General features: G+C 49.5%; 2 protein-coding genes across 13 annotated transcripts in view; one reads left to right on the forward strand and one right to left on the reverse strand.

The window, feature by feature from the left end:
- Nucleotides 1-14,275, reverse strand: part of KCTD7 (potassium channel tetramerization domain containing 7) — a 17,333-nt gene extending 3,058 nt beyond the window's left edge. Inside the window, exons 1-3 of one of the 2 annotated variants that reach the window (XM_032967682.2) lie at nt 14,168-14,275; nt 3,209-3,435; nt 763-941 (exon numbers count right to left, since the gene is read on the reverse strand). In XM_032967682.2, coding sequence (XP_032823573.1) covers nt 763-941; nt 3,209-3,435; nt 14,168-14,218 — 457 coding nt within the window. In that variant the 5' untranslated portion in view covers nt 14,219-14,275. Of the gene's footprint in view, nt 1-762; nt 942-3,208; nt 3,548-14,167 lie in introns of both variants that reach the window. The other variant, XM_032967683.2, reaches the window with a different exon arrangement.
- Nucleotides 14,276-38,745: 24,470 nt separating this feature from the next.
- Nucleotides 38,746-118,263, forward strand: TPST1 (tyrosylprotein sulfotransferase 1). Of its 11 annotated transcripts, XM_076072629.1 has the most exons (13): nt 38,746-38,977; nt 46,696-46,802; nt 50,442-50,642; nt 50,938-51,031; nt 79,688-79,769; nt 95,490-95,842; nt 99,074-99,333; nt 104,456-104,683; nt 108,002-108,186; nt 108,289-108,487; nt 111,738-111,788; nt 112,800-112,840; nt 113,079-118,263. In XM_076072629.1, exons 6-13 carry the CDS (start codon nt 95,674-95,676, stop codon nt 113,350-113,352), a joined length of 1,407 nt encoding a protein of 468 aa, XP_075928744.1. In that variant the 5' UTR covers nt 38,746-38,977; nt 46,696-46,802; nt 50,442-50,642; nt 50,938-51,031; nt 79,688-79,769; nt 95,490-95,673; the 3' UTR covers nt 113,353-118,263. The 11 variants fall into 11 exon arrangements, with proteins under 11 accessions (XP_075928744.1, XP_075928746.1, XP_075928745.1 ...); XM_076072631.1 differs by lacking the exon at nt 50,938-51,031; XM_076072630.1 differs by lacking the exons at nt 50,442-50,642; nt 50,938-51,031 and having other exon boundaries at nt 79,688-79,826.
- Nucleotides 118,264-121,896: the final 3,633 nt, after the last annotated feature.

Raw genomic sequence — 121,896 nt, forward strand, 5'->3', positions numbered from 1 at the left:
GCTCACCACTAGGGTAAGGCTCACCACTAGGGTAAGGCTCACCACTAGGGTAAGGCTCACCACTAGGGTAAGGCTCACCACTAGGGTAAGGCTCGCTGCTGCTAAATGGCTCACCACTAGGGTAAGGCTCACCACTAGGGTAAGGCTCACCACTAGGGTAAGGCTCACCACTAGGGTAAGGCTCACCACTAGGGTAAGGCTTGCTGCTGATAAATGGCTCACCACTAGGGTAAGGCTCACCACTAGGGTAAGGCTCACCACTAGGGTAAGGCTCACCACTAGGGTAAGGCTCACCACTAGGGTAAGGTTCACCACTAGGGTAAGGCTCACCACTAGGGTAAGGCTTGCTGCTGATAAATGGCTCACCACTAGGGTAAGGCTCACCACTAGGGTAAGGCTCACCACTAGGGTAAGGCTCACCACTAGGGTAAGGCTCGCTGCTGCGGCATTGCTCACCGCTGCGGTAAGGCTCACCGCTGCGATAAGGCTCACCGATGCGTCAAGGCTCACCGCTGCGTCAAGGCTCACCGCTGCGTCAAGGCTCACCGCTGCGTCAAGGCTCACCGCTGCGTCAAGGCTCACCGCTGCGGCAAGGCTCACCGCTGCGTCAAGGCTCACCGCTGCGTCAAGGCTCACCGCTGCGTCAAGGCTCACCGCTGCGTCAAGGCTCACCGCTGCGTCAAGGCTCACCGATGCGTCAAGGCTCACCGATGCGGCAAGGCTCACCGCTGCGGCAAGACTCACCGCTCTGGTAAGGCTCACCGTTGTAGTATGGTAGAAGATCAAGGAAGGCCTGGCGCACACGCTCGCCTGCCAGGGGCTGCAGCGTCTCGAGGCAGGCGAGTAGAGGCTGCAGGCCGAAGTAGTGGGCCTCGCGGTGCACGCCGCGCGCGCGCTCGTGGCATGGGACCTCGCCGCTGCGCAGGAAGTTCAGGATGTCACTGTGGGGGGCGACCGGAAAGCACAGGCACAGCTGGGCGGGATAGTCAGCGGCGACTGTCTATGTGGCCGCTCAACACGTGCAGTCACACCCGCACGCCTTCCTACGATCACACCTTATTTTTACGAGGTGTTGCCGTACCTCCGATTAGCACGGTTGGCTACGTACGGTGCGAAAGAAGTTCAACGTACGTACACACAATGTGAAGCATTCTAGTACGACGCTGTATAAATAAAGGCAAATCGTCTCACATTCAGAGGGTTTGATGAAGAGGGGCTTTTACAGGATGTTATTGTGTATATAAAGAAAAGAGGGGTAAGAATGCTGCAGGTCTGAGAGGCAGCTGAGATGACAACGTATCGGTCAATGTGCAAATTTAAGGCACTTCGCAGAGACGTTCAGGGACAGGAATAAGAGGAATGTCTGGAGCCTGGGCTTGAATAGGGTAAGACAAATTCGTACATCCGTGTCATAATGTGTATTTTGTTTAAAGTTCGCTATATTTGGTTGAATTTCTAGTATCGTTTCTAGATTTGAAGCTTTCGTGACCGCAAGGATCTATTCGGTTCTATTCGGTAAAGTCACGTAGGTAGTATCGTGTTCCGATATGTCACGAGCGAAGAGATGTCCCTTTCCAGGACCTCATTCAGTCACCAGAGCTTCACAATGCCAGGAAACAGTAGCTGCAGCCAGGAGCGTGGAACACCCGAAGTGCAATGTTTTCCTGTTTTACCATTTGAAGCATTTAAGGGGGGAATCAAATCACAATTGTCACGAGCTGTGTTTATTAATCTCGCTACTGGGACGTGACATCACAGTGAAATGGCGTGGTGTCACTTCAATAAGCCAAATTTGTATTTTTGTTCGTTCTTTTTATATTAGCTTTGGTAAAAACAAACAATAAAAACCTAATATCTTCATTTGAAGCTTTCGTGACTGCAGGAATCCATACTCTTTGGTTCTTTCGGTAAAGTCACGCAGGTATTTTCTTTTCTTTTATACCTACGTGACTTTACTGAAAGAACCAAAGAGTAATAAAACCGAATGCCTCAATTACACGGAATGATACCGAGTCTGCAAGAGATTCAATTGTCCCCACAGAATATCACGTTTTATGTTCTTTCCATCTTAAACGCAATATTTTTACTGGTAGGAACCTCCTGGTTACACCACCAGCCCACAGGGGATTATTGTGTCCGTCCGTCCGTCGTGCATCCAAAAATGGAAGGGGTGGGGCTGGGTGGAGAGGGGAGGGTGGGGAGGGGCTGGGTGGGGAGGGTGGGGAGGGGAGGGTGGGGTGGGGAGGGTGGGGAGGGGCTGGGTGGGGAGGGGTGGGGCTGGGTGGGGAGGGGCTGGTCACCCCGTGGTGCCCTTATAAAACTCAACGTTTCACCTACTCACGCCGGCTTGTGCCCGCCCTCACAGTCGGGCATATGTGCGCAATACATCACGTGGTGGTGCCGCCGTTGACCCTGGGCACTGACCGAGCGACCCAACGTTCCTACCAGCTCCCTCCGCAGGGATGTGTTTCTCAATGTATCTTGTCTAGTATGTTGCTTAAGCACACTCTCATTGCTACGCATTCAGTTATGTTGTACTCTTTTAAATATTTTACAACGTGCATGTTTTTTTTAATTAATAATATCTTCCAATGGAATGGTCCCTGTCTTGGGAATGTGGAATTTTCATTTCTGGCTCAGCGCTGTCCCATATCTCATGTGAGTAGACACACCGTGGACTTGAGAGTAATTTAATTCTCTAATTGTACGACGATCAGTCTAAAACTAATCTTAACGAAGTCGACTTACGCGACAGGGAATTTATTTAAGGATTTATGGTCGCGTAATATTTTACATGTTGCTGTGATTTCCGTTTGCGTCAGCACTGTACTCTATTTGTTTTGCTTTTTGTCATGTTGGTGACCCAGGTAACTCTTGCAAAATGAGACTCCTATCCTGATCTCTTGTGCCCTCACCTAAACAAAATAAACTCGACACTTTTTTAGCACGGTTGGCTATGTACGGCGCGAAAGAAGGTCAACGTACATACATACATACATAGAAAATCATCGCCCCCCATATTATCAGATTAATGCCCATTTTTAGGCCAGGTGCTGAGGTTGCCTTGTTACTTGGGGTGTCCTTTAAAATGTTTGACATGAGACGTGACGCTAAGCGCTTCGAGACATCTCGTCAAATAGGGCACATCATATTCATCACGAACGATGTGCTGCTCAGTCCGTCCGTCCATCCCTCCTGTTGCGCTCACCCGAAGTATGCGGGGTCGCGGTCAATGAAGAAGCGTCCCACGTGGTCTCGGGGCAAGCGGTGGCGCCCGCTGAACATGGCGGCCAGCATGGAGCCCTCGCAGCTGCGCAGCGTCGATAGCAGCGTGGCGAAGTGCGTGCCACCCACGTTCAGCTGCACCACCTCGGGGAAGACCGTCGTGGCGCCTGCCCACGCCGCCGCCGCCTCGGCCGCCTGGGCGGCACACATCTGCAGCGGCGGTAGCGCGGCTGACGTTAGCTCACGGCGCTCGCCTGTCGGGGTGTGTCGAGTGGCGCCGCCGCCGCCGCCGCCGCCGCCAGAAGTGCGCTCATCGCAAGAACTGTGAAGGGCACGCAGTCAAAGGACCTGAACGTGGGAAGGAAAGTTCACTTAAATCTGATTGTGGCAAAAACCATGCCAATGTTTCCATCACCAGCAACGGGGCACATTGACGAAGCGGTGTGCCGCGCCCCTTTTGTCAGCGAGTTAACGACGTAACAGGGTCATCAGAGTTCCACAATGTTATAAGAGAAGTTAATTATACTAATGTCCTCTGATTATCCAGCATAGCCTCACTGAACATGAAGACTTGTTAAGGGAGGGTCCTGTATTGGGAAATGCCGCCAATGGCATCGATGAGCTTTGTGGGAGGAAGCCGGAATAATTAAACTGGGGTACCGAGGAAAACCCACGCATACAAAGGGAAATAATACTAGGAAGCTCCGCGCAAAGTTGAATCACGGCCACGAGCAGTGACAAATCGCTAGGGGTGAATCGTTACAATCCCACGGGACAGCCTTGAGTGGTTCACGCCACCAAAATGCGTTGCCATTTTAGTAGCTGCACAGAGTGAGAGGGCGAACGACAAGAGCACAACGACGTCACCATTCTCCCCAAAAGCCACAGGGCCTCCCAGCCACGGCAGATCCTGCTGATGAGGAGCGAAGCAGCCTCTCTGTCCGTCGCTGCCAAATTGCAAAGTGCAGGCTTCAGCCCAGGTACTTTTTTTAATTAAAGTAAACGGCAATAGGAAAGAGACAAGCGGATTGGGCAAGGGCATCCCTTCTTCTCTGCTAAATCCAAAACGTACTTAAGCAAACACCGCTTGTTCCGTCACTCGGCCTGCGTCAGGAGATTCGCCAGCTTAGGCTATTTAAAGGAAGGCGGAATCCCCGTGCTCCCCCTTCCCATGCACCGCATTTCCAGCCCAGGGCAACCACCAGGTCAACGATTTGGTTCCAACAAGCGTCGTGAGGCAATGTAGACCGACACTACAGTGACACAATGTCCTGAGTTGGCACAATACAAGTATTCTAAGTTGTATGAGTAAAGCCGCCACATCTTATCGTTCACCTCAATACCGGACGATGAACCGGTGAGAACAGTTATCTTTCGCAAAACCTGTAATCCATCATTAAGACGCGAGTTATTTACAAAGGCATATCTCCAATGCAAGCGCTGTTGCCGTCACCCCAAGCGAGGACACTTAGCCAATCCCTCCACGCTCGCCGTGCGCGCCAGCAGGCGTTCAGGGACCCACCCTTCACCCCACCCCACTAGCAATGTAACAATTCATACAATATTGCGGCAGACCATTTTTATTGAAGGGGACACATACGCCACGTCTGATTAAGAAACCTGGCCGACACTTTAGCCACCCCAATCCAGAGTGGAACCCAGAATCTCTCTCTCTCTCTCTGCAATGCGCGTCTTGCGGACATAAACTCGTAGATGTGGCTGGGTGCGCTGCACGCTCGCAAAGGGAGCCACGGCAGTCACGTGTGCCGTGTGCGTGCGCGCGAACGAGGGAAGCGGTCTACAAACACCCAGAACGTGCACTATGTCCGCAATCATGTCGATAACAATAATGACAATTTCTATAGTGCCGGAACAAGGCAAGTCATCACAAGGGCACTGTGTGCCAGGGTTTCTCCCCTCGCCTTAACACGGCGGTCTGCTGCATGTCAGAGGAATGAACCAGCTGCCATTCCTGCATCCGGTCGATTGCCGAGTTAAAAAATGAAAGTAATTTCCTCCTAAATTCTTCCACGCAGCCAGGCTAATGGTCTCAGTCGTTAGAGAAAACACACACAGACTTATAATTCGGAATTTCACTTCGGCAGCGTATGCGGGAGTGGAGCGGTAGCGCACTGGGCTAACTGTGCCCTAGGTTCGATTTCTGGTCATGGCTAACATATTCCCCCATACCCCCCTTTCGCCAACCCACACTGATCCGATCAGCTATGAAGCTCTTTTTCGCAAATGTCCAGTAGAGGTATGCTCTCACAGCCCCTCGGGTGCCACTCAAAAGTGTAGTTTCAGTTTTATTGGATCACACTCTCCTCTCAATGTCTTACTTTTGGTTTAAAAGTCAACTGCTGAGAATGTCATTATAATCTGCTCATATTCACAGCTTGCTCATGATCCCCTCTCCTTCTCTGCGTGTATGCCTCTACTCTGGCTATATTTATAGACTGCAATGCATCTCTCAGCTCCGTTGAGCAACCAGTACGGCAAGTCCTCGCTTTGCGTGTTTGTACACAACGCGTTTTCGTGATAACACGGTTCTTCTATTCGGGAACACTTTTCGCACAACGCGGAAAGCGCACCGTTATCACGCGGTTTATGAGCGGTCAACGACAAACTTCATCATTTACATGATTTCTTATGGGGAAATTGTTTTCGCTTAACCTGGAACTTTCAGGAACCCATCTACTGCATTAAAAATGAGAAATTACTGCAAATGTATTGAGGGATTGTTCTTAAACTTGTTCTGCTTCCACTTAACAGGCAAATGATGAAACCAGGAAGCCTTGAAAACAACGTACTTGCATTTTTATTGGCACCCTAAACAACCTCTTTGACGAAAAGCATGTGGGGAGCCCTTGATCCAGCAGTTGATTGACACAGGGCTATAAATGATTAATCTACTATCAGGGTGCTTAAACCTGTGGCAGGGTATTGTGCTGCATCCTGGTTGTTAATACATTTCTGGACACACAATTAAATAACGCAATGTCCATCAGAACCGGAACACTGAAACCGACCCTGATCCCCTGGTTTCCGATTCTGGCCAACATTCTGCCACCAAATATCCACAGAGACATGCAAATTGCAAGGAAGTTTACACGTTTTCTTGCTAACGACAACCTACCCAGTAATCGGGCCCTAAAACAGTGTACATCGTGGTTCACACAAGTCCCGATCCCCCCTTCTGGGAACGCGCTGTCATCATCCTAAAAGCTCACCCAGATCAACAAGAAGGCGGCCAAACAGAGTGGAACAACGCAGGTGTCCAGAATAAACACCTCATTCAAGACTTACACACCACGCCTCTCTTGGCATTGGTATTTCCCACAGACACTGTTGTACCATCAATCGCATCAGCAAATCAACAGGCCGATGGCATATCTACCTCATAAATGGAAAAATAATGACAAGTCACAGTGCGATAGTGGCCATACAACCAAAACGATGGACCACGTAGTAAACCACTGTATTCTGCGTTCCTTCAATAGAAGAATAGCGGGACTGCACAGACTTTTTCCTGAAGCCCTCTCATGGCGAGCAGACCTCACTCAGCATTGGCATTTAGCTCCTGAAAATATCGCCATACGCAAGCACATAATAGAACCAGTTTAAAGTCCACAAAGGAAGGAGGCACACTGGCTCAGATAGGGGGGGGGGGTCACAGAGCCAGCATGTGTCATGCCCATTGTATAGAGAGAACACCGATGTGAGGACGAATACTGGAGATTGACAATGAATCCCCCAAGCAATGTGGTCACATGTCACGAGTTGGGGGGTTACAATTGAATTCAATAATGGATATATATTTTCAAAATAATGCCGTGCATGGTAGCACCCAAAATGCTTGCCCCGAATGAACCACAACACCTTGCTGATCTCGTCAAGGAACATAAGCGATCACACAAACTCCGATCATCCTCACAGCAGCAGCAGCAGCTTTCGGCTAACCATCGAACAGATATGGTCACTGCATCGCGTGCTTTCAGATGTGCTTTTGCGGCCATCTGCAATGCTCTTCCTACCGATATTAGCAAGCCACTGGAGCGGTGCACTTTTAAATCTAGAGTGAAAACTCATTTCTTTACAACTCATGTTTGTGTTTAGTTTGTTGTCCTTCCCCCGCACCTCCGATTAGCACGGTTGACTACGTGCGGTGCGAAAGATGTTCAACATACAAACGAATATACATTGTGGACTTATAGAAACTTTGAAATTACATGACTTGTAGAGCAATAGAATTTGCAACACACAAACACTGACATCCAGACAAAGCTGGTGCCATTCTGCTCTGGAAGTCCATTACAAAGCAGGCGAATGCTGCCCACAGTTGAGTGGGAAACACATGGAAACACACGGAATTACATGGAATCACATGGAAACAGTTGCTGTGCTCAGTTGGAATACGATTTTGGTGGCCGACATGCCAAGGTCCCAGAAGCAAATTGGCAATGACACGTGGTATATTCAGATAAATTAATTTCAAACGCAGTGTTTCCTCTGAAAGTTAATCCCACGGGAAACCTGGGAACTTGCAGTAAAATGTATTGATGGAAACATTTTCTAACAATTAAATATTTTCACACACTTTGCAATGACTGTTTTTCAGCATCATCTTTGGGGGGAGTTTTTTTCTTTATTTTATGATCAATTGGAAACCGAACTTGGCAGCAAATCCTGAACTCTATAGAAGCTGTGACAAAATTAAATTTCCTTTACAGAGTTTAGAGCCTGCCGAGTTATAGATTTCTTGGGCAAAGGAGATCTGGTTATCTCTACAATAAACAAGGGACCGTTATCAAATGTAAGATAGTTGAAATCAAGTAGAAGTAGTAAAGCATTTGGAATGTGGCCTTTAACTCTGGCAGACATTGGAAAGACGCTGCGAATTAAAGATACAGTACTGTACATTGCAAAAAGCTCTTAGACTGCAGACACGTGTCTAGGTTCGGGCTGTCTGAGACATGGGCGTGAGAAAAAACATGTTAAAAGCAAGGTCAGGCGTTCTGCTCCAGTGACACTGATAAACACATGTAAAAACACATGGAAAGTGGTTCAAGTTAAGTTACTATATTGCCATAATGAAGCACTTGATTTTTATTAGGGGGCTAGGGCGAGGCATGCCGTATACAAGTCGTGACCCACTGCGATCACATTTCTGTTTAGGGATAATATTCCAAGAATTCCTGTTGTAATAGTAACATCGGTAAAATAATATTGTGTGATGCACGCTGCTAAATGAATGGATGGCCGAGCCTGAGGTCGGGCCCAGTTAATGGTGCACATTGCCGAGCCTGACTTCGGACCGAATCGACCGTGCACCTGAGTGGAACACATTGTGGCCCTGGATTAATATCATGTGTGGATAGGCGTCGGACCTCTGTTTAATGTAAAGAAGTGCAGATTGGACATTGACACTTCGTTGGTCGGTGACATGGCCGAGCCGGATTTCTGGCCTAGCGATGCACGATGTTTATACTGTTGTAAAAACAGTATTGTTTTTTTCTTAGTCACGTGAATGTTTGGCTACTACAGTAATAATGCAAATGATAGTTAATATAGGTGATGGTAAGGCGATGGTAAAGATGTATTATTTTATGGTTTGAGTCTTGTGAATAAAGCGCGATTAGTTATTAATGGTGACTCGTAGGTGATACTTAACCTCATAATTTATAATCAACAATTCAGAATGACTGAATATATGGATAATTATGGATATGAATCATTCAGGATGACATTGATGGGTCGTGTGTTTTATATATATGGTAATTGTTTAATGTTGTGTTAGCATCGTTACACATAAGGAAGCCACGTGGAGCACACTGAGAGGGTGTGAGTGATAGGAGTGCAGTATCTACCGGGCCGAGTCGAGACCCAGTGTCATCACGTTACATCTCCTTTCTGGTGGGGCAAATAAAACAAGCACCATCGGGGCCTCACCATCATCGTCATCTCCTGGAGAATTCCCTGCGTGGGGTGGCGGATGTGTGAGTGCGGCGTGCTGCAACATCGGAGACATCAGAGTCGACGCGAGAATACGAGACGCACATTGTTATTGGAACACGTTCACATTTTGATTTTACAAGAAGACCCACCACCCCTGTCTTTCTCAGCGAAGATCACGGCCAGAAGGAGCGGTAGCGGTCAGTGCGCTCTGGTACGAATCCCGGCGACCCGAGCTCGATTACCACTCACGGCCAACGTCAGCGACGATTATTTGAACCGTTGCCGGGCCTCCCCTAGGTCGACTCAGCGTCAAATGAGTACCTCGTGTGGTATGTAAACATCACCACTGGGAAGACAAACGCGGCCGGGCGTGGTGCTGGCCAACCACCCCCTTCTTCGTGTGCTGTGCTGGCTTTAATAGTTGCTCGCGAACAGCACTTGCTCCTACAGTCTGGCAATCCTATATGGGGGGGGGGTGTGTTGAACTTCTTTCGCACCGTACGTAGCCAACCGTGCTAATCGGAGGTGCGTGGGTTACACATGCATACTTTGGTAATTCAAGCAGAAAATGACCAGGCGGCCGTGAACGCCATGCTAAATTGTTTAGTCGTGAGCACACTGACTGCCAGTCACGTGCATGAGCAGGGGAGTTATGAAGGCCACTTCGCTCGTGATGCAGCAAGGGCATGTGAAATGTGTTCAGTCTCAATGCAGTTATTGTGCCGATTCTGCATACACTTCACTTATGCGTACAGTAGTTTTACAATTTACTGCGAAAGTACACGTTCAAGTATATACACACGACAGAATAATGAATTATATGCGGTACGAGGGGGTGGGTGGCCAGCACCACGCCCGGCCGCCTTTGTCTCCCCAGTGGCGATGTTCACACACCACGCCAGTTACTCGTTTGAGGCTGAGTCGACCTAGGGGAGGCCCAGGACCGGTTGAAATAATCGTCACCGGTGGTGGCCGTGAGCGGGAATCGAACTCGGGTCGCCGGGTTCGTAGCGCGGCGCGCTAACCACTACACTACACTGCGTTACGCTTCCACATGCGTGGGTCACGTGACAGATTTGACGTCACAGCTCATTTGCCGTGCAAAAAATACATGCATTATCGAGCTCCGCCCCCCCCTAAAATATGTATTTTTTTTTATAATTTTTGCATGGTGTACAGTCTGGAAAGTACCCACATGGCAAATTTCCAGTTTGCTGCATGTCGGGAAGTATGCTAATCATTTTGAACAGACACACATTCACAACTTTGCTTTTCATATATATGGAGATAAAGATGCACATCCCTTTGTCAATACACTGGTTCATTGATGGCCTCCCCATTCCGTGCCTGTCGTGGGGTCGTTTCCACCCTAGATCGACCACAATAGTCTGTACGGCTTTGTGAAGGGGATGTGCTGGCGAGATGATTGGGGCCGTCCATAAATGACGTCACGCAATTTTGGATGATTTTTGACCCCCCCCTCGTCACAAAAAGTCAGACCCCCCCTCAAATATGACGTCACAAAGCTCTGCCCCCCTCCCCCAAATCTCTTTAAACTATTGTCATCGTAGTGCGTATTTAATGTGGCGCTGCACTCTGATGTTGTTGGAGAAAATATTCATTAAAAAGTCTATTTAAATGTGACGTCACATTTCTCAAACCCCCCCCCCCACTCGTCACAAATGTCTGACCCCCCTCCTCCTCCCCATAGGTGCGTGACGTCATTTATGGACGGCCCCCTAACTACCTCGCCTGGTATACAGGAGGTCGGAGTTTGCAAGTCTCTCTCTCTCCGTGGTGGCGTGGATTATTTTTCCTCCGAATCCTCCAGTTTTCCTCTCCACATTTAGAAACAAGCGATCTGGCTTCTTTTTTCGTGACAAACCTTACAAATTGGCTGTGTCGGGTGGTGGTGGGTTTAACGACACATTGTATATTCACGAGATATAACCCAAATCCCCCCCCCCCCCCCCATATTATGGATATTGGTTGCGAAATCCCATGTGGTGTTCAACTGATAATTGATAAGACATCAATTCGGAGGCATGAAGGCCGCAAAGATGAGGGTTTGATGATTGGCAGTCCACAAATGGTCACCCTTAAGTGTGAGAAAGAGATGGAACTTACGGGAATCCTGATGAGATAAATAATCGCTAACTTATTGGAAGAACTTCATGTCCGTAGAGAAAAGCAAGCAAATCATCTTGCAGATGAGGAAGAGGAACCCCTCCCCCTCCGTATGGAAAAAGAGAGAGAACGTGGACGGAAATGAAACACATTCCTGCGGAGGGAGCTGGTAGGAACGTTGGGTTGCTCGGTCAATGGTCAGGGTCAACGGCGGCACCACCACGTGGTGTATTCCGTAAATATGCCCCACTGTGAGGGCGGGCACAAGCCGGCGTGAGTAGGTGAAATGTTGAGTTTTATAAGGGCACCACGGGGTGACCAGCCCCTCCCCACCCAGCCCCACCCCCCACCCAGCCCCACCCTCCCCACCCAGTCCCTCCCTCCCCACCCTCCCCACCCAGCCCCTCCCCACCCCACCCACCCCCCACCCAGCCCCTCCCCACCCTCCCCACCCAGCCCCTCCCACCCCACTCTCCCCTCCCCACCCAGCCCCTCCCCACCCTCCCCTCCCCACCCAGCCCCTCCCCACCCCTGCCACCCCCCACCCAGCCCCTCCCACCCCCCACTCAGCCCCTCCCCACCTTCCCCACCCAGCCCCTCTCCACCTAGCCCCACCCCTCCCATTTTTGGATGCACGACGGACGGACGGACACAATAATCCCCTGTGGGCTGGTGGTGTAACCAGGAGGTTCCTACACAGTAATACTGTAACCTCAAATCATGTAATGACCCAAACACACAATAGCAAGTGTAAACATTGTGAGTTACGTTGTGTACAGACACTTAAATTCTGCATGAATTGAAGACATACACAATACATGTATGACCCCACACATCATTTTCATGTTTACTGCAATGCGCACAATGCACGTGACATGTTAGAGAGTAACAATACATGTATGTTAACATATATAAGAGTATACAGGTACTGAACACACATACAACTCAGACATCACAAAAATAAAAATACAAGCATCATGTACACACGCTTATCACACACTCATGTACACAAACACACTACATCACACAGTTATGAACACACTTATCACAATCGCTGCACCACACATTCATGTACACATCAAACACACACACATACTAATAAACACTAATTACAAACACTACGCACAAATGAGAACATACTTATCATCACTGCACCCACGCACACTAAACACACACACCGAAACTCATATACACATTAAACACACACACTAATACACAAATAAACACACACTTATCGCAGACAGTGCCCCAACGCACATTAATGCACACACATATTAAACACACGCCAATACACACTTATTGCAAACACTACACACAAATGAACACTCGTTTATCACAAATACTGCACACACTCACCCACACACATTAAACACACACTAATACACACTTATTACAAACACAACACACAAATGAACACTCGTTTATCACAAATACTGCACAAACTCACGCACACACATTAAACACACACTAATACACACTTAATACAAACACTACACACAAATGAACACACATCACAAACACTGCACACACTCACGCACACACATTAAACACACACTAATACACACACTTAATACAAACACTACACACAAATTAACACACGCTTATCACAAACACTGCACACACTCACGCACACACATTAAACACACACTAATACACACTTAATACAAACACTACACACAAATGAACACACGCTTATCACAAACACTTCACACACTCACGCATACACATTAAACACACACTAATACACACACTTAATACAAACACTACACACAAATTAACACACGCTTATCACAAACACTGCACACACTCACGCACACACATTAAACACACACTAATACACACTTAATACAAACACTACACACAAATGAACACACGCTTATCACAAACACTTCACACACTCACGCATACACATTAAACACACACTAATACACACACTTAATACAAACACTACACACAAATGAACACACGCTTATCACAAACACTGCACACACTCACGCACACACATTAAACACACACTAACACACACTTAATGTAAACACTGCACACGCATGCACACCCGTACATGAACCTACTGTATCGTTACACGCGTGGCGACAGCAGGCACGGCATAGACACATCGTCGCCGTGTTGTGCACCTGAACGGAACCTTAAACGATTGTTTAAGGAATACTTTATACATTTGAACGATTATCACTGCAACGTGAACGACGTGTGGATACACAGCCACGCACTGTACGCGCGCACTGTACCATGTTGCAAACCAGTACAGTGCGTCGCGTTCAATACACGCGTGCAAATGCGACAACACACAAGCTGTGCACGCACACACACACAAGCTGTGTGTGTGTGCGTACACACACAGAGGCAGTGTGCGTACACACACAGAGGCAGTGTGCGTACACACACAGAGGCAGTGTGCGTACACACAGAGGCAGTGTGCGTACACACAGAGGCAGTGTGCGTACACACAGAGGCAGTGTGTGTACACACACACACCGCACCCACGCAGATCGTACACAACACTCAACACAAGAACTGCTCGGTACACAGCGCATATGAAACATGCATCGCATTACATCAACGTCCCGTACTTACGTACTGATTCGGCGCAGCGTATGTGCACGTTTATGTTGTACACACACACGTGTGTACTGTACTTGCATGCACGTATACGTACGCAAGTACACACACATAGTACATACATACAAACACACGCGCGCGTACAGTTGACACGTGCATACACATAGTCAGCACTGTACAAGAGCAACGACGACATTTGCCCCACGAAAGCGGTGCCATTAATCCAACGAGGCTCGCGTGCCAGGCTAGGTGCACTCCCGAGTGCCCACGTGTTAGTCACCTGGCTGTGTCCGCCACGCGGCGCCTCCCGCTCTTCTCTCTCGAGCTCCATGGCTACAGCCTCGCCGCCTCCTCCGCCTCCTCCTCCCCGCCGCCGCCGCCTTACTTCCCCCTCCCAGCCCCTCTCTTCTCCTCCTCCTCTCTCCACTACAGATTGACACATGCACAGGCACTCCCCTGTCACCACCCGACACAGCACTCCCCTGTCACCACCCGACACAGCACTCCCCAGTCACCACCCGACACAGCACTCCCCTGTCACCACCCGACACAGCCCTCGTGGTGCACAGCGGCACGACCTCGTGGCACGCTCCTCAGCCGCGTCACGCACAGCACGGCACGGTACATCACAGCCACGCACAGCACGGCTAACGCCACGCACAGCCAACGCCACAGCCACGCACAGCACGGCTAACGTCACACACAGCACCGTGTGGAACCGCACAGCCACGCACAGCCGCCAATTCTCACGAAGTTTGTGCAACGCGGAATCGCCAAAGTCACGGAGGGCTCCCTGCCCCCCCTGCCCCTCCCCTGCCCCCCCTGCCCCCCCTGCACCCCCTGCCCCCCCTCTGCTCCCCCTGCACCCCCTGCCCCCCCTCTGCCCCCCCGCTGCCCTCCCCTGCCCCCCCTGCCCCCCCTGCCCCCCTGCCCCCCATACCCCGTGAACCCCCTTGTGAGTGCCTGCCTCTCTACTTTATATGACAGAACAATTCATACCTTACCGGGCACAACCCGTGCGTGAACCCCCCATAAATCTCAACGTTCGTCCTACAAAGTCCCCACCACAAGGAGATAAACACAAACAAATAAACAAAAACACGTGGGGGGTTGTTGTTGTTGCCCGACATTGAAACATCTGTACGCCGTATGGACCTGCAAAACTCAATTGACCCTGTACAAGAATAAGGGGTAAACTGTATGGGTTGACACAGTGCCGGATTATCCTAGGAGCAAAAGTAGCTACGTATGTAGTAGCTACTACATATATATCTGCTACATATGTAGTAGCTACACATGTAGTAGCTACATAGTAGCTACTACATGAGTAGCTACTACATGTAGTAGCTCAGTATTGCCTCACTCACACACAGCCAGCCCTGACAGTATTGCCTCACTCACACACAGACACAGCCAGCCCTGACTGTATTGCCTCACACACAGCCAGCCCTCACAGTATCACCACACACACACAGACACAGCCAGCCCTGACAGTATCACCACAAATTTTGATTTAAAGCTTTCGTGACTGTAGGAATTCATATTCTTGGTTCTTTCGGTAAAGTCATGTAGAAGGGAAACAATAAAATAATACAAATATAAAACAATAAAATTCTCACGACGTTTCGACTGCAACACAAGCAATCATCATCAGGTTTGAAAATCACAGCAAGAAATTTTGAAAAAAGTGGCGTTCTTTTTTAACGTTAGCACCACGGAGAGCGATTTGGCAGTTATTCAGATGGACGAGTCCATTTATGTTCAGAAAAGAGGAGGGGGGAGACGAAAATAATGGATGCGGTCTGAAATGCACCTTAAGCGTGATCAATCAATTAAGACCCGAAATGGTTTATCAAATCCTTCCAATGATTGCTAAGCCAGAATCCATCTTCTCGGTTGAAATTGTCTCTGTGTTTGGATATGTGGATAGCCTCATGAACGAATCTCTCATGGTAGCCAGATTGCTTGTAAAGAACCTCTGTCTCGGAGAAGTCAATGTCATGTGAGCCTACTGAATTAAAACAGTGATCTGCCATGGCCGAGGTGTTGGTCCTACCGTGTTTCAGGTCTGCTTTGTGTTCACAAATGCGGTCCGAGACATGTCGTTTGGTTTCTCCAATGTAACTACTACCACAGAAGCAACTTAGTTTGTAGACGCCAGGGTACTGTATGTCCGGAATCACATCGTTTACAGACGGAACCAGATCACGGATTTTATGTAATGTGTTGAATCGGACCTGGATCTTGTGTTTATTCAAGATTTTGGAGATCTTTTTTGTGATCTCCGCAATGTAGGGTAAAGTGATGGTTTTGAAAGGCTCCTCAAAAGGGTCCTTCATGGTTGGAGTGATAGCTTTGCGGATTGTGTAGTCGGAGTAACCATTAGCCTTAAGAGCTTGGTGTACGTGCTTGAGTTCACTGGCTATGTGTTCCTGGTCGGATATGCATTGGGCTCTATGGTGCAGAGTCTTGATGAGGGAATTCTTCTGGGATGGATGGTAGTGGGAATCCGGTTTCAGGTAAGCATCCGTATGGGTAGCTTTCCTGTAGACAGAGTGGCTCATTGAACCATCAGGTCTCTTTTTTATTAGGACATCCAAAAAAGGTAGCTTGGCATCTTTTTCGACTTCCATGGTAAATCTGATGGCTGGGTGTATGGAATTGATGTGGTCGAAGAATTGGTCTAGAGCAGGCCGGCCATGTGGCCAGATGACAAAAGTGTCATCCACGTACCTCTTCCATAAGGTCGGGCGTAGAGTGGCAGTCTGGATGGCGTCAGTCTCACCACACACACACAGACACAGCCAGCCCTGACAGTATCACCACACACACACAGACACAGCCAGCCCTGACAGTATCACCACACACACACAAACACAGCCAGCCCTGACAGAATCACCACACACACACAGACACAGCCAGCCCTGACAGTATCACCACACACACAGACACAGCCAGCCCTGAAAGTATCACCACACACACACAGACACAGCCAGCCCTGACAGTATCACCACACACACACAGCCAGCCCTGACAGTATCACCACACACACACACAGCCAGCCCTGACAGTCTCACCACACACACACAGACACAGCCAGCCCTGACAGTATCACCACACACACACAGACACAGCCAGCCCTGACAGTCTCACCACACACACACAGACACAGCCAGCCCTGACAGTATCACCACACACACACACACACAGCCAGCCCTCACAGTATCACCACACACACACAGCCAGCCCTGACAGTATCACCACACACACACAGCCAGCCCTGACAGTATCACCACACACACACAGACACAGCCAGCCCTGACAGTATCACCACACACACACACACAGCCAGCCCTCACAGTATCACCACACACACACAGCCAGCCCTGACAGTATCACCACACACACACAGACACAGCCAGCCCTCACAGTATCACCACACTCTTTGGTTCTATTCGGTAAAGTCACGTAGGTAAAAATTAAAACAACAAAAATCACGACGTTTCGGCCACAACACAAGCGGCCTTCATCAGGTGAAGGGACCAGACTGTCTGGAGGACAGCGCTGGAGTGAAACACAGCCACGCTCAGACCGCGACCTTTAAGCTGTGTGCGAGGAAACAAGGAATTAGCATAAAAATTAGCATTTGATTGGCCGACTTAGCATGATGAACGGTGTAGAGGTGGTGTACATGCGGGTGCACATACCGGTTGGCGAGGGGGGAAGGGGGATTGTACCTGTTGATGGTGTGAAAAGGGAATTTTTAAGAGCTGCGAAAGTTTGGGGTACCACTACTTGAAAAATATACTGTGCCATTGAAAATTAGTTTAATGTTTGGTTCGATTTAGAACATCTTTCCAATGGTTGCTTAATTTGAAACCATCTTCTCGGTTGAAATTGTGTCTGTGTTTGTAGATCTCAATTGCCTCGTGAACAAATCTCTGATAAAAACCCGTGGGTTTGCAAAGAACCTTGGTATCGGAGAAAATTATATCGTGATCACCCACAGCGTTGTAACAGTGATCAGCTAAGGCAGAAGAATTCGTTCTGCCGTGTTTCAAATCTGATTTGTGCTCGCGAATTCGGTCAGAGACATGTCGCTTTGTCTCCCCAATATAGCAGTCACCGCAGGTACAACTAAATTTGTAAACCCCGGGGTACTGTAAGTCAGGAATGACATCTTTCATGGATGGGATCAGATCACGAATTGTGTGTACTGTATTGAACCGGACCTGGATCTTGTATTTGTTTAGAATTTTGGAAATCTTTTTAGTAACGCCTGCTATATATGGTAGTGTGATGGTTTTGACCGGAGTATCAAGTGGTTGTTTCTGTATGGAGGGAGAAACAGCTTGGCGGATGGTACGGTCAGAGTATCCATTCCTTTTGAGGGCCAGGTGTACATGTTTTAATTCGCTGGTCAGGTGGTGTTGGTCCAAAATACAATGAGCCTTATGGTATAAAGTTTTGATGAGAGAATTATTTTGGGCTGGGTGGTGGTGGGAATCAGGTTTCAAGTAGGAATCTGTGTGGGTGGGTTTCCTGTAGACAGAATGCCCCAATGAGCCATCAGGTTTCCTCTCAAACAGAACATCTAAGAATTGTAGCCTGCCATCTTTCTCCACTTCCATGGTGAATTTGATGGCGGGATGTCTGGATTTGATGTGGTGTAGGAAAAGGTTCAGAGCTGGGAGGCTATGTGGGCAAATGACGAAAGTGTCATCCACATATCTCTTCCACAGGGAAGGTCTGAGGGTGGAAGTCTGGATGGCGTTTGATTCAAATTTCTCCATGAAAATATTGGCTATCATTGGTGACAAGGGGGATCCCATGGGGGTACCCTCATTTTGTTTGTAGAAGGAGCCATTCCAAGTAAAGTAGGTATTGTTGAGGCAGTGCCTAACCAGTGCAGGTGTATCGGGGTCTAGTCCATGTTGGACCAAATTTTCAATTATTTCAATGGTATCAGGTACTGGGACCTTGGTGAACAAAGAGACCACATCGAAGCTGACAAGGATATCGTCAGGGGACAGTACAACATCTTTGACCATAGAGACCAATTGGGCTGAGTTAAGTACTGCTGAGGCGGTCTTGCCAGTGAAAGCCAGCAAGGTATCTGACAGAAAACGGGCTAGTCTATAGGTAGGGGAGTTAATCGTGGATACGATGGGTCGTAGTGGGGTGCCTTCTTTATGAATCTTGGGAAGACCATAGAATCTAGGGGGTCTTGCAGCAGAAGGTTTTAGGGAGGGACGTTTAGTTGGGTAGATTAGGGAGGTCGAACTTGTGATGATCTTGTTGGTTTTTATCGCTAGGCTATTGGTAGGGTCATTTTTAATTTTTGAGTAACTTCCATCGTTGAGCAGATTCTGGATTTTGTTGTTGTATGAATCTTTATCCATAATTACAGTAGCGTTGCCTTTATCGGCTGAGAGGATGACGATATCACTTCTGTTTTTTAAATTCGCGAGTTCAGAGCGTTCATTTTTGCTGATGTTACTAATGGGTTTCTAAGCATTCTTAAGAATAGTGGCTATTTCAGCTCTCTAAACAAACACAAGATCCAGGTCCGGTTCAATACAGTACACAAAATTCGTGATCTGATCCCATCCGTGAAGGATGTCATTCCTGACTTACAGTACCCCGGGGTTTACAAATTTTGTTGTACCTGCGGTGACTGCTATATCGGGGAGACAAAGCGACATGTCTCTGACCGAATTCGCGAGCACAAATTAGATTTGATACACGGCAGAACGAATTCTTCTGCCGTAGCTGATTACTGTTACAACGCTGTGGGTGATCACGATATAATTTTCTCCGATACCAAGGTTCTTTGCAAACCCACGGGTTTTTATCAGAGATTTGTTCACGAGGCAATTCAGATCTACAAACACAGAAACAATTTCAACCGAGAAGATGGTTTCAAATTAAGCAACCATTGGAAAGATGTTCTAAATCGAACCAAACATTAAACTAATTTTCAATGGTACAGTATATTTTTCAAGTAGTGGTACCCCAAACTTTCGCAGCTCTTAAAAATTCCCTTTTCACACCATCAATAGGTAAACTCCCCCTCCCCCCCTCGCCAACCGGCATGTTCACCCGCATGTACACCACCTCTACACCGTTCATCATGCTAAGTCGGCCAATCAAATGCTAATTTTTATGCTAATCCCTTTGTCAAGGCACCTTGTTTCCTCGCACACAGCTTAAAGGTCGCGGTCTGAGCGTGGCTGTGTTCACTCCAGCGCTGTCCTCTAGACAGTCTGGTCCCTTCACCTGATGAAGGCCGCTTGTGTTGTGGCCGAAACGTCGTGATTTTTGTTGTTATATTTTTTTACCTACGTGACTTTACCGAATAGAACCAAAGAGTATGGATCCTTGCAGTCACGAAAGCTTTAAATCTAGCATCACCACACATACACAGACACAGCCAGCCCTGACAGTATCACCACACACACACACAGACACAGCCAGCCCTGACAGTATCACCACACACACACAGACACAGCCAGCCCTGACAGTATCACCACACACACACACAGACACAGCCAGCCCTGACAGTATCACCACACACACAGACACAGCCAGCCCTCACAGTATCACCACACACACACAGACACAGCCAGCCCTCACAGTCTCACCACACACACAGACACAGCCAGCCCTGACAGTATCACCACACACACACAGCCAGCCCTGACAGTATCACCACACATACACAGACACAGCCAGCCCTCACAGTATCACCACACACACAGACACAGCCAGCCCTCACAGTCTCACCACACACACAGACACAGCCAGCCCTGACAGTATCACCACACACACACAGACACAGCCAGCCCTGACAGTATCACCACACACACACATCCACGACACGGGCAGCTTTGACAACATCTCCTCAACGTCTCGCGTAGCCTCAATCACAGTTTTCAGTTTTCAGTTTCATTTATTTTGGTATAGCCCTGTGAGCCATTCGGCTCTTGAATCGGGTGCAACCGCAACAAACAAAAACACGAACAAGAAAACATCTTAAAGTGACTATGTGTGACTGTGCAAACAGAAAATCCAGGGGGAAAAAAAAAACCCCAGCAAAATATTCCAGAAACAGCACCGCACACCAACGCTGTGTAATGACTTTGAGCGCAGTGCGAGCAAAAAGAAAGGAAAGCTTCTCGGCCAAATGATGACATGGATGTGGCAGCCAGCTGGCAGACAGCCACCCCCAGCAAGCACAGCCTCCTGAAACAGCCTTCTGCAGGCATTCCAATGACAGCCAGTTATTAAACAAAATCCTACGCATACTTAAAAGCACACCTTCACCACCACAAAGACAAAGATCCCCCTCCGTATAGCCTTTACAGACTGCCGGGGCAAGTGCTGTTAGCAAGCAGCACCTACGAAGGCCGGCACGGCACACGAGGGGGTGGGTGAGCAGCACCACGCCCGGCCGCCTTTGTCTCCCCAGTGGCGATGTTTACTACACACACCGCACCAGGTACTCATTGGAGGCCGAGCCGACCTCGGGGAGGCCCAGGACCGGTTCAAATAATCGTCCCCTGGTGTCGGTCGTGAACGGGAATTGGAACTCGGTTCGCCGGGTTCGTAGGGCAATTGCTACACGACCGCTCCCCCAACACACACACATCTATCCATACCCATAGCCGCGTGAAGCATCACATCACCGCTTCACACGGACACATCTGCAAACACAGTCTGCAAACGCACACAGCCACACCCACATAGGCGACCCAGCCTTCAAAATCACACGACCAGCCGAGCCAACTTTTTGGCACAGCTTAGCCATTGCACGTACAAAATGTCCCGGCTTACCACATAGCTTCGCACCTATGTACAGCGAGCACACACACAGCCACAGCCAGCCAGCATCAGGCGCCCACTATCTCCTACTCAGGTAATTTCGGACTCTTGCCCGCGAGCAAAGTTCTGGTTCGTTGTACAAAAATGCGCAGCCGGGCACGTGCAAAAGTCGCGTGGTGCGACCTCACTCTGAGCTCTTCCACGCACACATTGCCAGCGCACTTCTCTCCCCTCCAGCAAATCCCCGTCCTCATGCCTCCCTCCCTCCCTCCGACAGCTCCGGGCCCGTTCCACGCCGCCTCTGATTATTTAGATGCGTTTATGTGCTATAAAATGCCTAAATAATGGGGTCACTTCGTTAAGCTATCGTCTCCATGTGGCCAGGTCGCTTCTGAAAACGAAGTTGACACCTCAGTGGGCTTTGCCTGGTATGACGGGGATGGTTTAGTTTAATTTCTATCCGTTTGGCTGATTTTTTTTAACCTTTCTTGTATTTTACGCTCATATTATGTTTTTGTCCTGTTTGTTGTTGTAACGTTTTTGCCCGCCCCTACTTGGACATCTGTGAAAAAGAGCTTTATAGCTCATCGGATTCCTTCAGTATGAATACAAATTGTCTCTGATCACTACATCCGTCTCGTCGCCAGTTTAAACAAAAAAAATTCAGCCGGCAGACTCGTCGGCATTGAGACTCGTCAGCAGTGCGAATAGCCCCGTTAATCAATGTCGTGACGCTAATGGTGTGGCAGTCGTCCACGAATCCTGAGGAACCAGGAGTTGCAGCATTGCACAATGAATGCTCTGGTAAATGTGTACGTTTTTTACGGCATCGTTTCACCATGTTTCCTCTTTGTGGACATCACCTGTCACATCATGAGGCCACCCGGCTAATTGGTTAACAGGCAAAAACGTGGCCTGCTGATGAGACCCGCTGAATTCTACACCAGTCAGAGGCTGCCCTTGTACACACGCACATTTTATTCTGGGTGGGTGGGGGGGGGGAATGCATGCGCTCGTGGTTTTAGTTCCTGCAATGCACCTTTTAAACATTTAACAAGCGTGTCTTATTTCCGTTAAACTAGGTTAAAATGCGGTCGAAGGAGAACACGTTATTTTGGCATTCCAGTACTGTACAGTATAGACCGAAGTTACGCGTTGCGTTTTTGAACATGTGTGGCACATTGGATCGCAGGTCACTTGAGCACCTAATGCAGTTGCAATGATTCAGCCTCGAATTCTGCCCATCCGGAGTGGTAAAAAAAGGGGGCAGTGCGATGCCAGGTTCGTGAATGAGTGGCACGTCAAAGGCAACCCGAGTACGTGGCGAAACCCAGTGCGCAGAGGGGATAACACTAAACAATCAGCACATTGAATAATCTAAACATTGGGTTAGATCGCATGAGTATAAATGTGACATGAACCTCCCACCACCACCTGACAAAGCCATCCAGCAAGGTTTGTCTCGTTAACAAAACGTGCCAATTAGTTACTACTTCAGCCCGTCGGTGTGTTGGAGAGTAAATCCACTACATTTACAATTTGAGTTCCCTGACGTTTCGCTGGTAATTACATCCAGCATCATCCGGCGATTTTGTCAGAATGTATACCCTACGCCATCTAACCCAAAACACCTTTCTTATTAACAATGTTGGTCGCGAAAGTGTACGTGTCATACAGGTTGAATACTCCATTAGGGTGCTGACGCCTCCTGGCCACCTCACAGCCCAAGGCTACGACATCCCTTGGTGAAAGGTCAACCAGCAGTTGTTACGTGGAGAGACTATCGCCCACAATGGGAATGTGGAATTTCCATCACTGAATAAAGACAAAGCACTGCTCAAAGCTCATTTGAACTCGGAGGCGCTTTGGCTTTTTGACTTTGTCGGCGGTGATTGACGTTGTGGCATGATTTTTGGAATTGTTGGCATTGCTGGCGATGCTGGAGGCCTCCTCACCCAGAACAACTGGGTTTCCAACACTGTGCGGCCAAATGATACTGGATGGGCCGATGTGACAGGTGAAAGGCATCCGCATGCAACGCAGTGGATTTCAGTGAAACGCCTCATCAGTTCGTCGCCCCACTATCTGTGGCACTCCATGTGATCCACCCAACTTCCTCTGACCGACGTACTTCGTTCTTCACGACACTGTGCCAAATATTCCTATTATCTGAGCTGTCTGCAACGTACGAGTCACCCAGAAGCGATCTCACCAGGCGCGGTTCGTCCACTAGGGGCGTTGGGGCGCCACCCACACAAAGCAGCTGGAGATGAGAAATTATTTTTCTAATAAAAAAATACTTTTCTAGAAATTGTTTTGTTGCATTTAAAAAATAGAATATAATGATTATTTCAACGTGAATTGCCTAAAGGAGATAACATTTGAAGTTGTTCACATTAGAAATCGCTGCAACACCACAGTCTCTGATTTGTGCCTTGGGGAGGTCTCGGGTGGCTGTGAAGATGTCCGAGTGAGAGATTTCCCCTTCGTTCATTGCGATTAGATTCGCATTTTAGCCACGCCGTTTGAGACCAATTCCGGGCGGTGAAAAAGGCGCCCGTGGCTGTAATGAGACTGTGTCACAGCGCTAGGGTGCACTGTGCAAATATAGCAGCGTGGATTTGAGGGTCGGTGCGTTATTGTTTTGTTTCGTATTGTTTATAAATGCCTACCGTTTGGTAGATAATACAGTTGTATCACTTTCACGGGAAGGACAAGAACACGACGAGGTATTTTTTTTCTTAATGAGAACAACCTTCTTATCAGAGGTCACTCAGAGCAGCCCCGCCGAGTGGCAATGTCACGGGCCGCCACTGGATCTCACAGAAGGGCTTCTTTTTATTGTTTTATATATTTATTATTTCATTGTTTCCCTTCTACGTGACTTTACCGAAAGAACCAAGAATATGAAGGGCTTCTTGTTACACGAGAAACCGTGCCGATATACGTTGTGAAATGTGTGACTAAACACGGGTAATAGAATCTTCTCAGAGTACCCCCCCCCCCCATATCAAATCGGGCAATAATTTTAGTGTATTAATTTCACATAACTACTTCAAATCTATATTTCACGGAACTGTTTTATTTGTCCAGCAAATATCTCAATGGGTTTTCAAGGCTATTTTTTTGCAGGAGGCTTGTAATATGTTTCGGTCAAATCCATAAATGACGTCACACACCTAGGGGGGGGTTCAGACATTTGTGACGATGTGTGACGAGGGGGGGGTGTTTGAGAAATGTGACGTCACATCAAAATGCGCAACTTTAAATAAATATAGACACGTTCTACTTAATTAAATATACTTTTTAATACATGTTTTTTCCTACAACATCAGAGTGCAGCGCCACATTAAATACGCACTACAGTGACAATAGTTTAAAGCGATTTGAAGCATGTTTTATTTTCAAAATGGAAACATGGTTTTGGGGGGGGGCATAACTTTGTGACGTCATATTTGAGGGGGGTTTGACTTTTTGTGACGCCGTGTGACGAGAGAGGGGGGGGGGTTAAAAATCGTCCAAAATCGCGTGACGTCATTTATGGACGGCCCCTTTGGCAGGAACCCAGTTCTCAGAGAAAACATATTTGAAGACTTAACACACCGCAAGGTCCACACGAAAGAGTTCACAAAGCCCATTTGTGGGATGCCATCTTGCCACTTCATAGCCCAATGGGTTTGGGAATTTCACTCATAAGTATGATGCAAACCCACTGGACCCAGTCTTGGATCCCGGACACCAACTCAAGGATATTTTCTCTATGTCTTGTCCTTCACCTTGGTCTGGGGGCTGACCTCGGTCTCAGAACTTCAGTGTTTCAAACTACCGTGGTCACTTTCATCAAAAAATATTGCCTGATTGCTCATTTTAATTTAAAACCAAACAAAATATTTCCTGAATTAAATTGCGAATTGGCCGTTTCAAAGTGCTTCTGTACTGCAACACGAGATTGGCCTCACTGTAGCTCATCAGCAAGTCAGAGGCTCCGTTAGCCTCTGACTTTGCTTTGCGGGTCCTGGCTTGAATCCTAGGTTGGTAAAATCACACAGCATATATATGTTTTTAAAAATCGCTCTTGTGCAGACGGTGTTCCGTGACGTTGGTGACTCTGCTCAGGTAATTGATTAGCTACAGTACTTTACATCACAGTACTATATACACGTTGTATCCACTACTAAACATAACTAGGGGTTACATTTTGATTTAAAGCTTTCGTGACTGCAGTAATTCATATTCTTGGTTCTTTCGGTAAAGTCACGTTGAAGGGAAACAATAAAATAATAAAATATATAAAACAATACAATTCTCACGACGTTTCGACTGTAACACAAACAGTCATCATCAGGTGTGAAACCCAACGGCAAGAACATTTGACAGAAGTGGCGGTTTGTGTTTATTTATTTATTTTAAATAAACGTTTAAAAATAAATACAAACCGCCACTTCTTTCAAATGTTCTTGCCGTTGGTTTTCACACCTGATGATGACTGCTTGTGTTGCAGTCGAAACGTCGTGAGAATTTTATTGTTTTATATATATTTTATTATTTTATTGTTTCCCTTCAACGTGACTTTACCGAAAGAACCAAGAATATAACTAGGGGTTGTTGGGGGGTGCCTGCGGTGCCCCTCACAACCATTTACGGCCTTCGGCCAGGAAAGTCACGAAAAAAATTGCACACGAACGACGCATTCACGCAAGCACCCGATGCTCCGTTTTGAAGTTTTAAAATAAAACATTGTATTATGTTTTTAATTAGAGAATTGTATTTCTTCATGAAAGGCTTATATATCATTTTACATCTAGAAGACTTAATTGAAAACGACATTTCGTGTGAATGTTCACTCGTCGTCAAGTAGATGGCCTTGCTGGGGGTTCGGTTCGATGCGGACTTTCACCTGGTTGGGATTGTGGGATCGAGTTAAGGCGACATAGAGCTGCTGGCCGTGCGAGAAGACCGCCGTCTGCAGATCGATTCCAACGTGATCGAACGTCTGTCCGTGCGCCTCCGTCGTTCATGCAGGGGGCGCGTAGCTTTGCAACGCCCCCTGCATGAAAACGACGGAAAGTTCAGCGTTCATCACATAAAGTTGTGCGCTTATATAAGAGTATTTTTCCAGTACACTTTTACCTGTACACACACACTTACACATTGATACACACACAAGTCAACTGCATGCGCCGCTACTCCAGCGTACATCCATATACATTACATGACACAACTGGGGAACCCTGCCCAGTTATTGCGGCATCTTTCGTGAGTCTCACCTGTGGAGGGGTCTACACTGGGAGGGGGGGGGGGTCTGTCCGGGGGGGGGGCTGCCTCAACTTGCCAATGGCGTCATTCAGAATCAGAATACTTACATATACTTGAGGAATCTGATGAGCTATAAAGCTCTTTTTCACACATGTTCAATAGGGGCATGTTCAGACCGTTACAACAACACACTATATATTAAAAAAACGATAGGGATGTAAAGTCTATAGGAAAGGTAAACAGATCACTTAGAAAATATATAAAAATAAACTATATATATACTTTTTATTTTACGAGATAAAGCCCACCGAACTATTCGTTTGTTTTTCAAAAGCGACCTGGCCACAAATGATAGTTCAACTAAGTGGCACATCATGTGGAAATTTAGAGCAGCGAAACAATCGAAATAGTATAGACGAATGTTTCTAAATGTAGAGGGAAAAAACGAAGGACCCGGAGAAAAATATCCACGTGACTACGGGGAGAACATGCAAATTCCAAATACACAATAGGCGTCAGAGTCGGGATTGAACTCCCAACCTCCTGCATACCGGGCGTGGAACATAACATCACACCACCATGGCGGCCCATTAAATAACTAAATATAATATTGAAGCTGAAATGGCATGAGTGCATCAATTCCCAAGCTTTGGAAAGGCATTAAAACAACAGCAAAAGCAGTCACAGAAACTACAGCAAAACCAGTCCCAGAACACACCAGGACAACACACAGTCTCTCAATAAAATTGCACATTGAAATGTAACTATCGATACGTTGTGAAGAATCATTTTCAAAATCACGAGGAAATGTGGCTGTATCCAGGACTAATCTTCTGCTTTAGAATATTTTTGAAGGAAGATTTATGATGTTAAGGAAGGAAACAAGGCTATTCCAAAGAATTGGTCCTGCAACGGCAAAGCCTTTGTCACCTAGTCCAATTGTTGTTCTTGGGATAGTTAAAAGGCAATTAGATGGACGTCTTAGGTTTCTTTGATCTGACAATAGGCTTTATAAATTATCTAAGTATAGTGCAGATTTGCTGATAAGTATTTTATGGACGAACAGGGCCCAATGTCGATTTCTCCTCGCATCAAGTGATGTGGATTGGATTTTAAGTAGAGATCACAATGGTGGGTCCTGCATGGTACATCCATTGCAAATCAAAGAACAGAATGATGAAGCGGGTTTAGTTTGTTGAGTGATTCATTAGTAGCTGATATCTGTAAGCAGCGTCAAAGTAGTCAAGCAGTGGTAGAATGATAGTTTCAACGATATTCTAGGTGTAATCGAATGAAAAAACAATGTTTGTTTCTATATAAAAACCCTGATTTTTTTTCGAGATGTGACCAATATGAGATTGGAATGTAAGTTTTTATTCGAGTATTAGCAGCACTCCGTTTGTTCAATGAAGTTGTTTATGACATCCGCAATAGGTGAAAATTATTAAACTGGATTTTTGTTTGATTAAAAGACCATGATCTTCATTTTGTTTGGCTTTAGTGATGACTAAAGTGATGACTTTAGTGATTTAGGCAATTTTAGTGATGACAATTGATGTTAAATTAAATAAAAATCGTGTTGGAAATTCTGTTTGACTTCGTTTGGAGATTTACCTGATACTAGCATGATAGTCTCATCAGCACAGATATTTAATTCTGAGTGATTTAAGTTTATTCCAAGATTGTTAAAATATAATTAATTGGACCCAGCACGGAAACTTTGTTATTTTAATATTTGTGGACGAGGTGTTATCAATCGGTACCTTTTGAGAACGGCTTGAAAGGTATCTCTAAAATAATTTTATTGGACTGTCAGAAAATGTTAGTGAGTTGACCAAGTCTTGTGAGTCAAATATCATGGTCAACAGTTTCAAAGGCTTTTGACATGTCGAGAAATAGTGCACAGCTGTACTGGCATTTATCCAGGTTAATGAAGAGTAATGTTAATACATATTCAAATTTGAATTATTAAAATTTAGCTTTAAGGCCTTTAATGTTGGCATGGAAAATGCCAAGACCCTGTCTGTTTTTTAACATCTACTGAGTGATGGAGAATATGTGGCAGTAATGGGACAATCATTGGTTTCAACATCTGCCCTTAATCAACAATATGAATGTTAATAGTTTTAAAATGTATTTTGTAATAGAGTGCTGTCCAAAACGCTGTTTTCTGACATGTTGTCCATTAAGGATTCGGAGTCTATTTCATTTTTTAAATAGCGTCTTAAAACGTACCTACGTGTACAGGCTTGTTCCGTAACTTAAGATTTAAAAAAAAGCTTTGTTGTCTGATTGGATTACTCTAGTTATTATTCGCTTTCATCATAGCTCTTCAATTTATTGGCGTTTCAAGAGGAGAAATTGGTATCGTTATTAGCAGGTTTCTATTTCGCTTAGATTATCAACACAGTTTGAATTTCACGTTCACCGCTTTGCGATACCTCAAAATGAAAGGCGCTTTAAAAATAGGTGATAATTATTATAACTTGAATTTTGATTTAAAGCTTTCGTGACTGCAGGGATTCATATTCTTGGTTCTTTCGGTAAAGTCACGTAGAAGGGAAACAATAAAATAATAAAAATATAAAACAATAAAATTCTCACACAAAAATATAAAAAATACAATTCTCACAAATTTTATTGTTTTATATTTTTATTATTTTATTGTTTCCCTTCTACGTGACTTTACCGAAAGAACCAAGACTATTATAACTTGATTTAATAAATTACATGTATTTAACCTCGGATGTCAGTAGTACAGGCTCAACGCTCAGACATGGGAATTAGGCTCCTGGTGCACTGGAAATCCAATCCGCAATGCACTCTATGAAAAAAAAACCCTTTATATCCTCTACTTGATATGGAGGGTGCTCTGGCTTGAAGCTCATACCCGCGGAATGCATTTTAAGCGGACAGGTAAAAGTGCGGATAAACGCTGATAATTTGAATGAATTTGCTGCCACTTTCAGTCACTTCTCTGCTTATCCACGCGAAATTGTGAATGATAGGAAACGTGTAGTGTACAAATTGGAATGAGAAGTTCAGCGGATAGGAGGAAGTGGGGACAATAGGAAATTGAATAAGACACGTTTATTATATGTCACATAAATCACACGCATTAATGAATTATAATCAGAATTGTTATTTATACTGGAGGAATCGGATGATCTATAAAGCTATTTTTTAATATATGAATCTATAACAAAATATGTTTTTGTAACATCTATCCTAACAGAAGATGCAGATTAGACTGATGATGCAGAATTATTTGTCGCACAGGAAACATTCTCCTTGTCAAACGACCCGCATTTAAAACATGAAAGAAAACTGATTCCATCAGAATGCAAGCAGTTGTCTGTCTGTACCTCGTGAATTTCCTGCAACCATTCTGATGGTATCTGATGAAGTCATTTCATTATTCACAATGCATGCGACAAGTACATATTAAAATCTAAATATATCCTAAACACCATGCTGAATATTGCTGTATGGAGAGTGTTTGTGCTTCCCGGCTTAGAATCGTTGCATTAATTGCGTCCACTTTAATTACCAAAATAATTCTTCCTTTTTGTCGGTTGATCTTTTCCATGTGGAAAATATGCCATGTTGGAAGATGAAGTCAAAATAATTTGCAGAGAATATATCTCTGTTGATCCAGAGCAACTGGTTCAGAGCAACACAGAACCACTTGTGGTAATTGTGGTTGCTTGCATGAATCCAGATGACGGCGCTTTAGCACCAACAGTGTGTCCAAGAGAAGGAGAATTTCTGGAAATCCTTGCAGATTCTCAGAATCTATGCAGTGCCCCCACAAAATGTACAGCACAGTAGAATGTGGAGCGGGGCTGTCTTTCGTCGAGGCCAGGGCTAAAATGGAGAAGATATTTCTTTACAAATCTTGTTTTTAACAAGAGCGACTCTCGGAGTATATTAGAGAGAGAGAGAGAGCCACAAGGTCGACTCATCATTATCTGGGACGGCACTACATTTGGCGGCAGCGGTGGGATGCTACCACTTTCCACTCAAATCATGAAGTGATTTTTGTCTTGTGGACGGTCCCATTGGTGGCAACTTTTTTGCGCAACTTGTTCAGCTCCACTTCCGGACATGTTTTGGCACTTACTTTCACCAGGTGGAGCCCATTATCCACTTTTCAAACTGCAGTGAATTCCACGTTATGTATGCATATTGAACTTTTTTTCGCACAGTACGTAGCCAACCGTGATCATCGGAGCTGCTAAGAGTTAGGTTCGGGCACTTACTTCACCACAGAGTCGTTTGTGGCACCCAAACTCTCCAGACTCGAACTCTTAAAGCCTTCTGAGGAACTCTTAAGCCACGTTCCGCGGCTCTGAGTCACGCTCGGACGTTCTATGTCCGTTCGCGAAATTTAGACGTTTGAAATAGGTGGACCATTATTCTTTGCAACAATTCCTTCCCCGGCACCTGCGATTAGCACGGTTGGCTACGTACGGTGTGAAAGAAGTTCAACACACACACACAACTGCATACCACCAGCAACATGGCCTCACAAACGCATGAGTAACGTCAACATTTTTACAAGCCTTCGATGGGGGGGGGGGGGGCATAAAAGGGTGGGTGAGTGGGGGGCAGCGGCTGAGGAGACGCCATGGATGTTAAATAGAAAAAAAATCACAGATCACCGTGTGGTTCAGGGGTCAGAGTGTGTAGCTGGCACTAGACGTATTTCTTAGTCAGCCTGGGTTTGTCAAGGGGCCGTCCATAAATGACGTCACGCGATTTTGGACGATTTTTAACCCCCCCCCCCTTCGTCACACGGCGTCACAAAAAGTCAGACCCCCCCCCCCAAATATGACGTCACAAAGCTCTGCCCCCCCCCCCCCCAAATACAACATGCTTCAAATCACGTTAAACTATTGTCATCGTAGTGCGTATTAAATGTGGCGCTGCACTTTGATGTTGTAGGAGAAAACATTAATGAAAAAGTCTATTTAATTAAGTAGAACGTGTCTATATTTATTTAAAGTTGCGTATTTTTATGTGACGTCACAGTTCTCAAACCCCCCACCCCCCTCGTCACACATCGTCACAAATGTCTGACCCCCCCCCCCTTAGGTGCATGACGTCATTTATGGACGGCCCCTAGCTGGCATTAGACGTATTTCTTAGTCAGCCTGGGTTTGTCAACACTGTGCAGCATACTGTTATAAAGTTTAACACAATACCACCAGATCTTGTTACAAATCAATAGAGTGCCTGCTAGTCGAACACGTCATAATTCCCAGACTGACCGGGTCACACCTGCACAGGTGGCAACCTTAGCTGGCACTGCTGAAATCATGGGTTGGAATATGGATTTTAGCCACCTTTGATGAAATCGGATTGTCAAGTTTAATAGTCTCAGCCAAGTTACCAATTACTAGACAAAAACAAATATGGCATTCAATTTGGTTTTGCACTTCATTTAGCTAAATTTCAACTGCCAAAGTAAAATATATTTCCTTGACAGCCACGCGACAATAGCAGACCATCTAGACAATGACCCCCCCCCCCCCACCGCTTGCTGTGTAGGATGTAGATACTACATGAAAGATTTTTCAAATTGTTTGTGAAGAAAAAAAATCTGCACAAATGCTCTGACAACAAAGATATGCTGTGCTGCTCGGTGAGACTTCTGAACGGATTCTTCGTCTCACGATAGGGCGCAAATGGTACAATTCGAGTACATTGGGAAGGAAATAAATCTGCGTCTTTTGTGTGGAGGCGCAGTGGCTGCCGGGATAGGATGCGAGGTGGTTTTTTTTATTCCACGCTTTTATTTAATTCACTCTGTCTTTTGTAGTATACTCAAAAAATCTTGTAACTCAATTTTTACCCACTTCCTAATGTGCTATCGACTGCAAACTTGGTATACTTATGTCATACTGATGACAAGACTATATTCTATCATTTTAAAAAATCCAAAACATATTTTTAAACATGTTACACGCTATATATTCTTGGTTCTTTCGGTAAAGTCACGTAGAAGGGAAACAATAAAATAATAAAAATATAAAACAATATTATTTTATTGTTTCCCTTCTACGTGACTTTACCGAAAGAACCAATAATATGAATCCCTGCAGTCACGAAAGCTTTAAATTAAAATGTTACACGCTTTTATTCAACTCACTCTGTCTGTTGTCCTATCCTCAAATCTTGTAACTCAATTTCAACTGTCTTCCCAATGTCGTATCGACTGCAAATTTGGTAATACTGATGACAATAATATATTCTATGATTAAAAATATATATTGTTTAAACAATCTTTTTAAAATGTATAATTGTCCACGCTCAACTCACTTTGGCTGTAAATCACCACGGTCCCCTTACGTTATGGCACGCTTCGGGGCTACTACTTGGAGTCGTGGAGTTCTGCCATTACTCGTACGGTACATTTAATTAAAGCGTGTTTAAAAAAAAGTATTTTACAATATTACTTTTACGTAACGTATCAAATTGCAACAATCTGTAGCCGGCCTACATTTTGTGTATCGCAGATTTAATTTGAACAGTGAACAGTATGTATTCCCACCTCTGTGAGGATTGCAGATTGTTGGTGTGGGGATTAAAGCATATTGTTGATCCCCCTCAGTCTGCCAAGTTGGGAAGGTGGAGGTGAAGATGATGACATCATCATCGATGTCTTAAAACATTGTCACCATCATCATCAATAAAATGTCATCACCATCACCACCCCTCATGTAGAAGCCCCACAAGCAGGTAACGGTATATACGTTTAACACCTCTGCTCACTCTTTAATCCACTAAATTGTAGATTGTAGGAAGGGCATATCTGTGGATGACAGAAGCGTGGTTCGATCCGAGCTTGCAGATAATAGGCGCAAGAGATTTGCGGGCCACGACTAAGAGGGATTCTGCTCGCCGTTTGTTGGTTCCCAGGTGCAGCGACACCACCAACCTCGCTGAAACTTGGAAATGTGGCTTAATTATGGGTGCGCCCGAAGGCAAGCTTCAAATCCAGACCTGCATTTGTGCTGACTCCATTGCGTTAGCACAAACATTGGCGTGCTCAGCCTCCGGTTAATATTTTCAAATCACGATGTGCATCTTTGGGATGGCATTTCTCTGGACAAAGTTTGTCTCAGAATTTAAAATCAAACCCCCTGGTCCAATAGTTTATGAATATACTTTGTATCATCTTATCCACAGCCTTTATTCCAATTGACGTTAACAGTGTATAGGCGTTTTAAAAACGGCTAACTTCCACTAGAATTGTGCATGTAAATTAAAGTGCGCTTGATCAACCTTTACTGTCCACGTGGAAATTTGTGTTCACGTCAAAAGGAATGAGAGACTTTGAATTCGGCCGATGCTGGTGTTAAACATGACAGATACAGTTGAAAGAGTTGGAAATCCTAATTTATTCACCAGAATTAGAGGCAATGAGACACCCGGTTCCCCAGCCATAACACACACCGGATTTCAGTGGCGCCTTTCGTTTTCGCTCATTTAAACCGAGGCGCTGGGTTTCCCTCTTCACTTCAGCACTCAGCGCAGGAGTCATTTGATTAACAACTTAATAATGCCACCACTTTCATTTTAATTTAAAGTTCCAAAACTTTTTTCGTGCTGAAACATATTCAAGCAACGGTTGATGTTCATGTATCAAAGAGATTACGCCCAATTGCTCTCGTCTTCTGTTTGATGCTCTTGAATTTGTAGTTTTCTCACGGGAGGAGGCGCTCTTGAAGCTTTTTCATCTTTTCCAATTAGGTTTTTTTTTCCTCAGGGATATTTTGGTCGGTTCTTGACACTTGCAATATTGCGATCGTATGGCTTTTCCTAAAAGTTTATGGCTGACAGCAGTGTGGAAGGTGAAAGTGAGTATATGTGGCCGTGTGCGTGGATGGTAAACGGTGGCAAGAAAGGCCTCTATGGACGAGTTCCCGTGAAGGACGCTACTGGACGGTCGGAGGCAGTCGTCCTCCAAAAACAACGGAGGGCAGAGGAGCGACGCTCACAACAACGGGCGGAGCGCCGGGTGGATAAAATGGAGAAAGTTGGCATAGTGGGGGGCACAGCGGGTGCATCTGCCAGTCATCTCAGTCAACCCACACTTCACGTGGCCTTCGACACTTCACCTGGCCTCGGAGTGTACCTGGCCTGGTACAAGCAACGTGGCGAATCGCGGTGGCTGTTGTAATTGCGGGTGATGAGTGGCGTTGCAATGGTTCACTTTCTGCTGCATGATCTCAGGCGACTCATGTTTGATACCTGGCTGTGAATAACACCAGCGGGAATGATTATCTGAATATACCCAACGTCTTACACAGATTAACGTCTTACACAGATTGACGTCTTACACAGATTAACATCTTACACAGATTGACACATACGTATCTGGTACGGTGAGCCAAAGCCAAAACCGGGGACACAAAGACAGTTGGGCATGCATGGTGCAGGTCACACCACCCTCTCATATTCAAGCACGTCTCACGAGATGCCCTCTAAACAGCACTTTTCCAAGATCCTCAAAATAAACTAGGAATATTTGTAAACCTGATTATTTGAGAATTGTACCTTGCTAGAACTTCGGGAGATGAAGTAGCTCACCTTTAACAATGCCGTGGTTGACTGAAGAGACGACTTGTTATTTTGTTTATATTTTAATGACATGGAGCGTTGGTGTCGTGGTTAGTGCCTTGGACTATGAACCCAACAACCTAAATTTGATTCTCAACCATGGGTAACATCACGAACACTATTTAAACAGCTGTTCTTATTTTACCAGGTAAGGCTACATAGCTATTTTCCAGAAGCGACCTGGCTATCACAAATGATCGGCTCAACGAAGTGGCTTATCACGTGCAAATGTATTGCAGCCAAAGACCCTAAACGCGTGTTTCTAAATGTGGAGGGAAAAACCGGAGGACCCGGAGAAAAAAATCCACGCGACCACGGGGGGAGAAACACGGAAACTCCAAATATACAGACTTCAGAGTCGGGATCGAACCCATGCCCTCCCGTATACCAGGCGAGGTGATTAACGTCAGTGGTGAGTGACGCATGAACCGGCTCTGGGCTGTTCCCCTTCACCACCCTGTACTGACCAAACAACCCCCGTGACCGGTGCACGGCTTGGGGAGGTCTTCATACCTTCATCCAGCAGTTGCGTTGACAAAAAGGCTGAAAGGTTGACAACATTAATTTGCCATTAAGTGGCCGGCAATGTTAAAAAGCTGCGTACAGGTTTTGGACTATCGTGGTGGTGGTGGTGGTAAAATATTGTCCGGCTCTCGCAGCTGACGGCTCCGTGTCCTGCTCGCACTCGCGTCAGACGCACGCTTTGGCGCTGACCTACGACGGAAGTGCAGCACAGAATCCTACTAGCCTTCGTGTGATAAAGTACGAGACTTGCAGCATAACTGGTGGATATTCGTGCTACGCGTGACGGTGTGGAGGCAGTACTCGTGAGCTTTATTAAACTACAGTGGCGGTAGATCGCTCTGGCACTTTGAGAATCACTCAAAATTTTAAATCTACATCACCCGCGTTTCCAACATTTGGTACACAATAATTGAGGAAAAGGTGACTGGAGAAATTGAAGGCTGAAAAATAAGAAGAGAGTTATTCCTGTGGTTTTAGTAGCCATGCATTGGTGTACCAACCATATAGAACTGCCTCCCTGAACACATTGTCCACGAAATCACTGATTCTGGTCTTCGTGCTTTCAAATGCCGAGCTCACAACATGGACATCTCCTAACTTCACCACACGTCCTGTAGGACTGAGTTTTTGAGCTGCAGTGAACTAATGATCATGCTGATTAGATGTACTTTCTCATATGGTTATTGTTCACAATTGCACATGATATAAAAAGACCAGTAAATGCCAAAGGGCATTTTTTAAATGCCACTCACCCTAACCATTTCTCCTATGCCATTTGCCCTGTTGTAGTCATTGAGAATGACCGCGACCTTAACTTTGGAACCTATTCACTATGGAATCTGGAGAAGCCCTCTGAGCCTGGTGTTACGTTGCTGTGTCACCACGAAACAAAATGTTGGCAAGGTTGGTTAAAGCGTTTTGGGAGATATCATCGTTGCCGAAAAAGATCATTGCTAAAGCAAAGTTTGACTTTGGTAGAGAAGAGAAAATTAGAATGCCCAACTTTAAATATTGTAGCTAATACAATAATAAAAAATGAGTTATTGTATTTTCCTGGATGTTGCCTTACCTAGCTGTGAACACTGCATTATGGATAAATGAGATGCCACTGGATCAGTCCACGTTTCACGTTCGTACTGTATTACGCAACATATATATTATGCAATATATCGACGTTTAGCTTTGCATAAATGGATATATCACATTTCACGTGTGGCTGCAATTTGCATAGCGTCCAAACGCAAACACACCTACAGGACTCTTCACGGGTGAATATATTCAAAAGCGCTGTGTATGGCACAATTGTTGCGACGTTTGATTATTTATATATAGATCTTCGATTTTCGACATTGAATAAACGGATTGATTGCATCCTCAATAATCAGCAGAAAATATGCCACAGTCGTGCAACACCAAAACAAACGGGGTCTAAGTTCTTGACTTGTGCAAGAGAAGCAGAATCTCAAACCTCACGAGGCACAAGATAGCATTCCAAAGAACAAAACATTTGCCACAAGTACTGCATTGTGTATTATGTTCAACACATCTTCAAAGAGATGCGTTGAATATAAGTTTGCTTGTGCCGAATCAATGATGCTTGCCGAAATTACGCTCACCCGAGAAGGCCGTGGGTAAAAATAATAATAATTTCATGTTAATGTTGGAGAGCCATTTATACAACCGCGACATCTGGTCTGCTAATTGTTATTCGTGCATTCTCCACAAAGACGCTGATTGAATGAGTCGTGTATAATGCACTGCAGTAGCGTTAACGTCGAACTAGGATCCATATTTTAAAGAGAGAGCGGATCATCTTTATTCTTGGTTCTTTCGGTAAAGTCACGTAGAAGGGAAGTAATAAAATCCTAAAAAATAAACAATACAATTCTCACGACGTTTCGATTGGAACACAAGCAATCATCATCAGATGTAAAAACCACAGCAAGAATTTTTTTTTTTTAAAGTGGCGTTTTTTTTGTTGCTGTGGTTTTCTCACCTGATGATGATTGCTTGTGTTGCAATCGAAACGTCGTGATAATTTTATTGTTTCATTTGTATTAGCTTATGATTTCCCTTCTACGTGACTTTACCGAAAGAACCAAGAATATGAATCCGTGCAGTCACGAAAGCTTTAAAACGCAAAGGATCCTCCTTGCTAAACGTCTGGAAGTTTCACACAGCCGCTGATGAGACACCACGTGTCGAAACCGGTCCAGAGGGGTTACCAGTGGCTGCTAAAATTTCGCCCACCAGGAAGTTCCGTGGGACCCCGATGAATTGTGAAAAAAAAGTAAAAATGTGTATTTAGTTGTGCGTCGGAGAAGAAAATATATACACGAGGGGTATTGCTGGCCTATGCATTGCACCCATCACACACACACTGCTTCAAGACAACTGCGTATGCGAAGACGCGTGTTGGGGGGGGGAGGTGAGAGGGCGGGGACGAGGGGGGCGGGGGGACGAGGCGGAGAGGGGGGGTGAGGAGGTGGGGGGACGAGGTGGAGGACGAGGGGGGGGGGCGAGGAGGGGACGGGGGCGGGGCCTTATTTTAAAAAGGGGCGGGGCTTATACAGCCCAACCCCCCCACTCACTATCTCCCCCCCCCCTCCGGGTCGGCTGCGTTGTTCTCCACGTGTGTGTGCCGGTGTCTGTGCGCGTGTGTGCCGGTGTCTGTGCGCGTGTGTGCCGGTGTCTGTGCGCCTGTGTCTGTGCGTGTGTGTGCCGGTGTCTGTGTGTGTGTGTCTATGTGAGAGTATAAATGTGCGGCGTATGCGGCTCGTCACCCAGAATTTTTTTCCGTCGTGCTCAACGGAACAGCGAGCGAACATCCTCGTCCGCTCTGCCACAGCAGCGTCTCGTAGGTCTCCTCGCAAACACACACACACCAACAACAACAACACACACAAACAACAACACAGTCACACAACAACACACACATACACCAACACACACACACCAACAACAACACAGACACACAACAACACACACACACACCAACACACACACCAACAACAACACACACAAACAACAACACAGACACACAACAACAACACACACACACCAACACACACACACCAACAACAACACAGACACACAACAACACACACACACACCAACACACACACCAACAACAACACACACAAACAACAACACAGACACACAACAACAACACACACAAACAACAACACACACAAACAACAACACAGACACACAACAACAACACACACACACCAACACACACACACCAACAACAACACACACAAACAACAACACAGACACACCAACAACAACACACACAAACAACAACACACACACACCAACAACAACACACACACCAACAACAACACACACACCAACAACAACAACACACACACAAACAACACACACACACCAACAACAACACACACAAACAACAACACACACACCCCAACAACAACACACACCAACAACAACACACACACCAACAACAACACACACAAACAACAACACAGACACACAACAACACACACAAACAACAACAACACAAACAACAACACAGACACACAACAACAACACACACAAACAACACAGGCACACACCAACAACAACAACACACACAAACAACAACACACACAAACAACAACACACACAAACAACAACACACACACAAACAACAACACACACACAAACAACAACACAGACACAACAACAACACACACACAAACAACAACACAGACACACACCAACAACAACAACACACATACCAACAACAACACAGACACACACACCACCAATAACACACACCACCAATAACACACACACACACACCACCAATGACACACACACACCACCAATGACACACACACCACCAACACACACACCACCAACACACCCCACCAACACACACCAACAACACAGACCAACAACACAGACACACACCAACAACACACACACCACCAACACACACACACAACCAACACACACACACCACCAACATACACACCATCAACACACACAGACGCCAACAACACACCACCAACACAGAAACACACCACCAACACAGAAACACACCACCAACACACACACACCACCAACACACACACACCACCAACACACACACACCACCAACACACACACACCACCAACACACACACACCAACACAGACACACACCAACAACACACACACACCACCAACACACACACCACCAACACAGACACACGCCACCAACACAGACACACGCCACCAACACACACACGCCACCAACACACACACACCACCAACACACACACACCACTAACACACACACCAACACACACACGCCACTAACACACACACACCACCAACACACACACCACCAACACACACACACCAACACACACCAACAACACACACGCCACTAACACACACATGCCACCAACACACACACCACCAACACACACAGACCACTAACACACACCACCAACACACACACACACACCACCAACACACACACACACACACCACCAACACACACACACCACCAACACACACACCACCAACACACACACACCACCAACACACACACCACCAACATACACACCATCAACACACACACCACCAACACACACACACACCAACAACACAGACACCGGCACGTGTCGTTGTACACGGACACAAGAGAGAGAGCCGCAGAGCCAACACGTGTGCGTTGTTGGACACGAGAAGAAGGGGCAAGCCAGGCGCACACTACACACACTGTACTAATACAATGAACACACTGTACACACTGTACCAACACACTACACACTCTACACACTCTACAAACACACTACACACACTGTACTAACACACTACACACTCTACACACTGTACTAACACACTACACACACTGTACTAACACACTACACACTCTACACACTGTACTAACACACTACACACACTGTACTAACACACTACACACTCTACACACTGTACTAACACACTACACACACTGTACACGCTGTACTAACACACTACACACACTGTACACACTGCACTAACACACTACACACATTGTACACACTGTACTAACACACTACACACCCTGTACTAACACACTACACACACTGTACTAACACACTACACACTGTACACACTGTACTAACACGCTACACACACTGCACTAACACACTGCACTAACACACTACACATTCACTGTACACGCTGTACTAACACACTACACACACTGTACACACTGCACTAACACACTACACACACTACACACCCTGTACTAACACACTACACACATCGTACACACTGTACTAACACACTACACACCCTGTACTAACACACTACACACTGTACTAACACACCACACACTGTACACACTGTACTAACACACTACACACACTGCACCAACACACTGTACTAACACACTACACACACTGTACACACTGTACTAACACACTGCACACTCTACACACTGTACTAACACACTACACACACTGCACAAACACACCACACACACTGTACTACCACACTACACACCCTGCACTAACACACTACACACACTGTACTAACACACTACACACACTGTACTAACACACTGCACACTGTACTAACACACTACATACTGTACACACTGTACTAACACACAACACACACTGTACACACTGCACTAACACACTACACACTCTACACACTGCACTAACACACCACACACACCGTACTAACACTACACACTGTACACACTGTACTAACACACTACACACTCTACACACTGTACTAACACACTACACACTGTACTAACACACTACACACACTCTACACCCTGTACTAACACTACACACACAGTACTAACACACTACACACACTGTACACACTGTACTAACACACTACACACACTGTGCTAACACACTGCACACACTGTACACACTGTACTAACACACTACACACACTCTACACACTGTACTAACACACTACACACCCTGTACTAACACACTACACACACTTTACACGCTGTACTAACACTACACACACTATACTTATGTACTAACACTCTACACACTGTACTAACACTACACACACTATACACATGTACTAACACTCTACACACTGTACTAACACTACACACACTCTACACATGTACTAACACTACACACACTATACACATGTACTAACACTCTACACACTGTACTAACACTACACACACTCTACACATGTACTAATACTCTACACACTGTACTAACACTACACACACTATACACATGTACTAACACTCTACACACTGTACTAACACTACACACACACTCTACACATGTGCTAACACTACACACACTATACACATGTACTAACACTCTACACACTGTACTAACACTACACACACTCTGCACATGTACTAACACTACACACACTATACACATGTACTAACACTCTACACACTGTACTAACACTACACACACTCTACACATGTACTAACACTCTACACACTGTACTAACACTACACACACTATACACATGTACTAACACTCTACACGCTGTACTAACACTACACACACTATACACATTTACTAACACTCTACACACTGTACTAACACTGCACACACTATACACATGTACTAACACTACACGGTGGACTGACGCTACACTACACATGTACTAACACTCTACACGCTGTACTAACACTACACACACTATACACATGTACTAACACTACACACACTATACACATGTACTAACACTCTACACACTGTACTAACACTGCACACACTATACACATGTACTAACACTACACGGTGGACTGACGCTACACTACACATGTACTAACACTCTACACGCTGTACTAACACTACACACACTCTACACATGTACTAATACTACACACACTATACACATGTACTAACACTCTACACACTGTACTAACACTGCACACACTATACACATGTACTAACACTACACGGTGGACTGACGCTACACTACACATGTACTAACACTCTACACGCTGTACTAATACTACACACACTATACACATGTACTAACACGCTGTACACACACTAACGCTACACGATGTACTAACGATACACACAGGCGGTGTACTAACGCCACTGTTGTAAGTAAAGGGGATCTCTGTAAACAGTACTGTAGTTGTGTGGGCCGATACTTTGTGTGTGTGTGTGGTGTAGCATTCATAGGTGCTCGCCAACAGCACTTGCCCCCTACAGTCTGTTCAGGCTATACGGGGGATCTTTGTCTTTTTTCTGTTGTGACACACGTGACGCACACGTGTCACGTGTGTGTGGTGTGACACACGTGTCACGTGCGTGTGTGTGGTGTGACACATGTGTGACGTGTGTGTGGTGTGACACACGTGTGTGACGTGTGTGTGTGGTGTGACACACACACACGCGTGTGTGTGTGGTGTGACACACACACACGTGTGTGTGTGGTGTGACACACACACCACACACACACGTGTGTGTGTACCACACACACACGTGTGTGTGTTACACACGTGTGCTATCTGTATGTGGTGTGACACACGTGGCATGTGTGCGCGCCACTGTAGGACTGTACTTACAGTACACAGCGTGCACGTGTCACCCACACAATGTACACCCCCATACGTTGCTTGCACAACAATAAGTCCTCTCTGTACGCATCGCACACCCTTAGGTTGTGTGTACACTACACGTGTTGTGTATGCAAATACCCGGTACTGTGCAGTAACAAGTGTGTGTTGCGAATGCAATGCGTGCGTTTTACACTGCGTGTATACTGCACATACTACTGTGTGTCGTATACATTGTATGTGTGTACACTACACGTTATACACTGTACGGCATGCATTGCACATGTTTGTGCATATACACTACACGTGGGGTACACACTGCTGCTGCATGTATATGGTGTGTACACACTGCTGTATGTATATGGTGTGTGCACACTGCTGCATGTATATGGTGTGTACACACTGCTGCATGTATATGGTGTGTACACACTGCTGAATGTATATGGTGTGTACACACTGCTGCATGTATATGGCGTGTGCACACTGCTGCATGTATATGGTGTGTACACACAGCACTGTGCTGTATGTATATGGTTTGTACACACAGCACTGTGCTGCATGTATATGGTGTGTACACACTGCTGCATGTATATGGTGTGTACACACTGCTGCATGTATATGGTGTGTACACACTGCTGCATGTATATGGTGTGTGCACACTGCTGCATGTATATGGTGTGTGCACACTGCTGCATGTATATGGTGTGTGCACACTGCTGCATGTATATGGTGTGTGCACACTGCTGCATGTATATGGTGTGTGCACACTGCTGCATGTATATGGTGTGTGCACACTGCTGAATGTATATGGTGTGTACACACTGCTGCAGTATATGGTGTGTACACACTGCTGCAGTATATGGTGTGTGCACACTGCTGCATGTATATGGTGTGTACACACTGCTGCATGTATATGGTGTGTACACACTGCTGCATGTATATGGTGTGTGCACACTGCTGCATGTATATGGTGTGTACACACTGCTGAATGTATATGGTGTGTGCACACTGCTGCATGTATATGGTGTGTGCACACTGCTGAATGTATATGGTGTGTGCACAATGCTGCATGTATATGGTGTGTACACACTGGTGCATGTATATGGTGTGTACACACTGCACTGTACTGTATGTATATGGTGTGTACACACTGCACTGTGCTGTATGTATATGGTGTGTACACACTGCTGCATGTATATAGTGTGTACACACTGCTGCTGCATGTATATGGTGTGTACACACAGCACTGTGCTGTATGTATATGGTGTGTACACACTGCTGCATGTATATGGTGTGTACACACAGCACTGTGCTGTATGTATATGGTGTGTGCACACTGCTGTATGTATATGGTGTGTGCACACTGCTGTATGTATATGGTGTGTGCACACTGCTGTATGTATATGGTGTGTGCACACTGCTGCATGTATATGGTGTGTGCACACTCCTGCATGTATATGGTGTGTACACACTGCACTGTGCTGTATGTATATGGTGTGTACACACTGCACTGTGCTGTATGTATATGGTGTGTACACACTGCTGCATGTATATAGTGTGTACACACTGCTGCATGTATATGGTGTGTACACACAGCACTGTGCTGTATGTATATGGTGTGTACACACTGCTGCATGTATATGGTGTGTACACACAGCACTGTGCTGTATGTATATGGTGTGTGCACACTGCTGTATGTATATGGTGTGTGCACACTGCTGTATGTATATGGTGTGTGCACACTGCTGCATGTATATGGTGTGTGCACACTGCTGCATGTATATGGTGTGTGCACACTGCTGCATGTATATGGTGTGTACACACTGCTGCATGTATATGGTGTGTACACACTGCACTGTGCTGCATGTATATAGTATGTACACACAGCACTGTGCTGTATGTATATGGTGTGTATACACTGCTGCATGTATATGGTGTGTACACACTGCTGCATGTATATGGTGTGTACACACTGCTGCATGCAAATGGTGTGTACACACTGCTGCATGCAAATGGTGTGTACACACTGCTGCTGCATGTATATGGTGTGTACACACTGCTGCTGCATGTATATGGTGTGTACACACTGCTGCTGCATGTATATGGTGTGTACACACTGCCGCTGCATGTATATGGTGTGTACACACTGCCGCTGCATGTATATGGTGTGTACACACTGCCGCTGCATGTATATGGTGTGTACACACTGCCGCTGCATGTATATGGTGTGTACACACTGCCGCTGCATGTATATGGTGTGTACACACTGCCGCTGCATGTATATGGTGTGTACACACTGCCGCTGCATGTATATGGTGTGTACACACTGCCGCTGCATGTATATGGTGTGTACACACTGCCGCTGCATGTATATGGTGTGTACACACTGCCGCTGCATGTATATGGTGTGTACACACTGCCGCTGCATGTATATGGTGTGTACACACTGCCGCTGCATGTATATGGTGTGTACACACTGCCGCTGCATGTATATGGTGTGTACACACTGCCGCTGCATGTATATGGTGTGTACACACTGCCGCTGCATGTATATGGTGTGTACACACTGCCGCTGCATGTATATGGTGTGTACACACTGCCGCTGCATGTATATGGTGTGTACACACTGCCGCTGCATGTATATGGTGTGTACACACTGCCGCTGCATGTATATGGTGTGTACACACTGCCGCTGCATGTATATGGTGTGTACACACTGCCGCTGCATGTATATGGTGTGTACACACTGCCGCTGCATGTATATGGTGTGTACACACTGCCGCTGCATGTATATGGTGTGTACACACTGCCGCTGCATGTATATGGTGTGTACACACTGCCGCTGCATGTATATGGTGTGTACACACTGCCGCTGCATGTATATGGTGTGTACACACTGCCGCTGCATGTATATGGTGTGTACACACTGATGCTGCATGTACATGGTGTGTATACACCTCACTGTGTACCGATTTGTTCACATTCTTGCCCGTGATGTCACACATGATGAGTTTATATTCAGCGCTGTGCACGCTACAGCACTGGCACGTGTGCGTCTGTTTATTACAGTCACACCAGGTGATGATTATCTGAACATCGCCACTGGGGATACAAAGGCGGCCGGGCGTGGTGCTGGACACCCCCAACACCCTCGTGCGCCGTGCCGGCCTTCATAGGTGCTACACGCTCACAGCACTTGCCCCAAACAGTCTGATAGGGCTACACGGGGGATGTTTGTCTGTGTGTGTGCATGTAACGTGTATATTACGTGTGGCTGTGCACGTGCATGTTGTGTGTGTCTTTTGTCAATGCCTCTCTATGTGTGTGTGTGTAGTGAATATGTGTGCGTGTATACATTATAATATCTGCGTGTATGCTTCGGTGCACCAAGTCCCGTGGAAAATTATCTTCGCTGCTGTAGCTGGCCAGACGTAGAATGCTGGGTGTCTGTGCAGGATCTCACCGCCCTGAAACCACATTGGGAGGGGGTGGAAGCTGTCAAGGCTGCTTCCTCGTCGTGCCTGGCAAGACGATGTGGAACAATCCTCGCCAAGACTTTTCGGTTTCACAATGATGTTATTACAATCGGTTGCATTCTCCCCCCCTGGTCCTCTTTGTAGAGGGGGGGAAAAAAAAACTTGGCAACCACCAGGGCAGGCTGCCCTTCCAATCCTGCAGAAGATGTCCCGAGAAATTCTGCCGCGTGAAAATAATAACAATAATTCAAATGAATAGTTGCGCATTCCACCCTAGGATTCCCAAAAGTGTAATGCATGAACAGTAGGAAACAAAAACAGAACCAGGGGCAACCGACCAAGCTAAAAAATGAAGGACCACTTTAAAGAGATGGGATTTCAAAGCAGGCTTAAATATATCTACCGACTCTGATTGCCCTGATTTCAAGTGGCAAGGCGTCCCATAGCTAGACCTTGGGAGTGCTGAGCAGTTGGAGATCAGAAGATCTTAAGGACCTTGATGGAATATGTAAAAATGTATTCGTTCCTGCAAGTAATGTGGGGTGGTGAGCCCCTTTTAAAGCCGTATAGGTTATTAGCGGTATCTTAAATCCACTCGGAATTTGACTTGTAGCATACCTATCGACCCATACGGTTTACCCATATTCCAGTACAGGAAAATTGACTTACAGGTCCATACGGCCGGCGTACAGTCATTTAAATTCGGGCAAAAATAAAACTTTTTGTTTGTGTTTCTCCCTTCTAATGGGACTTAGCAGGATGAACGTTGATATTTATAAGGGCACGGGGTGACCAATAAGGTCTGTACTAGTCTGTAATAAGGTAGGGCACTGATATGGGGTTGACAGGTATGAGGGTGTGTGGGTGAGTGTACACGTGGTGATTGTCGATTTGTTTGTATTTCTCCCTTATGATGGGACTTAGCAGGATGAACGTTGATATAAGGGCACGGGGTGACCAATAAGGTCTGTACTAGTCTGTATTAAGGTAGGGCACTGACAAGGGGTTGGCAGCTATGTGGTAGCCAACCAAGAGATGAGACGGCCTTGCACGCCAAGTGCTTCTCCACCTCGGCGATTCGTTTTGGAGTGCATCACCGTCCTGCCCTTTACTCCCGATCAGCACGGTTGGCTACGTACGGGTGGCGAAAGAAGTTCAACGTACAGTACACGCGTAGGGTTCTCGGGCTCTGGGTCGCATTTTTGCAGCTCCTCGGCAGATGGCAAACAGCCAGCCACTCACAATGGTGGAAGGGGGGCATCTACTTCCTGTCGGAGGGTCAAGCATCCCTTGGTGACCTTACGCCAGTGTTCTTTACTACTTTCGCTGCTAAGACATCATCGGTGTGAGGGCCGCCACACAATTTTAACCCATTTGGGGTTTGGTAGCACGATGATTATGTGGGGGGGGGGGCGGAGTGGGTGTTTTCACATTTGTGTATTGTCGGGGCCTGCATTAAAGGTCACCAGGAGCCGCCAATGGCCCACAGGCCTTGCAACGAAGAATACTGGCCCACCTAGCCGGTATTGTTATGGCTGAGGGGTTCTCCACACCCCAACCCCCCCCCCCCCCCTTATAAAACACAGAGTTGCTCAGGAAAATCGCAGGACCTGTTCCCGTGGGTCGTAGATCGGATCACCAGGGTGGTAAATTGTGGTGGCGCTGCAATTTTGTTTTTGATGGTACCATATCCTCACCAGCTCTCCACAGTAGGTCCTGGTGCCAAGGACGTAGGCTCAACGTTTGCTGTTCTACCACTACATAGCCCGGCAGATAATCTTGCTTGGACGGAAGATGTGTGCATGCACCAATAATGGAACGGTGTGTTGGCAATTACACGCCCCGTGGGCTTGCAATCCAAAACATCGCCATTGGGGAGACAAAGGCGGTCGGACGTGGTGCTGGCCATCCTCCCCCGCATGTACCGTGTGGGTTTTCATAGGTGCTCGCTTAACAGCGTTTGCCCCAAAAGTCTGCTCCGGCTATGAAGGGGTTATCTTTGTAGTCCATTAGCCTTTGGCACTTCACGTGGCCTCAAGGTGTACTTAGCCTGGCACAAGCGCCGAGTTGACGTCACGGCCACTTGCTGTTCAACGGCGGTTGATGTTGTGTTCGTCCAGTAGAGATGTATGTGTGTGTGTGTGATTTATGTGTCCGTAGTGCAGTGTAGATGTGTGTGTGTGTGCGAGAGAATTAATGCAGTGTGCCCGTGTGATGTGGATTTACCATCGCATTAGGGCATGGGTGCGCATGATTACCAGTAATGGCCATATGCATTTCGCATGAGAATATTGTGCCTGAGCTGCTCCTGGACAACATTCTCCCATCACAAAGCCTCGGGAGACCATTCACGGCGCAGTATTTGTCCGCAAGGCGTTTTAATTAAATGACGCGCGGAAGCTGCGAGCGTAACGTCTATTCCCTAGCGGCGTGCGAGTGGCGCGCTCCAAATAATCGCCGACTGCCTTGCAAGCCGGCGATTAAAACCGTTCGCGTGCGTTTGTATATTTTTTTTGTGTTATTGCGAGAGGAAGGCGTAGGCCCACGGCTGGAACGACGGCGTTACACAACACCTCATGGCGGGCAGTCGCGGAGATCCACAGCTCGGATGACGTGTAAAAAGCCCATTCGGGCACGGCGAGTGAACTCCACGCGCTTGGTTTGGACGCGTAAATGCCGATTCACAAAGCGTGATATATTATAGGGTTGGCAAATGGCAAATGACTGTGATTTCGTTTGGCAAAATATGACCCCCCCCCCACCCCCCACCAATGTTTATGTTACGTTATTGCTGCATTGTTCGTGGGCCCTGGAAACGTGTGAATTCACTTGGTGGGTTGGCGAATGGCACTTGGCTCTTAGAGGAATCAATTGTTAATCAGGACAGGGCACCCTTCTGCCATTCCCCCTACATTTCATATTTCTGCACGTTCCCGCGTTTGTGTTATTTAAGTCCCATATAAAAAAAAAAACCCGGCGCTATGTATTCCTTGGATGACCATTCAGATAAAAGTTGTGACTACAGCCTGTTGTCCTGTAACGCTGCGTGTTTTCGTAACGCGAATTGGATATAACGCTATGCACGTACTGTATTAGGGAAGACATTTTTATAACGCGGATGCGAATTGGATGTAACGCGATTGAGCGAACAGAAACTACGACGGGGTAGCTTCGCACAAAGGCGGGATGCTGCTGGATGCTTCCAGATGCTACCCACGCGCCTCAGTCTTTGCTCAGCCTGCGTACGCGTCTCACGCGTTATCGCGGACTGTGGTGCTTTACCCTATATTATATATTATTTATTATAACGTGATTTGTCCATAACGTGCTGTGCTTCAGGAACACAACGGCGTTGTAGGAGAACGGGCTGCGCAGCAAATACAAATGACACTTGTGATGAGGAGGCGTAACGGCCAAAGAGGCAAGTCTCTTTCGCACGGCGGGAGAGACACCTGGGAGAGGCAGTGATTGTTGTCAAAGCAAATTCCGACGCCACGGTCAAAACACCTGCGCCGCTTTTACCTGCAGCGTGGGAAAGAGGTGAGCGCTCGTTTGAGTCGCAGATGGGGACCGACCCCACCCCCCCCCCCACCCCCAGAGGGGCAAATGAGTGCAGCGGGTAGCTTTTTTGTGGGCACAGCCAACGCCGCAAGGTCCTTGTGATTTGTGTTGCCGTTGTGATTTCCTTCAATTGTTGCACGTGTTTAAACTTGGCGTTTTTCGCTGTGACGCAAGCACGTGAAAGGCTGTTTCTTTTGCTTAACGTCGGCTCTGGCTGCTCGAGGATCCCACTTTCCATGACACGCGCTTTGAAATGCCTCGCGCACATTGCCAGCACGAGAGCGCGGGGGGGAGTCGAACTATCATCACCGAGCTAAAGGAACCCACGGATCCCCAGGCTTCACAGCTGCCTTGCAAGTAACGTACAAGTAAGCTCTCGGTTAATGCCCCGTGACCACTTACAGGCAGCAGTGCGCGCTCACGTGTGTGTGTGTGTGTCTGTGCGCATGCGTGTTTTTTGCGTGAGTGAATTGATGTGTTTGTGTGTGCGTGTCCTTGCATGTGTACATGGTGGTGTGTGTGGGTAGTGGTGTGCCTGTGTTCGTGCGTGTGTGTGTTTGTGTGTTGTGGGAAGCGGTAGTGTTGCGGTTAGCACGCTGCGCTATGAACCCGGCGTCCCCAGTTCGATTCCTGCTCACAGCCGACATCAGTGGGGATTATTTGAACCGGTCCTGGGCCTCCCCACAGTCGATTCAGCCTCGAATGAGTACCTGGTGCAGTGTGTAAGCATCACTACTGGGGAGACAAAGGTGGTCGGGCGTGGTGCCAGCCACCCACCCCCTCCTGTACCGTTCCAGCCTTCATCGGTGCTCGCTAACAGTACTTGTCAGAACAGTCTGTTAAAGGCTTCTCAGGGGGTCTTTGTAACTCATGCAGCCAGCTATGGCTCTAGGATTTGGTGTTACATGTTATTTATGTAGTTTATTGTAAAAATTCGGTCACAGTCCCTGTGATCACTGTTACGTTGCAATTATGGCTTTTTTTTTTAGTGATTTCGAAAACGTTTTTTGGTTTGGACATGTTTGTTTTGTTGTAGTACGGAGTTAGACTGATGGCCTTAATCTAAGTTTTCTTGTGGTTGTTTTTGTTTGACTTGCATCCCACCGTACAGCATTAGTGTACGGTGCTTTTTTCAGGAATATTTTGCTGTGTTTTTTCATGGATTTTCTGTTTGCACAGTCACACATAGTCACTTTAAGATGTTTTTCTTGTTCGTGTTTTTGTTTTTTTGTTTGTTGTGGTTGCTCCCGATTCAAGAGCCGCATGGCTCACAGGGCTATACCAAAATAAATAAACTGAAAACTGAAAAAACTCTACCAGTCATCCCAGTCAGTGAACCCATAACACCTGGGTCTGCCCCGTGACCTGCCAGCGAGCGAGCCCGCGACACTTCACGTGGCCTCAAGTTGCACCTAGCTTGGCACGAGCGCGCTATGGTGATGTCACCGCCAGTTAGTGGCGAATGGCGCCTATTGTTGAGTGCGTGCGTGCGTGTGGATGTGTCGAGCCGAGGAGCTGGAGGACACGCAGTGCTTGAGTAATGCAGGTGTAGAGAACCATTGATTTCCCTGTGAAGTAGATCGAGTCCGTCTTCCCTTAATGACCCTCGCCACACTGCAGGCGTGCTTACAAAACATTACAATCGTAATATTTCCCTTCAAGGGCTGCCCTTGCCCAACGCTAATGCTGGTTTGTTCGCTGTCGCATTACTCGCATTGTTTGTCGAGTTGTTCCGCTTCGCACTCGAACAGCAGAGCATGGCCTTGCCTTGGGGGGGCGGGGGGTTAAAGGGTTGCGTGTATAAAGGAGACAAGTGTGCCATTGTTGTGACGCAGTACAGCAAGTAGGTCTCGGATCTTTTCTGTACAGCAGATTTTCAGTTTTTTATTGCTCGTGTGTGTGTTTGTGTGTCTGTGTGTCTGTGTGATAGTGTAGCGGTTAGCGCGCTGCGCTATGAACCTGGCGACCCGGGTTCGATTCCCACTCACGGCCAACACCAGTGACGATTATCTGAACCGGTCCCGGGCCTCCCCTAGGTCGACTCAGCCTGAAATGAGTACCTGGGGCGGTGTGTAAACATCGACTAGGGAGACAAAGGCGGTCGGGCGTGGTGCTGGCCACCCACCCCCTCGTGTACCGTTCCGGTCTTCATAGGTGCTCGCTAACAGCACTTGCCCCTACAGTCTGTTAAGGCTATATGGGGAATCTTTATCTTTGTCTGTGTGTGTGTGTCTGTCTGTGTGTATGTGTGTGTCTGTGTGTGTGGATTTTCTTCAGGCACCCTGGCAGGTTTCTTTGCTCGTGACATAATCCAGTAAGGAATGGTGGAGACCCCCCCCCCCCCCCGCCACAGCCACTGGTGGCCTCTGCATTCACCGCGACGTACACACACTTACATTTTCACGTCAAATCAAACCCTCCGCTTCTACAGGGCGGCACCCCAATGTCCGTGGCTGGTGAGCCGAGACGTCGCGAAGCGTTTGATCAGTCTTCCCTCAGCGTGGCAACATTCGAGCCAGACGTCCTCTTTGGCTGACACGGCACGGGGGGTTGGGGGGGGGGAGGCCTTTGGCCAACGGTGGATTGACGAGGAACGCTTCGCCGCGAATCGAAAAGGACGTTTCGTCGTGCGTCACGGCACAAGGGGGGGGGGAACTCCGTGCATTCTGGTGTAAATGGAGTTGAACCCTCGCCGCGTGTGAATAATGTGACACCCCCCCCACCCCCCCGCACCCTCCCGCCACGCTCGGGGGCCTCGTTAAGCCGGCGTGCACGCGAACGCAGAGGCGCGAGCCCCCGGGATTTCTGTCCGCCCCTCGCAGCGTCCCCCTGAACGTGGCTGGGTGATGCCGAGCGATGTTACGTTTCCTGCGCATGTTCTGCGCTGCTTTTTTTTCTTTTTTTCCCCTACGAAGAATTTGAGCCTCATTTAATTTTTTCACCCGACCCCGTTTGCTGAACGTCGGCCTTGCAGTTTCAGCCTTCTCGCTCTCTTTTTGCGGCACGTATCGATGTCTCTGACTGATGCTTGGATTGTTTAGGTTCACTATGAGACCTCCTTTGCCAGTAGCAAGATATAGTAATAGGTTTTTACCCTTTTTATCTGGCACCAAAACTGACACCCTTTATACAAGGGATCATTTTAACACGTAGGCTTTCGCGACCAATATTATTCATAATAAAGGTTTTTGGGTTAGATCGCGTTATTTATAAGTGTGTCGTAACCCTCCACCACCCGACACGGCCAATCAGCAAAAAAAAGTGTCACGTTGACAAAAGACAAATAATTCACTACTTTAGCCCACCGGTGTGTTGAAGAGTGAATCCACAACATTTACAGTTTGAGTACGACGCTTCGCTGGTAATTCGCGAATTGCCCGATGATGCTGGATGTAATTACCAGCGAAACGTCGTACTCAAACTGTAAATGTTGTGGATTCACTCTTCAACACAATTGCGGAGAGCTGCCTCGTCTCCGTCGAAGCAGGAAAAAATATATATATGAGGGCAAAGTGTCAAGGTGTGCACGCACGCACTCTGCACACTTGACGGGCCTCAGCCACCATCTCTGCCTCTGTCACTGGTACTGCCGGGAGCTCTGGTGACCTCCAAAAGCAGTCAGCGGGGAAATTGGCGTGCGTCTTGCACATGAAGGCAGAACATGGCCATCCCCATCCTCGGTGGAACGATTTTCTGGGGACCCTGATGACCTGATCGCCGGTGTTTATATTGGAGGTGTGTTGCACACTCGGTTTGGGCCGGCAAGGCCACGCCACGTGTGGGTTTTGTTGTGACGGGACGGTAAATCGGTGGTCGTGTTCCGTTCAATGCGGCCAGGCAGCACTGTGGTTAGAACACTCCACTCGCAGTTGAAAGGTTGCGGAGTTCAAATCCCGGTAAGGGCTCCAATTCGTACCATCTCCCCTGTGGAGTTGATACAAAAAAAAACGAGCGGCACTTTGCGAGAAGACGTCAAGCGGTGGTTGTCTTCATGGGTGGACCGGCCATAGGAATGTGTAATTTCCTCCGGTAGCTTAAGCGCGTTCAACTGCCATGAGGAGCTCTCCCACCAAATGCCAAAATGTACGAGTGATCGCGGTGTTGAGTCGCTGGACAGCCTGGTGGTCAGCATACTGGCGGGCCACTCAACTGGCTTGTAGAGTTTTTTTTTGCGCTTGCCCTGCCGATGCTGTCAGGCGCAGTCTCATTCTGTCTGCTACAAGGCGGGCGACGGGTGGTCCTGTGTGTGTGTGTGAGAGCCTGCCCAAGTGTGACGGCCCAGTTTGGGCGGGGGGGGGGGGGTTCAGCTGGTGTGCATCTTGCCAGTCACCTCGGTCGGCCAAACCACGGCACCACCTGGGTCTGTCCCGTGACCTTCCGTCAGCGAACCTTCGACACTTCACGTGATAGCCTCAAAGTGCACCTGGCCTGGCACAGGCGCCGTGGTGACGACACCATCGCTTGGTGGCGAACGGCTGGTATTCGTGTTGGTAAGCGTGTTTGGATCCCACCCTGAAACCCACAATGGAAATTTTTCCTACAGCCAAGCTAAGAGAAATCGGTGCTCTAATTGGGCTGCTTCTGGTGTCCATTGTAGTCCATTTCAATTGGGTTTGTCTCTTGTTACCTAATCCCCTGTACACGCACGCGTGCGCATGCAATAATAATCTCCTTCCACATTGCTCTAGGCCGTAATCAAACTCCAAACTTTTAGGAAAAGCCATCGTTGATGCTACAGCAGTATAACTGTTAAGAAAAGACACAAATATCCCTGAAGGGTAGGGGGGGGGGGTGAAACCCAACATTGGAAATGATGAAGAAGCCTAATGAGTGGCTCCTGGCAAGAAAAACTACAAATTCAAGAGCGTCAAACAGAAGACGGGGCAATTAAGCGTAGTCTCTTTGATACACGAACGTCAAACCAACCATTGCTCGAAGATTAAGGTATCCGCACACCTTTTTGGCCATTGGGGATGTTTGACCATACTTCACCGCGTTTCGTCAATGCGGGTTGGCGAGGGGAAGGAGGGGAGCCCAAGACCAGCTCAGATATCACTTGCCATTGATGTTGGCCGTGGCTGAGAAAGCAAACCCAAGTATTTTTTTGCCCGGTTAATAGCTCGGTTAGCTCCCCACTTGCACCGCGATTACACCCACCCACCCCACCACCTTGTGGCCTATTGCATGCAGCACAGAGCCGCGTTCCGCGAATCCCTCCCGTGCCTCGCTCGTGCACTCTTGACAGGCTCTGCACGCGCGCATGCTCATCGCTCGCGTGTTCTGTCAGAAAAGGGGGGCCCCCCATGTCATTTTCCTTAACGAATTTCAAATCACGGTGGGCCGCCAATCAAAAACCCCCTGCGGTTCGGAAACGGAACGCGTTCGTTCGGTGCGTAGCCGGCCTTGAACGTGCGCATTGCGTTCGGTTTATTAAAACCGGCTTCTTTTTATAAAATTCTCTTGCCAAATGCGCCGCGTTCCTGCAAGTGGCCCCGGGCTCTGGAGTAATAAGGGCTCGTTAAGCGGGCGGTGTATTTCTCGCCCGTGGAGAGCGCTATTCCGGGCTGTCCGTGCTTCTCTCGGTAGTAGTGGTGGCGACGGCGGTGCAGACAACAATGCCATCCCACTCTCCCCCCCCCCCCTTTGTCATGAGCACGCGGTGCATAATGCAGCAGGTGGGGGAGCGGTGGGAGGTATTTGCCTGGTTGCGTCACAGACGTGTGTGTGTGCGTCGTGTGCGTCAGAGATGTGGAAGGCGGTGGGACCCATGGCTCTAATCCCCTCTGTGCATGGAGGTGGGAGCGGCGCTCGTTCGCTGGCTGATTTAAAGGTCTCCCGTGCACTCCCGAGACCAGGTGCTGGGTCTTGCGTAGGGGGGGGGGGGTGGGATGGGGGGGGGTGGTAAGTCTTTTTAAATGAGAGCTCAACCCAAAAGACAAACATCCCTTTATCCCGTTCTTCTCTCGCGTGGCGTTTTGTAAGCGGCAACAGGCTACAATTTAGTGTTTAATGTTGTAAAGTCATTACACGGCACCTGGGGTGGTAACTAAACTAAACCTATCAAACTAAACTATTTTCATTTTTACCAGGTTAGGCCCAGGGAGCTGTGTAGATCTTTTTCAGAAGCGACCTGGCCGCAAATGATGGCTCAACGAAGTGGCTCGTCATCACGTGGAAAATTGTCGCAGCCAAATACTCTTAAAACACTCGTTTCTAAATGTGGAGGGAAAAACCGGAGGACCCGGAGACAAATTCACGTGACCGCTGGAAAAAAAGTGCAAACTACAAACATACAGCAGGCATCAGGGTCTGGATGGAACCCGCGTCCATCCTGTATACCAGGCGAGGCAGTTAACATTCCGTCACTGTGGTGCCCGAAGTGGAATCGCCGACTGGAGTAGTCCGCTCGTTCCAGAATATGCGTGGTGTGCGGACTTTACTGAATGCTAACCTTTTGACATCGAATTCCTTGATCCCTGCCACCAGGCTGCAGAGTGCTAAGTGGAGAGGAGGTGGTCATGGAGTAAGGAGGGCACAACAATCGGCCCTTAACTTTCTTATACTTTGCACCTCCTATCGTGTTTTTTTTTGGATAGCTTATTGTTGTAACTTTCTGACCGCATGCCCCCCCCCCCCCCCCCCCCCGTACTGGACATTTGAGAGAGAAAAATCTTTTTTTTTTTTTACAGCTCATCGGATTCCCGCCAGTTTAAATAAACAATCTGATTCTGGTTGTGTTTTCCCGGGCTGGAAACTGGACCATTCCCGGATTGGTTAGAGCCTGCTTCTCGGTGATCATGGAAACGGGGGCGGGGGGGGTAGGGAGGTGGAGGGGGGCAGCCGCCACCCACTTTCTTTCCTGCCATTTATCTCCCTTAACGGTGGTGAGGCACGGCCAAGTGGGTGTGCATCCTCGGCACGGACAGGGACGCGGGGTGCGGCGGATGCCCTTGTGAATGCTGGCCGAGAGGCTGAGAAATGACCCAGATGCAACTGTGGGCTTTACTTTTACCATGGGTAAAATTTAAAAAAGCAATGGGAGAGGATTGTGCCCCACTCCTGTATTCGGACAGCACACTTGAAGGAGTGGAAGCAGATAGGCACGTGTGCTGGCGGGGTCAGGCATGACTGCTTGGCGATAGGCCCGTTGCTTAAAGATACTCCGAATCAGAATCTGTATTTCTACCGCAGGAATTTGATCGAGCTTTGAATCTCCTTTTTTCACAGATGTCCACTAGCAGGGGCACGGGGTCAGAAAGTGACGACAACAAACAATACAAACCTTGGCTTAAAACTTTCGTGACTGCAGGAATTCATATTCTTTGGGTCTTTCGGTAAAGTCACGTAGATATGTTCAAGGAAAATAACAATTTGATTGAGCTTTGAGTCGCTTGTGTTGCGATTGAAACGTCGTAGTTTTATGTTATTCTCTTTGAACCTATCTACTTGACACGTGACTTTACCCAAAGTCCCAAAGAATAAAAACAATACAAAAACACGATAGGAGTGCAAAGTATAAGAAAGGTCAACAAATCCCCAACATTTTTTTTCTTTATTTTACCAGGTAAAGGCCCACTGAGCGGTATAGTTACTTTTCAGAAGCGACCTGGTCACAAATCATAGCTCAACAAAGTGGCTTTATCACGTGGATATTTATAACAGCTAAATTATCTAAATGCACGTTTCTAAATGTAGGGGGGGGGGACCAGAGGTACCAGAGAAAAAATCCACGTGACCACGGGGAGAGAGATTAGCAAACTCCAAATATACAGACGTCAGTGGTCTGTATCGCACCCACGACCTCCTGTATATCAGGTGAGGTAGTTAACATCTCGGCATAGCTATCGGCGTCGAAGCCCCTTCGCACACTCAGAAGCCCCCCATAGCGCACGCACAAGCCCTATCACACAAGCCCTATCGCACGTGCAAAGACAATGACCCCCCCCCCCCCATGTAGCCTTAACAGACTTTTGCGGCAAGTGCTTTTAGCGAGCACCTACGAAGGCCGGCACTGCACACGAAGGGGGTGGGTCACCAGCACCACGCCCTTTATCTCCCCAGTGCCGACGTTTACACACCGCGTCAGGTACTCCTTTTGAGGCCGAGTTGATCTAGGAGAGAAGCGGGACCGGTTCAGATATGATCGTCACTGGTGTTGGCCTTGAACGGGAATCGAACTCGGGTCGCCGGGTTTTGTGGCGTAGCGCACAAGGCCCCCCCCCATCACTTCTCTGTTGGGTCTACCTCTCTTTCCGGTTCCTTACATTTTCCTGAACGACGACAACACTTTGCATGTTCCTGTTGTTGTTGTTGTTGTCCATCCTAAATGTGTCCAAATAGTGCCGGTTTCCCTCTCACCGCCGCCTGCCTGCATCATCAGGTCTTTTATATCCAACCTGTTTCTGAACTTCCACGTTGGCCACTTTTTTGGTCGCATGTTTTATATTGTAAGTAAATGCGTTCATCCAACAGTGGGTAAAGGATAGCTGATGTCAAAAAAAGGTATATAATAAAAAAAGTTAAATATTAGTTACTTTAGAAGCCAGGGCACAATGAACTATGCTGGAAAGGAGGTGCTAATGGAATGTGTCTCCTTGAAGCTGGCTTCTGGACTAGGGCACTGAGCCAGCACCTCCAAGTGCCTGGGTTCAAGCCCTGATGCTGAGGTTGTCCTCCAGGGGCTCGTCGTTGCCACTGTTGGGACACTGGGCCCAGCACGTGTGACCACACGCGCGGGCGGGGCGGGGCGGGGGGGTGGACCGTTCCGTGAGAAACCTTTCGCAGCCTGATGCTCGACACGCACGGTGGCCCGGCTGTGCCGCTCTCGTCTTACTCGCTGCGAAGTCGAGGCCTTGGCAGCGGACGGAGCGTCACTCCTTCACGTCGCCGACATCGCCGTCGGTTCAGAGTTGAGCGCAACGATCCCATGTTGCCGGCAATTTGGAGGCGACGCACCTGCTTGTAGTCGCCGGCGATTTTCCCGTGTGAGTTGCGTACTTTGGCTTTCGTGCCGACCCGACGTTCGGCGCGGGGTTTATCGAGTCGCGAAGAAGCCCGGTTTGTGTCGTGCAATCGGGGGTGGGGGGGTGGGGGCGCTTAGATTATATATATTTTTTAGTGGTGGTAACAATTGAAGTTGGGAGAGGCTTCGCACTGCCTAAGCAAGGCGTTCTCTCTCTCTCGGCGAGTTTGATTTTTGTCGATTGCCCATGGAGAAAAATTGCGGACGAAAATAAACTGAAGATAATTAGGTAAACACCACAACTAGATTAAAACAGGTTCTACGCTATTACCGACCTTGATGTGTAAAGGGCGTTGTAAATGACGACGGCTTTTAATTGAAGATGCAACAGTGAATTAATTTTTAAGAGCCCTCATCCCGATGTCGTTAAGTGGAAGTTTTTTTTTTGAGTGGCCTTGCTTTAAAAAAAAAAGTGTGCGCTTGCAAACGCCTCTGTAGGCCACCGCCGCGCGCGCACGTGTGTGTTCGTCTTGCGTGGATCCCAGCTGTTCCCTGGGCGAGGGCGCTGATGGGCTCGGTGGGGGATCTCGCACGGCTTCGGTGGTAATTGCCGCGGTGAGAAACGCGCGCACCTAGCGGCGTGAACATTGTTTTGCCGTCGCGGAGGCTTGCGCTCCCCAGAGCCGAAGTATTTTCAGTTTTGGCAGTTATTTTGACGGGGAATTTTTAAGGGCATAGACCGTAAACAGCCTCGGATGTTAAATTATAAACGAGCTCGGGCAAAAAAAAATATATATATACTTCCGTTAATTCATTCAGGCTGGAAGTATGATGTTAAACAAGTGGTGTTTGGATTTGGACAGAAATTTGTGAAATTCCATGTACTCAGTTTCCCCGCCTCCCCATCACTACCCCATCACTGTACTGACAGGATTTGCCTCATTAAATTTGGCTTGGTGGAATTCTAGGAATTGCGGGTGTTTGCGGAACAACTGGCCTCCACGCCGCTATGCTGTGCAATTGCATTTGCATCAAACGTGACTTATCTGAGACTTCAATTTGATGCAGTGGACATAGTGGAAAGGGAACCCGTGCTGCCTTTCCCACAACTACATCACAGTAGTCCGGCCGGGTTCATGAACTCTGGGCCCTGGGGTCATCGGTGGTTAGCCGCCAACACGGACGGCACCAAGGCCCATCCTCTTGAGCGCACGCTAAGTTATCTTTGTTCCTCGGCCTGATTGTTGTTGTCACGCTCCGCCTGGTTTCCCCAGTCTTTTCCCAAGGATTATATCTTCTGCGGCCTTGGCAAGTGGTGGCACGTGTACGACACGCGTGCAGTGCAATGCAGCGTGGCTTTATGCAGTATCCAAATGCCGCAGTGCATGAAGAATCAAAGTGTAGGACATCTGCATCAGGGGGGGCCCAGTGAGGGAAAAATAGAGGTTTAATTTTATGGGAGGTGGGGGGGGTAAGAGGCCATGGGGCATAGAATGGAGATGAAGCACAGAGCTGAGCATTTGAAGACACTTCAGAGCGAAGAAGACGGTCAGGGATGGGCAGAAGATGAAAGGAAGGTTTTGGAAGCCTGCTCTTGAGCGGCGCGAGGGAGCGCGAGATGGAAGTGGCTGCGTTGGATGTGGGAGAGACTTCCGCCCTGCAAAAATTCACGAGGGGGGAGGAAATGAATAAAATAAAGGTCGCCCAAGCACTGGCCCTCGCTTGAGACGAATGGTGACCGCGTGTGGGTGAGGGGGGGGGGGAGCGGAAGCTGGGGTGAAAGTTGACATTCCGAAATTTTGGATTAAAGCCGCGAATGACGGAGAAGCAGGAGCTAAACGAGCGCGCGCACGAGGCTTATTTGGCCACATTTAATGGATAATTCAATATCTGTAAAAAGTAACAAAAAAATGTCTGTGCGGGTTGGGTTAACGGCGCGCAATTTATTGCTCCTGTCGGTCAGTCTCAGGCGGCGGGAGTGTAGAGACTCGGGCAAATTTGTTGGGATTCCGTGGGCAAATCGGCGGACGTCGCTCTGAGATTCCATCCCGCTTTGCCGTGGGATCTTCAGAGCAAATAGGACGGCGACATTTTTTGGACCAAGGAGCCACGTGATAGATCAGAGCAGGCAGCCACTTAGTTGGATGGACTATAAATAGTGTCGGTGGTGCCTCCTGGAATGCGTAATGCTTAAGAGTGTGGTCTCTCAGGTCAGGGAGTAGTCAGCACAGCAGACAAGGGGGGGGGGAGGGGGGGTGTTGGGGGGTGGCAGACTGATGTAGAGGAGATGTCATCTACTCAAGAACATTGGTTAAGTCTCAGGGTCACCTTGGCTAGGTTAACCAAGATGAGAAGAGAGTGCGGTGGCGTTGTTGTGGATAGGAAACGACGGTCAACATAACGGTGGTGGTGGTAGAGTGGTGGTAGAGTGGTGGTAGAGTGGTGGTAGAGTGGTGGTAGAGTGTGGTAGGGTGGTGGTAGAGAGTGGTAGAGAGTGGTAGGGTGGTGGTAGGGTGGTGGTAGAGAGTGGTAGGGTGGTGGTAGGGTGGTGGTAGAGAGTGGTAGGGTGGTGGTAGAGTGGTGGTAGGGTGGTGGTATGGTGGTGGTAGGGTGGTGGTAGAGTGGTGGTAGAGAGTGGTAGAGAGTGGTAGGGTGGTGGTAGGGTGGTGGTAGAGAGTGGTAGGGTGGTGGTAGGGTGGTGGTAGAGTGGTGGTAGAGTGGTGGTAGAGTGGTGGTAGAGTGGTGGTAGAGAGTGGTAGGGTGGTGGTAGAGTGGTGGTAGAGTGGTGGTAGGGTGGTGGTAGGGTGGTGGTAGGGTGGTGGTAGAGTGGTAGAGTGGTGGTAGGGTGGTGGTAGGGTGGTGGTAGAGAGTGGTAGGGTGGTGGTAGAGTGGTGGTAGAGTGGTGGTAGAGTGGTGGTAGAGTGGTGGTAGAATGGTGGTAGGGTGGTGGTAGAGTGGTGGTAGAGAGTGGTAGGGTGGTGGTAGAGAGTGGTAGAGAGTGGTAGGGTGGTGGTAGAGTGGTGGTAGAGTGGTGGTAGAGAGTGGTAGAGTGGTGGTAGAGAGTGGTAGGGTGGTGGTAGAGAGTGGTAGAGAGTGGTAGGGTGGTGGTAGGGTGGTGGTAGGGTGGTGGTAGAGTGGTGGTAGAGTGGTGGTAGAGTGGTGGTAGAGAGTGGTAGAGAGTGGTAGGGTGGTGGTAGGGTGGTGGTAGAGTGGTGGCAGGGTGGTGGTAGAGTGGTGGCAGGGTGGTGGTAGGGTGGTGGCAGGGTGGTGGTAGAGTGGTGGCAGGGTGGTGGTAGGGTGGTGGCAGGGTGGTGGTAGGGTGGTGGTAGAGTGGTGGTAGAGTGGTGGTAGAGTGGTGGTAGAGTGGTGGCAGGGTGGTGGTAGGGTGGTGGCAGGGTGGTGGTAGAGTGGTGGCAGGGTGGTGGTAGAGTGGTGGTAGGGTGGTGGCAGGGTGGTGGTAGAGTGGTGGTAGAGTGGTGGCAGGGTGGTGGTAGAGTTGTGGTAGAGTGGTAGAGTGGTGGTAGGGTGGTGGCAGGGTGGTGGTAGAGTGGTGGTAGAGTGGTGGTACCGTCCTTTACCCAATGCACCACGAACCTGGTCACGTCGATTCAGAATCAGGATATGTACTTGTACCGGAGGAATCCGATGAGCTATTATGCTCTTTTTTTTCACAGATGTCCAGTCGGGGCGGGTAAGAACGTCACAACAACAAACAATACGAAAACACAATAGGAGTGCAAAAGTCCAAGAGAGTTAAACAAATCACCCGAACACAATTAAAACTAAACCATCGCCAACCTACCAGACACAGCTCACATCAGTGGCGAGTGATATCCGAACTGGTCCTGGGTCCCCTCCCCTTCCCCCCCCACCAACTTCATCAACTGCACTGACCAGAATGATGAAACTATGTTCAAACAACTCCCCATGGCTTGTGACACAGCGAGGCCTTCACTAAACAGTGGATTACCCAAGGGGTGTGTATATGCACTCCTGAATTAGAGCCCTTCCTCGGATGAGTTAAATATGCTTGTTTTCAAGAGCGTGCTCCTTTTGAATACTTGGATTGCCGTGCCTCTGTTCGCCTTTTGGGGTCGATCTCTGGTCTGACACTGGTAGTGAGATTAGGCCCTCAAGAAGGATGTCTCTGGTGTAGGCCAATCAGTTTCAAGGACATTGCGTATATTATCGGGGGATGTTTTGTTTGCATGTTCACCACAAGTACTGTGTGTGTGGTTAATGCAGACTTGAATCCTTGCAAAATGTTTCTATTTGGTGTTTGAACATCTTAACACCTCTTGTTTCATTGCCAGAAAGGGTAAAATCTATTATTTTTTCATACTTTGATACTGGCAAAAAAAGGTCCCATTTATTCATTTAGAGTATTTGGCTGCTATACATTTCTGCATGATAAGTCACTTTATTGGGGTATCATTTGTGGCCAGGTCGCTTCTGAATAAGAGCTATATAGCTCAGTGGGCCTTACCTGGTAAAATAAAAAAAGTTTACTTTAGTAGCTTTGCCATTTTTTTTGCTGCTTACATTAAGTAAGTGTACGACAGTTTTTTTTTTCAATCTCGCCTCGGTCCACAAACATTTGCTGTTTGTGTTTATGTCACGAGATAACTTTCCATTTGTAACTCTGGCAGCGAGAGAGAGAGAGCGGTGCACCTCCTTGTGTCAAGAGAAAATGACCCTGGAAGATGATGTCACAAAACTACTTTCGACGCCACTGCAACAGGCGTCTTTCGCCACGCAGTAGGGGCACCGTCCCCGTCCCCCACGACCTGTAAAGAGCGTTCTCATCGCACGTGAATCAAAGTCAAGTTGTTTGATTTTCAGAGCGGGATCGAGCTAAATTAAGTGAAAAATTCAATTCAATACGTCGGAGGCTTTTTGTTGGGGTTCTTTGGTGACCGGGCTGGCACGATTTGATTCACTGCTCTTGAGAAGAACAGCTGCTTGGACTCAAAATCTAGGATCTCACCTTGTATCGGGTGAGTGCTCTGGCACGGTGTTAGATCCTTGGCGCAAGCTGGCCCACCTCCATTATTTAAAAGCAAATTCTGTACCAAGCTGCGATTGTTGCAGCTGTGCCCGCTGCTGCCACACGCACAGAGATGTTGCGTCGTTTCTTGGCTTTCCCGTCGGCGGCAGCACCACCACCGTCGAGACGGTGCGAGTCTCTTAAATGTGACCGCCGGCATGTGCCCAGCGTCCCACAAAGGGGTCCAGCTCACCCAGCAGCGCACGGTAGTTGGTCTGCGAGGGAGTGAGTGGCTCACTCTGTGCCTCTGCCATGATTATCACTTCGAGGCAGTCTAGCCCACTTAAGGAAGACCATCGAAATACTGTATAATATACGTTTTTTAGTGTCACTGAACACTTTATGATTTATTACACGCTTTTAGTTAACTCTGTCCGTTGTTGTTGTATCCTCAATAAAATATTGCAAATCCATTTTAACCCACTTCCCAATGTGGTATCGACTGCAAACTTGGTATACATATGTCCTACTGATGACAATACTATATTCTATCAAAAAAAGATATGTTTAAACATTGTTTTTTATATGTTATGTTTTGGCTTGGGTCTTCCACGCTCAACTGACGTTGGCTGTAATTGGCCACGGTCCCCTTACGTTATGGCAAGCTTCGGGGCCACTTTCTGGAGTCGTGGAGTTCTGCCATTACTCGTACATTTCATAAAAGCGTTTTTTAAAAAAAAGTTGTATTAATATGACTTATTTGCAGAATATAATCCTTGGTCGTGTTGCACGTCCACACAACGTGGGCTCACTGGCGCTGGCTGGGCGGTTCGGTGAAGCTCCGAACGCGTTGGTAATGAGCGACGCCGTGAAAAAGCCCTCCGGGTTCACGGCCCCAGGCCCTGTAGGAGGGAGACACTCGAGTCGAAGGAGGCTGATGATGCCCGGGTCAGACCGCACTGAACCATCGCCTCCTGCTGGGTTCACGGGGCCGACGTTGGGACACCGAGCCGGTTCAACGAGAGCGCAGTGTGTGTGCAGCAGACACATCTCGGGTCAACTGTGCGTTCAGAACACAACAATCCGTTGTTGTTGTTCTTCTTCTTCCTCCCTTTTCCTTCTTAGTTCTCCCTTCTTCTCCCTCCTTCCTCCTTCCTTCTCCTTCCTTCTCCCTCCTCGTCCGCCGCCTCCCGATGACCTGGGCTTAAACCCTGCAGAAGCAGCCCATGTGGGTGGTGGTGGGGGGGGGGGCTGCTGCAGCGTTGCAGCAGCCCCCCCCCCCCCACCGGGTGGTTCCCCGTCGTCTGAAGAACCGCGGGCAGCAGCAGCAGGAGCTGCAGCAGCAGGAGCTGCAGCAGCAGGAGCTGCAGCAGCAGGAGCTGCAGCAGCAGGAGCAGCAGGAGCTGCGGCGGCAGCGGGCGCCGATTTTTGTTTAGCTTCAACGAGCGCGCGTTGTTTATGCAGCAAAACAAATCTTGGGTCATCTGTGCGTTCGGAACACAACAGTGGATTGTTTTTTTTTATTTTCTCCGTCTCCTCCTCCTCCTCGGTACAAACAGAAGAACCACCGCTTGCGCTCGCGAACATTTGGAACATCTCTGTTGCTGTCATTTAAAGCACCGGTCCCCGTGTCCTCGGCGGGAAATGTTACAATCGTTGATGCGCCGCTATCGTGAAATTTGTTGGGGGGAAAAAAACGAATATTCGCCCTGTGGTGGATGCGGTGTTATTTTGTTTGTACAGCAGTGACAATCCTCAGACTTTGCACGTTCGTCGTTTGCATTAACCTGCTTAGTGTGTGTGGTGCGTGTGAATTGTTTAAGTGACGTTTAGCAAAACTACATTTTGTGGGTGGGGTCAAACGAGGTGGGGTCAAAGGGCCAGGGTTCAGAGTCCAGTTTCAAATGCCGGGGTCAAATGGGCACTTTGCACAATGTCAACTGCTCACTTGTTGACACGGTTTCCATGGCCACCGCATTTCGAGGCGCATAAGGGACCGTCCATAAATGACGTCACGCACCTGGGGGGGGGGGAGGGGTCAGACATTTGTGACGATGTGTGACGAAGGGGGGGGGGAGTTTGAGAAATGTGACGTCATGTCAAAATGCACAACTTTAAATAAATACAGACAACACGTTATGCTTAAATTCTTGGTACTTTAGATAAAGTCACGTAGAAGGGAAACAACAAAATAATAAAAATATAAAACAATACAATTCTCACTTTTAATAAATGTTTTCTCCTACAACATCAGAGTGCAGCGCCACATTAAATACGCACTACAGTGATAATAGTTTAAAGCGATTTGAAGCATGTTTTATTTTGTGGGGGGGGGGGGGGGGGGGCAGAGCTTTGTGACGTCATATTTCTGGGGGGTCTGACTTTTTGTGACGCCGTGTGACTGGGGGGGGGGGTCAAAAATCGTCCAAAATCGCGTGACGTCATTTATGGACGGCCCCTAATGTAATCAAATCGCCTTTCAGTTACGACTTAAAGCTTTCTTTTTTTTGTTGTTAACTGTTCCCTTCCTCATTTGAAATTTCAGTGGAATTTTCAATCGTGTTTATCTACCTCCGCCAAAAAAAAAAATGCCCCATTTTCGCTCGCCTCTTGTACGTGCGCAGAATTCGTTCCGCAGGGGAGAGGGCTGCCCGTGCGCACAGGGCACTTAGCGGTGCGAGGTGAGAACAACGGCGATGTTTAAAGCACCTCGCAGGCAAAACACAAGCGGGCAAGGCGGCCTGTCAAGGGAGCATCGTGCACTGCTGTGACGCTCTCCCCCCACCCCTCCCTCCCACCCCAGCCTCAAAGACAAAGATTCTCCCCTGTAGCCTTAACAGACTGTTGGGGCAGGTGCTGTTAGCGAGCACCTTAATGAAGGCCGGCCACGGCTCACGAGGGAGTTGGGTGGCCAACGCCACGCCCGGCCGCCTTTGTCTCCCCAGTGGTGATGTTTTGCGCACCAGGCCAGGTACTCGTTTGAGGCTGAGTTGACCTAGGGGAGGCCCATGACCGGACCGGTTCAGATAACCTTCACTGGTGTTGGCCATGAGCGGGAATCGAACTCGGGTCGCCGAGTCCACAGCGCAGCACACTAACCGCTACAAAGACAAAGATCCCCCGTATAGCCTTAACATACTGTTTGGGCAAGTGCTATTAGCCAGCACCTATGAAGGCCGGCCACGGCTCACGAGGGAGTTGGGTGGTCAACGCCACGCCCGGCCGCCTTTGTCTCCCCAGTGGCGATGTTTACACACCGCACCGGGCACTCATTTGAGGCTGAGTCGACCTAGGGGACGCCCATTCCCTGTTCAGATAATCGTCACCGGTGTTGGCCGTGAGCGGGAATCGGAACTCGAGTCGACGGGTTCTCAGCGCGGCGCGCTAATCGCTACACTACCGCGCGTACGCGTGTGTGCGTGTGTGTGTGCGCGTGTGTGTGTGTGCGCGTACGTGTGTGTACGCTATTTTATTGCACGACGCGCGCACAACCAAATTTTCTCCTGAGCAGTGCGTGCGGCTGCTGCGCCGTTCCTAAACGGTATAAACAAAATGCATTCGGACGCAAGTTATTACACAATTTTTATACACACATTTTATACACAAATAATTGTATACACAATGTATACACTATTGATACCCAGCATCTATGCTGTGCACCGCTGCCATCGCTGTTCATGGCTGGCATTTCCCCCCCCCCCCCCCCCCCGTAACAATTCTCAAATTTGGTGTTTTAGGGGTATGTGAGGTCAGGACTTGCTGATAACAACCCTTGTAAAGTATGAACCAGTTTCTTGTCTAAATACACGGAACTGGGTAATAAACGATCGCCTTATTTAACTTGGCCTATGATTTTTTATTTATTGCCACAAATACAGTGTGCCCCATTTTTTTCATTTGAGTTTAGTCGAATTTACGACCCACTGAAGAGTCGTGAGTCGGCAGAAAAAAAATTGCTAGAATTGCATATTTCACATTGCGCACATTTTTGATGGCTATGCAAATGCCTACAGAGGCCTCCTAAGGAGGAGAATCATTCCGAGACAACTCGTTCTGTGATCTCACGTCGACACCGGGACTCATCTCACACAAGGCTCGCCGTGCGAGTTCCAGCTCATAACGTGGCACCAGTGACAATGTTATTATTCGTTGAGATTATAGTGGTAATTTAAATCTCTTTGAAAAAAAAAACGATTATGTTGGGGGCTTGTTTGGTGGTTCCTATGCTTTTGTTTTGGTATAAAAAAAAGCTGCATAATTGCTCATGCTGGCAGGAAAATAATTGTAATTATGTACACTTGGTTGTATTCAATAGTCACATGGGGCTGTGTGTAAGTTTAAAACCCAAAGCATGAAACACTGCAGAGCTGCTGGGGATAACGGCAATGGATTTGCGATATGCATGTCCATTCAGATTATCGCGTTGGGTATACGCTGTCTGGATATGGCAGTTTTACACGAGAGATAGTGTAAAGGGTTTTTGAGGTTACTGTTGTTGTGGGTTCAGTTTCTACACAGCCCATTTACGTGATAATTCGACTCCATCTACTTGATGTCTTTGCTATCAGCGTGCCCGCCACACAGATCTCTGCTCGTGTCCCAAGGCAAGAGCATGTGTAATGGGCCGAGAGGTCTCGCCCTTGTCTCTTAATGCCCGCGTTTCTAATTGCGTGCCTCTGGCACGTGGCAGTGTGAATGGGGTGGCGAGTGGATTGATTCCCGTTGTCAAGGCCTTCGAGCCCAGTCGTTATCTCCTCTCCCTCTGGCTCCCCCTGTTTCTCTCCCTCCCCCTCCGCCGCGAAGCTGGGCGGTCGCAAAAATTGTCCCAGTGCACAAAGTGGAAGGGGAAAATATTTCCAATTTAAATCCGTGCCCATTGGCCCGTGTGCATTGCTGCAGTAAATTGGTTTACCCCGAAGCGCTCGTTTTTTGGCCACAGTTCCCTCTTCCCCTGTATGCGAGCCCCTTCCTCGCCTGCCACAAGCACAACGACGAAGATCCCCCATATAGCCTTAACAGACTGTTTGGGCAAGTGCTGTTAGCGAGCACCTAAAATGAAGGCCGACACAGTACACGGAGGGGGTGGGTGACCATCACTATGCCCGGCCACCTTTGTCTCCATAGTGGCGATGTTTACACACCGCACCAGGTATTTATTTGAGGCTGAGTCGACCTAGGGGAGGTCCAAGACCGGTTCAGATAATTGTCACTGGTGTTGACCGTGAGAGTTCGTAGCACAGCGCCCTAACCGCTATGCTACCGCTCCCAAGCACACACGTGTGCATATACACACACACGCAGCAAAATGCTAACGAGCTGCTTGGAGATACCTGGAACGCCACGTGCCCTGGTTGATTTGTCAGTGGTGTCAGCGGCGCGATCACCCTCATCCCTCAAACTACTCACCAGCGCTGTAATCGTGTTGCTTTTAATTTAACGCTGCCTTTCGACCTGGCCTTAACAGCTGCTGGCGTTCCGCTATCGGCCGGGAGACATCGCGTCATTTCAGGTCAACGTTGTTCAGTATTTAGTTTTTCCGTCAAGATGGTCATTAAAGCGGACACTCCCACACGATGGCTATCCCGAAAGCCGGTGAATACTAGCATCGTCGCGCTGCCGGTGATCGAAGATTGGCGTGCGGTGACCGTGGAGCTCGCCAGGTGGGTTGCTGTTCCCCAACCCATGTGACAGCACCGACAAAACCCCAAGTTCCAAAACCTGGTCTTCTGCCTAATATAATAACGCCTCGCTCTCACGGGTAGTAAGCCCAGTGGCTTCGGTCTGCGCACAAATACCTGCGCTGCTAACAAAGATACTTTAATGTCCTCTCTGCTCGTTCTTCATGTTTTCATAAACACTTGTGGGCAAACATAATTCGAGTGCTCCAGCTCAAATGCTATCACTATTCTCGTGAGCGCAGCCTAGAAAGCTAGTGTGTGTTGCGGGATAATATTTTGGCAGTAGCTCTTGTTTGGAGCAGCCAGCGCCAACCTAGTCTCTCGAGTTCTGATTATAAATCTTAACTAAATAAGAACATTTTTTTTTGACCCCGGGTATGTTCGAGAGGGCCTGCTGCATGCAGAGGACGATCTTCCACCGATGAAATTCACACCGGGGCCTCTCCCTCCGTCTCGCCGTTCTGGGCGCGGAGTTCAGGGCCCCGTGGAGGGGAAGCGCGTTTCCGTTTCGGCGCCCCATTGTGACGTTCATCGGCCGCTCGCTTTTTTTCCCCACGTGATTTTCTTCTGCCCAATTTAAGGAGCAGGCTTTCGGCCAATCCATCGAACAAAGGCGGTCACTACATCGCGCGCTTTCAGATGCACTTCTGCGGCCGCCTGGAATGCTCTTTCTGCCGATTTTACGAAGCCACTGGAGCCGTGCACTTGTAAATCATCTAGATTTGAAAACTAATTTCTTTTAGAACTCCTTTATGCGTTTTTAGTTTGTTGTCCTTCCCCCACACCTCCGATTAGCACGGTTGGCTACGTACAATGCGAACGAAGTTCAACATACATACCCACATACAAGGGACGCGCACAAACGCCTTCTGCTTCGTCAGTAGGGACCGTGGCGTGGGAGGACACACGAGCGTCGTTGTGACTGGCCAGCGTCCAGGCGTGTCGCCGTCGGCTGTGACTGCATGGACAGCTTCCCGTTATCCCTGCGTCGCCTTGACGCCCCGCCGGGTGCAGCGTCAGCTCTTGCCGCCGCGGTAAATTGAAGCCTTGAAAGCGCCGCTGATTGTGCATCATCAGCTCGTTATTCATGTAGCCCGCGGCTGGGGTTTGGCGGTGAGGCAGGCGTTTATGTGTGGTGGCGCATACGGGAGCTGCGCTATGAACCCGGCGACACGAGTTGGATTCCCCGCTCACGGCCAACACCAGTGACAATTATCTGAACGGGTCATGGGCCTCCCCTAGGTCGACTCGGCCTCAAATGAGTACTCGGTGTGTTGCGCAAAACATCACCACTGGGGAGACGAAGGTGGCCGGGCGTGGTGTTGGCCACCCATCCCCTCGTGTGCCGTGCTGGCCTTCATAGGTGCTCGCTCGCAGCACTTTCCCCAACAGTCTGTTAAGGCTGTATGGGGGATCTTTGTCTTTGGTGGCGCACGCCTGTGATCCAGCGCAAGGAGGGAGGGGAAGGGGATGGGTGAATCGAGTGGATTCGTGATACTCCACAAAGCCGTGGGATTGTGTGGCTCTGCGATGGCAGTGCAGCCAGTGGGGTTGTGAACTGCGTCTGTGTAGACTTTGTGGTTTTAACCGCAAGCGTACACTCTCCCGAGTGCTCCAGGGTGAACCCCCGTGCGAAAACGTGCGTGAACGCAATTGGCCAAACCGTCTCGGCGATGCAGGGACCGCCCCGGAATGAGTCCCGGTATTCGGCGAGGCTTCCGTGGCTAAATAAATGTCTGCTGCTGCTTCTGCTGCTGCAAACTCGTGCCAATTGTCCGTACAAAGGTGGAGTGGACAATATCTGAGCGTGGCGTCCGTAAAGTTCATGTCAAAGGCCAGTGTGCGCACACTTTGGCAGCTGAAGGACAGTTTTATTTTCCCGCCCGTCACGGTCGAAGGATTCCAGTTGGGCACGAGCCCCAGAAACCTGCTCGCATCTGCTTTACTCTTTCTTGGCAAGCGCAGTGTTTGTCAGCAGAGTGCGATGAGACGTGACGGCTTGGCCTTCTGCTTTATTAAAGCGCTGGGGGTTTAGGTGCCCGGAATGAACTGTAGGCACGCACGTTGAACTTTTCTCATACCGTACGTAGCCAACCGTGGCTTATCGGGAGAGGTTGCGGCGGCGGCGGCGGAAGGGCAACAAAGTAAACACAAAAAGCAGTTCTCAAGCGCTGCGTTTTCAATCTGGTTTTAAAAGTGCATTGCCTCCAGTGGCTTCCTAATATTGGAAGCAAGAGCATTCCAGACGGCCGATGGCTAGACGAAGCTGCTGCGAGGATGACCGGCGTATGCGTGATGGTTTATGTGCTCCTTGATGAACTACAATGACAATGCATGCCGCGGGGGTTTCTTAAAGGGGGTGAACGTGTACCTGATACCCGGACAGATGTGTGCATGCGGTGTGTGTGTGTGTGTGCGAGCATATAGAGTGGGCAGTGGTAGTTGCGGCGATTAGTGCTCTACACTACGAACCCGGCGACCCGGGTTCGATTCCCGCTCACGGCCAACACCGGTGACGAACATCTGAATCGGGTCCTGAGCCTCCCCTAGGTCGACTAAGCCTCAAATGAGTACCTGGTGCGGTGTGTAAACATCGCCACTGGGGAGACAAAGCCGGCCGGGCGTGGTGCTGGCCACCCACTCCCTCGTGTGCCGTGCCGGCCTTCATAGGTGCTCGCTAACAGCACTTGCCTCAACAGTCTGTTAAGGCTACACGGGGGGATCTTTGTCTTCGTGGCGAATGGCGGTTGTTGTCCTTGTTGTTGTTGTGCTGTGATTGGCAACTTTCCTGCGTCGGGGAAGTTGATCTGCAAGATCAAATTCGGCTTCTCCTAAAAGCAGTCCCAACCCGCTCTCTCGCCCACCTCCTTTATTTATTCCATTTTTGATTTCCGGTCCGGCTTTGACAGCTGCCCAGGATATAAATAATCGGCTGTGTTTTCCAAAAGGTCTCCCCTCAAATAGATATCTTGAATTATTCAGGGCGCTCGTTGTGTGCGACGTTTGCTTTGCTCGCGTCGTAACGACCAATAGAAATGAACTACAGCTAAACAACCGAAGAGCTGGGTTGAATATAAAATAAAATAATATTTTTCACCTCCTTTGTCAGTCGATTTGGTGGATGGACTCCTTGTCAGGCCATGGGGGTTTTGTGACCATACCTTAGCGCGCTGTTTTTCAATGTGGGTTTGTGAAGGGAGAGCACCCGGACCGGTTCGAGTATCATTCGCCACTGATGTTGGCCTTGTCCGGGAATCGAACTCTGGTACCCGGGTTCATCGCGCAAGTACTGTGCCACCATGGCACCCCGATGTACTTACGATTAAGTGTTATCATGTATTGTCATTGCCTTCCAGAGTGCGTATGTATTTTGAACTTCTTTCGCACCGTACGTAGCCAACCGTGCTAGTCGGAGGCGTGGGGAACACTCTTTGCCGTGCACATCTCTGCTTGCAGGTAGCGGGAGAAAAAAACCAACCAGTTGCGTTGTTTAGAAGTCACGGCAGTGGAGGGAACCGTTCTGACGACACGTTTATATTTACGCGATCTAACCCAACAAAACCTCATATTACGGACGTTCTAAGATTGTGGCATAAACCAGAGTGGGGACAACTGGGTGCAGACTGTGGAAGGCAGGGGGAGAGAGACGGCTCTGCCCCGGCCTGTGGGCCAGATCGCGACCACCCTGGATTAGCCAGGGACACTGGGGCTCTCCCTTTCCGACCTCCTTTCACCCCCACGCGCACAATAATCACAGGGAATCCGCCAAACATCCCCAGAGCGGCATCCTCCCGGTAAATATCCTGTTTCTCCATTGGCTCGGTGCTGTGCGAGCAGGAAATGAGCACTTGGACTTTGTGGCTATAATAATGACGAAAATTAATGGCTGCAGTTTGAGAACCCCAGGCTCCTTTCCCCCGACGTCGCTTTCTGATGGAAAGAGGTTGAGAGAAAAATCTAAAACGTTTTAAATGACAGTTTTGCATGCGCAGCTTCTGTGGGTTCCTTTATTTGTACATTCATTCTGTGCCCGTGTGATGGTAACCGGAGACTCTGCGGTGCATTATGGGTGACATGGGAGGCCCCTTTACCACCGCTGTCACACAGCGCAGCCGATGGCAGCCCAAAAAAGATTTCGCGTGGATGCGGTGTGGCAAGCGTGCTGGGACATGGGTATGAAACGGTAATGGGTCTTATTAAGTGCGTTCTTGTCTGTGAGCCCTTGCGGTGTTGGCTTACTGCTCTCTGTCAAGGGAACCATTTCCCAAACTCCTATAGACATATACACGAAGCTGAGCAATGTCCGGTTCAGAATCTTTTTCAAGGGCGACTCGACTGACGGACAACAACGTGCATCTTCGTGCCGTCGCCACGACTGAACATAACCCTGATAATTATGTAACGAGTCGTTTTTCCCAGAATATAATTGGCGTGCGTGTTGCACACTTTCCCGTTTCCCCCCCCCCCCCGATCCGGCATTTGGCTCGAGAAGCCACCGTCGGCTCGGTGGTGAGCGTCTCGTTGTGGATGTGGTCGTGACGGACGTGCCGCTCGCAGCAGCTTCCTTTCCGCCACAGCTGTTGGCCTTTCACTTCTCGGTCGCCAGCTTGCGCAAAAGCATTGTCTCCAGCGCAGGATGTCCCGAAGCTGGGGCCTTGCTTGCATACCTCGCCCACGCTAGCCCATGCTCGCTCGCGTAAAGCTCGCACGACACAGCCGTCCTGCCATTGGGAAGTAGAGAAACCAGAAAAAGGAAGCCACCTCGTGACAACCAGCTGTGGCGCAATGCTGCATTTGCAACTCCGCGCCAGGCTTGCTTCGTATTTATTTTAGGCTTTAAAAAAAAAAAGCAATTCCCAATCACCCTTAATTGTGCCCTGAATTAATCGGATCTCAGAAGCTAACGTGGGTTCAGCTTACTTAGTGATTGAATGGGTGACCACCTTGACTTGCCGGGCATCGTAGGTGTGGGATTGTGAGGTGACCAGTAGATAGCATTCTTGAGTTTCGCACCCTCCTTTGTGGAGTCGGTTTTCTCCAGGATTCTCCAGCTTGCTCCCACACGAACCCAGATGCCCATGAATGGAATATTTCCTGCGCAAGACCCTCCGGGAAAACGTCTTGAAAATCCAGCGGGGCTTTAATGTTTGCATAGCACTATTATTTATATTACTTCACTTTTATCCAGGAAATATTTGTTGCTGATGTTTCAGTTAAGACGTCTCTGCAGTCAATGCTCAGGCTTTCAGCACAGCTTTTATGGCGTTGGCAGTTTGTTTACTATAGCTGTACAGTAAATGAAGGTCAAGAGGACATCACGCCATCAATACCACCACGCCAGCCATCACTTTGTTTCTCCTGCTAGATCTCCGTTTCCTTTGTGTGAAATTGAAAGCCGGCCTTCAAGCTCCGCTCTTTTTAAAGAGCCCTCGTGTGTTTTTTTTGAGTTGGCTGTGAATGTGAAGTTTAGAATAATTTTGTTCAGACGAAACAACTGCTGCTGCTGCTGCTGCCGGCCGCATCATTGCTGCCTCGTTCGCAGTCTCCGTTTACCGTATCTTTGTTGTCGGCGTGCGGTGACGACTCTCTCTCAGGTTATTGCTCCGGACTGTTATACAATTCGTGACCTATGGTTCTCCCTCGAATGTCTGCGTTGTGTTTTTGGGTTCTCGAATAATAACATGAATGTAAAAAAATAAAACTATGTTTTTATTTTAACAGGGTAAGGACCCACGTGAGCTACGATTACTCCTTTTCAGAAGCAACCTGGCCACAAATCACAGCTCAACAAAGTTTTTACGTGGACATTTATCGCACCCAAAATACTCTAAACGCGTGATGTTGATTCTGAATGCAGGAGGGAAGAACTGGAGGACCCAGGGAAAAATTCATGCGATTACTTGGAGAACATGCAAACTCAGAATATAAAGGCGTCCTGCCATATACCAGGCAACGTAGTTTTAACATCTCACCACTGCTGGAACGAGATGGAGAACGAGGCCACTGAGAATGCAGCTGTTACAAAAAGGGAAGAATGTGCGATGTAGCATGGCTGGACGATGTTTTATGAAGTGGTGGTGGTGGTGGTGGGGGGGGAGCCGTGGAAACTTTTGGGAGCCCCGAATGGGCAAATATAACTCGGATGCGGTGCCAAGGTTTGGCATTTGAAATGCAGCCATTCACACTCTGTTCGTGAATGTACGTGTAGATTTTGGCGAGGTTTGTTTTTCGTGACAATTTGTTGATTTTTTAAATGCTTCGCTAATACGCCAGAACACGTGGTCACATTTGTTGCAGGAAGCGTGCTACCTACTGTGCACCAGAACTTGTTATCTGTTCATGGAAAGGTTTTCTCTGGGCATTTTTTTCTTCCAAGCACTGTTCGGCTAAACATTTCCAACCTTCAAATGTATTTTGATACCGAGGCAGGCATTTACTTGACAGAATGTATTACATTATTCCTGACTGAATTACTAAATTATTACTGCCTGTGTAACAATGCAGTAATATTTTTTTGATTTAAAGCTTTCGTGACTGCAGGGATTCGTATTCTTGGTTCTTTCGGTAAAGTCACGTAGAAGGGAAACAGTAAAATAATAAAAATATAAAACAATAAAATTCTCACGACGTTTCGACTGCAACAGAAGCAATCATCATCAGGTGTGAAAACCACAGCAAGAAAATTTATTTTTCAAATTTTTTCAAATTTTCTTGCTGTGGTTTTCGCACCTGATGATGATTGCTTGTGTTGCAGTCGAAACGTTGTGATAATTTTATTGTTTTATATTTTTCTTATTTTATTGTTTCCCTTCTACGTGACTTTACCAAAAGAACCAAGAAAATGCAGTAATAAAGAATATACGATGCCACCCCTCCCCCCCCCCCCCATAAATTAAGAAAGCATTTTTAGACCGTCACTGCCATCGAACCTCAGAAAGCATCGAACTGCAGTGGAAAAAAACCTGGGAAATCTGCCTTGCGATCTAACAAGCACTGGATCGAAGACCATTCCTCTCAACTACCACCTAGGGCCCTACCCTGCCACGCAAACGATGCTCCGCTGTGAACTGCATCCGCACAGCTCACCGAAGGTGCGGCCACCTACTCCGTGCATGCAAGATATAATAATCTCCAACATGTGTCTGCGGGGAGGCACCAACACAATAAGCCATTTGGCCAACTCGTGCTCGGGAGGACCGCGTTGAACAGATTCGCCGTCTCGTGAAGCCATCGGCCGGATTTCAAATGTCGACGTCGAATTACGGTTGCTACGCAAATTGTCATCCGTAAAACAGAATAAGATCTACTGTGCGTGTAATTTAACACTTAGGTTTTGTTGCATCCAACACTATGATCCATATGTGGTTTGGGGAATCCGGTGCTCGATTTCCCCGAGTTCGCTACCCGGCGCAAGCTCGGAGCAGTTCGGGGCGAAACTCCGTCGTACGTCGGCGTTGAATTCGTTCGTGAAAAGTCTTCGAGCTGCCGGTGAGGGGTAGCTTCATCGGTCAAAATTTTATAGTCTCTGAGTTGACTTTGGCTTGATTGTAAATGTATATCCGGTAAACGTAAATGTAGAAAAAGTATGACGAGCGTATAGGGGGGAAAAAAAACCAATTCCTGCACGTAAAAAGCGATGGCATGAATTGTTTTGAAATTCAGTTTGGCATGGCAATGCTTCCATGAAAACGGAGCCATTAAATGCAGACAGGAAGCAAAGGGAAGCGCTCCAGTAGGTTATTCTACGCGCCTGTTCTCTGGTTACCTGCACACCTGTCATTTCCTCTTCAGGTTGACCTGGCGCTGATTTAGTAACCGCAGCACCGCTCCATCTTCTTCCGCAAATACGGCAGCGATAAAGCGGCACCGTGGCGGCGTGCGTGCGTGCGCGTGCTCTCGGCTTACGCTGGCAAACAGTGGCGAGAGCCTGCGGTCCGGCACCGCAGCCTCCCGCCGAGTGACTGCTTCCGAGCAGCTGTGGGGCCCAAGGGCAGGTGTGGGTCACGGCACGAGAGAAGGGACCGGGCGCGGTAGCCGTGTGTGTGCCGATTGTATCTTCTTTCGCACCGTTTGTAACCGGCCGTGCTAATCGGAGGTGCGGGCGGGAAGGGCGACAAAACGAAACCCAAAAAGCAGTCCTCAAAGAAGTGAGTCTTCAATCTAGATGATTTAATATTGCTTATCTCCAGAGTCTTCGTAATATTGGAAGAGCATTCCAGACGGCCGCAGACGCGCATCTGAAAGCGCGCGATGCAGTTGCCCATCTTTGTCGGGTGGCTCGCTGCCAGCCGCCCTTGTCCTCGCGAGCACTGTCATGGGCGATGGCTTCTCCACGAAAAGCGTCCCAACGTCTACATCCAAGCTCGGCTGGCTGTGATTAAGAAGTTCGTTAATTATATTTTACTTTTTCTTTTTGCAGGAGCGTTAGTTACTAAGTCTCCAGGCTCTTTTTCAGGATGGTTTCGGTCGTTTTGTGTGTGTGTGTGTTAGCGTATAGGCTGGCATGGTGTGTGATTGTAGGTTAGTGTGTGGGATAGCGTGGTATATGCCGGGCTAGGTTTACCACGTGATTTATATGCAGAGTGCGATCTTTTTTGCATCTTCGCCACTGTTTCCATTCACTCGTCATAGCGGCGTGCGTCCTGCCCACGTCCGTGCGCTTTCTCCTCATAATTACTCCCCCCCCCCCCCGCGCGCTCTCCACCGGTCCTGTTGAGTGCCGTGCTCCGCCACGAAACGTCTTGGTTACTGCCGCCACCTGCGCCCGAACGTAACGGGTAAACATCCGCGTCCTCCGCGGCTCGCCGTGTTTGTCTTCGAGGGCGTCCCTGAAATGTTGAAGAGCCCGGCAAGCGGCACAGCCAGAGAGAGAGATTGATTTGTTCCCCTCCTTCTCTTAAGTCCACACACGCTCGGGCGTCAGGGGCGCGTGCCCAGCAGCCGCGGCCCCGACGCATTCTCGGAGGCGTCTGGCCAGCACGCTCCTCTTTGTCCGACCGAGCGAGAGAGCCGTTCTCTCTGACCCCGCCGTGCGCGCGCTCGCTGCCCGTGTCATCGCCGGGCACGCCGTGGGGGATTCTTCGGTGGGCCCCGTCGCTGTGGCTTCTTGCTAACGTGTGGCGCTTGATTTGACGGATTAAACAAACCTGACGGAGCTTTATCGCGACGGGTTACTTCCGGCTCGTAGTTTTGACACTCGTATCACCGGCACTAATATTTTGTTGCGTTTTTTTTTTCTTGTTTTGGCCGATTTGCAGTGCTGGGTGGTCCAGAGAGGACATTACACATTTTGAGATGTTGAAACTAAGTTCGTTGCATTGATGAAAGGCGGTGAGCTAATGGCAGCGTTGTTATGCTCACTCTGTGTCTCCCTGTGCCCTCGCCTTCCCTTGTGTAGACCTGACACGGAGCCACTGTGAATCTCATCCCCCGGCAGAGGAGGCATGCTCTACCGTAGCCCATACGGCAGCGATTGAACGGTACGAGATGCACGATCCATCGTAGCATTCACCACTGCCCATACAATCACCGAGCAGGTACTCTTTAACACCAAATAGAAACCTTTTGCAACGAGTCAAGTCTGCATTAACCACACGTACTTGCTGTGAACATTCTCTGACAATATACGCATTAAATTTTAATTTAAAGCTTTCGTGACTGCAGTAATGGACTAGTCCTTCTAAATAAACTGCCAAATCGCTGCGCGTGGCGCTGACGTTTTTTAATTATAAATAAATAAACGCACCGTTTAAAAATACATAAATTTATGCAAACCGACACACCTGATGACGACCGTTTGTGTTATGGTCGAAACGTCGTGAGAATTTTTTATTGTTTTAAATATATTTGATTATTTTATTGTTTCCCTTCAACGTGACTTTACCGAAAGGGCTAAGAATATAATATACGCATTGTCTTGGAAACTTAGTGACCTACACCAGCAACGGCACGTTCGCTCCCGTTACTCAATGATGGACCGCAGAGGGTTTGCTTCACCTCTCGCCACTTTATCTCAAATGATGCCTCGGTTTTTCCGAAAGATTCTGCCTCAACAGGATTTGTAGTCCAGGGTGTGCCCCCTCGCCGCTGGCACAATCTGTTTTGCTATTCGGCCCATAGTTAAGTGACGTGAACGCGCGCATAAGGCAAACCTGAAACGTCGCAGTGTAATAAACCTGCACTTGCCCCTACACACCGTCGCCTTTGCGTCCGTCACTACAAGCCTTGTATCGGTGAGAACAGTCCTCGTGTGTATCGTGCCAAGTTGCACAATCGTACAGTATTTCATTCCTCGTTTGAGGTCTGCACGCACGGTACATTACTACGACAGGAGTGTGATTACTGGGTCTGGGGAGGGGGGGGGTCTCGAACGTATTCTGTAAAACGGGAGTTCACGCTGCGCTGCCTTTTTACCATTAAACGCCTCGTGTTGTTCTCGTCCTCTGCAATATCGGACGCTTTTTTATTTTGGTTGTGACCCGTCGTGCGTACCGTACGCAGTGCCACGGATCTAATATAGCCGGGCAGCTGGCAAAAAAACGGGATCCATCATCCGTGTAACAATGACCAACTTAAACTTCTCGGAGCGAGGGGTCCGGCTGTAATGTGATGTGTGCGTTGCTCTGCGACAGCAGTAGCAGCAGCAGTGGTCTTGCTCGTCACATCCGCCTGCGGTTGGATGAGAGTAAGCTTTTTTCCCTTCCATCTCGTTCGCCGCATCTACGAATGCATGAGACTAAAATAAGATTACTAAATAAAGGCCATGGGCAGGATATGTCTTATTTTTTTTAAACGGACGTGTGTATATTTTTTACGCATCCTATTGGTTTTTCACAAACGGTGTTTACTCGCTGAACAGCGTGTGCTTGCACAAAGAATGAGTTGGAAAGCTGGTAACATTGCTCTCCATGTGCACGTACGCACGTTGAACTTCTTTGGCTCCGCATGTAGCCAGCCGAGCTAATTGGAGGCGCGCCATCGGCGGAACGGGGCACCCCAAGGCACGTGGCGATGGCTTCTAGCAGTGCCGGATTAAGCTAGTGCGGGGCCTGTAGCATATGTTTATAAAGGGGTCCTACATTAAACAAAAAACACACAAATATTAAAACACACGTTTTTTTTACTGGCATAGTAAAGTAATTGTATTTTTTCATTTGCTATACAGCCAGATAATAACGACAAATCGCTAGCCTTAAACACCCAGTCGTTCATAAAAGTTGAAGGCAGTATAGTACTGTAGTAATAGAGCAAGTGCAGAATTACTGAACCGGAATTGATAGCTTGCAAGCATTTAGCGCGGGGCCCTTGAAAGTGCGGGGCCCGTAGCATGTGTAGCTACTTTTGCTACTCGGATAATCCGGCACTGGCTTCTAGAGGTGGCATCATAACCTCGCTGCATCGCATTGTGCGCGAAACAATCGCAGTGTAATCGAACGCTGTGTAAAAGGTCACACATCAAGGGAAAACGCCTTCCTGCTGTAAGCGTTGAAAGTTAAGGAAGATGAGTGGGGGGAGTGTCTTCTGGGTTCTGTGCTGCCACAGTCGGAGACGAGTTTACCGGGGGCCAGGACGATACTACAGTGTACTGTATTTGGTAAAACCAGGATTTATAGTTAAGTCCTCACTTCTTACTTTCGCACGGCTGCTTGTTGTGGATGCAGAGCAACAACTCCAACTTCACATTCAGGCGGTTATCAAGCCAGACAACCGTGTCCGGAGCAGCGGAGCCTATCATCGCCGTGGCGTCTCCTTCGTATTTGTCGATCTGGGGCAATTGCGTTGTTGTGCGTTTGTGCGGTCTGTTCTGGACGGCCACAGGCACGCACGATTGCAGAGTTTTTTTTATTTAATTCGCCATTTGTGCGTCGGGTGTCCGCATCTACTGCCATGCTTTGTGCAGTGGGATGCGGTTTAGGGTGAACCATGAACTTCGTGGAAGATCAAACTCAGGAGATATTCTGTGTTGGGTCTCTCACTGGAAATCCTAGCTCAATATGACTCCCTTCTACCTCTAAAGGTTGCTGACAGTCACTGCGGCAGTGAACCGTGCATTTTTTTGTTAAACGAAACCGTGACCTAGAATTTACGATGCTTTATCGAATCGCCCGGAGTGGCAGTGAGGTGGGGGGGGGTGAATGGCACCCGCCCTCCCCCCCCCCCACCACGTGTCTCTGATGTCAGATGTCATCCACCGCTCGGGTCGCTACATGTCCCGAGTTCTTGGCATGTGTTCCGGTGGCAGCAATTGATGAGCGCACCGAGTTAAAGGTGGCAACGTTGCTGGCCTAGTCCGATAGGGGCACGGGGGTCCAAATGGTTACAACAACAATACAAAGGACACGACAGGAAGTGGAAAGTATAGGAAACATAAGCACATCACTAAAGTCACGTAGGTAGAAAGAAAAAAATTTCTACCTACGTGACTACCAAAATAACCAAGGAGTATGGATTAATGCAGTCACGAAAGCTTCAAATCAAGATCACATCACTAAACATATACGCCGATTTAAAAAACACAACTTTTATTTTACCACATGGTGGGGAGCCCTATACACTCCGATGTTTTAGGCGTGTTTCCAGGAATCGAAGTGAAAGCCGCCGGCTTCATGGTGCAGTGCGGTGCTAATCACCGTGCCCAATAATTGCTTGGCAGCACATTGATAAGCTGATCCATTTCTAAATATTACAACAATAAAAAAAATCCCTAAAAAACTTGAAACGATATACAGCATAGTGACACCTTTACCCTAGCCTTGTGGTATAGTGGCGGTGCCAACCTGCAAAGTAAATGGCGCAAACCATTTCTGGTGAGAAGGTAGAGTGGTAGGTAGGTTCATGAGAAGTCTGATGCGTTACCGCGTCCTCCCCGGCCCCCCTCAATCATCCCCTACGCAGGGGTGGTGCATTGGATGGGTCCTCGCGTGCTCAATCCGTGTGAGAACCCCAAGACAAAGATCCCCCGTGTAAACTTTATTAGGCGCTTTCGTGGCTGCAGGAATTATTCTTTGTTTTTTTCGGTAAAGTCACGTAGAAATAAGAAGTAATAATAAAATTACATAATAGCATACGACGTTTCGGTTGCAACGCAAGCAGTCATCATCAGGCATAGAAGAGCTACATTTAAGAGCGAGAGAGGAAACACAGAACCGCAGATGTATATATACAGACACCTAAGTGGAGGGAGTTAACACAGAGACACAACGTATGGAGCACAGAGAGATAGGGTCTCTGTGTCGAGGCCTTAGCATGTAGGGGAGACAAAGAGAGATGGAGAAGCACATCAAATCGAACAAGATTTAGTAAAATTTGTAAACAATATAAAGCAACACAGAGTAGCCTTAGGGGCCGTCCATAAATGACGTCGCGCACCTATGGGTGGGGGGGGTGGTCAGACATTTGTGACGATGTGTGACGAGGGGGGGGGGAATTGTTTGAGAAATGTGACGTCACGTCAAAATACGCAGCAACTTTAAATAAATATAGACAAGACATTCTACTTAATTAAATAGACTTTTTAATACATGTTTTATCCTACAACATCAGAGTGCAGCGCCACATTAAATACGCACTACGATGACAATAGTTTAAAGCGAATTGAAGCATGTTTTATATATTTTTTTTGGGGGGGGGGGGGGGGCAGAGCTTTGTGACGTCATATTTGAGGGGGGGGGTCAGACTTTTTGTGACGCCGTGTGACAATGGGGGGGGGGGTCAAAAATCGTCCAAAATCGCGTGACGTCATTTATGAATGGGCCCTTAACAGACGGCTTGGGGTGAGTGCCATTAGCGAGTAGCCACCCTCATGAGGGCCGGCAAGGACACACGAGGGGGTGCTGCGGGAACCACGCCCGTCCGTCCGCCTTTTGTCTCGTCCAGTGGCGATGTTTTCTTTAAACCGCGCCAGGTTACTTTATTTGAGGCCGAGGTCGACCCCCCCCCCCCCGATGGTGGAAGGGCTCCGGGAAGGCGGGGAGGTTATAGGCGATGAGTTTCGGGGGGTGGCGGATGGGAGGGAAAGATCGATGGCTTCCCAGTTTGCGAGACGTTTCGACCCTTGCAGGTCGCCGCCGCCGCCGTCGTGAGAGAGAGAGGGAGGCTCTCTGGAGCGAGCGGAGGGCCCGAATGTGAGCGTGCAACGAGGAGGATGTAGCTGCTCCTGCTGCTGCTGCCCCCGTGGCATTATTAGAACTGCGTCGCTGTGACGGGTGTAGCGTGCGCATTGTTTCCGCCGTATAGCGTGCGGCTGTCATAATAAGCCGCACGCACGCACTTCAAGTCACGCCGGTGTCGGCACTGTGTCACACTGTGTCACACTGTGTCACACTGTGTAACACTGTGTAACAATGTGTCACACTGTGTAACACTGTGTAACACTGTGTCACACTGTGTAACAATGTGTAACACTGTGTCACACTGTGTCACACTGTGTAACACTGTGTAACACTGTGTCACACTGTGTAACACTGTGTAACACTGTGTCACACTGTGTAACACTGTCACGCTGTGTCACACTGTGTCACACTGTGTCACACTGTGTCACACTGTGTCACGCTGTGTCACACTGTGTCACACTGTCACACTGTGTAACACTGTGTCACACTGTGTAACAATGTGTCACACTGTGTCACACTGTGTCACACTGTGTAACACTGTGTCACACTGTGTAACACTGTGTAACACTGTGTCACACTGTGTAACACTGTCACACTGTGTCACACTGTGTAACACTGTGTCACACTGTGTAACAATGTGTCACGCTGTGTCACACTGTGTCACACTGTGTAACAATGTGTCACACTGTGTAACAATGTGTCACACTGTGTAACACTGTGTCGCACTGTGTAACACTGTGTCACACTGTGTAACACTGTGTAACACTGTGTAACACTGTGTCACACTGTGTAACACTGTGTAACACTGTGTCACACTGTGTAACACTGTCACGCTGTGTCACACTGTGTAACACTGTGTCACACTGTGTAACACTGTGTAACACTGTGTCACACTGTGTAACAATGTGTCACACTGTGTAACACTGTGTCACACTGTGTCACACTGTGTCACACTGTGTCACACTGTGTCACACTGTGTAACACTGTGTCACACTGTGTCACACTGTGTCGCACTGTGTCACGCTGTGTAACAATGTGTCACACTGTGTCACACTGTGTAACACTGTGTCACACTGTGTAACAATGTGTCACACTGTGTAACACTGTGTCACGCTGTGTCACACTGTGTCACACTGTGTAACACTGTGTAACACTGTGTCGCACTGTGTAACACTGTGTAACACTGTGTCACACTGTGTAACACTGTGTAACACTGTGTCACACTGTGTAACACTGTGTAACACTGTGTCACACTGTGTAACACTGTGTAACACTGTGTCGCACTGTGTAACACTGTGTCACACTGTGTCACACTGTGTCACACTGTGTCACACTGTGTCACACTGTGTAACACTGTGTAACACTGTGTCACACTGTGTAACAATGTGTCACAATGTGTAACACTGTGTAACACTGTGTCACACTGTGTAACAATGTGTCACAATGTGTAACACTGTGTAACACTGTGTCACACTGTGTAACACTGTGTAACACTGTGTCGCACTGTGTAACACTGTGTAACACTGTGTCACACTGTGTCACACTGTGTCACACTGTGTCACACTGTGTCACACTGTGTCACACTGTCACGCTGTGTCACACTGTGTCACACTGTGTAACACTGTGTCACACTGTGTAACACTGTGTAACAATGTGTCACACTGTGTAACACTGTGTCGCACTGTGTAACACTGTCACACTGTGTAACACTGTGTCACACTGTGTCACACTGTGTAACAATGTGTCACACTGTGTAACAATGTGTCACAATGTGTCACACTGTGTAACACTGTCACACTGTGTAACACTGTCACACTGTGTAACACTGTGTCACACTGTGTCACACTGTGTCGCACTGTGTAACACTGTGTAGCACTGTGTAACACTGTGTCACACTGTGTCACACTGTGTAACACTGTGTAACACTGTGTCACACTGTGTAACACTGTGCCACACTAACCCCCTTACACACGAGGCTATTGAAGATCCCAACCCGACGACGTGACCCGACCCCACCGAGTGTTACCCACAATGACGACCCCTTTACTGTGTAGCACGGGGCCCTTTTATCCTCCTAGCGGGGCCCTCCCTCTGGCACTCCGCAACAGGCACGCTGCCTTAATCACCAGAATGACGGGATGTAGCAGAGTGTCACTAGTCTCGCTGCCTTAATCACCAGAATGACGGGATATACCAGAGTTTCACTAGGCTCGCTGCCTTAATCACCAGAATGACAGGATGTACAGAGTTTCACTAGTCTCGCTGTCTTAATCACCAGAATGACGGGATATACCAGAGTTTCACTAGTCTCGCTGTCTTAATCACCAGAATGACGGGATGTACCAGAGTTTCACTAGTCTCGCTGCCTTAATCACCAGAATGACGGGATGTAGCAGAGTGTCACTAGGCTCGCTGCCCTAATCACCAGAATGACGGGATATACCAGAGTTTCACTAGGCACGCTGCCTTAATCACCAGAATGACGGGATATACCAGAGTGTCACTAGTCTCGCTGCCTTAATCACCAGAATGACGGGATAGACCAGAGTTTCACTAGTCTCGCTGCCTTAATCACCAGAATGACAGGATATACCAGAGTGTCACTAGTCTCGCTGCCTTAATCACCAGAATGACGGGATGTACCAGAGTGTCACTAGTCACGCTGTCTTAATCACCAGAATGACGGGATATACCAGAGTTTCACTAGTCTCGCTGCCTTAATCACCAGAATGACAGGATAGACCAGAGTTTCACTAGGCACGCTGCCTTAGTCACCAGAATGACGGGATATACCAGAGTGTCACTAGTCACGCTGCCTTAATCACCAGAATGACGGGATATACCAGAGTGTCACTAGTCTCGCTGTTTTAATCACCAGGATGACGGGATATACCAGAGTGTCACTAGGCATGCTGCCTTAGTCACCAGAATGACGGGATATACCAGAGTGTCACTAGTCACGCTGCCTTAATCACCAGAATGACGGGATGTACCAGAGTGTCACTAGTCTCGCTGTCTTAATCACCAGAATGACGGGATGTACCAGAGTGTCACTAGTCTCGCTGTCTTAATCACCAGAATGACGGGATGTACAGAGTTTCACTAGGCTCGCTGCCTTAATCACCAGAATGACGGGATATACAGAGTTTCACTAGTCTCGCTGCCTTAATCACCAGAATGACGGGATGTACCAGAGTGTCACTAGTCACGCTGCCTTAATCACCAGAATGACAGGATGTACCAGAGTTTCACTAGTCTCGCTGCCTTAATCACCAGAATGGCGGGATATACCAGAGTTTCACTAGGCACGCTGCCTTAATCACCAGAATGACGGGATGTACCAGAGTTTCACTAGTCACGCTGCCTTAATCACCAGAATGACGGGATATACCAGAGTTTCACTAGTCACGCTGCCTTAATCACCAGAATGACGGGATATACCAGAGTTTCACTAGTCTCGCTGCCTTAATCACCAGAATGGCGGGATATACCAGAGTGTCACTAGTCTCGCTGCCTTAATCACCAGAATGACGGGATATACCAGAGTTTCACTAGTCTCGCTGCCTTAATCACCAGAATGGCGGGATATACCAGAGTTTCACTAGGCACGCTGCCTTAATCACCAGAATGACGGGATATACCAGAGTGTCACTAGTCTCGCCGCCTTAATCACCAGAATGACGGGATATACCAGAGTTTCACTAGGCACGCTGCCTTAATCACCAGAATGACGGGATATACCAGAGTGTCACTAGTCTCGCTGCCTTAATCACCAGAATGACGGGATATACCAGAGTTTCACTAGTCTCGCTGCCTTAATCACCAGAATGACGGGATATACCAGAGTGTCACTAGTCTCGCTGCCTTAATCACCAGAATGACGAGATATACCAGAGTTTCACTAGGCACGCTGCCTTAATCACCAGAATGACGGGATATACCAGAGTGTCACTAGTCTCGCTGCTTAATCACCAGAATGACGGGATATACCAGAGTTTCACTAGGCACGCTGCCTTAATCACCAGAATGAACGGGATATACCAGAGTGGCACTAGTCTCGCTGCCTTAATCACCAGAATGACGGGATATACCAGAGCTTCACTAGGCACGCTGCCTTAATCACCAGAATGACGGGATATACCAGAGTTTCACTAGTCTCGCTGCCTTAATCACTAGAATGACGGGATGTCCCAGAGTTTCGCTAGTCTCGCTGCCTTAGTCACCAGAATGACGGGATATACCAGAGTTTCACTAGGCACGCTGCCTTAATCACCAGAATGACGGGATATACCAGAGTGTCACTAGTCTCGCTGCCTTAATCACCAGAATGATGGGATGTAGCGGCATTACAGCGGGTAGGGAATCGATTATTCGATACTTTCGGGGCGCTGGATTTTCAATAACGCCGGATAATTGCATCACGATTTAAAATAGCTTATTTTTGCACATTCTTGCATGCCGTGTTTTTAAGTGTTGTTACATGCTTTTGTTTTACATTTGCTTACTATATGAAATTGGCATTATAAACATAAAAATAGACTAAATAAATCTTAGGAGCCGTCCACAAATGACGTCATGCACGGGGGGGGGGGGGGGTCAGACATTTGTGACGATGTGTGACGAGGGGGGGGGTTTGAGAAATGTGACGTCACATCAAAATGCGCAACTTTAAATAAATATAGACAACACGTTCTACTTAATTAAATAGATGGTTAATAAATGATTTCTCCTACAACATCAGAGTGCAGCGCCACATTAAATACACACTACAATGACAAATAGTTTAAAGCGATTTGAAGCATGTTTTATTTTCTTTGGGGGGGGGGGGGGGGCAGAGCTTAGAGCTTTGTGACGTCATAATTGAGGGAGGTCTGATTTTTTGTGACGCCGTGTGACGATGGGGGGGGGGGGGGTCAAAAATCGTCCAAAATCGCGTGACGTCATTTATGGACCGGCCCCTTACTGTAAACAGTTACCTATTTACTGTACCGTACTTACCACTCCAATCTCAAAGACTCTGCATATGGTGATGTGTATACGTGCAGTGGTATCTTCATTTTGATTTAAAGCTGTCGTCACTGCAGGATTCATATTATTGGTTCTTTCGGTAAAGTCACCACGTAGAAGGGAAAACAATAACAAAATATAAAACAATAAAACAATGTAATTGTTTTATATTTTTTATTGTTTCCCTTCTACGTGGTGACTTTACCGAAAGAACCAGGAATATAGTAGTGTATAATGCATTGTATGTAATATTTTTTTAACACTGAAATGAAGCCAAGCTACTTTTATTTTGTCAAGCGTACGGTGCCCACCGCCGGACTGATTTACAGCATTTGGAGCGTCGGATAATGTTGGAAGCGGCCGGGATGATCGATGATCGACTATCGTCGCTAGTTTTCTCACTTGGGTTTATACGTGGAAATCTTTGCAGTTCCCCCCCCCCCCCCTTACTGCAAAAACTCGGCAGGACTCTCCTGAAAAAAGAGCCATTCGGACCCAGTGAGACTTTCTTGGGTAAACGAGCGTAGGAGTAGTAAAAAGAAGTAATATGTAAAATAAAAACTCTTTTTTTTTTTAACACGCGCTTTTAAGAAATGTACCGTACTAGTAACGGCAAAACTCCACTACTCCAGGAAGTGACCCCGAAGCTTGCCCACAACGTAATGGACCGTGGTGATTTACAGCCAACGTCAGTTGACCGTGGACAATTAGACCCAAGCCGAAACATAACATAAAAAAATAATGTTTTAAAATTTTATTTTTACGATAGAATATAGTATTGTCATCAGTATGACACACGCATACTTTGCAGTCGATACCACCATTGGAAAGTGGGTTAAAATTGAGTTGCAAGATTTGAGGATACAACAACAATAACAACAGACAGAGTGAGTTAAATAATAAGCGTGTAATAATAATGATAATCCTAATCACATTTTACCTGCGTAATTCGCACTGAATTCGTGCGCGTGAAGCTATTACTGTACGGAACGTTTAGCGGTTGCATTGTGCCCACGTGCCCAGGCTTTCGCTGGCGTGCATATATGAAGGAAGCTGTGTATATAGTTGAGTGTTTTGTGGTTTCTTTAGAACCTGTTATCTGGAATCCCCCACTCCCCCCCCCCCCCCCCCCCCCCCCCGGTTGCATGCGAGCAGCGAAACCGCTCCCAGACTATCAGCTGCTCCAATCATCCCGTCGTCTGGTTGGTTGATTCTTCCTTCGATGAATCGATGAAACATTTACAGCGTACGATTTATACACGAATTTTGCGATAAATGTACGAACTATTTGACACGCACACGTCTCAAAAAACACTTTTGCACCAACAATAGCGATGGGAACGGATTCGGAATATTTCTGGCCTTACTCACAACCCCCTTGTTGAATTTAAAACTTCGAGTTGTTGAACAATAAGCCGGTTTAACCAGTAACCGTTTTGAGAATTGCCTGACTGGACACATTTTGTGCTGGCTGCTGTACATATTTAATTCTATGTTTTAATTTCCTTAAATCAACAGGGAAGTTCATGGTTGAAGCTCTCCTCGCGTTGCGTAATTGGGTATTTTTGTTTTGAACAAATCGCCGTGAGTTTTGCGAGCTTCTCGCCAGCACTTCAGTGAACAGGGCTGAGTGCGTGCCTTATTATAATGCCAATGGGTAAACGGCAAGGAACGTGAAATTCCATTAGACGGCACTCAACATTGAGACAAAACCGTTAGTCTCACCGATTCCCCTCGAGGCTTGACCTACGGATGTGGTAGTGGTGGGTGGGGCACTGGGTAGTGGTGGGGCGACATCACTGACCATGACCCACAATTCTCCAGAGAGCAGCGATTCAATTACGAGATCACCAGATCCCGGGAGTCGGCATGCAACGACCGCTTCCCCACGCTACTCCACACTCGTCGGCAACCGTTTCCAGTGGACCGTGAGTAACGGGATGCAGCTGATTTGGCACGCGCGGTCGTACAAACCGCACGGAGGCCCACCGTGTGGGTTACACAGGTGGAGGTGCAGCCCTGCAAGTGCTGCGCTCGCTCGCTTGTCACGCCACTGCTGGCAGGAAAGGGCATCAGCTAGAGCAGGGGTGGGGAACCTTTTTTCTGCCAAGGGCCATTTGGATATTTATATAACATAATTCGCGGGCCATACAAAATTATCATTTTTAAAGATTAGCCTGTTTTATTTGGTCAAACATTTAATTAACTCGCCCCTAATGTGGTGGGCTGGAACTGCATCTCTTTGGCGAGGCGTGGTGATGATGTTAGCCGGTATTGACGATGTTGCTGCTACTCGCAACTTGCTTTTCCAGGTTTGCTCTCCTAGATTTATTGAATTTCGAGTCCCGCCTGCGGTTGCCTTGGCAGGGCCAGAGACCAATTTAATTCGCGGGTCTGACGTTCCCCACCCCTGAGCCAGAGGAAAGCTTCTAAAGGGGTATTTGTTCTACTCTTCCACGTTGTACAGACGTCTTTGGAGAAGTGGGCCGTAGCGGCACTTGCCAGGCTCGGCGGATTTGAGAAACTTGCGCAGGTCGTTTCAAACTGCCGCAGCGGGAGGTAGAGTTGAGACCGGCGCGACCCTCTCGAGTCCGGTGTACTAACCCGTTAGACCCTGGGAGTTTAAAAAACAAAAATTCTCAGTTAAAAAGTGTGGACATTGGTTATTACTCCTAGACATTTGTTCATGTGTGTAAGCGGTTCGAATTTTACCATGTGATACTCAATTATCCAGGCCCCACACACGGATGACAATATGGGTTGGACCCAAGCATTATTTATGCAACGGTGATCCTTTATTGAGAATGGAAACATCTGAAATGAGTCTCAATACTCCTTTGCAGGAGGGTTTTGCTTCAAAAATACTCAATTGCTTCCTTGATGCAAATCTTTGCATGTGGGAGGAAACGATAGTACACATCTCTCTAAAACTCTTGTGTGCATGAGAAACATTATATAAATGCCTTACAGTAATACCTCCCAAAACCAGTGTGAGTAAGCCACCGAGGTGACCTGAATATAATTAAACGTAAAATCACACGCCAATACACGACAATTCTTCCACGCGTATGCGCCGAGAATCGATTCCTCCTTGTGCATCGCTCGCTCCGCGTGTCAGGGTGGCCACTCCTGAGGGGTTGCCACTCCTGAGGGGTTGCCACTCCTGAGGGGTTGCCACCCCCAGGACGTTTCTCCGGAAGAATATTATCTGATCAATATCCGACGATGGGATCATTACAGCGTGAGCGCCGGCACGGCCTTGAGAAGACGTTAGTTATACGCCACCGACAGAAGACGGGACTTCCAGCACCTTTGGGAAGACTCGCGGATTTCCCACGAACACAACTACCCCGTAAAAGAGGGAGGGTGTCCTGAGAAAACCAGGACCAGGTGGTAACCCTACAGGCCATGGGGAGGCGAGAACGAGTTGCAAAAGAGACGGACGGCTTGTGAGCTTTCTCCGCTTGCTCATACGCTGTTGAGGCAAAATAAGAGTGGGAGAAGCGTGTCCGTAGGTTCTTCTGTGTGGAGATAAATCTCCATATATATAAAAGGCAAAGTTGTGAATGTATGTGTTCAAAATGTTTAGCGTACTTCCCAACATGCAACAAACTTGAAATTTGCCATGTGGGTACTTTCCACACTGTACACCATGCAAACATTATAAAAATACACTTTTTTGTGGGGGGGGGGAGCTCAATAATGCATATATTTATTGCACAGCAAGTGAGCTGTGACGTCAAATCTGTCATGTGACCCGCGCATGTGGAAGCGTCACGCATTGTAGTGTTTTACAATCGAGGTGAGCATCACCTGCATTCTAAATATAATGGTGGGGCTTAACCTTTTGGACTGGTTTGCTCAGGTGTGCAGCTCGTACACAATATGAGGTGCTCGTGTGCGTGCCGGACGATGCTTCTCGTGGCTCCTGCATGTGACTCTCTCCGTGCGACTCCTGGATGCAACTCCGCAGTGTGACTCCTCGGTGCGACTCCTGGATGTGACTCCTGGGTGCGACTCCACAGTGTGACTCCTCGGTGCGACTCCTGGATGCAACACCGCAGTGTGACTCCTCGGTGCGACTCCTGGATGTGACTCCTGGGTGCGACTCCACAGTGTGACTCTCTCCGTGCGACTCCTGGATGCGACTCCGCAGTGTGACTCTCTCCGTGCGACTCCTGGATGCAACTCTGCAGTGTGATCCCTCCATGTGACTTTTTGGGGTATTATTCCTCGGTGTGACTCCTTGGTGTGATTCCTCGGTGCGCGTCCTCACACGGGGGGGGGGGGGGGGGGGAGCCTGTGCTCCGTTAATCCCAGCCACATGAACACGTCGCTGGCAAGAGCGTCGCCGTCTGACACCTCCACGCTAATTGCTTTTGTTCCGTCCCATTATGTGTTTAATGAAACGTTAAATGATGGAGGTGAATATAGAGAGGCGGCCGACTACGCAGGCGTACAAATACAATTTTGTCAATTTATAATAATTAAACCGTTTAAAATCAGAATTGTTTTTCCATCACGTCGAGAGTTTTATTAGTTTTGAATTGAACGTTGTGCAGCGGCGAAATGGATTCTGCTGCGATTTGGTAGATATAAACGTTTGTACTTTGGTTAACCAGTTTATTTTGATAACATCGCTTTGGAGTTGAAAATAATCAAACATTGCAGCAACGAGAGCGGGGGCAGGTATTGGCAGAGTAGGGAGCTTTTAGGTAGATGTGGCTGGATCGTGATGTGCGAGTGGGTGGGTATGCACGCACCTATGTGGATGGGGAGATGCATTTGGAGGGTGAGTTTTTGCGACTTTGTATTGGACGAGACCTGGGAACGAGCACAAATGTTGCCTAAGGGGCCCTTTAGAAGGAGGCGTTTGACTCCCTCGCTGCCTCAAACAGGTTTCTCTGACCCCACAGCACTTGACCTCTGGCTCGTATTGCCGACCCCACAGCACTTGACCTCTGGCTCGTATTGCCGACCCCACAGCACTTGACCTCTGGCTCATATTGCCCACCCCACAGCAGTTGACCTTTGGCTCGTTTTGCCGACCCCACAGCACTTGACCTCTCGCTCGTTTTGCCGACCCCACAGCAGTTGACCTTTGGCTCGTTTTGCCGACCTCACAGAATTTGACCTCTGGCTCGTTTTCCCGACCCCACAGCACTTGACCTCTGGCTCGTTTTGCCGACCCCACAGAACTTGACCTCTGGCTCGTTTCGCCGATCCCACAGAACTTGACCTCTGGTTCGTTTCCCTGACTCCACAGGGCTTGACATCTGGCTCATGGGGTCGTCCTGGCTGGGGAGGACATTGCAATGGCTTCCCCAGTTTAACTGTTTTCGATAGGACGAAGTTTTCTTGTTCTTTCGGTTTTATAGTAATCTGTAATAATTGCTTCTCCTAACGTTCTGTAACTTGGCACGGTTTTGCCGCTTGCGAATCGCATTTTCCGGTTTCTTAGCGCATAACTCTGCAAACGTGTTCCTCTGAGGTTGCTGTGCCGGAGGTTTGGTGTTGAACTTCTTTCTCGCACCGTACGTAGCGAACCGTGCTTACCGGAGGGTTTTGCATTATAAATACAATACAGCTTGAATATGTGGTCACATTTAGTCACTGTGTACGTTCCAGATGCTGTACAATAAAGAGGGCTATACTGCTAATGGGGGGGGGGGGGTGGGGGGTGGAGGGGGGTAGAGGAGGAGGGGCATCAGAGAATAAGGAGTCTTTATTAGGGGATGCAGTGGGAGGCCCACAACTACAGCGTCGAGAAGGTAAAGGTATCAAAATATAAGAATGGGATCGATCCTTTCTGGCAATAAATCAGGAGGTGTTAAGATATTAAAACACCAAACTGAAATCTTTTGCAAGGAATCATGTACTTGGTGCATTAACCACACACATCTGTGGTGAACATGCAAACAAATAAAACACGCTCTGACAGTATATGCACTGTCTTTGAAACTGAAATATTTTGCATGGGACCTCATGGGAGGTGCCATGAAGGTAAAGGTATCGTTTGTGTGGATCGTGGGAGTTAAAGATGATGATGATGACGACGACGATGATGATTCTGTTTCCCAGGTCCGCTTGTTGTGTCCCCCCGGCTGTCGAGTGACCCTGGCCGCCGTCGCCGTGCCCCAGAGCCGCCTCGCGATGGCACGGGTCTCGTGTGGCCCGTGTGAGGCCTTTTGAGGTCTGTGGAGGGCCCCCACCCCACGTGCGAGGCCTGCGCGCGTGCGGCTTGCGGAGCGTGGCGAGCGCCGCCATGCGGTGGCCCGGCCGCCGGGCCGCGCTGGTGCTGTCGGGCCTGGCGTGCCTGCTCGCCGTGCTCTACGTGGGGCAGCAGTCGCTGGAGTGCCACACCGGGTCACGGGCCCGCGTCTCCGTGCGTCTCTCCCCAGGCCTCTCCCACAACCGCTCCGCGGCCGCGCATGGTACTGACGCGTGGTTGTGTGCGGTGCCTTCTTCGCGCCCGGCTCTCGGTGACCGTGCCCTGTATGTTGAACTTCTTTCGCGCCGTACGTAGCCAACCGTGCTAATTGGAGGTGCCCAGAATCGGCCTTGTATCCCTGTGGGGACCCTCTGTGGTGTTGGACACGAGCCATTCCCTGCACTATGCCGCTACAGCATTGGTTCTCCCCTTTCTAGACCCGCAGACCAATGGTATCGCCGTGCCCTGATAAAACATTTAAAAACATGCAAAACTACTCAAAGTGCTGTCAAATATTAATTCAAAATCCATAAATAAAAAAACCTCTACTTTTGAAGGTTAATGACTCGCACGAACGAGTTGGCCGATGCTGCCGGGTTGTGCAATGAGCAGTAACGAACGCTGGTGTTTCGGAGTAATATCTGCAGGAGTTCCATGGAACAATTCCTCCCAAGGCCTTTCGAACGATGGGCAGTCTGCGGACCTCTGGCTGGGAAGCACTGCCACGCAACGGAAGCGTGGTCACTCGCGCCTGTGACATTGGGTTACCGGAAGCCAAAACCTCCTTTAACGCTGTACAAAGCACAGACTCGGAATCCTGTTGTCATAACTGCACTGTGTACTTGGTGGGAGTCAATGTAAAGCCCTCCACGTTGATTGATGATCCGGCACTCGCTGATTCGCTTCAGTGGCGGCCAGTCACCTCCTTCTCACTCTTCTCTCGCTATCACCACGGTTACTGTTGGCACGAACTTCACTCGTTGATTCCTCCACCCGTGATGAGGACTCGGTTCGCCAGACTGCTTCACCTCATTCGCACGGTGTTCAACTGCCATACTGCAGGTCGCAACATTTCTCTTTCCTGTTCCTGTCTCACACTGCTCCACTTGAGAATTCCCTTTTCCTCATTTCTTTCCCCAAGTTCTTATAACCTTGGTCAATTTAATGCACGCACACGCGCACACATATACAAAGGTTAATAGGTACATACACTAACAAAGACAATGATCCCCCGTATAGCCTGTAACAGACTGTTGGGGTAAGGGCTGTTAGCGAGCATCTATCAAGGCCGGAACGGCACACGAGGGAGTGGGTGGCCAGCACCACGCCCGACCGCCTTTGTCTCCCTAGTGGCGATATTTACACACTGCACTAGATACTCATTTGAGGCTGAGTCGACCTAGGAGAGGCCCAGGACCGAGTTCAGATAATCGTCACCGGTGTTGGACCTGGGCAGGAATGGAACTTGGTTCGCCGGATTCGTCGCGCAATGTGCTAACCACTACACTACCGCTCCCGATACACACACTAACAGGTACACATACATGCACACATGCGTTCAACAGCACCCACGTGCACAAGCAGTTCTGTTGAAACTCCAGACGATGCTTCGTTTCACCGAGTTATCGGAAGTCGGGGTACAAAGTTACGATCCCCCAGTGCATACTCGTGTCGCTCATTATAATGAAATGCTCGTTGCTCAGATGTGATGGCAAGATGTTATCTCCCTCGCCTGTTATGCAGGAGATCGTGGGTTCAATCCAAACCCTGACATCGACCGTATATTTGGAATTTGCGTGTTCTCTCTCCCATGGTCGCGTGGATTGTTCTCCGGGTCCTCCGGTTTTTCCCTCCTCAATTGATAAAAAAACGCGTTTTTAGATTATTTGGCTGCAAATATAAATGCCCACACGTGATGATAAGCCACGTAAATGAGCTGTCATGCGTGGCCAGGTCGCCTCTGAAAAAGAGCGAATAACTCGGTGTGCCAGGCTAGGTGCACTTTGAGGCCATGTGAAGTGGCCCCAGGAGTTCACGGGACAGACTCGGGTGCCATGGGTTGACTGAGATGAGAACGTCTCACTTGGATGATCGTCCTATTGCTCGCATGCTACGTAGGAGCGCGTGGGTTCCATCCCAACCCTGACGACGCCTGTATATCTGGAGGTTGCGTGTTCTCCCCATGGTTGCGTGGATTTTTCTCGGGGTCCTCTGTTTTTTTTTTGTCCTCCACATTTAGAAACGTGCGTTTAGATTATTCGGCTATTCCTATAAATTCCCACATGATAAGCCACTTAAATAAGCTATCGTGCGTGGCCAGATCGCCTATGACAAAGAGCTAATAGATCGATGGGCTTTGCCTGATAAATAAATTAATTTTAAAAAGACATCTTACATTTTTATTTCCGGCCACGTTAGCAGGAAACGTGCATCGCCTCGCTCACTCGCTCACTTCCCTGCGTCATCGGGCCTCGCTTCTGTGCCGCGCTGCGATTATTGCTAATAGTTGGGGAAGAGAAAGTGCGGTGACATTTGTGGCCTAATTAATTAGCACAGAGACTCTCCCTGGCGGGGCACAGCGAGCACGTGACTCTTACTGAAAGCCAAGTGAGTCGAGACGGCACGAGGGAGCTCGCTAGATGAATCCATGTTGAGTGCAGGAATTTAGACTCCCACGTGCATTTCCTCATCATAGCAGCCAACGAAATCAGCCAGAGATGTCTCGGATCACGCACACTACACGCATACATTTATATATATATTTTTCCAATTTGAACACGTTCTTGAAATTATTCGTACTGTACGTTGAAATGTGTCCAATTTTTTTATTGAACTTGCGTGGATAGTGATAAGTATAGTTGTTAGCGCACTGCATTACAAACCTAACTCACCCGAGTTCGATTCCCGCTCACTGGTCAGCTAAACCGGTCCTGGGCCTCGACGTCGACTCTGTCAAATGAGTACCTCGTGTGGTGTGTTTACATCGGCACTGGGGAGACAAAGGTGGGCGGGTGTGATCCTGGCCACACCACCCACTCGTGCCTCGCACCGCCCTCCATAGATGCTCTGTTGCAGCGCTTGTCCTCACGGCTAATAAGCCTCGGCAAGGGGCTCTTTGCCTTTCGTGTACATATCTGTGCGGGCGTGTCATGCGTCTGTGTCGGGCTGCATATGCGTATGTTGGGATGTCTCTGTGCCACCAGTGCCACTTCTGGCGCAGGTGGTGGGGAGCACAGGTGGTGGGGAGCACAGGTGGTGGGGAGCACAGGTGGTGGGGAGCACAGGTGGTGGGGAGCACAGGTGGTGCATCCGCCGGTCATCTCGGTCAGGTTAACCCGCGTGACACTTAGTACCCCCTTGTTATAAACGCGGCCTCGGCGTTCCGAGGCTGGCGAAAACGCCGCGGTGACGCCCGCCGTCGTTACCGCTGTTGACGCCGTTGTCCGCGTGCCAGGTGGCGGGCCGCTGCTGGAGCTGGACGAGCAGGCGGAGCTGGTGTTCGTGGGCGGCGTCCCGCGCAGCGGCACGACGCTGATGCGCGCCATGCTGGACGCGCACCCGGCGGTGCGCTGCGGGGAGGAGACTCGCGTCGTTCCGCGCCTGCTGGCCATGCGCGAGGCGTGGGCGCGCTCGGAGCGGGAGCGCGTGCGGCTCGACGAGGCCGGCGTCACGGAGCGGGTGCTGGACGACGCGGTGCGCGCGTTCATCCTGCAGGTCAGGAGGAGCCGCAACTCCCGATTTTTGTTTTTTTTGTTTGGCGCGGTCGGCTACGTGCGGTGCGAAAGAAGTTTAACGTAAGCCGCCACTTCCGCCCGCCTCCGCCCGCGTCGTCATGACCACCGCAGCACCGTTGCGAGATGCACCAATACCTCCACAAGACCGTTACAAAGAAATACGACCAGCGAACCCCACGCCACCGCTGCCGTGGCCACCTCCATCACGGCACTGTCGCGAAAATCAGCAGCGCTCGCCCAAACTCCTAACCACCCCACCTCCCCCCCCCCCCACGTCACCACCACCTGAGAAATAAACATAAATGCTACAGCCGATCAGCAGTGCTCTTATATGGTGCAGGGGTGTGGACAATTGAGAAAGAAAGACCGATGAAAGAAGATAGAGGCTTGAAGGGCAGAAATGGGAAGGCCGAAATAAACGCCGGCATTATAGCTCTAAGGGAAAGGAGGGGAAATTAAAAAGTTGAGAGTCTCGTTGGGGATTTCTGAGACTTCGATGTTTCGGGCAATTTTAACTTCGCTGTGGAGCTGCCGGTGCAGGGCAGATGGAGTAGAGGGAGAGCGAGGGTGAGATGGACGAATGTCGTGGAACGAGATCTGAGTACGGGCAGTCCTCGACTTACGGACACAATTAGTTTCCGAGACCCGTTCGTAAGTCGAACGGGTTCGTAAGTCAGAACACGGAAATCCACCGTGTAATTTAAATGCCCACAAAAACACTCGCTCCCGGCACGAGGCCAACTCATGTACATCTCGTGGAGGATCGCTCATCCAAACAAAATAGTGCCGCGGTTCAATTTGCAAGCGAGAGTTTGCGTTTTCATGGAAGCTGGTTCGTGAGTGCGGGTGGCGTTCGTGAGTGCGGGTGGCGTTCGTGAGTGCGGGTGGCGTTCGTGAGTGCGGGTGGCGTTCGTGAGTGCGGGTGGCGTTCGTGAGTGCGGGTGGCGTTCGTGAGTGCGGGTGGCGTTCGTGAGTGCGGGTGGCGTTCGTGAGTGCGGGTGGCGTTCGTGAGTGCGGGTGGCGTTCGTGAGTGCGGGTGGCGTTCGTGAGTGCGGGTGGCGTTCGTGAGTGCGGGTGGCGTTCGTGAGTGCGGGTGGCGTTCGTGAGTGGGGGTGGCGTTCGTGAGTGGGGGTGGCGTTCGTGAGTGCGGGTGGCGTTCGTGAGTGCGGGTGGCGTTCGTGAGTGCGGGTGGCGTTCGTGAGTGCGGGTGGCGTTCATGAGTGCGGGTGGCGTTCGTGAGTGCGGGTGGCGTTCGTGAGTGGGGGTGGCGTTCGTGAGTGCGGGTGGCGTTCGTGAGTGCGGGTGGCGTTCGTGAGTGCGGGTGGCGTTCGTGAGTGCGGGTGGCGTTCGTGAGTGCGGGTGGCGTTCGTGAGTGCGGGTGGCGTTCGTGAGTGGGGGTGGCGTTCGTGAGTGGGGGTGGCGTTCGTGAGTGCGGGTGGCGTTCGTGAGTGCGGGTGGCGTTCGTGAGTGCGGGTGGCGTTCGTGAGTGCGGGTGGCGTTCGTGAGTGCGGGTGGCGTTCGTGAGTGCGGGTGGCGTTCGTGAGTGGGGGTGGCGTTCGTGAGTGGGGGTGGCGTTCGTGAGTGCGGGTGGCGTTCGTGAGTGCGGGTGGCGTTCGTGAGTGCGGGTGGCGTTCGTGAGTGCGGGTGGCGTTCGTGAGTGCGGGTGGCGTTCGTGAGTGCGGGTGGCGTTCGTGAGTGGGGGTGGCGTTCGTGAGTGGGGGTGGCGTTCGTGAGTGCGGGTGGCGTTCGTGAGTGCGGGTGGCGTTCGTGAGTGCGGGTGGCGTTCGTGAGTGCGGGTGGCGTTCGTGAGTGCGGGTGGCGTTCGTGAGTGCGGGTGGCGTTCGTGAGTGCGGGTGGCGTTCGTGAGTGCGGGTGGCGTTCGTGAGTGCGGGTGGCGTTCGTGAGTGCGGGTGGCGTTCGTGAGTGGGGGTGGCGTTCGTGAGTGGGGGTGGCGTTCGTGAGTGCGGGTGGCGTTCGTGAGTGCGGGTGGCGTTCGTGAGTGCGGGTGGCGTTCGTGAGTGCGGGTGGCGTTCATGAGTGCGGGTGGCGTTCGTGAGTGCGGGTGGCGTTCGTGAGTGGGGGTGGCGTTCGTGAGTGCGGGTGGCGTTCGTGAGTGCGGGTGGCGTTCGTGAGTGCGGGTGGCGTTCGTGAGTGCGGGTGGCGTTCGTGAGTGCGGGTGGCGTTCGTGAGTGCGGGTGGCGTTCGTGAGTGGGGGTGGCGTTCGTGAGTGGGGGTGGCGTTCGTGAGTGCGGGTGGCGTTCGTGAGTGCGGGTGGCGTTCGTGAGTGCGGGTGGCGTTCGTGAGTGCGGGTGGCGTTCGTGAGTGCGGGTGGCGTTCGTGAGTGCGGGTGGCGTTCGTGAGTGGGGGTGGCGTTCGTGAGTGGGGGTGGCGTTCGTGAGTGCGGGTGGCGTTCGTGAGTGCGGGTGGCGTTCGTGAGTGCGGGTGGCGTTCGTGAGTGCGGGTGGCGTTCGTGAGTGCGGGTGGCGTTCGTGAGTGCGGGTGGCGTTCGTGAGTGGGGGTGGCGTTCGTGAGTGGGGGTGGCGTTCGTGAGTGCGGGTGGCGTTCATGAGTGCGGGTGGCGTTCGTGAGTGCGGGTGGCGTTCGTGAGTGCGGGTGGAGTTCGTGAGTGCGGGTGGCGTTCGTGAGTGCGGGTGGCGTTCGTGAGTGCGGGTGGCGTTCGTGAGTGCGGGTGGCGTTCGTGAGTGCGGGTGGCGTTCATGAGTGCGGGTGGCGTTCGTGAGTGCGGGTGGCGTTCGTGAGTGCGGGTGGCGTTCGTGAGTGCGGGTGGCGTTCGTGAGTGCGGGTGGCGTTCGTGAGTGCGGGTGGCGTTCGTGAGTGCGGGTGGCGTTCGTGAGTGCGGGTGGCGTTCGTGAGTGCGGGTGGCGTTCGTGAGTGCGGGTGGCGTTCGTGAGTGGGGGTGGCGTTCGTGAGTGGGGGTGGCGTTCGTGAGTGCGGGTGGCGTTCGTGAGTGCGGGTGGCGTTCGTGAGTGGGGGTGGCGTTCGTGAGTGGGGGTGGCGTTCGTGAGTGCGGGTGGCGTTCGTGAGTGCGGGTGGCGTTCGTGAGTGCGGGTGGCGTTCGTGAGTGCGGGTGGCGTTCGTGAGTGCGGGTGGCGTTCGTGAGTGCGGGTGGCGTTCGTGAGTGCGGGTGGCGTTCGTGAGTGCGGGTGGCGTTCGTGAGTGCGGGTGGCGTTCATGAGTGCGGGTGGCGTTCGTGAGTGCGGGTGGCGTTCGTGAGTGGGGGTGGCGTTCGTGAGTGGGGGTGGCGTTCGTGAGTGCAGGTGGCGTTCGTGAGTGCGGGTGGCGTTCATGAGTGCGGGTGGCGTTCGTGAGTGCGGGTGGCGTTCGTGAGTGCGGGTGGCGTTCATGAGTGCGGGTGGCGTTCGTGAGTGCGGGTGGCGTTCGTGAGTGCGGGTGGCGTTCGTGAGTGCGGGTGGCGTTCGTGAGTGCGGGTGGCGTTCGTGAGTGCGGGTGGCGTTCGTGAGTGCGGGTGGCGTTCGTGAGTGCGGGTGGCGTTCGTGAGTGCGGGTGGCGTTCGTGAGTGCGGGTGGCGTTCGTGAGTGCGGGTGGCGTTCGTGAGTGCGGGTGGCGTTCGTGAGTGCGGGTGGCGTTCGTGAGTCTAGGAGTACCTGTGGTGTCGAGTGAATGTGATTGAAAAGAGGAGCAGAGTAGAAGTACACGGGGAGAGAAAATCCGAGCAACGAGACCCCCTCACACCACGACTCTCGCTGACGGTCGCTGTTTTGACGTTTAGCATTGCCTGTTTGGTTCTGTCTAGTTTGTTTAATCTCATGGTAACATAGGCATATCATTTCATCAATAAAATATATTTTTTGCCGATTTTTTTTTTGTTCCAGGCATTGCAAAGCGAAATGATCAATATTAACAGATGTATTTTTTTTTAAAATGCCCTACTGCTCATCCCCTTTGCTCCATTTCACGGCAACGTTAGCCCATCGCCACCCCACCGCCCGGCCTCCCCACCACCCCGGGAACAGTCCTGATTAGCTGTCACAGTATTCCTTCAGTGCATTCGCTACTTTTTTTTTGACGGAGGCACAGCCTCGATCCCGAGGGGCGACTCGCTTTCACCCTCGCGAGGCGTTTGCGTTCAAGCTCCCGCTTCGAACGTTGGCCCGTCCGCCATCCTCCCCACGCCATTCCTCCTTAAAGATCGATACGAGAACGAGCACCCCCCACTCCGTGTCCTACGGAATGTGGAGCGGCGCACCACGAGTCGCCACCCCCCCCCCCCCCCCCCCCCCGTCGCTCGCTAGCAGCATCTGGCATCTGTAAACATTGACAGCTGCACTGTGGCGAGCCCCGCCGAGAGGGTCGGGAGGGTGGGGGACTGTGCTGGAGTGTCGAAAGCCAATTATCTGTGGCCCAACCGGGGGGGGCTTGAAGCCAGGTTCTTGGAGCTGCCGAGTCTGTAAGCGAAACCGGGGGGCCAGGAACCCTCCCCGTGCGTGTGGCCCCTCTTGCCTCTTTGTGTTGCGTTTAATGTCAGAGCAGCCGGCTGTTCCCCCGCATTTACCCTAACGAGCGACCGATAGAGAAATCAATCACTCAGTCTATTAGCTCTCACTGGTAATTTCCGTTTTTTAATTGTGAATTCGCCGGCAGTGTTTTCCTACGAAGGTCTCTCCTCGTAAATGCGGGACACCGTGATCCGATTGAACTTCCTCCTGTTCTGAATAAGAAAAAAAAAGCCCGTGGATTGCTTTTGAGTCCATTGGTACGTGCGATTTCTTTTTTTACCGATGAGAGACGGATCAGAATTGAATTTCCCTTTTCAAGCTGAACCGCAGCACGAAACCTTCATGCTCTCTCTGTATTTCGCATGTCGTTCGTCCACGTTGCATGCTGCTGAATTAAGGGAACGACACATGCAGTGAATCTGTTTTTTTCTTCCATTCCTTGTTGGGTCCGTTTTGAAAAGCTTGAAATTCTGGCACCGCACCACAGGCGACCATTGGGAAGTTTCTAGATCCGCCTCTTGTTTAAATCACTTCCCAAGGCACGGGCGAGGCGAACCGAGGAATTGGCGGTAAATTGCCCCCCGCGCGGGGTGACGGTGCGATCGCTGCTGTGGTGTCGCGTAGATAATCGCCGGGCACGGCGAGCCGGCGCAGCGGCTCTGCAACAAGGACCCGTTTGCGCTCAAGTCGCTCGTCTACCTGGGCCGCCTGTTCCCGCGCGCGCGCTTCCTGCTCATGCTGCGCGACGGCCGGGCCTCCGTGCACTCGATGATCTCGCGCAAGGTCACCATCGCCGGCTTCGACCTCTCAAGCTACCGCGACTGCCTCTCCAAGTGGAGCCGCGCCATCGAGGTGCGTGCCGCCCCACCCTGCCCCCGCCCCACCCTGCCCGCCCCACCTCCCCCCCCCCCACAACACACAATGACGAAGAACCCCCGTATGGACTGTTGGGGCAAGCGCCTGGCAACGGGTGGTTGGTTCAGCACCGCGCACGACCACATTTGTTTCCCCAGCGCTGATGCGTACGCGCATCGCAAAGTACTTTTTTTTCTTTTTAAGGCCGGAGTTGACTTGTGGAGGCCCCGAAATTGGTTACGATGTCAACTTGCAACGAATATTGTTCACATACAGGAAATTGGGCGTCAAATTGGAAGTTGCCAGGTTTCTTAGCGTCACCACCACCTTCACGCCGCTCCACCGCAACCCAACCCCGCCCCAGCACAGAGCTTGCCCGTTAAAACGCCGCGTGCGTGCGTGCGTGCGTGCGAGGCGGCTCGGCGATCGTGGCGGGGCAGGTGTCTGCGTGGCTGCCTCCGCCTCTCCGCTCAATTCCAAGGGCTCCCTTGAGGGGTCAGCACTTGAACGTGTCGCTGGCTCCGTCACATGCGCCCGGCTGCACTGTCCCTTGAAGCTCCGCGTCGGGGACGCGCTCTGCGATTTGCGCATTGGAAGCAAAGGCATGGGCGATTTTAAATGATCTCCATTCAATTTAATCTCCATTCCCACCTCGATGACAAGGTCTGATTCTCCTCCTTTGTCTTCTGGCCGTAACCTCTCTCGGCCATGTGTTGAGGTCACACGTAGATGCGCTAGAAAATTGCGACATTCCCCGCATTGCTTGGCGTCGGCAGCGCGATTCCCGTGCCTCGCCCACCTGCCCACCCGTGGTAGGGCACTCGTCAAGGTCACCATTTTGGCAATTGCAGCGTTATGCCGAAGCCGAAGTAGCACAGCTGTCTCACGATGTCGAGGTGAGGCCCTGGCGGTCGCGTTTACGAGCAATGCCGTCGGGTCCGTTTTGCAGCACCGCTGGGTGGCACGCTTTTTGTGGCCGCGAGCTTGTGTGTTGGAAGGCACCCGCAGCAGCCGCACGCTCGCGGCTCCGTGCGCGAACCTCCGCTCGGCCACGATTTCGCGCTCGCCTTGCCCACGGGCCGCCACGAATACAAAAGTTCCGTGTTTGCGTCCTCCTTGGCCGCTAGAAATGTACCCGGCGGTGCCGTGCGAGCGCTCGGCACGCACACAACGCGAGGGCCCCTCGCTCTGTCCTCCGATTGCGGTGGTGGTCGTGCCTCATGCGCCCAGGAATGCCTCTCCGGAAGTCTGAAGATCGCATTTAAGACCGAAACAATTCTGGCTGTCGCCGGATGAGGCTGGTTGCATAAGACGAGATAATTAGCGGCGAAATGTCACGGTACTCGAATTGTAAATGTTGTGGGTTTACTCTCCAACACACCGATGACAAACCTTACTCATTGGCTGTGTCAGGTGGTGGCGGGTTTAACGACACATTTATATCTACACGATCTAACCCAAAAAAAAACCTCTCTTATGGAAAATATTGGTCGCGAAAGCCTACGTGTTAAACTCCCATTGCTATGTATGGCCAATTCTTCATTCAGCATACTGAATGAGGAGGCGTTCAGGAGGGGGGAGGCGTTCAAAATCCCACAGAGGTGCGGCGTGTGAGGGGCCATGTGAGAAACCTACTTGCTGTCCTGCCTCCTCCACTTCCCCGCCCCTCTGTGCTCCACTTCCGTGGCATTCACAGAGGGACCACCCACACCGCATCTCGGCATCGCGACGACGTTGGGCTCCCTCTGAGTGTAACGGCTCCCACCCCTCACCATCCTCCCCCCCCCCCCGTGTGTAAAAGCCAGGGCTGGCTCGAGCTGATTAAGAGCAAGGGAGATGTAATGTGTCCCCGGAGAACGTTCGCTCACCGCCTGGCCAACCACATTTTACGTAGAATGTTAATTTAGCAGGCGTGAGGCCCAACTGAGCTACGGTCCTCTTTTTCAGAAGCGACCTGGCCACAAACGATAACTCGACGAAGTGGCCCGTCGTCGCGTGGAAATTTAATAGCAGCCAAATACTCTTTAAACGGCAGCCTTCCCACCACCCCACCCACCACCCTACCCACCGCGTCGCCCGTGTCGCTGTGGCCGGGGCGAGCGTGCGGAATGACAAATGTTCCCGCGCGCCCGTGCCCTTGTGTGTCTGTGTAGAGAGAATGACCCCCCCCCGCCTACCCGCACCCCATGCTGGCCTGGCCCTGATTTAAAATCAATGTCTTGTGAATCCCGCACGCGTGCGCGCACGCACCCACCGTGCAGGCAATCGTCCATTGTAAAGCTATTTCAGCCGTGACGACCGCCTTGAGCCTGTGCTCAATTACAGGTGACGAGGTGGCCGTTTTTAATTTTTTGTTTTGTTTGTTCTTACAAAGGTTTCGTTGTTGTCCCATAAAGCAATGCACTGACACAGAGCTGACCATGAGACGTATGGGACGAGGCACGTTGTTTTTGTTGTTTGTGTTGTTTGTGTGTAGGCTGAAAACTTGGTATAAAAAAACCCGGTGATCTGAATAAAGGACGGTGCTTGATTAAGGAGATATAGCCCTCCGGCGAACTCCAGTTCAATTGCAGCGTCTGACCGTTTGATGGGGGGGGGGGGCTAAACTCACAAACGCCTGTCAAAGAGTGAATTTCCCACTGGAGCGCCCCTCCCCCCCCCCCCACTTTGCGTTCACCATAAGCGTGGGTTTCGATACTGGGTTTGACGATGACGAAGATGTTCGTGCATGCACGTTGGTCCGTTGCGTACATGGGCGGTGTTCGCACGTGTGCGCGTTGCTCGCCTGTGCACTTGTGTTCGTGTGCGAGCGTGCGAGCGTGCGCGATTTTGTGCCTGCTGCACACTCTGGCACGCACGCCGCAGCTGGGCCGTCCCAATTGATTTGGAGTCATCGTAATTGACCGCTGGTAAGCAGTGGATCACGGTACTCGTTCTCGGTTTGATTGCTCGACTAATCGGATTGCTCAGTTTGCCGCAATAAAAGCTCTCGCCTCCGTTACCACGTGCGCCGCTGGACGAGGGGTTATGGGCAGGCCTTGGTGATGTCATAACCCTGTGTTTTTTTTAGGGGGTTTTCTGCATCCGAGAAGTCTTTAGGGGCTGCTTGCCAATTTTTCAAGAGGCCCCCGAGTAATCGAGCGCAAAAAACGTAGCCCCCGCTCGCGACTCCCGGCCGACGAATCGACGCAATCGACCAATCGTCCCAGCTCTAAATGGCGCACACATGCACGGTGCGGTACGCTCGCTCGCTCGCTCGCATTGGGCGTGCGTTCACGTGCGCGGATGCGCTTTGTTTTGTTTGCGTGCGTGCAGATCATGTACACGCAGTGCGTGGCCGTGGGCTCGTTGCGCTGCCTCCCCGTCTACTACGAGCAGCTGGTGCTGCAGCCCGAGGCGGTGCTGCGCCGCGTGCTGCGCTTCCTGGACGTGCCGTGGGACGACGTGGTGCTGCGGCACGAGGACATGGTCGGCAAGGCCGGCGGCATCTCCCTCTCCAAGTGAGGGCGCGCACGGCGAGGAAACGCCGGCACGGACCGCGACGCCCCGCTGCCGCAAAGTCACCGACGATTCGCGTGCGTGTGCGTGTGTGCGTGCGTCAGGGTGGAGCGGTCCACAGACCAGGTGGTGAAGCCAGTGAACCTGGAGGCGCTTACGCAGTGGGTGGGACGCATCCCCGAGGACGTGGTGCGGGACATGGCCCACGTCGCGCCCATGCTGAGCCGCCTGGGCTACGACCCATACGCCAACCCCCCCAACTACGGCTCCCCCGATCCCCGCGTGCTGGAGAACACCCGGCGGGTAGGCCGCTGCACGCACCTTTTATTCCACCTCGCCACACCTGGCAGAGCTACCCCCGCCCCCCGCGCAATTCCCCCCTCCCCGCCCCACTTGATTCGACGTCTCTCTACATCCATAAGGGGTTTTTTGGGTTAGATCGCGTGAATATATAAAAGTGTCGTTGACACCCGCCACCACCCGACACAGCCAACCAGTACGTGGGGAGATGTCACTCGTCCAACACACCGGTGTGCTGTACTAGTGACGAATTGGCATGTTCTGTTTACGTGACAACCCTTACTAGTTGGCTGTGTCGGGTAGTGGCGGGTTTTAACGACACAACATTTATATATTCACGCGGTCTAACCCAAAAAAACCTCTTATGGATGATATTGGTCGCGAAAGCCTACGTGTTTAAACTGATCTCTCTCTACATCTCTCCACGCCATCCCACTTCCTCCCCATGCTGCCCCGTGCATCCCCCACAACACACGATGGCTCCCCTTGTGACTTTGCGCATCCCAACGTCTTCCATTGCCTCCCACATCCACTCCATCATGCCACGCGAACCCCCTCGCCATACCACATCTCCCCACGTCCAACCCATGTCTTAAGGCGGGCCCGATGCCCCCCCTCACCATCCCACACCTCCCGGCACCACCCTATGGCACCCAATACCACCTCCCCAAGAAAACCAAGAAAATTCCTCGCACCTCCCCACCCACGTCTCCTGATGCCACCACGTGCCTTCTCCCCACTTGGGTTCAGTGGCTTTGAAGCTCGGTTTTGGTGATGTACTGAGAACTCTGGCGGTAGAGGATTGGCAGAGCGCCCATCTCGCAGTCGAACACGGTCAAATCCTGACGATAGACTTCCTGACACAGCCTCTTGTCATCGCTTCAGAGTCTCTAGTCCACAGTCGAACACGGTTAAATCCTGACGATAGACTCCCTGACACAGCCTCTTGTCATCGCTTCAGAGTCTCTAGTCCACAGTCGAACACGGTCAAATCCTGATGATAGACTTCCTGACACAGCCTCTTGTCATCGCTTTAGAGTCTCTAGTCCACAGTCGAACACGGTCAAATCCTGACGATAGACTCCCTGACACAGCCGCTTGTCATCGCTTTAGAGTCTCTAGTCCACAGTCGAACACGGTCAAATCCTGACGATGGACTCCCTGACACAGCCTCTTGTCATCGCTTTAGAGTCTCTAGTCCACGGTCAAATCCTGACGATGGACTCCCTGACACAGCCGCTTGTCATCGCTTCAGAGTCTCTAGTCCACAGTCGAACACGGTTAAATCCTGACGATAGACTCCCTGACACAGCCTCTTGTCATCGCTTCAGAGTCTCTAGTCCACAGTCGAACACGGTAAAATCCTGAGGATAGACTCCCTGACACAGCCGCTTGTCATCGCTTCAGAGTCTCTAGTCCACAGTCGAACACGGTAAAATCCTGAGGATAGACTCCCTGACACAGCCGCTTGTCATCGCTTTAGAGTCTCTAGTCCACAGTCGAACACGGTCAAATCCTGACAATAGACTCCCTGACACAGCCGCTTGTCATCACTTTAGAGTCTCTAGTCCACAGTCGAACACGGTCAAATCCTGAGGATAGACTCCCTGACACAGCCGCTTGTCATCGCTTCAGAGTCTCTAGTCCACAGTCGAACACGGTCAAATCCTGACGATAGACTCCCTGACACAGCCGCTTGTCATCGCTTCAGAGTCTCTAGTCCACAGTCGAACACGGTCAAATCCTGACGATAGACTCCCTGACACAGCCGCTTGTCATCGCTTCAGAGGCTCTAGTCCACAGTCGAACACGGTCAAATCCTGACGATAGACTTCCTGACACAGCCTCTTGTCATCGCTTTAGAGTCTCTAGTCCACAGTCGAACACGGTCAAATCCTGACGATAGACTCCCTGACACAGCCGCTTGTCATCGCTTTAGAGTCTCTAGTCCACAGTCGAACACGGTCAAATCCTGACGATGGACTCCCTGACACAGCCTCTTGTCATCGCTTTAGAGTCTCTAGTCCACGGTCAAATCCTGACGATGGACTCCCTGACACAGCCGCTTGTCATCGTTTCAGAGTCTCTAGTCCACAGTCGAACATGGTCAAATCCTGACGATAGACTCCCTGACACAGCCGCTTGTCATCGCTTTAGAGTCTCTAGTCCACAGTCGAACACGGTCAAATCCTGACGATAGACTCCCTGACACAGCCGCTTGTCATCGCTTTAGAGTCTCTAGTTTACAGTCGAACACAGTCAAATCCTTACGATAGACTCCCTGACACAGCCTCTTGTCATCGCTTCAGTCTCTAGTCCACAGATGAACACGGTCAAATCCTGACGATAGGCTCCCTGACACAGCCTCTTGTCATCGCTTCAGTCTCTAGTCCACAGACGAACACGGTCAAATCCTGACAATAGACTCCCTGACACAGCCGCTTGTCATCGCTTTAGAGTCTCTAGTCCACAGTCGAACACGGTCAAATCCTGACAATAGACTCCCTGACACAGCCGCTTGTCATCGCTTTAGAGTCTCTAGTCCACAGTCGAACACGGTCAAATCCTGACGATAGACTCCCTGACACAGCCGCTTGTCATCGCTTTAGAGTCTCTAGTCCACAGTCGAACACGGTCAAATCCTGACGATAGACTTCCTGACACAGCCGCTTGTCATCGCTTCAGAGTCTCTAGTCCACAGTCGAACACGGTCAAATCCTGACAATAGACTCCCTGACACAGCCGCTTGTCATCGCTTTAGAGTCTCTAGTCCACAGTCGAACACGGTCAAATCCTGACGATAGACTTCCTGACACAGCCGCTTGTCATCGCTTCAGAGTCTCTAGTCCACAGTCGAACACGGTCAAATCCTGACGATAGACTCCCTGACACAGCCGCTTGTCATCGCTTTAGAGTCTCTAGTCCACAGTCGAACACGGTCAAATCCCGACGATAGGCTCCCTGACACAGCCGCTTGTCATCGCTTTAGAGTCTCTAGTCCACAGTCGAACACGGTCAAATCCTGACGATGGACTTCCTGACACAGCCTCTTGTCATCGCTTTAGAGTCTCTAGTCCACAGTCGAAAACGGTCAAATCCTGACGATGGACTCCCTGACACAGCCGCTTGTCATCGCTTCAGAGTCTCTTGTCCGCGTACCCCTCTGTGGGTTGAGCTCTGTAAAAGTTGGTTCATCTTTGTGCAATTGTCGGGGCAATGTTTGTAATTGCGTGTTTCGTGTTTTATTTTTCAGATAAAGAATGGCGAGTTCCGCTTACCGCAGAGTTTAAAGCGTGCCCTTTCGGTACGATCTCCCTTCTTCAACATCGTTTGCATTGCAAAATTTGCGTGCGTTCGTGCGCGTTCGTGTGCGCGTGTGCGCGTGTGCTTACCCAGCATACATAGCAAAGACGTAGACCTTCGGCGCGTCACCTTGCCTTCAAAATCCTTCACGTTGCACGTTTACACCTCATTACACAACTGAGCATATCTGGAAATCGATTTAGGTGGCTAGGTAAGATGCGCCGCTTGCCAGCCTGCCGCGTTTTAGCTTCCTAGCACTTGGGCTTGTTGCCTTGCGCTCCTCCGACCTCCATTGTTGGAGGGCGGCTACCACAAAACCGCTCCATCGGGTCCCTTGACAAAGTCCCTGGTAAAGAAGCCAATCTTTACACCACTTGCACCGCTCAATTGGGGGGGGGGGCGGGGGAGGCAGTCCACTTTACCTCTACAGCCCATCTCTTCCACAGACAATGTCATGCCTATTTTGTCCCACTTTTTATCCAGCCAAACAGAAGGTGCTTAGGCATGCGGGGCTACATGACCCAACCGATAGGACTTTGCCTGGAGAAGGAACCTGCTAAAGGGGATTCACGTTCACCTCTCTGCACACACGCTTGCGCATCGACAGGCTCTCCGAGTATATATTCCAGCAACTGGTTGTGGGATTTTCTTTTGGCATCAGTGTCGCATCCCACGGGAGCCAAATTGTTGGGCTCACGACTGACAGAGGATGATTATTCTTACACACGTACGTACCATGAGATCTACAGCAATTTAGAACTTGAGGCCGTCCCCCCTGCCATACGAGTAAAACCAGTATACCTCTGAACGAAATATTTTGAGCGATCCAGCTAGATTGTTCTGGCTATAACCATAGCCTCAACTACATTTGTGCCAAACGTCACAGTTTCTCAGCCCTTCTAGGGCATTCATTTAGACTGCACGTCGCGGTCACTCATCTTGCTGTTGTTTCCCGCCCCCCCCCCCCCCCGCCCCCCCCCCCCCCTCCCGCCGCCGTGATCTTTCCCGGCAGCACAGTGACCCAGGCGGTGCGGCTACAAACGGAAGCGAGGGGTGAGCCCCCCCCCCCCCCCCCCACCACCACCACCCTCTCTCCTCCCCCCCGGTGTCGGGGAGGATCGGCTCTGTTTTTGCCCCCCCCCCCGTCCCCCCCAACTCACGGTGAGAAGGAAAAAAAATGCGCTGCGGTGAAGGCGACGAGCGGGGACCGACCGATGGGTTCCCGGCAAGGACGCTCCTCATGAACACGGCCCACCAATTGCGATTTTTTTTTTTGTTTTTAAAACTCCAGAAGAGGAACCCCGCAAACGCTTCCGCAACTCGACGCAGCCTCCACCGTCGACGGATCGTCCGCCAGGTGGAAAGCTCGTCGGCAAAACGCGTTCAAGGAGACGCCGGGCGGGGGGGGGGCGGGGGGGGGGGGGGAGGAGGCTCTTTGGCAAGCATCGCGCGATGAACGGGAAGGACTTTCCCAGTCGCGGCGTGAGCGGCGCATCGACCCGAACTTGCGTGCACCGACCGTGAGCCAGGAAAAACGAGCGCTCGCCAAGCCAAGCGACCACTAGCTCTCATGCAGGAGGAGGCGGGCGGGCGGGCGGGCGGTGGGCGGGGACACACCTCGAGTTTACACACGCCGTGGAACTTTAGCGCCGAAACAGAAGGTTTATTTTTAAAAGTGTTTGTAATCGTGAAAAAAAATATAAGGTATTACATTATTTTATTCTGAGAATGCAGGTTTAATATTTTATAATCACACTGTTGTGCCTCAACACAGCAGCGTCTGCTATCATACATTCGGTCGCTTTTTTGCAAAGTTTAAAGTGTACACTCGCATTTTATTGAAACCGTGCAACAGTTTTTTTTTTGCACAGCAGCGTCTGCGAACGTACTTGCAAGACGAATCTAGTTTGCAAGTAAGCAATGCAGATTGTGACAGGTCCAAAGGTTGTGAATCGGTGCCGTCTGTGACAATTGCAGGTGCCACTTCAGTGCGAGGGGTTGACAAACGGCCGAGCGGCCTCGGCCCAGGCAGTGGCGCTCGTGGCTTGCTGAACTAGCACTTGGGGAAGTCTTCAAGTCATGTAGACTGTATTCTAGGTTTTTTTGTTTACTGCAACGGTGCATCGGTGCTCTCTCTCTGCGGGCGATTCCGACCCAATGAGTTTGGGGGGGGTGGGGAGGGGGGAGGGTCTTCCCTGCGTAGCCTCCGACGCCACCTTTGCAGCCGTCGGTGGGCGTGTCGCTGTAAAGCCGTGAATGGTTGCAGGTTCACCGGCGGGTGAGATCTTGTAGCCAAGCGGAACTGGCTCCCGTGACGGGGTCACTCTGACCAACCGCGGGACCGTCCGCCCCGTCTGCGTCCACGTTGAGTCCACTCGACCACCCATGCTGCCGTTGCTACGACGCATCTCCCGGTTCGTCTCGCCGGCCGTGTTTCGGGGGCCCCATTTTAGCCGCCACGCACAACAGGGTTCACGCCTGCGTCACGAGGGAAGCCCCAAGGGCTGCTGTGGCCCCCGTGGCATTAAAAAGACACCTGCGGGGAACTTGCCCTTGTTATTTTACACAAGTATGAATAAAAAAAATACTCGGTGCTTTCATGCAAGCGGGCCACGGAGGAGTGGTTTTGGAGCCTTGCTCGGAGAATCCGATTGATGCGGATGCTGTGTGAAGCTTGCACACCCCCCATGGAAATGTTGCGGGCATTATGGGCACCAGAGCGCGATGCCCCCTTACTTGACTGTCAGACAGTCCTGCTAAAATATTAATGCTCTACTACTGTGAAGAGATGTCGATGTATATCATTAACTTTTATCGTTTTTGTTTTAAAGTCTTTGCTGCGTGTGCTGTGTATGTACTACAATACTGGCATAGTGTGTGGTCATTGAATGTCACTGTGTGTTTGGGTGGATTGAACAATTTTATTTTTTTACCAGCACGAAGCGGGTGAGTGTAGCTTCTGCACCGTGGCGCCTTTATTTTGGCACCAGAGTTCACAAAAGTAGGGAGATATTTTTTTATATTTGGATGAGTTAGCGTGATGAGAGAAAAGCATGGGTAGGTCTATGAACATGGTGCTTATGCTTTAGATGCTTGTGACTATTTTGTTTAAGTGTAGCCTTGCTTTGAGTCACAGCCGTACCTTTTAAGAATGATAAATACACAGAAAAAGACCTCAAATTCATGTTGACATTCATTGCTACGTGACAGTGTAAAGTAAAAAAAATATATATTAAACGTGCAATTAATATCTGAAATCGGTTTCGATAGCCTCTCGAAACACTTGTATGTATTTCGCAGCACTTATGACTTTTTTTTCCCCGCTAAAGTAGCCGTTAGAGCTAAATTTGGCAAAGGGTTCGTTGTTACATTTTCAGTTTTAAGTGCGTCTTAAAAATCGCTGAAAGCAATTGAACATTCTACCACTCGCAATGCTGCGCACGACCATATGAGATGATGTGAAAAAGTCGCAGAGGCTGAACATCTTGGGGGGGGGGCATGGTGGGCAGGTGACGTCCGTCTCAACCTCTTAGAATGGTTGCCGCGTCGCTGATGTGTGCGTTGAAGACTAATCGTGGGCCCAAGTCGGTGCCAAGTGAAGTGGCAAAGATACACGTGGTACCAATTTACTTGTATGCCCAATAAAAATGAATTACGTGATAATAATTTAAAATGCAGTAGACTGTGAAGTGTCTTATATTTCGGCAACAAAATCAATTAAAGTTTTGCCACTTCATTTGGTAGCCACTGAATTAGCTGGTCCTTGTGCCCACGAAATATACATTTCTAATCAGGCTCTTGCACGTGGTGCTGCAGACAACGTCACGGGAGATCTATCTCCTTCCTGTGATGGCAGGACGCGTTGAGCTGCTAATCTAAATGGGTTTTCTCGTCGGCAACTTTTGAAGGGTGATTTTTGGAGGGCTTTTGGAAAGAAGGTGGACGTCACCTGACCCTAACCCTTCCTCAGGGGGTTCGTACGGAGGGCGACTTTTGGCTTTATGAGCGCTCAGGCGGCATCGAGGCACGGTCCAGAGTTCGTTAGCGTGGAGGGCAGCATGTTGCCGATAACTGCCACCAGGAAACCCCATGGAGATTCGCCAGCTCAGCACGTCCTGGAGTCGCAGCAAAGAGATAGATCTCCTGTGACAACGTTGTCTGCAGCACCATGTGCAGAGCCTGATAAAAAAAAAAAGCTGGGGTTTTTTTTCCTGCCCAAAGACACTCTCCCAAGTTGGAAGTGTTTTCAATTGGAAGAGCGTTTTTAAGCAGGAAGGATAAAAATCAGCTAGTGACTATAAAACTTGCGTCAGGACATTGCTGCCCCAGAGTGCGCAAAATGGTCCAGTATCGCCCACCCATTCTGTGCCCAAGCCATGCCTCACACGGCGAACCATGCAGGCGTTGCACGGAGTGCCATATCACCCTTCAGAAGATGCGGATGCGGCGTTTCCCACATCCGGGGTCCAGGCAAAAATCTGTGCGAGCTGCATCATCCCCTGCGGTGCTTTCTGGTTCGATGAGGATCAGGAATGAGAAGCACTTTTCCACACATGCCAGAAGGTGGTTGCCCCCATCAAAATGGTACCAACCTCTCCGTCGTCCCTGCCATTGCGAAGAGGGCATTTTGGCTAAGCGCAGCACCGCTGGCAGAGCACACGCGTGCTCTAGATGAACCAAGACCAGGCGATGCCAACCGATCATACCACCCATTTCTAGGTCATACCACCAGTGCGAAGGCTTAAGAGGCCCCAGATTCAAACTTTGTGTAACACTCAGTATTTTGCCCTTGTTTCTGTGCAGTGACAGAATCTTGCCATCATCGATAAGCGTCACCATCACCGAGCGTAATTCCTGGTTACCATCGATATCGCTGCCGGTAAACTTGTTCGACAGGCGACTTGTCCACTCCACTTTTTCATATGCGTGTCAAGTGGCACCCTAATATCCATTAATTTGCGCCAATTACCTTTTTATCCGGCTTGTCATGAAATGGCTCCTTTGACCAGTTAGGCTGAGGCATCTAACAAGCTTGGTTTGATATTTTTGAGACGAAGCTTTTTTTGCACCCGGGATAAATTGTGACCACTTTAGTTCAGCCAGAGTTTGACTATTTTGGTGACATTCAGCCGTCGAGGTCCAGGCTCCTGCACGACCGATCGTCCAACCATGAAGCAATTCCATTATGATCCTGCACCCTGCTGAATCATTGGTGCTACAGTGACGAGATGTTAACTGCCTCGCCTGGTATACAGGTCGTAGGGTTCGATCCCGACGCCTGTATATTTGGAGATCGCATGGTCTCACTGTGGTCAACGTGGATTTGTTTCCGGATCCTCCGGGTTTTCCCTCCACATTTAGAATCGGCACCATGCGTTTGGATTATTTGGCTGCTAGAAATTTCTACGTGATGAGCCACTTCGTTGAGGTATCGTTTGTGGCCAGGATGCGTCTTAAAAAGAGCTGTATTGCTCAGTGGGCCTTACCCGGTAAATGAAAAACAGTTTTAGAGTCGCCCTAAGCACTCCTGTTCATTCACTCACTTTACTGTATTATCAATCTCATAAACTTCATCCCTTGATACGTCTACATATGTCACTGACCCACGGTTTCTGCTCATCCTTACTCTGTTCAATTACCGTGATGCTCGATGCAGCATGTTGTTTCCTCCTCCCGTATGACTTTGAAATTCCATCCCAATCTGTTGTCGCGACGAGACGAATACCCGTGCTTAATTCGCGTACACAATCTCGATTGTACCTCACTCTCCCCCCCCCCACCACAATCTCCCTGTGCTCAGTCACCTTTCCCTCCTGGCTCCCCCCCACCACGTTGGTATAAACTCCCACCGCACATCAACACGGGCAACTTCACTCACCAGTTTTCGTTCCTCCCTTAAGACGAATCTTTTTTTTTCAAAAGCGTATCCCACCACGACTTTGTGTCCACGTCCTTAAAACCTTCACCATCGTCCTCCCCCCTTCCTAACCTCGCCAGCCCTCCCTTTCCCTTATTATAACCCTTCACCATCACAACCCTTCCTTACCTCGCCAGCCCTCCCTTTCCCTATCATCACCCTTCACCATCACCACCCTTCCCCTAACCTCGCCAGCCCTCCCTTTCCCTATCATCACCCTTCACCATCACCACCCTTCCCCTAACCTCGCCAGCCCTCCCTTTCCCTATCATCACCCTTCACCATCACAACCCTTCCCCTTCCTTACCTCGCCAGCCATCCCTTTCTCCCACCCCCCCCCCCCCCCCCTTCGGCCAATAACCAATATACAATTTATAATGATTGTAAAGCGCTTTGATAAAAAGCGCTCTATAAGAGAATACGCGTATCTTGTAATCTGATGTAATGTCATTAAGTGGTCTCTGTTGCTGACCGTTTTTTTTAATTCTATTTGCTGTTAAGAGGCATTTCGGCCTCTGCTCAACCAACTGCGATTAAAACAAGTTCCCCCTCCTCCAAAGACCGCGTGGTGAGTGAATTACGAATCACGAACCCCAAGATCTCGTGCGATATTTTTCCTTCTCAAAAGTTTGGCCACCAGAGGGCAGACGACGTCGCTCGTCATTCAACGATCGCTACACAACAACACCTCCCCCTCCTCTTTCCCCCCCCCCCCTCCTTTTTGTTGTTGCAAATTTCCAAGAGCTCCCTGGATTTCATTTGATCGTTTTGTCCCAAGACGATGCAGATGTCCACGTGGAATTCGTTGGAAAAAGTGGCGCGGATGACAGGCGAAGTGTGGAAAGTGAAGCACATGTCACTTTGCTGTTGTTCGGGATGTGTGGTGGAGGGAAAAAAAATCTCGTTCCGACTTGACGCAAGACGGGCACGCAAGTGACTTCATCACATCTACCCACCACCACCACACCACCACCACCTCTCCACAAATCTGGCTGTCCGCCTGATGATGCCCGTTGTAATAAACCGGCGAAACGTCGTACTCGGATTGTAAACGTTGTGGCTTTGCTCTACCAACGCACAAACCGGTGGTGCTGTGCTCGTAACGAATTGGCCACGCGCTGTTCACGTGACAAAGCTTTACTAATTGGCTGTGTCGGGGTGATGACTGGTTTAACGACACTTTTATATATTTACTTACGCGATCTAAACCCCAGCCACCCCCCCCCCCCCCAAAATAAAACCCAACCCCTGCATTATGGAGTCTATGAGAAGTTGAATTTGCCCAAGCGTGCCCCATTGAGTACCAGCAATGGAAGAGCGAAGAGCGAAACAGGACTCACATTTGTTTTTCCTTATTGAACAGCGACTGTCGTCCCGTCGCCTCGTGGCTCACGGACGCCACTCTCTGCCTCCAGGAGCGTTCACCTGAGCCAATCTCTGCATCATCCCGCACGCACATAACCATCCACCACCCAAGCATGCACCACCCAAGCATGCACCACCCAAGCATGCACCACCCAAGCATGCACCACCCAAGCATGCACCACCAAGCATGCACCACCAAGCATGCACCACCTAGCATGCACCACCAAGCATGCACCACCTAGCATGCACCACCAAGCATGCACCACCAAGCATGCACCACCTAGCATGCACCACCTAGCATGCACCACCTAGCATGCACCACCAAGCATGCACCACCTAGCATGCACCACCTAGCATGCACCACCAAGCCTGCACCACCTAGCATGCACCACCTAGCATCCACCACCTAGCATGCACCACCTAGCATGCACCACCTAGCATGCACCACCTAAGCATGCACCACCAAACATGCACCACCTAGCATGCACCACCTAGCATGCACCACCAAGCCTGCACCACCAAGCCGAGGACATCTGGTGACGCGTCACATGGGATCAAGAGGCGACGCACACCCGACTGCTGAGACTCGAGAGAAGTTGAAATCAGTCCGGTGTGTGTTTGTTGTCTCTCCCATTTTTAAATGAAGCTTCTGGTGCGAAAATGACCTACTTTAAAAGTGTGCGTCAGGCTTAGCTTATAATACCAAATTAATGACATCAGGCCTTTTAGTTCAACGAAGGAAATGAAATAACGTGACCCATTATTGAAGCACATCTTTGATACCTTTTGTCACGAGGGTTCAGACAGCAGCGCCCTTGTCCTGTGATCTACCGAACCAAAACTCTTCTCAAATTGGCCACTGGCGTGCACCATTGTACACGACCTTTTTTACACTACATTTGTAAAAAAAAAATACTCTCAACGCTTTCCCTCGTCTAATGATTCGTGCACAAAGGCCGCTACGTCTTGTTTACAAAAAATAAAACACGCGTTTGAAACGTAGAACCAAATGCCTGACCCAAATTGTGTTGAAATAATAATGGGCCAGTTGAAAGATTTACATTTTGAACATTTGTAATTGCCAGTAGCGGTTGCATAGGATTGCGAATTAAGACACCTTAAATAGGATAAAAAAATCAACTTTATCTTCTAAAGATACGCACATTTCAATAATTTAAAAACTTGTAAAAATGTTTAAATAAATATGTATAATGTTAGGTGCGTTGTGTGCGTGATCCGAGACATCTCTGGCTGATTTCGTTGGCTGCTATGATGAGGAAGTGCACGTGGGAGTCTAAATTCCTGCACTCAACATCGATTCATCTAGCGGGCTCCCTCGTGCCGTCTCGGTTCGCTTTGCTTTCAGTAAGAGTCACGTGCTCGCTGTGCCCCGCCAGGGAGAGTCTCTTTACTAATTAATTAGGCACGACATGTCACCGCACATTAGTTTCCCCAACTTTTAGCAATAATCGCAGCGCGCGCGGCAGAGAAGCGAGGCCCGATGACGCAGGGAAGCGAGCGAGTGTTCGAGGCGCTACGCGTTTCCTGCTAACGTGGCCAGAAATCAAATACAAAAAATTCTATGTAATGTATTTTATTTACCAGGCAAAGCCCACTGAGCTATTAGCATTTCGCCATGGTGGCGAGATGTTAACTACCTCGCCCGGTATGCAGGAGGTCGTCGTGGGTTCGATCCCAACCCTGGAGCCTGCTCTATATTTGAAGTTTCCACGTCTCTCTCTCTCTCCCTGTGGTCCTCCGGTTTTTCCTGCCACATTTAGCATCAACATGCGTTCGGAGTATTTGCTATAGATTTCCACGTGATAAGCCAGTTCGTTGAGCTATCATTTGTGGCCATGTCGCTTCTGAAAAAGAGCTATATAGCTCAGTGGGCCTTACCTGGTAAAATACAAAAAAAATGTTTCGTTTATAGTTTATTAGCTCTTCAGAGGTGACCCGATAACGCATGGCAGCTCATTGAAGTGGCTTATCATGTGGGAATGTATAGGAATAGCCGAATAATGTAAACGCACGTTTATAAATGTAGAGGGCAAAAAAACCAGAGGACCTCGAGAAAAATCCACGCAACCATGGGGAGAACACGCAACCTCCAGATATACAGGCGTCGTCAGGGTTGGGATCAAACCCTCGACCTCCTACATAGCAGGCAAACAACAAGACGTTCAACCAAGTGAGACGGTCATCCCAGTCAACCCATGGCACCTGGGTCTGTCCCATGAACTCCTGCCAGCGGCGAGCCTTCCACACTTCAACGTGGCCTCAAAAGTGCACCTAGCCTGGCACAAGCGCCGTGGTGAAATCGCCGCCACTTAGTGGCGAATGACGGCTGTTTTGGAGAGTGGCGACATAGCGGTCAGTTTCACTGCGCTGTAAACCCAGTTGATCTTGAATCTGTTTCTGCTCACGGCTAACGTCAGCGGCGAGTGAATTCCAAACTGGTCCCAGGGGCCTCTCGCGGACCGACTCGGCCCTGGAATGAGTCCTCGGTGCAAGCGGGGTGTAAGCATCAGGACTGGGGAGACAAAATTGCGACCGAGCGTGGCGATGGCCACACCAACCCACTCATGCGCCGTGCTGCCCCTGATAAACGCCCTCACGACCCCAACAGCCGATGTAGGCTATGGGGGGGTGGGGTGGGGGGGGGCATCTTTGTGTGCCTCACTGGAGCCGGAAACAACTCGACTCCCCTCCCCTGTTGATTCGACGCATCGTGCTGCGAGCAATGGCTCTTCGGTTTATAATGTACAACAAATGCATTCCCTTGAATTCGGTTGCGGGAAATTTTTTTTTTTAACCGAAATTAGTT

This window comes from Petromyzon marinus, chromosome 38, assembly GCF_048934315.1.
Source record: "Petromyzon marinus isolate PM22_M1 ecotype Great Lakes invasive population chromosome 38, UKy_Petmar_22M1.pri1.0, whole genome shotgun sequence".
In the NCBI taxonomy this organism is placed as follows: domain Eukaryota; kingdom Metazoa; phylum Chordata; class Hyperoartia; order Petromyzontiformes; family Petromyzontidae; genus Petromyzon; species Petromyzon marinus.

Excerpts from the sequence above, each read along its gene's own strand:
- TPST1 (XM_076072629.1), top strand. The coding sequence starts at position 95,674 with ATGCGGTGGCCCGGCCGCCGGGCCGCGCTGGTGCTGTCGGGCCTGGCG. Across the intron at positions 99,334-104,455 it reads TGCGCGCGTTCATCCTGCAG|ATAATCGCCGGGCACGGCGA; the intron begins GTCAGGAGGAGC and ends GGTGTCGCGTAG. Across the intron at positions 111,789-112,799 it reads GTTTAAAGCGTGCCCTTTCG|CACAGTGACCCAGGCGGTGC; the intron begins GTACGATCTCCC and ends CTTTCCCGGCAG.